The following is a 144,179-nucleotide window of genomic DNA, read 5'->3' as shown; positions in this document are numbered from 1 at the left end:
AACTTCCATAAAATGTATGCACACCAAAGAACAGTGCAAGGACTCACGCGCGCTTACTGTACGACTCCTGTACGTCACTTCAATCTTCTTTTCCTTGATTGTAATCCTCATCCATCAGAACTTTACTAGCAAGACGCTGGTTCGCTTTATCCAGCCGAGAAATGTAGTTTGTGCATCATCTGGCCATACAGCTGTGGGATGCTTTTGCTTTCTTTACATTAGTGCTGTTTTGAACTGACTGTTTGAATGCATTCACTTACTGGATAATTGGACTGAAAACCTTCCCAGAGTTTAGCGACTTAAAATTATCTGATCGCAAACATTGACAGCTCTAATTTAAAGTCAATATGAATTGCTGTTTGCTGAAATGGTGCCTAAATATGATTAGGCTATTTTTAGTTATAAATGGAAAGCCATTTCAGAGGAAGAGCAAGTTATGGCAATATATTAATAGCAAGTCTGTCTATAGGGTGCCGCTCTGTTTGAATGGGTTTTTGGTTGAAAGGTGCAGGGGTGACGTATTTTTGTAGGCCAAAACCTGTAACTGAGTTTGCATTTTAGCACTTCTGGTACCATCGTCCAGAAGTCAATGGGGTTTTGGGTAAATGCTTGAAGGTGAACACGAGCTCAAGATATTTTCATGTTTTATTCTACCATTTAAACACATCAGTAATATTCTCTTGTGATTTTTTTTAAAGCTTTTACTTGTCTTGTAAAAGGTAAACTCATCTACTCACTAGTTTGCTTTCACAGCCTCGTGTTTATGATCACACTCTTGCAAACTATTATAACTCATATTTTCAGGGAAAACGTTTTTAAACATAGACTGAAAGAGTTATTGGAAGCTTGGTGATGATGACGTTGAAGTCATGCGACAGTGGTGTAGTTTGTTAACAGCCTACGTTTAGCTTTTGACTTCCGTTGATTGTATTTACGCTTTTATCCAAAAGTCAAAGGAAAAATCCTATTGGCTTTTCTATCAAGGCAATTAGGGTGATGCAAACTTTCAAGTTGGCCTACAACAATATGTCACTCTATATGCTAGTGTTCTCCAAAGTGTTACGCATACACATTTAAAATGTAGTCTTACTCTTTCTGTAAAACAGTGCAACAAATCTTAATGACTCATCCTGCACTATTTTTGTCCAATCAAATTCTCTCTTGAATTACAATGCCCCGCCCCCTTATACCACCTGAAACCGAGTAGCAAGTAGAAAATCATGATCATGGCTATGTCAACTAACAACCTATTCCCTATTTTAGAAAATATGGGAAGAAATAAGGAAACTCCCGATGAGAAATACGTCAACACAAATAAAACTCAGCTCGTTTATCAATTCCACTGGGTTTTTAAGTGGAACAATAAGAGGTGGTAATAGAGCGGCCACTTCTTTCACTTCTTGTATCATCATTTTGGTCGAATTTGTGCAGATGCACAGTGTGCGAAAGAGGCACAGAAAAGGGAAAGATGAAACAAACACTTTATTCAGCACATGCAGAGGACACAGGAAGCAAAGCTTAGCAGCCAGAGGGTATTCTCATGGGAAACACAAGGGCTTTGCAATCTCCATAGAGTGCCATTTGTTGTCTGTCTCCCTGGAAACCACAATCAAACTGACAATTATGACATGATAAGCCTATACTCAAACAGCTCTAGTAGAAAATCTCAGTCTTATGACATGTGTCTGGCTGAAAATATCATTTCTGAGCATAGCTACTGATGCCTCTAATGAATGCTGCAACAATCTATATCCTCTCTGAAAAACATTAGTGACACAGATCTGTTCTCTGCCTCTGATCATTTATTTCTCAATGGTCCATTAAAGAAAAAGAGAGCATGGACTCTGTTCTTGGACTGGTGCATGGGCACATCCACATGTCTCTTTACACAAAGGCATAAGGATGCTCCATGTGGTTCCAGTCAGGATCACCTAAATACCAGCCTTTTCGTGGAATAGATCCCTATTTGTTATTTAAATCAATGCATATCTCAGTATGTACATGCTGCTGCCGTCTATGTGATGTGTTAGACAGATGTTGAAGCTGTGCTGCGGTTATTGCCTTGAAGGCACGAGACGTAATGCTTGTCTGGCACGTGTTTCAATAATAATTACAGACGCCGTTTACACACAAAAAAACGACTATAAGCAATACCTGGCAGCTCATATGCATATACGAGGTCAGATAATAAACTAGGACTGTTTTACACACTAGTGAGCTGGCTGCCATGCACGCGCCTGTGATGTCCAAAACGCCGCCTACATAGGTAGCTCACTACGTGTTGAGACACAGCCCACAGTAAGAGAGTAGTCTCTTGAGTTACTAACCACAGCAATGGACGTCCTCACCGCCTCCGACACACTTTGTCTGAGCTCCGCAGCCGTCCCAGGCTTGCTCAACCTTTTTGTGAATTTTCGTACTTCGGACATTTTCTCCTTCTTTAGTTAGAATGTATTTCCATCAGCGTATTGATTGCGGAAAGCGACATCGCGGCAAGTCAATCTGCGCGTCTGACAGAGATGCGGATGCGGGAGGGGCGGGGCCTCGTGGACCAGCGTTAGCTCCGCCCACCGCGAGGGTTGCCTGATATTCAGCAATCCCTGGTTCAGAAATATTTAAAGTTTTATATTTTTATATTTTATACTTTGAAATAATATCTTTGATATTTTTAGATATTATAATCATAAGATAAATTAGGTGGTAAATAAATGTCACCTCCAAAGTAATAATGAAATTAAAGGGATATAATTTTCATTTAGTGATAAACTGTCATTTACTCACTCTCAAGTTGTTTTAAACCTGTATAAATATATCTTTTTTTCTATTGAACTCAAAATAAGCTATTTTGATGAATAAGTTTAACCATGACAGTTGACAGTAGCCATTGACTTCCATAGTAGGAAAAAAAAATATTACGAAAGTCGATAGCTACCATTAACTGGTTACCAACATTCTTCAAAATATCTTCTTTTGTGTTCAACAGAGGAAAGAAACTCATACAGAGGGTTAGTAAATGATGAGAACATTTTTATTTTTGGGTGAACTATCCCTTTAAGTGTGAGCTTTAGCCATTTCACTTTTGTAATAAGATTTTTAAAGGAGAACATTTTTTTGTAAATTTGGAGTGCTGTCAATACAGAGAACAACGACAAAAATCGGTGTTGCCTACACCGTGTTATCCTCTTTTTAAAATTTGCACCCTGTTGACTTCAATGGGGCAGGTTTTAAACCTGCGTTTAGCCTGCTTTAACATCCTTGATTTGTCATTACAAGTGCACAGCCATATGAGTGAGTTTATTTAGAGTGAACACAGTGAATCTGACTGCAGTAGATGTGAAAGAAATGAATAAAAATGATGTTATTTCAGCCAGCGCACATACCTGTATTTACATCCTGTTTTCGGTCGAAGCTAACAGTAATCGAGTGTCGAGTTCACGCGCATAGGTTTAGTATCTATGATCACGCGCGTGAACTCGACAATCGATTACTGTGGGCTTCGACCGAAAACAGGATGTAAATACAGGTATGTGCGCTGGCTGAAATAACATCATTTTTATTCATTTCTTTCACATCTACTGCAGTCAGATTCACTGTGTTCACTCTAAATAAACTCACTCATATGGCTGTGCACTTGTAATGACAAATCAAGGATTACACACCGATTTTTGTCGTTGTTCTCTGTACTGACAGCACTCCAAATTTACAAAAAAATGAGCTCAATGTTAAAATTGACCGGAGTTCTCCTTTAAGACTGCCTTGGCCTACCTTTTCTATCAGCAGTAAATCATGTTGCATTGCATACATGAATTTGTGTTCTTGTGAATATGATTCAACATACTCATTAATATGATTATAGGCTGACACCTTGTGGTCGTGGTCGGTACTAAAATGTATTAATGCATGCCAATAAATGTAAGAAAACTCATAACATAAAGTATTTTTTTCAATTGTGATAAAGGTAACCATAAGACAATAATATTGCATATATGCGTTGTATTTTTATGTGTACAAAATGCATGCTATATACAGGGTTAGTTATAGAAATAAAAAACTACATATATTATCTTGTATATACACATACGTACATATTTTTTATACATTTTGTACAGTGCTAGTATTCACCTGAAAGCTAGCGAATACATCCATACAGCTCGGTTTAAAGCAGTGGTTCTCAACTAGGGGTCTCAGCAAGCCTCCCAATAGGTCTTAAAATGGTATAAATGTAATTATATTCACATAAAAACTTGACATTTACAACATTAAACTGTCATTTATTTTTTATTTTATTACAACAAAAGTACCAGAGGTACATATCAGCTTAGACAGGAGGGTCTCCAAAATTTTGTCTTGGACAAAAGTCGCAACTGTTGAGAACCACTGTTTTAAAGAATTGATTCAGAGGGTGAAAATGGTCGTAATAAAATAAAGGCTAAGTTGACAGGTAGCATGGAAGACTCTAGGTCTTTGAACTACATTTCGTTTTCAGAAGCTGATGGACTTTTTGGCTCAAGCTGGGTCTCCATGGCTTCACTATACTCTTCATGTTCACCATGGGACGCCCTTTTTTCACATCCTCGTGTCCGACTACAAGATATTCCATCCCTAAAGCAAGAGGAAAAACAGTTTGATCAGTTTACAAAAGTATCACATTAGGCCAATATCACCAAACATGTATAAAAAAAAATAGGCAGTGTTAAAAATGAACTAATTTAGTATTATTTATAAACTCTTAAAGTATGTATTAATATTTTAACTCTTTTATTCTTATATTTTCAGTTTTCATTTTAATTTGAATAATTTTGTTATGTGCTTTTATTAGTTTTTTATGTTTTACATTTTTATCCATCCCATCCCACAGCCTTTTAACCCCATTCACTGATCATTAATGTTTGTATATTATTATTGTTTATATTTTGTCATTGTTATGTATTTGCTTTATTTCCCCCCTCATTTCATGTATCTCTTTAACATAATATACAGAACGTTAATTAGGTAAAGTACTATACTTAAAGCATATATTTTGTAAATACTGTAAATACTCGACAATCATACCCGAAAATCAAGTTTTGATTTTATGACTGCATTTCTGTAGGCTTAGGCTATTCCAGTATGTGACAATAAATGAGCCTTGGCCCAATTCCAATTTTATTTTTATACCCCTACGCCTCCCCCCTCCCCCTTGAAACAGAGTGGTAAGGGTAAAAAATATTTCCTTAAGAAATGGGACACCACCACTACACCATTACATGTCATTATATGTCATCGCTAGCTGGAAATGCCCTGATGTTTATCATAAAAACATGACCGTAAATATGAACACAAGATTCTGGTAATCAAATGTTAGCATAAAACATTAATTTAATTGATCTTTTAATCATCTGAAATTAATTTCATATGAAATTAACTTTTTTCTCAAACAATATTATTATTATTAGTTTTAGTATTATTATTACATTGAGACATAGCTTCTACTGTACAACTGTAATATATTTGTCACAATTTCCGAACTTTTATTTTGACAGGTTGCCGCGAAGACCTTTGAGTTTGTGTGTTTATGATATATGACCTTAGTTTTTTATCAAATGAAATGGTTCAACCTGCTAGGGCGTTCAGTATTATGGGCCCTAAGCTCTGGAATAAGCTTCTCCAGAAACTCTGAGCGGTCTCTTCACGGCAGAACTGAAAACTCATTTATTCACGTTGTTTTGAAACTAATGGGTTCCCCTTTCTGCTATATCAACATTTCTTCACTTCTTCATCTGCCATGCTGTGGCTGCTTGTTGTTCTTTGCTTGTTCTTCTGTATTATCTGTATTATTTGTCTATTTTGTAAAGTGTCCTTGGGTCCTTGAAAGGCACTATATTAATAAAACATTGTTATTAATAATAATAATATAAAAATATGAAATAAAGAAGACATGATCAGTGAATGGCTTTAAAAGGCTGTGAGATGGGATGGATAATGTTTTCTTGTAGGCCTATATTAGTTTAAGTATTAGTTCTTACATATTCTTTTAACATTTTTTGATAAATTCAATTCAATTCACATTTATTTGTATAACGTTTTTCGCAATACACATCGTTTCAAAGCAGCTTTACAGAAAATGCATGTGTCTACATTACAATTTAGAGTAAACTGTTATCAGCGGTGACATTGTTCAAGTTATGCATTTCAGAAATGTACATATATATATATACATTTCTGAAATGAAATTAAGTGTATTAATTAAGGGCAAAAACAATGAGCTCATTAAGGTAAAGAATACATGTTAACAAATGTTTAAGATATATATAACTTTTTTTTAAACAAACTTAATAAAATAATACAAAAATATGAAATAAAAAAAGACATGATTGGTGAATGGATTTAAAAGGCCTAATATAATAGTATAATTGGCTATAGGTTAATATAATCAATTTTAAATTTGTCATGCTTAATTCAAAATAAAAAAATAATTTATTAATAATATCCATTTGTGATAATCACAGGTTGCTATGGTCATGTCAGTTAGTTTACACATTAAACTCATGGCCACAAGAAAAATGTCGTTCCCTAAACATAGGATCTCGAGGCCACGACATATCATCACGTTCCCGTGAGTTAATATGTCATGGCCACAACAAAACTAAGTGAACCGAATATGTTCCCTTTCCCAGATTGTGTGTGATATGGCATTATATTAAATAACTTTGCTTCCACGGAATCTGCGCTCACAGAACTCGGGTGAAAACGCTGTAAATTCACACATAATTTACAATGCATTTGATTTGATAATACCTCCAGTTAAACACGGTTCTCCAACGCATCTGATCAGATTTAAATCCACTCCACGGATTTATCCCCACGATCAACACAGAAAATGTGCGGGGAAATGTGCAGACGGGCTTGCGTATCATGACAAACCATGAATCTGTGTGCATATTTGCTAACCTGGGAAAAGTACAGGGCAGGTGCAGCCTCGTGAGGTCCACGACTCGGGATAAAGAGTTCGATTTCCCCGAGAGAGCCTGAGGCGCGACTTATCCCACAACACCTTGAGAACCTTCACATCCACTTCTGCATGAGAGCCCTTGTCATGAGCACCGAGCACTCTCACCTTCACTGCTACAAACACACAAGCAAACACACATTAACTACGTGAATTGAGTGCACAGCCGGACTGTTTTATACGCTGCTGCTTACCATAAGCATATTTTACATTGCAGAATACTTTGCTGTTTCCAAGGGCTTGCTGTTTGCATACACATTTGTCTGTCAAGAAAAGAAATACCCAGCAATTAAAGTATTGGCTGTCAGTTTCTTTCTGTAGCTATGACAACTTAAAAACAGGCACGACTTTACAACAGCGCATGCCTTTAACCCAGACGAGACAATAAACTTTTCACTGGAACAAGACGGCGCTGTTATCAGCTCCAAGATTTCCATTTAATACCTGGGTGACTAAGGGCGGAGAAAAGCTCTTCTGTTCGAAAAAGATGATTTTCTGCCGTGCCGTTGTGATCTGATTCAGACCTAGACAAGAATCACACACACACACACACAAAGAAAACACATGCATGGTTATATATCAATGTTACTATCTATCAATGTCATTTATATCATAATATATAAATTATATAATACAACTACATGTAAACCACAAAATGTCTTTGACCTTATGGGGACAATTTTTTGGAATATTTATTTTTTTACATTTAAAAAGGTTTAGGGGGATAGAATATACAGTTTGTACAGTATAAATATCATTACGTCTATAGAAAGTCGTAAAAAAAATGAATCTCATTGGAATTGACAACAAAATATCAAACCAACTGGCATTTATTTTAAATAAAGTTAGCACAAGATGCACACTTTCCAAGCAAGAAGCGTCAAAGATGGCATGTGTTGAATGATAAAACAAAATGTATATTACTATTCAAAAGTGAAGAAACATATTTGGACACTTTCTGATTGTCCTCTGCTAGGACAAATTCAGATGCCATCACAAATTCACCTACAATCACCAATTGGTGAAAATATCACTTAGTTTGAAATTGAAATTGAATTGAAATATGAAATTCATACATTTTTAAATGTGACTTACAATAAGTGTCTAAATGTTATTTTAGTATTATTTATATAACATTGTAGTATTTATTATTATTATATTTTTAAGTTCATTTTAGTTTTAAGTTTTAGAAATTGTTACGTCCTTCGGTCATATTTATTATTATTTTAAAATATTTCTATATAGCTTTAATTTATTTTTATTTCAGTTTTAGTTTTAGTCATTTTGGTACCTCGACTTAAATTTCAGCCAGTAAATTTCATTTAAGTTTGTATTTTATTTCAGTAACCAAAATCATTTGTTTAATAGTTATAGATTTAGTTAACAAAAACGACACTGTTATTAGGCCATCCTAACTAAAAATCACGCACTAATATCAGCATTATGTAAATTATAGTGTATTGTTATTGTATTTTTGATCAAATAAATGCATTATCAATGTCTTATATAATCAAAAAGCCAGCAAAAAGGTTCATATTCACCTAATCATACAGTCTCCTGTGTACGGGTCACAATCACCAGCACACTGGCAGGGCTTGCAACCATATTCATCGAAACCCCAGTATCCCAGCATGCACTGGTCACAGTGTGGCCCGGCCACCCCTGGCTTACAGATGCAGTCTCCATTATCAGGGTTACAACTTGTGGAACCAACATGGTTACACATGCAAGCTGCAATTCAGAAAGAAAGAAAGTTACACAAAATGCACACATCAGACTGCAAATTACATGCATGTTATTAGTGGCGTTTCCTGAGGCTCAGCACAAATATAATTGTGCTTTTCTCTAAGCAATGCATTTTTCAATGACTCACATCATAAGAACGAATATATAGAGCAATCCCGACGCTTTGCATGCGCAGTCAATTATTATGAGCCTGATGTCATCTGATGATTAATCTGTCTGCCTCCACATTCACAATATGTGCGTTTACACTCCTGCACACACACATGGCCGAGATCCCATCAATGTTCTTGTTATTCTACATGTCCCGACTCGCCGTAAGAGCCATTAGCATTCCGAGCAGGAACAACATTCAATACCAAACATCCCCTCAATGTGTGCATGCGTGTGTGTGCTACAATATTGGACATGTTCGCTGATCTCTTGAATTCTGACATCTAGGCCAAGCTGCACACGTATACTCAAACACTCACTCGCATTTTCATGCACACGTTGAAGAAAGACGGAGATCAGGAACGGAACTGAACAGTGGGGAAATCACAGATACTCCACATGCCATTTTAAGCAGCTTTTCAAAATCTCAGATTAATGCCTTTCATCTTTGTTTAAGACACAAACACACACATTCACATTCACTCACACACACACAAAAAAAATACTAATTATAAGGAACATTGGATCCAATTTTATAGAAGTATTCCACACTTGGATAGCCGTTTTGCTAAAGTTGAAATATTGTGTATAAGTATATAATATAATCCACGGATAGCTGAGCATTAAATGATTTTAATGCATGACGTGGAGACAAAGAACCACCTGACGCGAAATGGAGTCTATTCAAATAGATTAAAGCACAACTAGCTGTGGATTATCCCTCTTATACCATGGTCATTTTCCAGCACTGACAAGTTAAAGCAGTTATGGATGTTTGCAGTATAATATTTGACTGGAAGGATACAAATGACTGTTATTTTCATCGCTACAACAACCATAATGAAATTCCCCTAGCATACTGCTCTCAATAAGTGACAAAATAACACCAACATTTTCCTATTTACATGTTGTGATTTGTATAGCTACAGCGTGTACAAATAACAAGGTCACATGAGACACAGCCATCTTCTAACCGTATACATACTGGAAACTATAATCTCAGAAGCCGAAGCACTGCTACTTGGGCGGAGTGATTTGCTCGCAGCACCTGAGAAGCCCCGTGGTGAGGAGCAGAGAGTTCGCTCAGAGTTGGAGTAAATCACTCCGCAGAAGTAGCAGTGCTTTGCCTTCTGAGAATATAGTTCACAGTATATATACGGTTAGAAGATGGCTGTGTCTCATGTGACCTTGTTATTTGTACACGCTGTGACTATACAAATCACAACATGTAAATAGGAAAATGTTGGTGTTATTTTGTCACTTATTGGGAGAAGTATGCTAGCTAGAACCATTTACCTCTAGTCTTTGTGCTAAGCTAGGCTAGCGGTGGGTGCGTCAGACAGAGTTACGGCACGCACGGAGTTGAAAAGGGTATGTATGGACTTATCTAACTCTGGGGGATACGGTGATTAAGCTAAAGTCCCAAAAAGTCGGCGTGTTCCTTTAATACAGAACAGTGATTAAACTGACTGGAACTACCTGTGCAATAAATGGTTTTAGTACACGCCTTCCAGCCAGTCATAATCAAGAATTCAGACTGACCATAGTATAAAAATCTATAAATGTGCCGATGTTGAGCACTTAATGCATGAACATGGATTTGAATGTGCGTTTACACAATGATGCATGATTGTGTCTTACATCTGCAGGAACCCGGGGCAGTGAAGGTTCTCTCGGGGTCTCTGTAGAAGCCGCTCAGACAGTGCTGGCAGTGGCGGCCACTGGTGTTGTGAAGGCAGTCACACACACCGCCACTCCGCTGACCCGAGCGTAGCCATGCACTTTCGTCAAAGTGACAACTCTCAGCGTGGCCGTTACATTTACACTCTACACAATGACACAGGAATACACACATATTAGGTTATTACAGATATGAATCAACTCACAGACAAATAGACCAGGGTTGCCAGATATGGATTTTTGAGTCCAGTAGATATGCTAAGCATTCAGAATTTTCCAATGGCTGTTGGTTGGTCAAAAACATTCTGATAAACATCTAACTAGTCCAATATTTCTACCACAAAATAAAAAGTCAACCACTGCAGTTCAAAAGTAGCCCAATTCCTCACTGTATATAATATATAATGTTACTGAATATAATACTTTTATTCAGCAAGGATGCATGTAATCGATCAAATGTGACAGTAAATATATTTATAATGTTACAAAAGATTTATATTTTAAATAAATTGTCTTTTGAATTTTCTAATCATCACAGTCTCCTGAAGAAAATGTTTCATGGTTTCCACAAGTAGAAAAAAAACTGTTTTCAACATTGATAATAATAATAAATGTTTCTTGAGCAGTAAATCAGCATATTAGAATGATTTCTGAAGGATCATGTGACACTGAAGACTGGAGTAATGATGCTGAAAATTACAGATCACAGAAATAAATTACATTTAAAATATATTAAAATGGAAAACAGTTATTTTAAATGGTAATAATAGTTCACAATATTACTGTTTTTATGATTTTTTTTTTTTATCAAATAAATGCAGATTTGGTAAGCATAGACTTCTTTCAAAAACAAAAGAAAAATCTTACTGACCCCAAACATAACAATAGTGTAAAGAACAAATTATATATTGAGATTGAGAGTAACCAAATCACAGCAACATCCTGACAACCAGTAACAACACTCTAGCACAGATGTTGTGAGACGTCACACATTTCTTCAGTGCTGCTCTTTCCAAGTTACCGCTTAGTTTTACATATGAACTGAACTTACTAGCACACTGATGAGCTTCTCCGGTTAAACCGTTAGCTGGCTGCCATGGTCGGTCGTTGTAAAGACGATCACAGCGTTCACAGTGATCGCCAGCCGTGTGATGCCGGCACACACATTTACCGTGAACCTGTGGCAGAGGCCAGAAAAACACAAATCACAATACAATGACATATTGTTACACATTCACCTTAGAGGACCTCAGGCCAAAGACTTGTTAAAAATCTTACAAGCACAGATCTACTAAGCCGATCGCCAACATGCTCCAGCGTCAACTGTGTTCATTCAGGTGCCAAATATTTAATCATACCGCATACTTTGCCAAACTATAAACCAAATGGGATAGGCCAACACCTAACGCTTTGTGTTCTTACCTGAACCTACACTTAACTTGTTTGCTACACTAAATTCACTGGAGTTTTTCCAATTGACTTACATAGCCAAAACTAATTATTAGATTCACTAGGTAGGTACACTACCCAAACGTTTATTTTTACTTAAAGTAATACATGTAAGGTATTACAATTAATGCAGCAAGGATGCATTAAATGTATCATTAAATTGATCAAACACGAAATTAAAGACTTTTACAATGTCACAAAAAGTTTACATTGTTACAAAGGTTTTCGATTACAAATAAATGTTTAACGTTCCAGTCATCAAAGACTCCTAAAAAATGTATCATGGTTTCCACAAAAAATTAAGCAGCACAACTGTTTTCAAAGTTGATAATAATACTAATAATAATAATAAATGTTTCTTGGGCATCAAATCATCATATTAGAATGATTTCTGAAGGATCATGTGACACTGAAGACTGGAGTAATGATGCTGAAAATTCAGCTTTGCTCACAGGAATAAATTACATTTTAAAATATATTCATATAGAAAACAGTTATTTTAAATTGTAATAATATTTCACAATATGTAAACAGTAATATTGTGAAATATTATTACAATTTAATAGTATTTTGATCAAATAAATGCAGCCTTGATGAGCATAAGAGATTTATTGACCCCAAACTTTTGAACAGTAGTATAACTGATAACATTTTGACACGACTGCCATTACTCTTACTATTGCTCACACTTTTAGGTTTAGGGATTTGGAATATGTAAATAATAAGTCTAAATATTTTTACTTTTTAAAGAATTTGTGCAAAAGACATGAATGTTACATCAAACCGTGTGTCTTGTTGTGGGGAGTTGTGCTTTTACTTTTCTAAGCCTGCAGAATTTTGCCTGGGAGATGATTAAATAAAAATAAAAAATGCCCATAATCCATTTTCACGTGCTGCAGCCCCTCATTCTCTCCTACATCCCTTTTAAATTAATTATGTGCTCAACGTTTAATAGTCCTGTATAAAAACATCCTCCTCGCCCTGTTTACCTAATGCTTCTCAATATCCCAGACTCAGCCATCCATCCAGATGTCCTCTCCTCCGCGAGTTCCCAATGAAAGCACAGATAAATATTATCCATCACTCTCATGTGGAATGAAAATAAAATGAGAAAAGAATTTTGAAAATACTTCAGGATAAAAAAGAAGGACAAGTTAGTGCTTCAGAGGGAAAGAGGAGGGGGGGGGGGGGGGGGCTGGCAGCGCTCCATCCAGTTGGCATCTGAAACACTTTCACATGTTTATCATCATAATATGGGAGGAAACGCACTCAGACGCACACACTCTCCCTGCTAACCAAAACATTCCTGCAGGGGCACACAAGGGTTGCGTGTGAGCACGTGTTCCTATTATGAGTGTGGATGGACGAAGCATGTCAATGTGACCGTGTTTGTCTGCAAGTCTGGATGGGGGGTGTGTATGTCTGTGTGTGCATGCTTGTCGATTGGCACGGGGTGTGTGTTTTGTCTGGGATGCTAGATCAAACGGTCTGACCTTTGATAAGAGAGCAATGAGTTGATGTGTGTGTGTTTGAGTGAGTGAGACTAATTGCTGTTATTGTCTGATCACAGCATGCAAACAACAACAACTCAATTAGGAAAAAGGGCGAGCAACGCAGCCCCTCGTTTTCGTCTCGGCGCTTATCGGTATTCCTCCGTTTTTATCCTTCAGTTGCTATCAAGAGTTTTATCTCTCCACAGAGATAGAGCCAAATCAATAACAAAAACACGGCTTATATAATCTGAAACAAAGACAGTGAGAGTGAGAGGGGGAAAGGGAATGAATCAGTGACAGACGGGGAACTATTTATGTAACCATACGGGAAACATGTTCTTGGGAATGTGGATAACCATTGTTATGCCCACAAAATGAAAGCCAATTTGGTCCAAAACTGTGTTGTTATTAACTTAAACTCATCAAATCATTTTCGTTAATTAAAATAAAGCTGAAATAATACTAGTTGAAAAACTTACCTTTTTCAATTACAAATTACAAATATTTCCTTAGCAACTATAATCTTAAGTACTAGTTGAAGTTGAAGTACTAAAATACAGAGCCCCGCACATGACATGCAGAAAAATATATGTACCGTATATTGTGGCCACGAATTATCAATTCGTTCCCACGACTTATTTATATGTCAGCACGTTTTACTCATTCGTTCTCTTGTTTTAAGTTGTCATTGGTAATGACATGACATTGGTAATGCTCATCTCTGCTGGCTCCTTTGAAGGTATCTTTGAGAAAAACAGCTCTATATTTAATGAAGCACATACAAATGCGACCTGTTTTACAGATTAATAAAGTTTGTGGAGCATAACCCATCATTAGTTTGTAAGGCCACAACCGGATACTCTTTCATCCAGCCACCACAGGGAGCTGTCTTCCAAATATTGACATCACTCCATTCCCTCTTAAGGGACTTCCTGTTTGTAGGTTTATAAGCCATTGGCAAAATTGCATACTTCCCTCCTATATAGTAGGCGAAAAACTGTATGTGACAAAATATAAATGTCCGAATTCATATACTCATAAAACAGTAGGCAAAAAGTACCCTGATGACCTACTACCGCGAGATTCTGAAGTGTGCATATTACTATCCCATGAGGACACAGGAGAGGATTTATGAATGGCAGTGAAGAAGCATAACTGATCACTTGATAATGACATCATGGCGAATGTAGTATGTATAGATTACATTCATACTATCTAGAACGTAATTTTTTAGTGGTCGTGAAGTAATTACTACTCAAGAGAGTATGTAATTTCCAACGCAGCCCTTGTGCTCCACTAAGCCAAACAATATAGATATACAAAGATGTTGCACTCCTATTACTTATGAATGGGAGAAACTGCAAAGCGCAATATGGTGGAATAGGTCCCGCCTTCTAAATAAAAGAGCCAATCACTGGTTGGTAGATTCATTGTGTAACTTCATTGCATCTAGTGTTTGATTTCTCTAATACTTGCAGACAGTGAGTCAGGCAGAGATGAAATATCAGAGGAGGTGGTAAGATGGATTTGGACGTCATCAGCATAACAGTGAAAGTCCATACTTGTGTATGATATCAAGTGGTTGCATGTAGATGATAAAAAGTAACGGACCAAGGACTGAGCCCTGTGGAACACCCTGTATCAGTGGAGTTGTGGTGGACTTATACCCTTGACAATACTTTCAATCAGTGAGATAAGAAATGAACTAGGAAAAAGCAGAACCACCGATTCCAATAGCAGAAAGACAGGAAATGGGAATATCATGAAAGATAGTATCAAACGTTGAACTTAGATCAGGGAAAATTAGGATGTTTGTAAACCCAGAATCCATAGAAAGAAGGATATCACTAACCACACGCATGAATAAGAGCCGTTTCAGTACTGTGAGATGGGCGATATCCAGATGGAAATGGTTCAAAAAGACCAATTACAGTCAAGTATAATCATATTTGAGATTAGAGATTGGCTTGTAATTGTTCATATTTAAATTATAAAGGCCAGATATCTTAAGGATGGGTGTGACCGCAACAATTTTTAATTCCGCAGGGACAATAGCAGATACTAAACTACAATTTAACAAACTGGAAATGATGGATGAAATATCAGAAACACATTTTAAGTAAAGCAGTCGGTGCAGGGTCAAGCTGACAGTGTGCAGCGTTAGACTTCATAATTAGATCATGTATGGCAGATGGAATAAAAGTGGTGAAAGCTGCAAAATGGGTTCTAACCTGACTTCGAGTCTGGGTTTATTACATAGTTCAAAGTGGCCATGATTTATTAAAATGAGGGAACAAATTAATAAGTCGTCTTAATTCTAGGCCATGATTTAACTAAAATGAGAGAACAAATTCTGGTGTGAGATGCCAGTACTAAAATGAGAGAAAACTGTGTAAGCTAGTATGTACAGACCTAAAAAAAACAACTGTGCACTTACCATGTGTTTGCTAGGAGGGTGTGAGATCTGTTGGTCACCAGCAGGCACACACTGGTCTGCATGCCCGTGACACAAACAGCCTCCCTTTAAGATAAGGTCATAGATGGCATAGTGGGCAGGAGGCATGTTGGCATCAGGAAGTTTACGCTGGCAGGGGCAGGACTGCGGTTGAAGTAGACGTATCCGTATGTTAGTGATGCCGAGGTGGGATCGGGCATCAATGTTGTATGGATCCAGTTTGTCCCAGGCCGACAGAGCACGGTAAATTACCTGCTCACACACACACACAACATTTGGGAACCCCTGACATAACCTAATGCAGTCAGGTTGATTAAATCACATTAAATAATAATAATAGTAAACCAGTGTACACATGAATTATTACAATGAAGGTGAGCTACAGAAGCTAATACCATGATACTTTGATAACCATATGTATGTAACATGGTATTTATACACTGCCCGGACAAAAAAAGCAGCAGTAGTCGCTGTTTGGATATAAACAGGCAAATGCTTAAGAGTCTATGATTGGATCATTATATTGCAGTGATTATTATGTTTCTAGCATGTTATATGTTTGGCAACAGTTCTTCTAACTCTAACTGATGGAGTGTGTAGCTTTTCATTTCTTAAACAACCATGTAGGAAGACTCATCATGGCCGTATTCCTGGATGACAATGTCAAGATTCATCAGGCTCAAATTGTGAAAGAATGGTTGGGAAGGAACATGAACATGAAGAGTAATTTTCACACATGAATCGGCACCTCTGAGTCCAGACCTTAAACTCATTGAAAGTCTTTGGGATGTGCTGGAGGAGACTTTACAGAGTGCTGGACTCTTGCATTGTCAATACAAGATCTTGACCAAAAATTGATGCACCTCTTAATGGAAACAACATCACAACATTTATATCCATCAAAAGGTGCATCAATTGATGAGTCTTCCTAAATGGTTGTTTAAGAAATGAAAAGCTACACACTCCATCAATTAGAGTTAGAAGAACTGTTGCCAAACATACAACATGCTAGAAACATAACAATCACTGTAATAACGATCAATCATAGACTCTTAAGCATTTGTCTATTTAAATCCAAACAGTGACTTCTTTTTTTGACCGGACAGACAATGAATGATGCCTACTGATCATCACCACCATTATTCTCTCGAAAATGCATCACGCAAACGCATCTGCTTTGAAATGTGAGATTCTGTGTGCACTCTCTCACCTCTCCATTGTTGCAAGGCGATGCTGTGGAGTATTTCTGAGTGCAGCGGTGTCCATCCTCCAGGTTGAACACTTCACTGCAGTTGTGTGCATACAGCATAAGAGCGCTCCACGTGCGCCCGAAGTCCTGCGAGCGCTCGATTGCCATGGCAGCAGGGCGTGGCGACCGGAATATGATAATGAGATGGGTGAAGTAAAATTCCACCTCCAAATCCAGCTGAAGAGTTTCAACGGCAGTCTCCTGAGAGGACTGCCACCAGGTCGCCGGGTGTTTGAAGGGCGAGTCTGTCATGGAGGCGGGTGGGTGCGCACGATGCGTTACTGAAGCATCACACACCTCGCAATGCAACACACAACTACCCATTTTGTAGTTACAGTAGCGTTCTGGAGAGGTTGAGCCACACTGAGAAATTGTCTGTACAGGACGCCCGACTGCCAGGTTCCCCATGCGAGGATTACACACCCGATTCTCACATCCTGGTACATTTAAACAAGCAAAAATATAAAATACAGAACAACATTACGCAAACAAATTGCCAGAATGTAACAAAATGTTATGACTAGAATGCCCCCAAAAAAGCAAGTGGTGGGGTGGGGGGTGGGGTACAAACAAAGTAACTGCAAAAAATGTCCAAGGTGTTTAGTTTTTAGAAAAGTTATATAGCATAATAAGCATAATATATAAGCATACAGTATATATATATAGCAGATCACTTTGATAGATGTCAAATAATGCAATGACATTCATTAAAGGGAAAGTTCAACCAAAAAAAATGAAAATATTTGTCATTTACTCACGCTCAAGTTGTTCCAAACCTCTATGAGTTTCTTTCTTCTGTTGAACACAAAAGAAGATATTTTAAGAATGTTGGTAACCAGACAGCTGATGGACCCCATTGACTTCCATAGTAGGAAAAAAATATGGAAATGGGTGCCGTCAACTGTCTGGTTACCAACATTCTTAAAATATCTTTTTGAATTTTTGGGTGAACTATCCCTTTAAGTCACGTGTCGACATAATCGATTACGTCGATTACTGTTTAAGTTCATCTCTAATCAGAGTCAATGTCAATGTCTAGTAGTTTTTTTTTTTCATACTAGCATATATGGGTTTCAACAAGGTTTCAGGACTGATAAAGCCAGATTACAAGTCAGATTTGTATCGGTATTGAACAGAAAGTCACGTTTGCGTACTTGTGGAAATAACCATAACAAAAACACACTACTCACTCAGTCTGAGGCGGAATGTCGACAAGACTTTATTATAGATTTACCTATCACAATCAATGTTTGTGTTGTTTTTAGATATACGGTGTTTAGATCACTGTTTTAATGGAACAAAATTACAATTTCCGCGGCACGAGCTCGACATGGACAGACTTATAGTTTTTTTTATTATTATTTTTATTGAACAGGGTTACAAGTACATTATATAAATGAAAAAAAAGGGTAAAGGGGGACAAAAAAAAGATGCTCCCTTAAAATGAAGTAGAATCAACTTGGATGTTTAAGTCATTTAAACTTAAATTACATAATGAGTTTAAAAATTAGTTGAATCATGTATAATTTATTTTCAAAAGTTGCTTAACTTATTTTGGTGAGTTAAAGCAATGTAAAAACATGTTGTCATAACTTAATCATATAATCTTTTACAGTGTATGTATACACATATAGATACACACATAGAAAGGACATAGGCTATGCTACATTGTTATAACCTTTATAGGTTATATTGGCTATTTAATAATTATATGCAGACGTTTAATAGTCATTGTATAATTTCCAAACTGAATAATTCCTAAACATATACACAATGCTTTAAAATAAAATGTATCACACTGACAAATTAAACGCACTTTTAGCGTGCATCAATCTGAATGCAAATTGGCTGGATTCAGCGAGATCTTGTTGGGTGTGTATGCGCATGCAAAGTTTGGTTTGTTTTGCATATTCAAATCATCCCCATCTCTCCATATCAATCAGTTCGTCACTCAGACACCACGCATGTTTAGCAAGCCAACTTGTTTTGATCGCACGTGCGGGTGAATAGTTTACATGCATAAAACACTGACCTGAACACGCAGGGTGAGGAACGCTCATCACGAGCGCTGCGAATAGCATACATCTCCCAGGCAGCTCCATATTAATCATTAATCCACAAATTATCAAACCCCGCGAGGGTTTTAATCCACAATACCCACGGGAACCTGATTCCGCTCCAGAGCCTTTCAGATTGCATGTAGGAGCACGACTTCACTGGCGTGGGTTGGCCAGGTGCGCAAACGTTGAGCCGAGGTGAGCTGCCCCCATGACAAACAGAAACTATTCACCTGAAGAAGGACAGAAGTCTCGCGCGACAGCGCCATTGGAGTGTAACCTCAAATAAGCGTCTATCTGAGTCACATCTGTCGCCGGTGACAGCTGTCCGCTCGCGCTGCTCGTGGCGCGTGTTTTGCTCTGAAACACCTGAGCTGGAATCTGGAGCCCCTGCTGTGAGTGACAGGACCTTTGAAGAACAGAGGCCACGCCCCTTCTCCCAGCATTTTTCTCGATATAATGGAGCATTCCTGGCATGAGTCATTCAACGTCAGCTCTTGCGGGATGTGCTCTCGCTTACTCAAAGACACTTTCCATTGCCTTATTAAATAAGGCTAATTCTGTCTATAACACATTTATTACATTTAGTCTCTCCTTAACCATAACACATATGTGCCTTTTTTTCCACACACAAAAGGTTTTTTTTTGTCATTTTTTTAAATAATTATTTTCACATTTACACAATTATTTTCTCTTGCACACACACACACACACACACACACACACACACACACACACTAGAGAAACTACATTTATTCTCTTCTTAATCTAGTTGTGTAATAAACTTGGCATTGTGTACTACAACAATTGTTGGCTCTTTGATGAATGCTTGGTTCTTCTTCTGTAAGTCACTGTTATCAATGTAATAAAATATAGTTGATGTTAAATATAATGTTCAGATTTACTTTTGAAATAAGAAAGTAGCCTGTAGCAAGCTGTGCACTGTAGAAAAATATATGTAGAGGTTATACACATTTAAATGACCATTCAAATTTTGTCATCATTTCAAATATTTTTATAGCAAAAGTAAATTAACAAAGATTATACATGTAATTCAGCATTTTATATAAAAAAACACTTTCATTCAGCATTCTATGATGACAAACAACAGTTTCATTCAACATTCTCACATAAACAACACTGTTTCACGTAAACAACACTGTTTCACATAAACGACACTGTTTCACATAAACAACACTGTTTCATTCAACATTCTCACATAAACAACACTGTTTCACATAAACAACACTGTTTCACATAAACGACACTGTTTCACATAAACGACACTGTTTCATTCAACATTCTCACATAAACAACACTGTTTCACATAAACAACACTGTTTCACATAAACAACACTGTTTCACATAAACAACACTGTTTCATTCAACAATCTCACATAAACACTGTTTCACATAAACAACACTGTTTCACATAAACGACACTGTTTCACATAAACGACACTGTTTCATTCAACATTCTCACATAAACAACACTGTTTCACATAAACGACACTGTTTCACATAAACAACACTGTTTCATTCAACATTCTCACATAAACAACACTGTTTCACATAAACAACACTGTTTCACGTAAACAACACTGTTTCAAATAAACAACACTGTTTCACATAAACGACACTGTTTCATTCAACATTCTCACATAAACAACACTGTTTCACATAAACAACACTGTTTCACATAAACAACACTGTTTCACATAAACAACACTGTTTCATTCAACAATCTCACATAAACACTGTTTCACATAAACAACACTGTTTCACATAAACGACACTGTTTCACATAAACGACACTGTTTCATTCAACATTCTCACATAAACAACACTGTTTCACATAAACGACACTGTTTCACATAAACAACACTGTTTCATTCAACATTCTCACATAAACAACACTGTTTCACATAAACAACACTGTTTCACGTAAACAACACTGTTTCAAATAAACAACACTGTTTCACGTAAACAACACTGTTTCATTCAACATTCTCACATAAACAACACTGTTTCACATAAACAACACTGTTTCACATAAACGACACGGTTTCATTCAACATTCTCACATAAACAACACTGTTTCACATAAACAACACTGTTTCACGTAAACAACACTGTTTCATTCAACATTCTCACATAAACAACACTGTTTCACATAAACGACACTGTTTCATTCAACATTCTCACATAAACAACACTGTTTCACATAAACAACACTTTCACATAAACAACACTGTTTCATTCAACATTCTCACATAAACAACACTGTTTCACATAAACAACACTGTTTCATTCAACATTCTCACATAAACAACACTGTTTCACATAAACAACACTGTTTCACGTAAACAACACTGTTTCATTCAACATTCTCACATAAACAACACTGTTTCACATAAACAACACTTTCACATAAACAACACTGTTTCATTCAACATTCTCACATAAACAACACTGTTTCACATAAACAACACTGTTTCATTCAACATTCTCACATAAACAACACTGTTTCACATAAACAACACTGTTTCACATAAACAACACTGTTTCACATAAACAACACTGTTTCATTCAACATTCTCACATAAACAACACTGTTTCAGATAAACGACACTGTTTCATTCAACATTCTCACATAAACAACACTGTTTCACATAAACAACACTGTTTCATTCAACATTCTCACATAAACAACACTGTTTCACATAAACAACACTGTTTCATTCAACATTCTCACATAAACAACACTGTTTCACATAAACAACACTGTTTCATTCAACATTCTCACATAAACAACACTGTTTCACATAAACAACACTGTTTCACGTAAACAACACTGTTTCACATAAACAACACTGTTTCACGTAAACAACACTGTTTCATTCAACATTCTCACATAAACAACACTGTTTCACGTAAACAACACTGTTTCATTCAACATTCTCACATAAACAACACTGTTTCACATAAACAACACTGTTTCATTCAACATTCTCACATAAACAACACTGTTTCACAAACAACACTGTTTCACATAAACAACACTGTTTCATTCAACATTCTCACATAAACAACACTGTTTCACATAAACAACACTGTTTCACGTAAACAACACTGTTTCACGTAAACAACACTGTTTCATTCAACATTCTCACATAAACAACACTGTTTCACATAAACAACACTGTTTCATTCAACATTCTCACATAAACAACACTGTTTCACATAAACAACACTGTTTCACATAAACAACACTGTTTCATTCAACATTCTCACATAAACAACACTGTTTCACATAAACGACACTGTTTCATTCAACATTCTCACATAAACAACACTGTTTCACATAAACGACACTGTTTCATTCAACATTCTCACATAAACAACACTGTTTCACATAAACAACACTGTTTCATTCAACATTCTCACATAAACAACAGTTTCACATAAAAAAACACTGTTTCATTCAACATTCTCACATAAACAACACTGTTTCACATAAACAACACTGTTTCATTCAACATTCTCACATAAACAACACTGTTTCACATAAACAACACTGTTTCACATAAACGACACTGTTTCATTCAACATTCTCACATAAACAACACTGTTTCACATAAACAACACTGTTTCATTCAACATTCTCACATAAACAACACTGTTTCACATAAACAACACTGTTTCACATAAACAACACTGTTTCATTCAACATTCTCACATAAACAACAGTTTCACATAAAAAAACACTGTTTCATTCAACATTCTCACATAAACAACACTGTTTCACATAAACAACACTGTTTCATTCAACATTCTCACATAAACAACACTGTTTCACATAAACAACACTGTTTCACATAAACGACACTGTTTCATTCAACATTCTCACATAAACAACACTGTTTCACATAAACAACACTGTTTCACATAAACAACACTGTTTCATTCAACATTCTCACATAAACAACACTGTTTCACATAAACAACACTGTTTCACATAAACGACACTGTTTCATTCAACATTCTCACATAAACAACACTGTTTCACATAAACAACACTGTTTCATTCAACATTCTCACATAAACAACACTGTTTCACATAAACAACACTGTTTCACATAAACGACACTGTTTCACATAAACGACACTGTTTCATTCAACATTCTCACATAAACAACACTGTTTCACATAAACAACACTGTTTCACATAAACGACACTGTTTCATTCAACATTCTCACATAAACAACACTGTTTCACATAAACAACACTGTTTCATTCAACATTCTCACATAAACAACACTGTTTCACATAAACAACACTGTTTCATTCAGCTTTCTATGATGAGACCGTTTCATACTGTTCTATTTTTCAGTTGATCAAAAGATTCTTTTTTGATTCTCTGAAAATTCCTGGATGACTTCTTTGATCTCATTCGGATTGGTTCCGAATTGTGTTAGAAATTCCATGAAATCAAAGCCTTAGGGATATTTTGAGATCTAAATCATGTGAAATCAGCTGACAGGAAAAGAAAAGATTGCATATTTATTTGATCAAGGCGGAAAAGCCTTAAGATTGGTCAACAGGAAGGTATAATACAGGATGAAAGACAGGTCACTTTTTGAAATATTGAAAAAAAATTATTGTCTGGAATGCGGATCTGCAAAAGATTTCCGCTCTAATCCGCTAGGCTACTGTTGGCTTTCAGGCAGCTTTTAAGCTTTGATTCATTCACAAAGTACACAACACACACACATATATATATACATAGATAGATAGATAGATAGATAGATAGATAGATAGATAGATAGATAGATAGATAGATAGATAGATAGATAGATAGATAGATAGATAGATAGATAGATAGATAGATAAATCATATCTGGTGTTGCAACTGAAGAATCTCTTGGCATGTCATGTCTGCCAAGTTTACATGACATTTCAATAAATGGTAATGAAATGCAACAAAACAAAAAGAAAGAAAAAAAAGAAGCTGGACAAGTCTTTAGAAGATAAATCAACTTTTATTTATTTATTTGTGATGCAGAATTGCTGTACAAATAAAGGACACTGCTGAGTGATTTAAATTTACTGTTGTTTTTTTTAAAACAAATCTAACAGTTATATAGAGTTCTGCTTGAAAACTTAATGAATGCATTGTAAATCAAATAAAATGGTAAAATGATTCACAGTCTTCTAAAAGAGCTTTAAAAACGTGTTCTGAGTACTGAGAAATTAACGTATCCAATTAGCTTACACAAAATTGTAATGCATTTTATATCATTTCAGACGTGATTCCATGGCGTTGTTGCACGCCAGTCCTGCGAGTGGCGCTGTGGGCGAACGCGCTCTTCTCTCGCGCCGCGCGGTCAAAGTTCGCTCGCAGTCCTTCCCTCTCTCGGCGGCAAGGCGTGCGAGTGTGCTTCACTAGCTTATGCTATTTGAATAAACAATTTTTTCTTCTGCAAAACTACTTTAGCAGTACAGTCATGGTAAGTACACCCGAATCTCTTTCTTTTGGCTCAATATGTGAAGTTTTGTTTCGAGAAGCGAGGTGGTTTTCATTCAGGAATGAGCGGACAATGCGGTTGCGTGTTACGTTAGCATCTGGAACGTAGATTGGACGTTGTTTTCAGTCATTATCAATGTTGGAACATTTATCTCTTATTATCAATATTTTCCACTTGCCTTGTCACAACCTAGTCGTTTGCTCTCCATAGATAGCCTATGATAATTCAAGAATACTGCAAGACTTTAAAGCATATTAGTTAAACTGGAGTTCTTATTGTGCCTTCTTATCCTCTTGAGAATACATTTCTAATATTAACTTTAATCTTCACCAGAACCCAACTTGCATTTTTGCTATATAATAATTTTCTATTGGATAGTTATAGGAATGTACATAGTAAAAATCATAATTGTTCTTGTGATATCCTTGTAAGCATTCTACCCTAGTCTTATATGATGCTCTGTTCGTCCTGGCTTAGGTTGGAATTTTAAGAAATATTTCCCATTGAAATTTGAAGGTTCAAAATGACATGATTTTTATATCTGACACTGAACTTTGGCCTTTTCTGCAGAGTTTGCCGTTGAACCCCAAGCCCTTTCTGAACGGTCTCACAGGAAAGCCTGTGATGGTGAAGCTGAAGTGGGGGATGGAGTACAAGGGCTACCTGGTGTCGGTGGACGGCTACATGAACATGCAGGTAAGTCTCAATATAACAGACCGTTAATAAATGCATTGGTCATTGATGCTTTTGATCATACAATATCTTTACCTGTCACTACTTCTCACCGTGGCCCCACATGCATAATACCCAGTGTAACTGAAATCCCCACTCACATCTGATTTTATTATATTGACAGAGAGGTTCAGCAGTTAGTAGGGATGCACCGATAGTTTTTTGGGGGGGCTGATACCAATTTTAACAAACAACTATTGGCCGATACCGGTATTTGTCACTTGCTCTCTTATTAGAACTTTTGTCATTAAAATAGATTAGTGTTTGGATCATGATTTAGCAAAAGTCAAAAATTCATGCATTAAGATATAGTTTATTGCTGCATCATCCAATAATTTCTATTGAACATAGGGCTGCTCGATTATGGAAAAAAATCATAATCTGGATTTATTTTGGTCAGTATTGAAATCACGATTATGTAACACGATTATTTCACATGACTTTGGGAACGTGTTGCATTTATTAAAAATACACCTTTCAACAATTTTTAAATTGAAATTTTAACATTTATTGTACTTTTTGAACTGTTAAAATAAACAGATAATACTTCAAGTATTTTAATTTCCCCGCAGGTCTACCACTTATAATGCGGGAAATTCCCCCACAAACATTGATTCACTTTAGCAAGTAGATTGTATGAGTAGCCTAAATTAATCCACACAGATTATAAAATCAAATCTATCATTTTAAAACTTTCGCAAAGACGCAATTTCACAAACCGCGTGAGTGTTCAGCGGTGCTGCGTCTTCTCTCTCTGTCTCTCAAAATGGGTTGGACAAAGCAAGCGTCGAAACTGCACTCTCGCGTTTAGGAGTCGGGACATGACGGACTTGTCGCTTGCTCAATCAGGCCAGTATTGCATCGTAACTAAAATTGATAATTTTCACTTCTTTAAGTCTTATCAGTTTAAACATTCAAGCTGAGAGAATTTACGGCTTCGGGAGGGGCGGAAGTGCGTGTTCGCGTGTCATTCAGAACACAAGACAAAATAAGAGTGTTCTTGCAAAACAGAACATGGCAAAATAATCGCTTTTACTCGATTGTACTATTTTGGTGATCGCTGTGAGCCAAAATCGAAATCGAAATTAAATTAATTGCACAGCCCTAATTGAACATGGATCGGATCCATTTCAACGTTCAACAGGCCTACATAAATGCATAAACAGAACAAAGATGCATATGAAATAAACATTGCTTTTAGGTCTAACAGTAGTTTTCAAGTACAGAAATAAAGTAATAAAATGTAAAATACTCTTCATTGTATAAATTAAATATACATTAATTCTTAAAGTTACAAAAGTTATTTAGTCAAGAGTAGTGAGCATTTTCTTTTCATTTTTTTTTTTTGTCTTTTGTTTGATTAACATTAAAACAAAACATTAGGCTGCTGTCACTTTAAGAGCTGCATGGATCCAATATACTGATACACACACGTGTTATTTCTCAACTGTTTACATTCACTTAAGCCATAATCAACTGTGTTTACAAGGATACAAGACAGGCATTTTGATATGAATTAGAAGTGAAAGGGAACTCAAGCCAGTATTTGCACGCTGTCTAAAACACTGCTTTCTGGGCGCACGTGAATGTTCACGCACAACTTCTCACACATTTCTTTCCTGTCTCCTTGCGCTTGAATATATAAATTGGCAAGACTTAAATGTGTGCGACGGATAAACTTCCGCGAAGATGCAGCGCTGGCCTAATCGAGACACTGACATTTGTCCTGAGCATAGTTTACGCTGGCACCGGATAGTCCATATTGTTGAGCCAAGCATTTAATTATTTTACCCAGAGAAAAATGTTGGATTATACAACTCAGTGCCTTAACGTTAATTAATCAGCCATCTATATATCTCCCTTTTTCATAGCCGATGGTTTTAAATCAGCCGATACATCGGTGCATCTCTAATTGTTAGAAGTCTTTCTCTTTATGGGTTAATTAAGCTCTGTCTCTCTGATGCATCTAGCTGGCCAACACAGAAGAGTATGTGGATGGAGCATTAGCGGGTCATCTTGGCGAGGTGCTCATCAGGTAAGATTTTGGATTGAAAATCAACTTTGCGTTGTCACACAGAAGCTGTGTAAGTGCATTTATTCAGCAACCTGGATTTTTTAGTTTATCACGGAGAAGGATGAGAAGAAAGATTGCAGATTTAGTCGCAGGAACACAGACTGGCTGAATAACCGTTTCATTTATACAGAATATTTCAATTTCAGATCATCCGCACTTCTTCCGCAGTGTAGAGAGCTTGCACGCATGGTTGCCAGATTGCAAAAATTAGGTAAAACACAGAGCAGAGAATGTTTACTTTTAAGGGAAAAGCTCTAATTGGGGGATTTAAACTCTTGACATCTGGCAACCACAAGCATGAAAGCTTGTAGAGGCTTGTTAAAAACGGCATGTAATATTATGTCTCCTTTTTTATTTCTATGACAAAAACAAAGATTTTGGCATAGTTTTTATTTAACCACATCTTAGTTTCGTCTTTTATGGTCAATGATATTGCACGTTGATCTAGTCAGTTATGATCGTTTAATTACATTGGTGTCGTGGGAAAAAAGGAAATTAAAATTTTTAATGAAATTAACACTAGTGGTAAATAGTATTTGACGATACTTGGACGTTTTGTTCTTCAACATGAATTACACACATCCATATCGAAAATGGAAATTAAGCTGTTATGTTTATTTAAAAAATGAAACGTATTTGAGTGTTAAATGAGTGTGTGCAGTTTACGTTGTCGTCAAAGCATCGTCAAGTTGTTTACCAGACTTTTTTTACTCAATTGAAAAACCCCATAGCCAGTGGTGAATTATTCTTCCGGGTTCTGATGTAATACCGGCACCACCGTTTACGACTCTGCAATAAAAGGACGTGCATATTTTGTATGATACTACTAATGTTTTTTTGTTTTTTTCCTTCAGGTGTAATAATGTTTTGTACATAAGAGGTGTAGAAGAAGAGGAAGAAGATGGCGAGATGAGAGAATGAAGAGTGAATCGATTTCTTTTTCTAATGGGATTGGAAGATTTATTGGTTAATTTGCCATTTGTGTTAGTTTTATGTAAAGCTGTTTCTTTTTTCTTTGTAAAATTGTTAGTTTGACATTTTTCACTGTAAGAATTATTGGTGGCACGAAAAATAAATTGTGCACTTTTGTATGTTTTTGTCACTTTTGTCTGATTTTGAAGTCAACATGAAACAAAATTGACCCTACGTACTTAATGCAACAATTCATAAGTGCATGTAATTCTGAAGAAAAACTTTTGAGTCTGACTCTTCTCTGATATTATGTAATGCCACATATGGTCTGGTAAACCCCACTATCCAGTTGATTGCAGATGTACAGAATCTCTTCCCACCTTAATTGCTTCTTTTTCAATATCATTGAATATGTTTCACTGGGTAATAGGTATTAGTCAAGTGGTTCATGAATGCTAAAGTTCACTGTAAGAGCCTAATCAAAAAATCTTTTCATTTAATTTCTCTATTTTTAAATGATCAGTTTTAATTAGGAAGGTTATTTTAGAGTTTAAATTATGGATTATGTTTGTAATAGTCCATTTCAATATTTATGTGGCCACTTTCTGAGTAAAATCATTATCTGTTCCCACTAGTTTCTAGTAGGCTATATTCAAGTTAAGACAGGTTTGTTCTGGGAAATTACGCAGGAAAGAGTTGAACAACATTATTGATAGGTGTATTGTGAAGGTTTTAGAACCTAACCAAGGGAAAGAGCGCCATGTTTTATCGTTATTTGTAAATATAGGTTCCAATTTCAGCAGATTTGTGAGTGGCGAATCGATTAAAGACCGTGTGACGGACGAGTTTAATGACAAAGTTTGCTGAACAAGGTAAGCTTGAAACTTGTCAATATAGTTCACATTCAACCGAACTGCGTATGCTGAAAATGTCCATTCGCAAAATGTTTTACAGTATTGCTTATTTATTATTTTGAAGTGCAGGTAGTAAGAAGCACAACGAAAATAACGTGTTTTCCTTGTACAGAATCGGCGGAACCGAAGCTTAAGCTCACTGACCATTGAAAATTTAGCGACCTTCGGCCAGGTTACCCAATTTTGGCTTTGCTAAATATTTACCCACTCTTTCATCACTGAGCTCTGCTCTGAAACACTTGCACCAAAGTTAAACTACAATGTCTTCCAGCAGTTTCAGTCTTTTAGTCAAGAATGCAACCCAAGTGGTCTTGGTTTGTAGAAATGGTGAAAAGTATCTCACTGGGAATGGGATGCAGACTCTGGCTGTCGTTGAGAATGGCAGTGTGGTGATTGGACAGTAAGTCAGATGAATTCTTTATATTCCAGATGGGTCTGTCTCTTATTTATTGCACGTGGTAAACTCAGCATGTAAATAAGCGCTTGCAAAACTGTCTCCGTACAACATAAACAATAAGCCATTTCGTATGGTCAATATATGTTTAGGATAAAACACTAAAAAAATTAAAAGCATTGAGAATTGAATTGAAAATATAGGATTCATGCATGGCTCCCTCAAAGAGAGATTAATTATTTCAAAATACTTTAAGCAGTCAAAAATTGTCCACAAATAAGAAAATGTCCACAAAGGTCAAATGGATCCATAGTAAAGCTAAAGTAAATGTTTTAGTGTTTTCATTTGTTACCATTATTTAAGTACATGTAACTTTTGGACCTCTAGTGGTTAAAAAGCAAAGCTTCATGCATTTCGCGGGAAAAAACATTGTTATGGTTGTGTCGGCTCTGCGTGACTGTGAGGATGAATATTATTAATAGATAATGTTTTACAGTGAACTCTGTTGGAGAGCTTCATGTGGGAATTTATCTGTTCAACAAAATGCCTTACCTGTTGTCGAGTAATAACGCCATCTCCGCCTCACTTTTACAATAGGCCTAGATCAAATCCTTCAGTTCTCGCCATCTCTGAAAAGCCCATTTTGATTCTCGTTTTATTAGGACCTGTGTTGGCATGTCAACCTTTCTCTCTAGTTGTGACAACTGCCACCCATACACTCATTTGCCTACACCAGAGCCTACACCATATATGCGGCAAAGTAGCCGGAAACACGTTTCTGTTTAGGATGACGAGACACGTACGGGCGTTTGACTTATGTACGCAATTTCCCGCGAAAACCACCCCGCCAGGTCTAAAATATAATCACTTATAAAAGTCTTACCATAGTAAATCAGGGGGAAAAATAACAGAAGAATTGATTGTGTGTTGACTTACATTTTTGTTAATTTTGAACAAAAAAGCCTATATAGTGTAGGCTACCTTTAACTATATTAGTTAACACGAACTAACAAAACACTTCTACAATATTTATTAATCTTAGTCAATGGTAGCTTTAACATTTACTAATACACTTTTTAAAACCCAAAGTTATTTTTGTTAACATTTGTGAATGCACTGAACTAACATGAACAAACAATGAACAAGATCTATAGGACTACTAACTAATGTTAGCAAAGACATAATTATATATATTGTTTAAAATTAAGTCAATGGTATGTCCTCATTGAGCTATATGTGTGTGTGTAGTGATGGACTAATTAAAGCTGTTGGATCAGTAGACATCATTGAGTCTCAGTTCAAAGGAGCAAAGTTTGACAATGTTCTGGATGCTTCTGGAATGTGTGTTCTCCCAGGTAAGTGTTACATCTTCCACCCAAAATAAACAGTTGGACCCCTACTGTTGGCAAATCCTTTAAAATCCTAAATATAAAGATTAATGAATCTTAACATAATTTTACAGGTCTGGTTGATGCACACACACATCCAGTGTGGGCTGGAGACAGAGTGCATGAGTTTGCCATGAAGGTTTGCTTTCATTTAGTTCAATCTATCTCTCCCTTTGCATTTTGTGTGGATATGTCTTTAAGTCTTGGTGTCAGAGAAGATATCTATGTTCTGTGTACAGCTGGCTGGTGCCACATACATGGAAGTGCATGAAGCAGGAGGTGGGATTCATTTTACAGTGGCACACACTCGCTCAGCAACCCAGCAACATCTATTAGCTGGGTTACAGAGCCGTCTGGAGCGCATGATGAGAGCTGGGACCACGCTGGTGGAGTGTAAGAGTGGATATGGACTTGAGATGGACACCGAACTCAAGATGCTGAGGGTGATCAATTCAGCAAGAAAGTCACTGCCAATCGGGATATCGGCAACATACTGTGGAGCCCACGCAGTACCCAAGTACACACTCTTACAAAAAGATTTTATCATAGACTAAATTGTTCTAAGCAGTTTTTTTGTGATAAATGTTTTACATGTAGGTTATTGTAGTCATCAAATTGATTCTTGCCAATCCTAAAGTTTCTGAATAAACTAATATAAGACACACACTTTTTCAGATATAAACACACAATAATATTAACTAAAAAAGGAAAATTCATCCAATTTTGAAGGTTAGATAGACAGACAGACAGATAGATGATAGACACAGACAGACAGATAGATGATAGACAGACAGACAGATAGATAGACAGACAGACAGATAGATAGACAGACAGACAGACAGACAGATATATAGATGATAGACAGACAGAGATATATTGACAATTCTCAAAAGTGACAGTAAAGACATTTGTTAGAAATTATTTCAATTTTAAATAACTGCTATTCTTTAAAACTTTCTATTCATCAAAAAATATAAAGCAGCATAACTGTTTTCAACATTGACAATAATAATATATATTTCTTAAGCAGCAAATCAGCATATTAGAATGATTTCTGAAGGATCATGTGACACTGAAGACTGGAGTAATGGTGCTGGAAATTCAGCTTTGCATCACAGGAGTACATTTTATATATATAAAAAAAAAGTATATTAGAATTTAAAACAGTTTTAATTGTAATGATATTTCATAAATTTTATCATTTTTATTGATCAAATAAATTCAGCCTTGGTAATCAAGATTTTCAAAAACACTGAAAAATCTTAACGACCCCAAACTTTTGAACAGCAGTGTAAACACCTCTTAATTTGCATATCTTATATTTTCTTTGTGTATCCAGAGGTAAAACTATGGAAGAAGCCACTCAGGACATTGTGGCCGTGCAGTTGCCCAAGATAAAAAAGCTAATGGCTTCAGGTGATCTGCAGGTGGACAACATTGATGTGTTTTGTGAGAAAGGTGTGTTCGATCTGAACTCTACGCGTTGCATTCTCCAGGCTGGCAAAGACATGGGCCTCAACATCAACTTTCATGGCGATGAACTCCATCCCATGAACTCGGCACATGTATGTTATGTTTGCACACTCACACAATTCTAGTTTCTTGCATACATGCATACACCGTTCAAATGGTGTTGTTCTTACATAATCTTTGTCTCCTCTTTGTCTTCCAATCGAACAGCTTGGGGCAGAACTTGGCGCTTTAGCCATCAGCCATTTAGAAGAAGTGACAGATGATGGAATCGCTGCCATGGCAAAAGCTAAAACATCCGCCGTCCTCCTACCCACCACTGCCTATATATTAAGGTAGATATCCACGACGTTGATGTTCTCACCTTCCCTTTCCTTTTCTCTCCAATCAATTATCAATGCAATTAAATAATTTGCAACGCTACAATGCAATAAAAAATAAGAGATGATGGATTTGATTCTCCTTGTGTTTGTCTAAGGCTTTCTCCACCACGCGCGAGAGATATGCTTGATGCTGGAGTCATAGTGGCCCTGGGCAGTGACTTCAACCCCAATGCCTACTGTTGCTCAATGGTGACCATAATACACTAATAACATCATATTAATGAACATATGTTGGCAGTAGAAATTTGACCTGGCCACTCCATATAATTCCATTTTGTCTGTTTGTTCATTAGCCTATGGTGATGCACTTGGCCTGTGTGATGATGAAGATGTCTATGCCAGAAGCGTTGGCCGCAAGCACTATAAACGCAGCCTACGCTCTCAACCGTTCGCAGACGCACGGGTCGCTCGAAATCGGGAAACAGGGAGACCTCGTGATCATCAATGCGCCACGGTTAGCTCACACACATACAGTAGCTAGAGATCTACAGGGGCAACTGCTGAATTCTTATGTTCACAAGTTGGGGGTAACTAACTACAAGTAATGCAAATTATGTAATTAGATTACTTTTGTTCAAGTAACACATTACTTTCAAATTTACATTAAAATATCAGAGTTACTTGTTTGCCATTTATTAACTGACAGCTCTCCTGTCCAGATGTTAAGAGAAATCGTAAGTGCGGTGGCGTTGTGTGCGCTGTGTAAACATGAATATTCCTCCTCAAAATTAAAAAAAAAAAACTGAAAAGTAAACTTAGAATGCTTCACAAACCTGCAGTAATTAAATGATAAATAACACAAATATACTTTACTTTATTAACCAATGTCTTTGCTGCGGATGATCCAATTCAACCAAACTAATAAGCGAAAATGAAGTTAGCCATCTGGTGCTCTTCGAGTGTCGGTCAAAAATTACAGATTCGTTTTCCCAATAATATGAATATATAATATTGTGTATTTTTAGGGGATTTTATGATACTAAATTATATTTACACTGTATTTATAATCCATTCATTCACATTTTGAGACCTGAAAAATAAATTTCCAACTTAAACTGTCATAAATCTTGAATGCGTTAGAGCACAGACTTAAGTTTGGTCTCTTTTCAAAGACGAGCTTTCAGTAAGATTTTGTTTGGCCGCAGTACCAAAAGTTTTCATTAGATGAAATTTGTCTGTGTTAGATAAACTTTTGTTTAATTTTTTGGTTTTTATTGCTGAAGTGTTGAATTTTCTTCTCTTGCCTCATTTCACTTTTGGTGTGAAAGGGCCTTTACATTTACTGAACTTTTTTGTTATTTTATTGAACTCAGAAAAAGTAACGCAACACATTACTTTCCCATAAAAACTAACTAAGCATCACAATTAGTTACTTTTTCAGTGAGAAACGCAATATTGTAATGCATTACTTTTAAAGGTAACTTTCCCCAACACTGTTTACAAGTTGTTTGAATAAGGCATAAAAATGGTTCAATATATGAAATCAGTTATTGAGATTCAGATTATGACTGGTGTTTGATGGGAGTTGTTAAGGGGGTTGTTATAATTTGAGTTCTCTTTCCCTCTGTTGCAGGTGGGAACATCTGGTTTACCAGTTTGGGGGCCATCAGGAGCTCATCAAATATGTCATAATCAAAGGCGAGATTGTTTATGAAAATGAAAAAGTCTTGACCCTTTGAGCATCATGCACCACAGTCAATCCCTCAATGAAGCCAGCGCAACACAAGATTGTGTGGTAAAATTTTATTACCATGGATAGTAAACCTCATGGAACCATACTCGAATACTCAATAATAAAATTAAAAAACATGTTTTGTTGATAAAATAAATAAATAAATAATATATACATATATAGGGTGATTTTGTTTACAGCAGCTGTATAAAATCATATATATACAGTCCTTCCATCTCCAGAACGCTTCTATCATCGTAAAGGAAATGCTCGGTTTAATACCAGTTCCATCTTCTCTGCTCCTAATGCACACGCGTCTAACACACACACTAGTCTTTGATTGGTCAACTGATTTGCAGTGGCAATCATGTCAGCTGTTGGAGAAGAAAGAGAAACCAGATTTAAATGTTTAGCTGTTTTATACCCACAGGAAATGAAAGAGATCAAATAAAGGATTAAAACAAGAATTGTTTCCTTTTGAATCATTATGGTTTTATTTAGGGGGTTTTTTTCCTCCAAATTTTAATTGTTGGGATCCATTTTATGATCTATATTACATCAGAGTACATATACTGTAAGAAGCTTCACCAGACACTAGGGAAAAAAAAGGGATATTAGGGGATATTGTTCATGGCAATATGATTAGAAAAAATATGATGTCCTGCCCATTACTCTTAGAAAAAAGGTTCTATATAGATCCTTAAAGGGTTCTTTATGGATTTAGTTTTAATTAATTAATTTTGTTTGTATTAATTTTTCAATTTTAATTAAATATTATGAATCAAATGGCTTACTTTATCACTAGAAAAAACAACAACATGCTAAACATGAAAATATTATGCAGTCATTTAAGACATTTCACCTTATGTAGAATCTTTTGGCATAAAGGGTTCTTTAAAATTGAGGGGGGTTTATATAGAACATGGTGTACTACACTAGTACTACACTAAGTTTAGTAGCTGAAAGCATTGTCAAATTTGCTCAAATATGACCATTTTTGTTTTAATGGATTTATGAAAGATGTGTTTCGACACTGAAATTTGTTCTAAATAAAAAAGGCCTTCATATTTACCGGGGCTTGGGGGCGGGGCATGTGGTGAAAACCCTCCATGTGATAGGATAGACTCCCAAGAGTTATCATGTGACAGGGGGAGGGGCATCCAGTGCAAGTTTCCCGGGGAAGCAGGCAGAAAAAGAGCGTCAAGCATCACTCCATCTGATAAAGCTGTGCACACAAGGGAAATAAAAACATTTGATCACAATACTACAAACACACTGTGACTGACACTTTGACTTAACAGTGTTCAATGCAAAAAACAAATTGCAATGTGCACCTCTCATTGTCAGAGTGAAGTAGCCAGTGTAGCAGGAGGCGGGGCTAAATGACTCCAGCTCTCTCTGTGGGAGGAGCTTGTGAAAGTTGTTGACCTGCATCCCCACGGCAACAGCCTGAACATGTCGTCGCTCGTAACAAAAAACCCGTGGCAGAGTTTCAATGGCGACCCGTGTCAGTCCCAGACGTGAGGTCATGGGACTAGTGGGCGGCGTCGAGAACTCTTCCTCGTCATCTTCATCATTACTATCATCATCCTGTTCTCCGACTAGAAACTCCATGGCGCCATCAAACAGAGAAAAATCTGCAGGGCACAGGGACACACCGATCTTTCAATAGAAATTCAATGCAAATCTGAACAAATTCACCAATAACTGTTCTGTTAAAGGATTAGTTCACTTCAGAATTCAAATTTCCTGATAATTTACTCAACCCCACGTCATCCAAGATGTCCATGTCTTTCTTTCTTCAGTCGAAAAGAAATGAAGGTTTTTGAGGAAAACATTCCAGGATTTTTCTCCATATAGTGGACTTCAATGGGGTCCAACGGGTTGAAGGTCCAAAGTGCAGTTTCAATGCAGTTCAAAGGGCTCTACACAATTCCAGACGAGGAATAAGGGTCTTATCTAGCCAAACCATGTCATTTTCTAAAAACAAACAAACATTTATTTACTTTTTAACCACAAATGCTCATCTTGCACGTCCACGACTTCACACTTTACGTAATAACGTTGGAATGGTCAGGCGGTAACCTGACGTAGGCGGAAAATGTAGGGTAGGGCGAAAAACTCCCATCTCATTTTCTACTCCAACTTTAAAATCGTCCGACATCGTTGTTTTGCTTTTAACTAGTTTTTTTTTTTTTTGTAAAGGGCGTTTGACTTAGTCTTTGCATGTTCGCTTTGTAAACACTAGGTCGGTACTTCCGCCTATATTACGTAATGAGTGGCGCATTACAGCTAGTGCAAGACGAGCATTTGTGGTTAAAAAGTATATAAATGTTGATTTATTTATTTTATATATATAAAATGACATGGTTTGGCTAGATAAGACCCTTATTCCTCGTCTGGGATTGTGTAGAGCCCTTTGAACTGCACTGAAACTGCAATTTGGACCTTCAACCTGTTGGACACCATTGAAGTCCACTATATGGAGAAAAATCCTGGAATGTTTTCCTCAAAAACCTTCATTTCTTTTCGACTGAAGAAAGAAAGACATGAATATCTTGGATGACGTGGGGGTGAGTAAATTATCAGGAAATTTGAATTCTGAAGTGAACTAATCCTTCAGAAACCCTCTGTTGATCCGACAGTCCGCGGGCGGGGATACAAAAATGCGGAAGTACAATCTGTAGTTTCATGAAAGCCATAGAGCTGTCAAAAGAGTTTTGCTGATAAATAAAAGGGACTTTCTTGGTCCAGTTAACACAGAGAATGAGTAAACACTGTTCATTTACTACCGACACTATAACAATACAAAGCAGAATGAAAATCGGCAAACTTGCACCCAAGAACACCCGAGAATTTGTATGGTTTGTGTGATTGTTAACAACGCCACTGCATTCTCTTACCCGTCTCTGCGTCATCCTCTGTTGCAAATGGTTGCAGAGGTGGTGCCAACCTGAGAGAGAATGAATTATTATTATAATTATTCTTCTAACAGCAGTTCTTCTGTATCAGACAGAAACACACTCTTTACCTCTTTCTCGGGCTAGTACTGCTGAAAAGTTTGCGCTTCACGGGTGTCCTGTGAGGTTCAGACCTGCGGTAAAAACAATTGTAAGGGACAGTTCACCTAATAAAGATCCAATCTCATATGCTTATGTTTCTTAGAAAATCAAAAGGAGGGCTTTAGCTGCTCTTTTCCACGCAATGACAGTGAAGGAGAACGGTCACTGTGATTTTGCCAAGTAAGACATGTTCCTGGATCAACATTTCTGTCTGAAAATTTATTCCTAACCCTGACCCAACCCCTAAACCTAACCCTACCCATAAGTTATCCCTAAAATCAGAGGGAACTGATGGTGAATAACACTGATGTAGAAGCACCTAACCCTTGTTTTAAGCCTAAACTTCACATAAACTCTAAACTTGTCCCTCAAATCTGATTGGTTGATTTGAATGTTGTTTCAGGATCAGCAAAGATGTCGATCCAGGATCATGTTGTATTTACCGAAGGGGAAGAGATGCTGTCAAGCTGCTAGCTATCGAATCTCATTCACACTTCTGCTTCTGTGTTGTGTTAAGTTACAAGACATACAAGAACATTTTTGATCATTCCTGGATGAACTATTCAATACACATCATATCAGAAACCCAAAACAACACACATACCCCTCTCTCTGCCGTGGCACTCTAGGGCTGAGCGGAGCCGATGGGAGATCTGAATACTGTGTTCGCCCATTGTTCTAGAAAAGAAAAGAAAATAGAGATATAAGAGAGGTGCATTATCACTCAAGTTTGGAGTCCGTAAGATTTATTTATTTAAAGAAAGAAATACTCTTATTCAGCAAGAATACATCAAATTGATCAAAAGTGACAGAAAAGACAATGCGGTTTTTTTAAACTTTCTATTTATCAAAGAATCCTGAATAAATGTTTCACAATATTTGATGATATTGTAATTTTTAATACCATTACTAACTGATAATACTAAGAATTGTTTCTTAAGCAGCAAATCAGCATACCAGAATGATTTCTGAAGGATCATGTGACCCTGAAGACTGGAGTAATGATGCTGAAATGCATCACATGAATTACATTAATATATTTAAATAGAAAACCTGTAATAATATTTCACAATATTACTGTTTTTTTTTTTTAAATCAAATAAATGCAGCCTTGAGGCTTCTTAGAAAACATACAACCCCAAACTTTTGAACAGAGTATGTTGTTGGCTGTATAATAGTGTGGGTTATTCGTTGCTGATGTATGTACCTCTCTATGGTGGTAGCAGGCTGCAGTGACCACACACTGAAGAGCAAACTGTCGTTTCTCTCTATAATTTAACTTCTCACACTCTAATTTCATCTCTCCTCCACTGATGAGACCAGCCTCCCCTGCAAACACACACACACTAAAATTAGCCACAGGAAGAGCTCCAAGTGAAGGTATCAAAGAGGTACAGCAACACATTTGAGTATCAAATACATTTTTTCCACACTAAACTCGACAGGTTGCCATCAGAGAGCGTTTTCTGTGCTCGGTCCAATCATCTTTTCATAAACACTGGCAAACTCTACAAACATTCACAAGTTGTATTCTGCTTCTCACCTTGTCTGTTTTCCATGAAGCTATTCAGTGAAACAGGAAGTGGTGGGTAGCTGAAATATCCTCCAATCACAGCTCTTTCCAGCAGGCCGCTCTCGTCGACCTGCTTCAGCCAGTGAAGAAACTGGCGGATGGGCCGGACACCTCTGTATGGCATCACGGGGTGAGACCCTGTGCCTGTTTTCATGTTTGCAAATGATAGCAGAGGATTCTACCAATTCTGCAAATAAGTTTACATTCACTACCATTCAAATGTTTGGCGTCTGTAAGACTTTTTTAAAGGGGTCATGAATTGAGAAATCAAATTTTCCTAGATCTTTTGACATATAAGAGCTGGAGGTCATTGTTCTGAGAGACATTTTGTCTTTATTTTAAACTTTGTCATGTAAGTGTGTGTCCAGTAGGGGTCCCTCTTCAGTAATTGGTTACAGAATATAGCTGGGAACCTTTCTTCAGGTAACAGGTGTTGGTGGAGGGAAGGTGCACACAAATTTTTGACCACTACGCTAACTTATGCTATGCAAGTAGGAAATCTGTACTGGTGAAGGACTGGAACTGTGGATTTATTGACTGTTTGTTTGGATTCTAGCTTGAAATGAGGACCAGTCACGGTAAAATAAATCTACGACTGTGAGCATATTAACTTGTGTGTGGACATTGCAGTGAATAATAATGAGGGCATGCGCATCCATTAACAAGCACCGTCCAGCATCCCTCATCTGCTTTAAGTAATAGTGTTGTACTATAAAATATTTAGTAAGTTTCAGAACTTTCAGTGCAACGAAAGACCGTCTCTGCAGAAGATCAACGTACTTTATTAACTTTATTTGCTACAACCAAGACTCATAAAGCATATGTAATGCGCATAAATGTTTCACAGTTGGCAAATGTCTCAACTATCTAACGAGATAAACAACCTTATGTAGCGTCTTCGTTTTAACACTAATATAATGTAGTAAAATACAATACTACTTAACAAATACGCAAGGATTTATGTATTTGTCGCAGACTGGAGTATTCTAAATATTTGAGATGTATGTTAGCTGTCTTCTGATTCAGGATCAGACTCTGGCACAAACATGTATAGATGAATTTCAGCGGTTGCCATTTTTCTAAATCAGAAGTAGTTCAATATTATTACAATTTAGAATAACCAGTTTCTATGTTAATATATTTTAAAATGTAATTTATTCCTGTGAGCAAAGCTGAATTTTCAGCTTCATTAATCTTCAGTGTCACATGATCCTTCAGAAATCGTTTTAATATGCTGATTTGATGCTCAAGAAACATTTCTTATTATTATCAATGTTTTTGTGGGAATTGTAATACATTTGTTTTCATGATTAATTGACTAATATAAAGTTCAAAAGAACGGCAGTTATTTGAAATTCAAATATTTTGCAACATTAAGTGTCTTACTGATCCCAAACTTTTGAACGGTAGGGTATATTATAAGTCTGATCTATGAAGGTGTTTAACTGTGGTATTTACCTGTGCAGTAAATCTGGGTTAGTGACGTGTTGGTGAGATATTCAAAAGTTGTAGCTCTGTCAACTGCACTTCTGATAAGCTTTAGTCTGGTGCAGACAACCAGTGCCACTGAATAATCATAAAAAAAGAAACAATACAGTTTGTCTGTAATAACTGGACAGAGATGGAGAATAAAAAAAGACAATAAAGTGACCGTACTTGGATAGACGCGGCTGTGAATGTCAGGCTGTGATGTGGAGAAGAGCTTGATCATGATGGGCTTGTCTGATGTTCTATCCACAAGTTGGAGCCACCGATACTCCTCGATCTCTGACCTTTGCCCATCTGCAAGGAAAAAATATTTTATTATTTAATATATAAAAAGCATATTTAAGTGTGTACCAAACATCTCACCTTTCTTCCTGACACGTTCTGGGCGACCAACAAAGATCACCACACCGATGACATCGCAGATGTGGCCTTGAGGACAACTAGGAAGCTCCTGCCTATAAAACATGATCACATATTACATTTATCTGTGCTGTTACATTGTCGATCTCAATGTAAGACTCCAGAGGATATTGAGATTGTGATTTTGTGTGCATACCTGCAGATGAATGAATGAGGCAGGTTTGGCAAAACCCAATCTGGAGAAATCTGGTTCTTGGGGATGATGGTAATTTGAGCAGTGGGGTTCCTGGAATTAAGACTGATCTCTAAAGGAGGAACAGATGATGGTAGAATACAAGATGTTATAAATGAGAACAAATATCTACATCTAATTCATATACTGCAACATAGGCCCTGTTATTACAAAGCGTTTTGGTATGACTCGTCTCAAAATGATTACTTCAACTTGTTGATGCTAAAAGTGGCTCTAAAAGCAGCTGAATCATAGGGTGTACTTAGTTTTTCACACATAGATTCTCCATTTTGGCTTTATTTTTGTTGAATAAATAATGAAACGGCGTAATGCTGTATGTCAAGTGTTGTTATTCATCTGAGGTTGTAATTTTAAGACCTGCTAAAGACCAGACGATTTTTTATTATGTCCTAATACAAAACCATAGATTTCAAAGTGTTCATAGAATACTTTCTTCTTCACATGACTGTATATGTTATAACTTCAAATGTGAGATGGCTATAATTCTTCCTACCAATGTGTGGCTCTGATTCCTGCCCCGTGCGGCTGCCGTAACTCTCCTTGACTCTGTAGTGACGCAATCGTACAACTTGACCCGGATGTAGGATTCGGTACCATTCCAGACAGACTGTGTTCCACAGCACAACACAAGCAGTGGACGAGCCATCACCGACCTGCAACTCTGCCTGAGAAAAACAGATTGATGGAAGGAGTTACTTTCAATGTCAAACCAATGTTGTGATACTTAAAGGTGCAGTGTGTAGTTTTTAGCGGCACCTAGTGGTGAGGTTGCGAATTGCAAACAACAGAAGTTACGGTGGCCGACAGGAAAAGATGTCGTCGTCTGAGACAGCAGAGATGATTCAGTAAAACTAAATGTTATTGTGAATATTATTGTTACTTGTTCATCATTGTGTCAGTGTTTTATTCGCTGACTTTAGCTAGCTTCTTTGCATGAGGAACAACATAGTGACGAAACGCGTTTGTCCGTTTAGGGCTACTGTATAAAAATGGTGGCGCAAAATGGCGACTTAACATGTAAGGGGACCCGCAGTCTATGTAGATAGAAACTGCTCGTTCTAAGGTAATAAAACCATAACGGTTCATTATGTAATGTCTTTATACACCACTGAAAACATAGTTATTATATGATATTGCATTTCTGTCAACAGATCCTCCTAAATATTATACAGCGCACCTTTAAGTGATGTCAGACATTGCTTACTATGACAAACAGATAACTATTCGTTTTGAGAAAAACAGTTGATGGGAAAGTTGAATGAGCGGATGAGAAAGTCCTGAGAAGAATTTTAAAGAAATATAGTTAAAGCCCCCCTGTAGTCAATAATTGTATCCCTTAAAATTCATCTTTGATCACTAAAATTACATATTTAAACATTTTTCCTTAATAAAAAATGGCTTGAATATAACTCTAGACCTTTGCCTCATTTAATATGCAGTTCTATGAATATGCAAATTAGCCCCGCCTCTTTGGTTCACTGCAGTTTTACTTATGAATTTGCACATGATTTGTCTTAAAGCATATTGAAAACACCACATAGATAATCAACATTAAAGGCTTGATTTTCACCACAGGAGGACTTTAAATCTTTGCCGGTAAACATAATAAAAAAAATTAAAATCAGGTGCCAAAATATAAATCGACGACGACCAATACAATAAAATCACTAATATGAGCCGATATGATCCAGAATCCCATCTCTACTTCTTAGTAGATTCTTTCTTACCAAAGCAACTTGAATTCTTTCAGAAACTAATAAAAAAACAATATTTATCATATTACATATTTTAATATGACCAAGTTCCTATAGGTACCAGAAATTTGCATGGAAAAGGAAGTCTTGTATTTGACCTCTGACCTTATAGGGACATTCACACTTCTGATCTGCTTTCCCATAATATATCAGTCTGGATTTGTGAAGGATCCGCACACACAGGGCGCCCCGGTACCGGCGAGATCCACTCAAGAAACGCCGACGTAATTCTGCGAGTGAAACTGTGGACCCGATATCTGCCACCAGACACAAAAGCATACGCATGAACACCAATAACTCATCATATTAATATGTGGCACTCATCTTACTGTTTTTTAGAAACACTTACTCCTATTTAGTCATACAGGTAGAGATGCCTATCTGGACGGCATTTTTGAGCCGGATATGTGGTGTTAAAAGAATTGTTTTCCCAAAAATTCAGTCATCATTTACTCACCCTCACGCTGTTTCAAACCTTTCTGCATTTCTTTCTTTCTTCTGTGGAACAGAATATATTTTGAGAAATGGCTCAGTGACTTTTTTGTTCATACAATGGAAGTCAATGGTCATCAAAATTGTTTGTCTTCTTATATTGAACACAAAAGATAATTTGAAGAATAAGGGGACACAAACATTTGATGGGCCCCATTGACTTCCATAGTGGTTTTTTCCATACTATGGAAGTCAATTTGGTTATTCTCATATTCTTCAAAATATCTTCTTTTGTATCCAACCGAAGAAAGAAATTCGTACAGGTCTGGAACAACTTGAGTGTGAGTAAATGATGACAGAATTTTCATTTTTTTTTTTTACTTACCGTTTAATGTTAAAGATTTACTCTTTTTACCTTATTTCATTTGTTTTGTTTTACTAAGTGTGATTTTCAGTGAATGTTATTGAATCCAATTTGGATGAACCTAATACAAGTATTTTAGAAGGTATGCACTATGGTGCCCAAGTTAAATGTTTATAAGAGAGTGATTCCCTCAAATGCAGCCTAGGTAGACACAGCTTACAGCCTTTATGAACACACACCATCTATGTCATCTCCAGAGTCCTCAGCGTCGGGCTCAGAGGGGATCGTGTCCCGCCACATCTCTCCATAGAAGTCGCGGTTATTCCACAGCGGCAGGTATGAGCTTCTGCGGGCTCTGAGCGGGTGCGTGCTCGGTTCGGTTCCCATCCACGGAAGGGACCTCACGTTGACGGAGGAGAGCGCCCGAAGAGCCGCGTCCCCCCCGGAGAGTCGGTCCACCTCCAGGCTGCACACATGGAAAGAGTCACCGTCTTCCCCGCGGCTGAGCTCCACACTCCGTACGACGGAGCCGCAGTGAAGTTTATTCACGCTGATGAGTCTGTTTATCGCGGGATCCAGAGACACGCGGATCTTACAGTCTCCATCCGTGATAGTGGCGTCAAACAGACTCTCTGACATCGAAATACTGTCCGGGAAACGGACGCCGAAGTCTGCGTCTCTGCCGTAGCGCTCCAGAGAGATCACGTAAAGCGGTTCCGAGCGGGTTCGTGCTCGCGGGGAGGCAGACGTGCTGGATATTAATCTTTTTAGGGTTTTTTTGAGTGTGCAGCAGCACTCGGAGGAACTGCCTGACAGCGCCGCCATGTCTGCGCGACACAATAACAACACCGCCGCAAAGCATTGTGGGAGATTGAGTTCAGCACCGAACGATAGAAAGAAAACGAAAATAATGAATAATGCATTGCAAGAAAACGAAAAAAAAAAAAAAAAAAAAAGAAATAATAAATAGACAAAGAAAGAAAGAAACAAAGTAAAATATTAAAAAATAGAAATATATAATAGAAAAAGTATATTCAATTCATATCCTATGATTTATATCTGAAGAAAAAATATATGAAGAGCTACATATATTTTTATATCTGCAGAATATTATACTAATATATATATATATATATATATATATATAGAGAGAGAGAGAGAGAGAGAGAGAGAGAGAGAGAGAGAGAGAGAGAGAGAGAGAGAGAGAATTAAATTACTGAAAAACAGAAATCCAATAGAAATAAAAATGTATGATAGAAATATAACATTTAGTTCATAGGCATATGAATGATATATATATATATATATGTATATATTATAAAGAAGGATTAAATAAAAAACAGATACTGAAATAAATATAATAAATAAATAATGAAATATACCTACACGTATAAAGATAAAGCAGAAAACTATAAAAATATTTAGAACTACGAATTATAGCCTATAGAATAGAAAATGAAATGCACGTATGAAGATAAAAAAAAATCAATATATAAATACAAAGGCCTTTCCAAATTTATAAAGTTTGACAGCAGTTTGAAATTCACCGTCTTCTGTCAACGTTCCCATGACAGTGTGTTATAATAACACACGCAGAGCGCCAACTAGCGGTGATTGTGCGTCGTTGAATGACGCTCCCTTGTCTTTCGCTGAGTGAATGAACGGGCAGCTCCTCAGAGTTGGTCCGGGTTAGGTGACATGTAAGCGGAATTTAAAGAAGACACATTAGTGACCGCAGTGAATGGATGCAACTTAGGCCGATTCGCTGTTCTTTTTACATGAAGTTCAGAACAGACGTCCAGTGTTTGAAGCCTGCTGTCCGGTGCCATGTGGACATATTACAGAAATGGAGTTGTCCCGAAAAGAAATAAGCAGAAATTGGTAAGACTGTAATGTATTTTCAATTCAATATATTTTATAGTGTTTAGTGTTTAAATGTGTTGTAAATGAGTAGTGCAATATTGTAAAACGGATAATTTATTTGTTTGATAGCTAAACTTTTGAATTAAAAGCATTAAAAGTGCATGATATAGGCCTACATATTAAAATAAATAGACACAGTCAACTCTCATAATCATATAACAAGTATACTCTCATATAATAAGCTTGTGTTACAACTGAACAGGAAAATGAAGTTGTCAACCTTCCTCCCATTTCCAACGGGAAGTCATCAATACTGGTAAGCTTTTTTACTGGTTAATGTTTGTCCTTTTTTAATTAATTAATTAACAAATCCCCTGCAGTCGTGACAGTTTTCTTCTTCCGCAGTGGAAGGCTTTGCATCAGCTGTAACACAATCTGTTAATTTAGGGTTGCTAATTCGGCTTCTTGTGTTACTTTGGGAAGCCAAACATGAGCTGTTTGTGTAGCACACTTTGTTGCTCCCTCATTTAAGATGCATGACATGTTCAGGATCCCCACACCAAAGGCCAAACCACAGCCCGGAGACTACAGGAGCTGTTCTTCTCCCAGGATCTGAGGGATCACGGGTCCCGACACAGAACCGTCAGGAAGAAGGTACATGTGGAACTCCAGAGAGATTATAGAATTTATTCTACTTGAAATGCATCCTATATTTGTATCTTGTACGATTTACAGTATGTGCTAATGATTCTCTTTAATATGTAATAGAAAAACAGTTTAGGCCATCAGGTTTTTCCATTATCCAGAGTGAGTGTGGAAACAGAGCTGGAAATCACAGCACACCTTAAAGTAAGTTTGAAAAATGAATGAAGGTTTCAGAAACTACTTACCAGTTTACAAAAGTATGTTTTAAGAACATTCTGCTAACATTCCCATTAATTTCTGAAAAGTATTATTTCTGAATGTTCTCTTAACCTTCAAAACATCCAGTTTTTTAAAAGTTTTTTTTATATGTATATGAATGAACAGTCCATTTTATAATTCTTCAGACATTATGGGAATGTTTAGCCTGGGAAAACCCAGACAAACTTCCGGGCAAATTTAGATTTGCTCTGCAAATAGTCTGGCAAAGAGCCTATTCAAGCCGATTTCTAATCCGCCGAAATCGAGGCACCAATCAGAAACTTTGAGGCGGCCTTTACAAGATGACGATCGCTCTGATTGGTTTTAGGTCTATCCAATTGCGCCCAGAGGCATTTGAGCGACGTCCGTTGATGAAGCCACCAACTTTTAAATGCATTATTATATTCAAATTGCAAACACATGAGGACAGTCTCCATGAAAGACCCACTGGCATTACAGACAAACTTAAACTGCAAACAATTATTATAAGAATAAAATAAAATAAAAAAATTGACATGACAATTGAGCTGACAGAGACACTCTCATTCACCTTTTAATTTACAGTATAAAAAATTAACTGACATGATATTCTTCATAACATCTCTTTTTGTAAGTCTTCATGAATATGGAACAAAATACAGGCAAGTGATAAGACTGTAAGTTAATACCTAATAATAAAAACAGCCCTGACTACTAAGCTCGATCAAGCTTTATTCCATGCAAAAATAAATCATCACATTACTGTAATTATATTATTATTGTTAATATTATTGCTATTATTAGTAGTATTGCATTGTCTAATAAAGAGATTTACTGCTAGTTATTTAGCTCCAGCTGGAGAACATTCACCTCTCACTGGCTCGTCTTGTGCCGGGGTGTTTCCTCTTTAAGTGCTTTAACATGCACGTTGTGCTCCCGTGAAAAGCAAGTTCCGCCTTGCAATTATTGCACATGACAGCATTCTTGGTTTGAAGTTTTGTGAAACTTTCACACACCTTGCTAGTTCGGATTCGTTTGCACTCCGTCATAATTCGCGCTGTGTTTTCTTCTACCGCAATAGCATTTGTAACGGCTGCATTACACTCTAGCGCTACAGTGTCGTAGCGGTCAAATCGCGATATTGCAGGCCCTTACATTAGGTCACGTGAGATCAAACGACTACTCGACAACAAAGATATTTGTCGACAATTTTTTATTGTCGACATTGTCGACAATGTCGACTAATCGTTTCAGCCCTATCCGATGGTGACGCCCCTTTGGAAATGAGTTATTAATGAAGCTTTGCCAGACCATAACTCAGTTACTACCGAGAATGGTCTGGTTTTAACCAGGCTAGGGAACGTTATTAGTAACATAAAACATTAGACAAACTAAAACATTTCAGAAAAAAGTTCCATGAACAATATATAAATAACAATTTTATGCTAACATTTTGTGAGCATAATTAAAGACTAGATCACTTTTAACGAACATTCTTGTTAATGTTACTGGAAGAACGTTTATTCACAACTTTGAAAAAACCTTGCCAGCAGTGTTGGGGGTTTCAGATTACTTTTTTCAAGTAACTAAAGTAACCCATTACTTTTAAATTTACAACAAAATATCTAAGTTACTTTTTCAAATAAGTAATGCAAGTTACTTTTTCACATGTATTGACTGACAGCTCTTCTGTCCACATGTTGGGAGAAATCGTGAGTAAGTGCAGAGACGTTGTGTGTGAACAGTCCAGACTAAATGTGAACAATTTACTCATCTTACTTGCACAAAAACAGATTCAGTATTCCAAAAAAATAATAACAACATGCAAACTTAGAATATTACACAAACCTGAAAAAATATAAATTTAAATAATATAAATCTCATTAATCTAATCAGTATCTTGACCAATGACGCTGATCCAATTCAAACATACTAATAAGGAAAAATGATTTTAGATAAACATCACATTTGTGGTTCCTTTTTTTTTTTCCTTTTTTTTTTTTCCTGAAGACACTGTTCGAAATCGCGTACTGAGTAGGCACTACATTTTAATTTGAACTTACTTTACGACTGTTGAAAAAGTACATTCTGTATAGTATGAATATGAATATGGGTAGCAAGTATGAAATCCAGATGTACTACATCCGCCATGTTGTTACTGTCACATGACCTACCAGCGTCAGTTCACTGCCATGCATAAATCCTCTCCTGTGGCATCATGGGATAGTTAAGTGCCCATCGAATGCACACTTTAGAATCTCACCGGAAGTAATAGGTCATCCAGGTACTTTTCACTACTTTTTTTTCAAATACAATAATTTTGGATATTTCGCATACTGTAGCAAAGTATTTGATTTCGGATTCTTCTGCAGTCCAGAACGGCAGCACAGCTGAAAGCTTTGTTTGACCTCGACTGTACAGGCGTGAATTTGCATTTCTGTTTGCATTTGCACTTTTGGGTGGTAAAGGGCCTTTACATTTGCATTTGTTACAAATTGCAACGCATTACTGCCAGAATGTTAGCCAAAGTTCAGAGAACGTTCCCTGTTAGCTGGGTAAAGCCTAATCTGGTTTCGGATAGATAATTAATAATGACTATTAAAATGCTTAGGATTTTCTTAGGACTAATACTGTGTGTTTATTGCTATTTAATTTTTTGAATAACCCAAAGGCCAAAAAGCTTATCAAGATTTTTTTCTTTTTCAAAGGATCATCTGAGTTTGAAAAATTCTAAAAAAAGAAAACCTAAACAAAGAAAACAATTAGTTAAATAATGATTACGTTTTGGGTCATTTCTTTGTCCAGTACCATTTGCACCAGCGCCACTCAAAGGGAATCACTCAGGATTCATTTCTTGAGGAGAAAGGAGCAGTAGCGTTTCAGAAAACAAAAACAGTTTTGTTCAAGGTTAGTATGATGTGTTACTGTTTTTAGCATTTATTATAAGCATTATAAGCACAGAGTTTTATGTAGGCATGATGTGGATGTGATATTATATAGACATTGATTCATTACAGAACCAGGTTTCATCAAACAGTCCTCCTCATGTCCTCCTGCAGAGTCTTGTGCCTCTAAAGGAGAAAGAGAAGGAAGAAAAAGAGGATGAGGAGGAAGAAGAAAAGAAAGCGGGAGCAGTAATCGTTCAAAACGCATCTTCATGTACGGACGAGGCCCCGGATGGCCAGGGGTCGCTGTCTGAGGGACCGTTTAGAGCTGCCGATGTTCACGACAAACAAAGACTTGATGAAAGAGATCCAAAACTGCAACACCACTCTTCTCCAAACACTTTAAACGATGACAGTATTTTATCTTTGCAAATTAAACAGAGGAGATTCATGATCTATCTGTGTGGTGGATATAAAGGTATAAAATTAATGGTCACCAAGGCTTTCAAAAATACAGTAAAAACAGTAATATTGTGATTGTGAAATATTATTACAACTTTTTATTTTAATACATTTTCTAATGTAATTTATTCCTGTGATCAAAGCTGAATTTTCAGCATCATTACTCCAGTCTTCAGTGTCACATGATCCTTCAGAAATCATTCTGATATGCTGATTTGGTGCTTAAAAAACATTCTTATTATTATCAATGTTGAAAATTTGATGAATAGAAAGTTCAAAGGAACAGCATTTATTTTTTAAATAAAAATCTATATGAATTACATTATAAATGTCTTTACTGTAACTTTTGACCAATTTGATGCATTCTAGTTGAATAAATTGAATTATAATTTAAATTATACTGCACATAAACTATGTTGTGTGTGCAGATACCGTCCCAGAGCGCAGTGCACTGATGGAGAGTGTGTATCCTTGGCTGTATCTACACTGTAAGCAGAGAGGATATGATTTCAGGATGATAGACCTGCGTGCAGGACTCGGAGATCATGTTTCGGACCGTCATGATTTGGCAGAGATGCACATGGAGACACTTAGGCGTTGTCAGGAGACTGAGGGGCCAAACTTTTTTGTAAGATTAATTGTTTTTTTACATTCCAAGAGAGTATTTGTTATCAGTATTTATTAAAATCTCTTAAAACTCATCTTTGATCACCAAAATGGCATATTTAAAAGTTTTTTCCTTGAAAAAAAAATTCTTCATGCCTTAAAATACCTTGAATATAACTCTACAGCCTTGCCTCATTTAGTATACGCGGTTCTATGAATATGCAAATTAGCCCCACCTCCACTTACTCACACCAGCTCAGAGATCCACTCGTTGACGATCACACGTTGACATGATTGGTTACAAGGTAGTTTGTGACGTCAGAAACACCAGCGATTTCTAGATTGTCTTTGGTTCACTGCAGTTTTAAAGAGAAAATACTCAGCAATGGTGTTGACTTATGAATTTGCACATGATTTGTCTTAAAGCATATTAAAAACACCACATAGGCATATAAACAACATTAAAAGCTTGATTTTCACCACAGGGGGACTTTTAAGTCTTTCCCTTGTTTTGTAGGTGTTCACTGGACAGAAGCACGAGATACGGTCACTGCCGAATACCATTCCCCAAGCAGATTTTGAAGCGATTTTAAAACTGGTAGAGAGAAGCAAGAAGAAGTTGTCCAGGAGACAGTCAGACGTGGTTGTTGACTCACAATCCAGCATTGGCACTGGTGACAGTAGGAGTTTTGTTCTTGATAAGGAACCCATTTTGTCGGAGGAAAAGGACTCTTCCCAAAGTTCTGCCGTCATGAGTGAGAACTCCATCTCCAGCTGTTCCATGTCGGATGGAGACGAGACGCAGCTGGCCAGGAGCTGGATGGACTACGACCAGGATTCGACTCTCTTGCAGACATGGTATAAGCTGGATAAAAACACAATTCCTGCTGTGTACCGCTTGCTCCCTGTCAGGTTAGTGTGTTTTTCAGTGACGTGATCCTGCATATCACATAAGAAGTACCTTTTTTTACTCTAACTATTGTATATTAGCCTACTTGTAAAAGTGAAAACATATCTTTTCATAATTTTCAGTTTCATTTATTGAACCTAAACAGCTGAAGTCACTGAGGATTATTACTAATATCTATGAATCAGGAATTACTTGCTGAACAAGCTGAAAACAATGGAGTAATTGCTATTATCGTTACTGAGCTGTTATGAGATATATACAACTCTCTTTGTTTGGTTCCCATGGCAGAGAATAGTGATGATAATAGACACAATACAACTTGTATTGATGCAGTTGTCATGTTTAAAGAGGACATATTATGCCCTTTTACAAAGACTTGATTTTGTTTTTGGGGTCTACTTGAATAGGTCTTCATATTTATATCTTCAAAAAGCACATTATTTTTCACACGTTCCTGGAAGAAAAATCAAGACTACAATGGAGGCATTTCAGGGAGTTCAGAAACAGTGACACTGATATAGAGGAGAACTCCCTTTGGAGTGCTTTGTAACTTTGCAGACCTTTTTCATGCTCAAACAGCAACCTTACACACTAAAGAAAGTTGAAAATGAAAAACAGCACAATAGGTCCTCTTTAACTTCCACTCCCTCTTGCAGCAGCATCTCTTCACTGATGATGTGCTTACTGGCGTGAGGGCCGGACAACCTGTCACTCACATGAGATCGACCAATAGCAAACCACAACCATACAATCAATTCCCAATGGTCAAAATCAAGTCCCGCCCTGTATTTTTCCTTGTTCGAGAAGCCATTTACTCGAATATACGCCACAATAGGGAAGAAAAGACTAACTTCCGTTTAATGCCGACTGTAACTGTGCCCATTTGGCCTGTGTTCCTCTCTGATTTCTGCATAGAGCTAACTTTTTTCAGATGCCTTTGTTTTTCATCAAGCTTTTTCCCTTTTTTTGTAATAGCACACATCACCCTGACTTCCTCAGCCGGGATGGGCATCGCAGGAAGCTGGGAAGGAAGGCATGGCGCTCTTCCTGCGTGAAACTGTGGATCGTGCTGTGGCGGTCTGGACCCGAGGCCATTGGAGAAGAAGCCGTCTGCCGTCTGCTTAGAACAGGTGTTTTACACACATAATGAAGTTGCATAGAAGTTTAGTTGTCAATCACAGATGCAAATGAAGCCTGCACTCGTCTTACTTGAATCAGTCTTGAGAATTGATGTAAAGAAGTCTTATTGAAATCAAATGTTGCGTATGTTTCAGCGTTGGACTGGGAAGTGGAACAGGGTCTTGGAGGGAAACAGCCACCAGAGGAGTACAGTCACTGTTATAAGAGGATCATCACTGACCTTCTGTACAATCTGAAAAATGAATACGCAACACAGTTTATAGACCTACACAAAGGAAGACCTGAAATCAACCAAACCTTACATCAAGCTCAGCAGCGCTTTATACGCAACATCCACCTCAAGGTCTGTCTCTAATCTATCTATCACACTCAAATTTTCAAATATTGTTCAAGTGTTTGTTTTTTAAAAATGAATACTTTTACTCAACTAGTATGCAGTAAATTGATCAAAAGTGACAGTAAATACTACAAAAGACTAAGCAGCACAACTGTTTTCAACACTGAAAATAATAGTAAATGTTTCTTGAGCATCAAATCAGCATATTAGAAGGATTTCTGAAGGATCATGTGACTGCAATTTATAATTATAAGTTTTAACTGTATTTTTGATCAAATAAATGCAGCTTTGATGAGTATCAGAGACTTATTTTAAAAACATCTACATCTATCTATCTATCTATCTATCTATCTATCTATCTATCTATCTATCTATCTATCTGTCTGTCTGTCTGTCTGTCTGTCTGTCTGTCTGTCTGTAAATCTTAATGTATAAAACATTGTTGTACAAATGTAAGCATCTTGCATTTGCATTATTTTCAAGCTGCGACACACTAATATCCATGAGACAAACGTCAGCTGGGGAAGGAAAGGTCTGAGTGCCAAACACAACAGATCTCATCAGTTCTATGTGGAACGGCTCTGCTCACACTTCCAGCGCACGGTCACTGCATCCCTCAACAGGTAAGACGTCCCTCTGTTCCTGTCGTCTCACTTTACTTTATCACTGTCTGTCAAGTTGTTCTCAAAGTGTTGCTTCAGACTTATGCAGGTCCGTCAGGTCAAAGGCTCCTTCGACATGCAGAGGAAAGATGTTTCCAGACTCAGAGTTGAAGAAGAGATTCGGCGCCATGTCAGATTTGGGAAAACACTGTAAGTCACAGATTTTAACATGATTCAATTTAGTTTGAATTCCAACATGAATATTCTTTCTTTCTCCTTGTTAGAGCACAGGGCTATGTGTTCAGGCAGGACTTTCTGATGGAAGTGAAGCATGTGCTTCAAGCATCATCGTCCTCCCAGAATGCTGTGCTGTTACTGGGGGAACTGGGGTCTGGAAAGAGCACGACACTCGCCAGACTGGCACAGCTCATACCCACTTGGATACCGGGGTAGGCAAACAAAGGGACTCTGATTTTAAACATTTTAAAATAGTTTTAAAAAATACACTACCGCTCAAAAGTTTAAAGTGTTTGAAAAAAGTATCTTATGATCACCATGGCTGCATTTATTTAATCAAAAATACAGTAAAGAGTAATATTTTGAAATATTATTACAATTCAAAATAACTGTTTTCTATTTCAGTATATTTAAAAATGTAATAAATTTTTTTGATGGCAAATCTGAATTTTCAGCATCATTACTCCAGTCTTCAGTCACATGATCCTTCCGAAATCATTTTGATATGCTGATTTGATGCTCAGTAAACCATTTCTTATTATGATGATATAGTTCACCCAAAAAGGTAAATTCTGTCATTATTTACTCTCACTCATATCATATCAAACCCGTAAGACTTTCGTTCATGTGAATAAAAACCTAAATTCAATCTGTTCATCATATAAAGCAATCAAGTCTCTTCATAAAATTTGGACTAAACCGCTCAATTCATATGGATTAGTTTTACGATCTCTTTATGAACTTTTTGAAGTGTCAAAGTGGTAGTTGCGTAGCTGTCAATGGAGGGACAGAAACCTCTCAGATTTCATCAAAAATAGAACGACATGAGGGTGAGTAATTAATGACAGAATTTTAATTCACTTGTGAAAGTGAATCAACCCTTTAAAGGACAAAACTGTTTGATCTGGATTATTGTGTTAACTAGGGATGCCACAGTGCTGATCTGCTTTGTGGATCTGACATCTGAGAGCAGAAACGTGCGTCTGCTCCTCCAGACCCTGTGTCTGCAGTTAGCCAACATCTATAGCCTCAAAACAGAGATATCTGAGGTACAGAAAATCTTCAAAGATAAATCAAATATTCATAAGGTCTTTTACACCGTAATGGATACATGATATTATGAGATTGCTTATCTATCTCACAGATAGTGTTGCACTATGAAATACAGTCTACGTTTTTTCCTGCCAGTCACTGTCAGAACTGTCCAGTCAGCTGCGCTCATTGTTGGGCCTGGTGACAGAAGATCGGCCCTTGACCCTGGTGTTGGATGGTCTGGATAATCTGAGTGAGGAACATGAGACTGACCTTTCATGGCTTAGTAATATTCTTCTGCCACATGTCTTCACTGTCCTGTCTGCCGGCACACAGTCTAAATGTGCTCAGATTCTACAGGTGAGCAGATGGGTCATAGAGGACTTACACTACCATTCAAAAGTTTGGGGTCGGTTTGATGTTTTAATTACACGGCTCTGTGGAATACTTGATTCTGATTGGTCAATCGCGCCATCCAGTGGTTATTCCCAGATAACAACCGCTGAAAACAGATAACATCCGGGTTACTGAAGTCAGCAGCGCTATACGCTTGCTAGGAAAGTTTTTTCTTCGTGGAAGTTTTGCATTTGGTGAGCTAAATAACTGTACACAAAATATTGATTATATATATTATAATCAATATTTTGTGTACAGTTATTTAATTATACCATCCAGTATTGTGGACTAAACACAGCTGCTGCCATTTTGTGACTATTGTTTTGTACACTGTTGGATTATAAGATACAAACAGGTACAATTTTAAAACAGTTTAATCTGAAATCAATATCTCTTATCTCCATAATTATTTATGGGGTGAAATGCTGTGTAAGAAGTGGTATGACTGTACCTTATCCCTTAAATGTCCGTCTAGGTTGAACTTGCCGCTTGCTAGCAACTGCTTTCTCCGCGGAAGCTTTGCATTTAAAGACCTAATAAAATATTTCAACTCAGATCAATATTCTAATTATTTACTTATGTGACAAGTAGCCGTGTAATAAGCGGGATAATGTACACCCAGCAGGTTGTTATATCAGAATAAACCCCTTCAGGCTGATGCAAGACCCCTCCACTTCGCGTCGGGGTCCTCATCACCCTGTCAGGGGTTTATTCTGAGATAACAACCTGCTGGGTGTACATTATCTCTTACTTAAAGACCCCGTGTGGTGAAAATCGAATTTTTTATGTTGTTTAAATGTCTATGATAATATAAAAATAAATATTTTTATTTTATTCAGACAGGTCATTAAAGCAAGGGGAATATCTACTCTAGACATTCACAGATCCTTAGTGAATAGGATAATCAAAGCGATGATTGTTTTTTGAGGGTGTTCAGTTTGAATTTCTTTTCTCTTTGTCTCTTTCAGTCCCAGGTTAAGATCGCTGTCCTGTCCCTTCCTGCTCTTCACCGTGATGAGATCGCATCAGGACTGGCTTCCAGACTAGCTTCAGATTTTCGCCAACTAACTGAAAGCCAGTGGAGCCTTTTATTCCAGTCCTGTCTATCCTGTCCATCCCCTCTCTACCTCAATTTAGCCTATGTTGAGACCAGGCAATGGAATTCATTCACACCAAAAGAGAGTCTCAATATCCCTACGGATCCAAATCAACTTTTCGTCAGCATCCTTGTTAGTTTGGAGCGAGAGCATGGGCCGTGTTTGGTGCGACGTATAGCTTTGCTCGTATCACTGTCCCGTTCTGGCGTGACCGAGGAGGAACTTTTAGTGCTTTTGGGACGCGATGATAATGTCAGACGTGAGATGGCTGTTTTGCATCATCAGACACTTCCCGTTTCCGAATACTCCCCAGTGCCTTATGCGTTTGTGGCACGACTGCTGCACAGTCTGAAGGATTACATCAGCGAAGTGGAAAGTGACGGCACATGGGTGTTGTGCTGGACTCATGCAGAGTTCGGCTACGTCGTCTTGCAGCGATACGCACCAACAGAAGACTCAATCAAAGCTGTCCATGCAGACTTTGCAGATTACTTTAATGGAAACGTCCCAAATAGCCAAGTTTTTCAGCCGCTGGCTTGGATCAGGAAGGAGAAGGGAAGGAGGTGCTATGAATTTAATTTGCGCAAACTCCACTGTTTGCCGTATCATTACATCCACTCGGGGCAAATAATTCCCTTACTCACGCAATGTCTGTTTAACTATGAGTTCCTGATGCATAAACTGTGGGGTCTGTCCGTCTGTCATGTCGAGGAGGACCTTAAAGCTGCCGTCATACCGGATAAGTACGACGATATGATCACCAAACAAGTGTGTTTTGCAGGAATAGCTGTTTGATATTATTGGGATAGAACAGTCATTTGGTGCGTTCAAGTCATGTCGGAAATATCGTGTTTGAACGCACATGAAAGGCACCACAAAGTGGTAAATACCAGTAGGAAGCTGGGGATTTTGAGCCCCAATGTTGATGAGTTGGGGGCGTGTCAGTGAGAAACATGACAGAATAGCACAATACTTAAAGGTATTTAGCAATGAAATGGTCAGGCTTTTTTATTTACAACACAATAAGCTAATGGCATGCACAAAATATGATAGCGTTGTAATATAACAATATAATATGTGATGAAAAAGTTTACAGTGGCTTCGTAAATTAATTAATAACATAAAAAAGCAAAACACGCCTGATGCATATTCTTTGTTCTTCATTTTCTAGAAGAAGAGTTAAAAAACCTGTATTTTTGTGTAGTTAATTAAGGGAAGGTAGGCTACACCCCCATCTTACTCCGACAAAAATGTCTTGAACGCACCTCACGTTGAAAACATTTACTTCCCAACGTAAACTTAAATGCACCATAAAACCTTGACATAAAGTGCAACTCACATATTATATATATATATATATATACATATATTCTGCCCTCTCTATATTGGATATAGAAATCTTTTGCTCAGAAGTTTTAAAAATAAATAAATATTTAAATAATTAAATACATTTTAAAAATAGTTTTTGGATATTATGGGGATATTATTAACAAATGTCTGATTGTATATTTTGAGGTTTAAAAAAAAATGTGTGTGTGTTACAGAGAGCTTCTGGACGTGAAGTTGTTGGAGCAGGTTTTGTGTCTTTCTCGTTCTGTGCTCTTGAATGATCCTTGCCAGCTGGCATCTCAACTCTTGGGACGTTTGGAGCGGATCATTTCCCAAGATAAACCTGTTACTTCAGGTACACACACAAACATACATACATACATATATATATATATATACACAGGGTTCCCACAGGTCCTTGAAATCCTTCGAAAAAATTCAAGGCCGTGGAAAGTTTTAGAAAATAAACATAGATACAGGTCCTTGAAAGTGCTTGAATATATTTTGTGCAAGAAGTTTTCTGGGAAAAATTCCATATTATTTCCTCCGGTCCGCTAATGTGTTATTTCACCAACACTTTGTAGTCTACTATGGATACTAGCTTGCTTGATTTAAGTATGTTACGTGCATTTACACGTTACGTTAAGTGTTTCCCGTGTGAGGTACTTTGTGTTGTACGTTGCCATGACGTTCAAATGTGCACGAAACTACTACGATGATAGCCCACCTCAACGTTTCACAGACACACCGCTGAAACTATGTAACCTTACTCTCTCTTGAAATGTGTCCCCACATTAAGTCCTTGAATTTGAGGGTATTGGACCTGGAAAGTCCTTGAAAAGTCCTTGAATTTGAAGTTTACCAAGGTGTGGGAACCCTGTATACTTTATATACAAGAAAACCTAAAACACCTGCATGTTTTAATGTCAAGGCAAAACTCATATCTCAATGTATGTTGTTCCAGGTGACCCAAGACGATACTCTTTTCTGCATGATCTGTTAGCACAATGCAAGAGCTCTTCTCTGCCTGTTCTTGTGCCCTCGTACACCTGCCTGCTTCCTCCAGGGGGACTCGTACACACACTCCTTTCAGGTACCCATATTCAATTTCTTCACAACTTCTGAAGGGCTCAGTTTCCCAACATCAACATTCAGGCAGTGATTTTGGTTTACTCTATGTCCTGGCGTGGGTTTCCTTGGGTATTTCCTAGGGGCTTTCGGAACGGTGTTTTTTTGTTGTTGTTGTTGTTGTTGAGTAAATTTAGGTCTGTGGTTAACATTACTTGTAGAGACCTAAATTACACAGTTATTCCAACTCTGTGAATTTTTAGTTCACCGTATGCTTTTAAAATGCAAGTTCATAAGTTACCAAATACAGACTAGTTGTCCAGTGAATTACAGGTCAGTTGACAAGCACACAAACATTCTGGTACTGTACACAAAAATTAGCATAGAATAAACTAGCATAGACTAAAACTAATAAAAATCATTTTGAGTTACTGAAATAAAGTAACATAAATATTAGATAAAAAAATAGGTATCCTTGCCAACTTACTGACACAAGTTGAAGTACTAAAATTACTGATACTAAAACTGAAATAAAAAGAAATTAAAGCTAAATAGAAATATAAAAATAACAAAATTATTAAAACAATTTAGATGAAAAGTAAAAAATGTCAAATAAAAGCCAATTCAGCATATTAATAAATACTATAATAGTATACACATAATAAACACTGCTCTACACATGGCATCATCTTTTAATAACAACAAAAAGAGTGTTATGAGGGGTGAAACCCTCTACAAATCTCATCTCAGATAACTCTAGAGATTTACTTTTGTATTATGAGCTAGAATATTTTTTATTTTCCTTAATTTACTTCTTGCAATTCTTAAATACATTGATTGCCAATATGGATTTTATTCACTACTGCATGTACTACTCACTTTCTGCATGCAGAAGAAGGAAGTGAGTTTATGCGGTTTGACGAATGATGTGTCACGTGGAATTAAGCACACAGCTGTTGTAGTTCTTGTGTAGCAAGTTCAATCAAGTTTGAGGTTTGACTGTGTGGAAAATAACTGTTGCAGAATGTGTTAGCCACACCTTGGTAGATCATGTTTATAAGCGAGTACAAACCCAGAAGCTGCAGTTGCTTTGCAAGCCAACTAGGCTTTATATCTCTAATAATAAAGTCTATCTTCTGGCATCAAAACCCTTAGGACTTTGAGAGTGATTTTTCACAGAGGCGACAAGAAGCCACGATGTTACGACCACAGATGTCATTTTTAATTCAAAAATCTACAGCTGTCACTCTGAAAACCCATTGGAAACTCCAGAGGGGAACCAAACCCAAGGCGAATTAGTCTGCCTACTGGTTTGGCCTACAAATGAAGTGAACAGCTGTATAACCTGCACTGGTTTATGACTAAAACATAAAATCTAAAATAAGATTTTTTATCACATAATGACTGAATGAACTTTTACTTACACCCTGACCCATATTGAACTAGGTCACATGAGTGTTGTGACAGCCCTGGCTCATGGTCGGCATCACATGGTTTCCTGCTCCTCTGATGGACTGCTGAATCTGTGGCGTCTAGATGAGCAAACGAGGCCCGTTCGGTCCCTACCGAGGGCTCATGGACCTGCAGTCGACTGGGCTGCCGACTCGCTCACCCTCTGTCTAGACGACAGTGTGCTTGTGCTACAGATGGGCCACTGCCTGCAGGTGAGAGAGGTGGATTCTGGGAAGGTGCTGTACATGGAGAAGGAGTCTTTGGATGTTCCTGTGGTCACATCTGCCTGTGATGGGCGGTTGCTGGTGGTTTTTTATGATGGAAGTCACATGGTTAAGGTGAGACTTTGGACAGGCCGTTCTTTCTACATGTTGTGGAAAAATAACCTGTTAAATTTACGGTAAAAAAAACAGGTATGGTTGCTAGAAATTCATCCACTAATTTGTTACATTTATATAGCTTTTCTAGGTAGCGATTTACATATGAAAGGGGGAATCTCCTCAAACACCACAATGTTTCATATATAACAGAATGGCATATTTGTATCTGTATATTTATTTAATCTACCAATATCAGCTTTTAAGGCAAAAACTAGACTTTCTTTAAATCTCCCTCTTGCTCTCTCTCTCTCTCCTCCCTCATCATGAGTGGACACGCCCCCTACTGCTGATTGGTCCGATCCACGTTCAACAGCGTTTCTCTGAAATAGCTTACTGCACCTTTAAAATGTACTGATAACAACATGATGAATAACATAATGGGCCCTATTTTAACGATCTGAAATGCAAGTATCAAGTGCGAAACGCAAGTAACTTTGTGGGCGGGTCTTGGGCGCTGTTGCTATTATACCGGCGGGATAAATGACTGCTGCTTCTGTGTAGATGAGAGAATCAAAGTGTATGCGCCACTGACTTTAAACTAGTTTTTTTCGGTCAGTGGCGGAATAGTTTTCTAAACCTGCAAAATAGCATGAGGGAACGTTTGCACCGGAACACGCCTCCTCTTTGCGCTGAACCGCCCCGGGGAGCGCAAGTGTATTTCCTAGTTTACCGACGTGCTTCTGTGGAGGGAAAAGTCCGCCTTGCGCGGGTCCAAAATAGGAATGGTACATGCGTCGCTGTACAAAGTCAATTGCGTTGGGTGCAAAATAGAGCCCAATGAATCAAATTTCTTTGTAAAGTGATCAGTACATAAAACATAGCCAATACTCTCATATATATATTACTCATATCAACACTATAGACGGTGCACAGGGTCATACACACAAAGACAAAACACCTTCAGTGTAACACACGACACTAACATGATGCAATAAACATTCATTAAAAAGCTAGCCTGGCTAACATCAGACCTCGTCTCATTGAGACGTGGTCTGGGAACCACATGTTCATTTTCTAGTATTTGAGGTGTGGTTTACGAATGCCCAGAGACGTTTATTTGGCGCTACAAATGTCTATCAAATGCGCCTGTACGTAGCTCATAGCCAATCATTTCAATTATACCAGATGACGTATGTAGAGCATAGACAGTAGATGTAGAGCGACAGAAATTCGACGAGGAAGAAGACGATGGTTGAAGAAGACTAAACTACTTAGGCTGCATCGAAAGGTAACTTCGCGCCTGCCATGTTGGATCCATAGATATAAACAAACTGCTTCGGTGTGTCGCATAGACGTCGTCATCGTCTTGCTGCTCCCTCCCCGTTCTGTGATTGGTTCCCTTTTTGAGGGGAAAATCTGGTCCATGGTGTCCAGGCTGCCTAGCAGCGTGAATAAAATCACGCTGCGCTCAAGGCAGCATGGGGAAACCCAGGCTAGTTTTCAGCTTTCTCTTTCTGCAAATTGTATTGGGGAAACCCAGGCTATTAAAAAGCAGAAATTGTAACAAATTATGTGAAGAAGCAAAATGATTTATATAAAATATAAACGTGATGTCACGCAGGGAAGTCTGGTAATGTCCTACTGTTTTTCACTGTAAATCACACAGTTATTCATAGATAAAAACAAAACAAAATATTTTTACCGTATTTTACATATAATGTAATGTTGTTACCGTATATATCAAGTCAGCTTTATAGCGCTTTATACAATACCATGGATTATAGGGATAAAAAGAAAAAATAGTTATCAATCATGCAAACAGATTTCGATTCAGCTGTAAAGCAGCTCTAAAAAGACGATAGTGTCATTTTTCAGCTGAAGTCAGTTCGGTGTTGATTCAGTTCAGATCAATACCTGTGTAAAGTTCATAATGAAATGTGTTCAATTATGATATAAGCAGCTCTACAGAAGACAATAGTGTTGATTCGATTCAGTTCAATAACAGTGTCGATGTTGCAAAAAATGCTGATTGTGTAACAAAGTTGAATCAGCTATAAAGCATTTAGTAAGGTAACATTTAACAATCATTGATATTTAGAAAGCAAATGACCAGTTATTGTTTCGGATCTAACTTCCTCTCATTCTCTCTCTTTTACATAGGTGTTTGATCTTGTGGCATCCTGTTCGCTGCTGTGTTGTGTGAACCTCGACCTTGAGTTTGAGCCAATCCACAAAGACCAGTCCATCTTAGTCTCTCGTCACTCTGTTAAAGACTTTGTTCTCTTCGCCTACAGGTTATTAGTATATTACTGCACATATAAATGCATGTTCTTAAATAACAAAATGCACTCTTACATAATAATACACTACATATCCAATTTCCAGCCATGTGTGAAAACAATGCGGCTGTTCCAGGACTGATTTATATTGTCTGATCACACAATGTATTATTTAAGAGTCTGCTCGAGTGTATGTGTGGTTGCGTTACTGGTCAATGGTTTCATGTAACTAGCTATAAAAAAAAAATGTGTTAAGGCTTTCCCAGAAGCTGTTTATCTTTCTTGTATTTCATTACACAATTAAGAAGCATGGATTATCAAGGAGAGATGATTGAAATGAGTAATGAACCTTTGCTTTTAATGTTATTAAGCTGGGAGCAACGCTGTTGTACACGCACGCAACTGCATTGACTAGTAATATGAATGACGGTATGATTCTGTATACTGTTTGATATTATTGGGATAGAACAGTCAAATGGTGCATTCAAGTCATGTCGGAAAGATCGTATTTACGTGTTAAACGCACATGAACGGCACCGGGAAGCTAGGGATATGAACAGACTGAGTTTGTTATTAAAATAACAGTAGTTGTCAGAGCTATGGACACATGCGACATTCATACGAGGAACAAAAGGTCAGAATATGGCCCTTGTTGTGTCCCAATCTCTTATCTCTCCCTAATGATTCCATTTTTCCTCTCTACTGTCTCTGACAAAGTGTCTAAAAAGCTCCCAATATAGCAGTAGCTACTGTATAAATGGGTCATGTCATGAAGAATCAAATACTTTGTGATAAAAGAGTTCATTGTACTGTGAAAAAATTCCATTAAAACCCAAAACTTCCTCCCCAGTTCAAAACTGCCTTTTATTGAAACTAAGCTGCAAAATGGCTTTTTCATACTTCAGCAGCTTTCCGACCACAGATTGATGAGTTCATTTAAACACACTGCCCACATTTACACGTCAATGACTACTGTTGTGTATTCAGAATTTGACCCACAGGAAAAATGCTAATATTACTAAACACCAGAAGAAGACATGGTGAGATAAAGATGTGGGAAAGCGTGCCAAACTTTGTGCTGGTTTCAACTGTATGTGCCTGTCCTCCTAAGGATCTCAACGTTAAGCTGTGGTCACACTAGACTTTCTAGACACAAAATTTCTATGGACACTTCATCTATCTTAATATGACGTCACACTCTGTGGCGTCTTTTTTTAAAGGTGCAGTATGTAAGATTGACAGCTAGTGGTTGAAATGGGTACTGCAGTCCAAATTTTAAATATTGGAGAGAGTTGTTTCGAGCGCAATTGACAATGGAAGGCGACGAGTCTTACTGCTCTAATATGCCTCTGGACATAGAGATTTTTAGATGGATGCTGAGGCTTTTTAGGTCGGGTAGAATGCGAACTCTGACCCAGTTTGTTTGCTGACTTCCTTGGCTGCAATAGGCTGCGTTTTCTGCCAACTGGCAACCCGGGCTGTGGAAATACTATTAGACAAACTGGCAGTGATCACACAGACCAAAACAAAAACAGACATTGCGACACAGAGTGCATATTTCAAAGTAGAATAACTGGCTGGAGAAGTGTTTTTCAGAGAAACAAGGATGTGAACTAAATATCTGCAAACATATTATGGTATTTTTATGCTTTAGTACAATAAAAAATGTACATACAGCACCTTTAAAAACACAAATTTAGCATAGATAATAATAAATCCAAAGTGTACTCCTCTGTAATGCAAAAAGTTTGCATTCTTTTAATTCAGCTTAGAGGTCATGCCTTGACTTGTCGATCTTTTATTGGTCACGTCTTCACGTGATATGAATTCGCAGGCCAGTTAAATATATAGACCAAAGCACTAAACTTGGTTAAGGTATGTATCTGACAAAATTATTTGGCTTAAACTACAGCTACAGGTTTTATTTTACTATGCAAAAAAAGAGTATAGAAAAACAAAATAAAAAGCATACTTTGAATACAAAATAATCAGTTATTGCATGAGCTTGCGTTTCCGGTCTCCTGCTTTCGCATGCGTTTATATGCAAGTCACTGGATAGAAACATGTAGTTACTTTAAGAAGGAGTGGCTGAAGTTTATTTTTAACCGTCCCTTATCATTTCAATTTGATCTTAACAGTTTCTGTGGAACATTTCAGTGCAGATTATTTTGTGAATGTGCTGTAATGTAATGCAGGTTTTGATTAAGAAGCTGTTATTAAAAGATGGGACAGTTTAAATCTTTTTTGGGCTCAACCACAAACATTATAAATGTCTTTACTGTCACTTTTGAACAATTTAATGAATCCTTGCTAAAAAAAATTGCACAAAAAAAATCTAATAAAAAAAAAAAATTCGCTCTGACCCAAAACTTATATATATATATATATATATATATATATATATTAAGGTATTAAGGGTCAGTTGATGGCCATTACAAAAACTAAATTATGACTGGCGCAAAACCTTTTAACACGCACACACACATATGAACATTACAGGAAATAATTGCTTTTCAGAGCTGTTTGATGTGTAAAGAATAAATACACCTACAGGGGGGAAGTGAAAGCAACACCTTGGTTTGTTTCAGTGCTGTGAAATTCTGTGGTAACTCAAGTGTTGCTAGACTGATAAGATCCGCCACACTGAGCCTCACTTTCATGCTATTTATTGTCTCTTTCTTGCTTCAATTCTCTTTTGTAGGGATGGAGGAGAGGCGGCAATATTCAATGCTAAAGGTGGAGTTGTGTCTTCCACATTGAAAGCTCAGCACCCTGCAGCATCTATACAAGCTGTAGAGATCAGCTCTCAGTATTTACTGCTCTTTTGCAGGTAATTTTAAAGGAATAATTCACCCAATTACCATGGTGCATCCATGAATCTTTAATATCCATTATATCTGTCTCTTCGTTTTTTTTACAGATACCCTTATAGAAGACACAGTGAAATCATTCATATTGAACTCTTCAGCACAGCATCCTTCCAGTACCTGCGCTCGATTTTGGGTTGCAGTCAGGACTACATTTCCCAGGTCACCATTGCAGGGGGCGGGTCCCACATTGTGGCCTTTTGTCCCGCCCCTCGCAGCTCCACCACAGAGATTATTATCTGGAACCTTGAGACTGAAGACCATAAACACATTACACGGTTTCCTGGCCTGCTGGCTCATGGTTAGTCAATAAACCTGTTGAGTATCATTGCTAGCATTATGACTTTTTATCAAAACAAACACATGGTTTGATTTCAGTCTCAGTACTTTACTGCTATATATATAATCATAGTATTTTTGGTGATAATTAATACATTAAAATATATATTTAATATATTTAAATAACTGTCTACAGACAATAGCTTTTTATTCATCATTCAGAATGGGACCAAGGAAAATGTTATTCATTGGCATAAAAAAAATCACAATGCAATACATTTAAATTATTCTAATATAGGCTTAATTTTATTTATACAAAATATATTTTCTTGCTTTTTGTCTTTGGTTTTTATGGTGAAATACAGCAGTGGCCAAATGTGATGTCTGGCGTAGGGAAATCTTCATTCTTTATTCAAATATTTTACAAATTTTGTTAAAGATTTTCTAAGCACATTGCATAAATGTGCTTGGAGTCAATTGTTTTATTTGTGATAACGCAATGAAACATGCCAAATTGTGCGGACATAATTTTAGGCCGGGCTGTCATGCAGAGAAATTATGAACACATGCAAAAACAATAAAGAACCAGTATTCAATGTAGGCCTTTTCCTGTGAGCTTTTTGTTTTTCTATGCACTTTTTTTGCATAGTAAAATAAAACCTGTAGCTGTAGTTTAAGCCAAATAATTTAGTCAGGGACATACCTTAACCAAGTTTAGAGTTCTGTTCTATATATTTTAACAAATATTATCATATTTTGATGGTTTAATCGAACATGCAGGGTCATTAAAAACAAATATCCCCTCTGAACATCACTTTAGGCCACTATACTATATGACTCTGGCTTCATAAATATATTTACTTTAATAGCTCACATGCACTTAAGGCAAATCATACCTCTAAAGTAAACAGCATTATGCTTTATCAGCTTCTTTACTGCTTTGAGACACATGGCACAGGAACAGTTTTAGTCATGTCTATTGTTTGTGTTATGTTTTTAGTTTTTATTCAGCTGTAAGCAGTGACATTTATCTGTCTGTATCTGTCACTTTTTCCTCTCCATGTTGTAGGTGTGTGTTCTGACCTGCGGTACTGTGTGGGGTTTTGTGCCGGGGAGCAATTCTTACGCACATGGAACCTGGGATCCAAGATAAATGACCAAACGCTCACATACAACGTGCACAAAGCTCACAGTGACGGCACAGCGGAGATTGTAACCATGCAGAGATATCCTAGGTACAAAGTCCACTGAACAGCTCGCGTGCATATGGCCACAGTTCATAACTGTAAAAAACAATGAGCCGGCAGGAGACATCTTTCAGGATCAGCCATTTTTCTGTGCATCATGTAACTATGATAGCCTCAGTTGTTCTACAATACACAAATCTTAAATTTAGCCCTAAATATATTTGAGTGATACCCAAATGTCATGAATCTAATAAAATAGAGCTGTCCTTATATGTGTACTGTTTTTTGGTGTAAAGTTTTACATGTAAAATTTGGTGTAAAAATGGTAAAAATGTAAAATGGTGTAAAATTTCCCTCTGATTCAGGTATGTGGTTTGTCAAAGCACTCGACCCGGTACTGTGAGATTATGGAACGTGGCGCGGACTCGATTCAAGGGTCGTCCTGTGCAAGTGGAGCACGGTCTGTTCTCAAGTTCAGACATCGCTCTGGTGCGAGACCTGAAACTCTATATACTGTCTGACCGCGGCACCACCAACTTCACAGATGCACCTACATCTGTCTACCAGGTATATCTGTGCACTACACAGGATGAAGATATGAAAGGTCTGAAAATCGAAGCTGATTGTATAGTTGTTTATAGACTGATCATCCGCCATGCTCACATTCAAGTCCATCTTCAGCAATAGCTATGTTTATTTTTATGCGTATTTTAGGATATTGCATAAAAAACGCTGGATGAAACGGCAAAATCTGCATAAATTCTAAAAATGCACATGAAAAACGCATGCGCTCAATTGAGGCGGATAATCTTTTGATCCGATAAGAAAAAACTCACATGCCTCAACAGTGGATGTGACTGGATAACTGGCCTAACCAGTGGATCAGCTTCATTGCACGGCATAGCAAATGTTGGTTTGATCATTCTGAAATCCCTGAGCCAAAGTCTGTCATTAACATGATTTGGTTTAATTCCCTCCCAGAAGCTTCTTACATGACTTCATTCACAAACACTAGCATCCGAACACAAGATGAACATGACAGCGTTTATTGAGTTTCATCCGTGCGCTCTGAGACGTCATTTATGATGCAGCAACTTTCATTTTTATTACAGAAATTTTAGTGGCAATTTCCAAGGAAGTGACGATTTTGTCCTCTTGAACACATGGGATGGAAACGCTGCTTTATTCGCAAATGTTTATTCGATATTTCAATTTTGCGCACAAGTTAAATTCGCAACTTTGGATGGAAACACAGCTAATGTCTCTAATTAAAATATTGTTTAAGTCAAAGACAGTGTTGTGGTGTGTTTTAGTTTTAGTAATTTTAGCATTTCAGCTTAAACAAAAATGAGAAATATTGCCTAACAAACTAACTGAAATAAGTTTTTCATCTAATATTTATGCTTTCATTTATTTTAGCTTTATTTCAATTAACCAAAACAATTTTAGTTAACAAATACTAACACTGGAGGTAGATTTAAGTTATGATAAATCTTACGTTTAAAGTAAAAAGAAGTAATTGAGTTAGTGTAGAAATATTCAAATTTAGTTGTAGGCTACTTGAGTATTCTCCAAAGTAATACTTTACTATTACAATTACTCAACCCTTGCAAACAGTTTCCTATTGCACTTTTTCTGTATATGTTGCAGACATTGCTTGTGTATGACCTTCTCAAAAAGAGCTACATTAAGAAACAGACTGGACTGTTCATCTTTCCCTGTCCTCGGCAAGACTATCGGCTCTTGGAGGGTGAAATTCTGTTGGGCCTTTCAGAAACACGGTAAGAACACCAACTATTTATCACTTCCTCATTCAGCAGAAACAGAAAATTACTGTATTGCTTAGTCTAGCTTGAGCAATAATCACAAGTTGACATGAATATGTTATGTAGGGATCATCTGATATTGTGGGATCTGGACTCTGGCTATATTAAAGGACGTATCAAGACGTCCTACAAAGAAACCCTGCTCTCCAGCATGGACAGGGATTCGCAGATTATGTCCTCAAAAGAGAAGACAGGTATTAAAACAGTACATGAACCTTGTGATGCTTGTTTACCAGTGCATTTATACACATCTCAGTCCCACGTAGATTTTCACAACATATTCAACATATTCAACATAAAAGAAACAATCCTTAAATTTTGACCTTGTTGCACAGGTCTAGTGATGCCATGGGACAGGCGCACTGAAACCCAGACAGCAAAAAGGAGGAGACGGGAGCGTGAGGTGAAAAGAGAAAAAGATGAACAGCAGCGCCTCGAAAGAGAGAAGTTCAACTCTATAGACCAGTATCTTCTCAGTGGAGATGAGCGGGTAGAGAGACAACCAAGCCACCAATACTGTCAATTCACCAATACACTAAACTGATTTATGAAATACATTTACATTTGGTAGACGCTTTTATTCAAAGCAACTCTATCTATCTATCTATCTATCTATATGTCTGTCTGTCTGTCTGTCTGTCTGTCTATCTATCTATCTATATGTCTGTCTGTCTATCTATCTATCTATCTATCTGTCTGTCTGTCTGTCTATCTATCTGTGTGTCTGTCTATCTATCTATCCATCTGTTTATCTATCTTTATATCTGTCTGTCTATCTATCTGTCTGTCTGTCTATCTATATATCTATCTGTGTGTCTGTCTATCTATCTATCCATCTGTTTATCTATCTTTATATCTGTCTGTCTGTCTGTCTGTCTATCTATCTATCTATCTATCTGTCTGTCTGTCTGTCTGTCTGTCTGTCTATCTATCTGTGTGTCTGTCTATCTATCTATCCATCTGTTTATCTATCTTTATATCTGTCTGTCTGTCTGTCTGTCTATATGTCTATCTATCTATCTATCCATCTATCTATCCATCTATGTTTATCTGTCTGTCTGTCTATCTATCTATCTATCCAATAATATTGGATAATGTACATTAATAAACATTCAAATAAATGTGTTTGTACCCAAGTTAGCCAGTCCATTTTTCCTAATGTTATTAGGCAGAAAAGAAACAAAACAGAGAGAAAGAGAGAAAAAAAGTGTACAATACAGAAAAGAGCCTATACAGCTTAAAGGATTAGTTCACTTTTAAAAAAACTTTTGCTGATAATTTACTCACCCCCATGTCATCCAAGATGTCCATGTCTTTCTTTCTTCAGTCGAAAAGAAATGAAGGTTTTTGATGAAAACATTCCAAGATTTTCCCCCATATAATGGACTCCAATGGGACCCAAACGGTTCAAGGTCCAAATGACAGTTTCAGTGCAGCTTCAAAGGGCTTTAAACGATACCAGACGATGAATAAGTGTCTTATCTAGCGAAACGATCGGTCATTTAAAAAATAAATAAAAAAGTTAAAGTTTTATAAGCACAAATGCTCGCCTTGCTCTGTTCTGTGATGCGTGTTCGTGACGTCACGTAATACGCAATTACGTTGAAAAGGTCACGTTTGACGTGTTTACAAATGTGCGGAAGGAGGACCATATACACATATTCAAATGTATTTGTGTCAGTTTATCTTTTAAAATGCCCATTTCGTGTGCGTATCCTGGGTGCTTTAATATTAAAAAGCCTAAAAGAAAATTTTCTTTGGAACAGAAATTTTTCAAGCGTGACCTTTTGAACGTAATTGCGTATTATGTGACGTCACAAACGCGCATTGAAATGACCGATCGTTTCGCTAGATAAGACCCTTATTCATCGTCTGGTATCGTTTAAAGCCATTTGAAGCTGCACTGAAACTGTCATTTGGACCTTGAACCGTTTGGGTCCCATTGAAGTCCATAATATGGGGAAAAATCCTGGAATGTTTTCATCAAAAACCTTAATTTCTTTTCGACTGAAGAAAGAAAGACATGGACATCTTGGATGACATGGGGGTGAGTAAATTATCAGCAAAAGTTTTTTTAAAAGTGAACTAATCCTTTAAGTAAAAACAATAGCACATACTGTACATAAAACACTAAGATAATAAAAAGATATTAATATAGTCGTTATGGATGTACAAAGCAACATCAATATCAACTTTGTTCATTGGTTTTCCATCTCTGAATCTCTCTTCTTCTCTCACTGTTCTCTGTGTATCACTTCAGGTGGTCATATGCTCATATTTTGCCCATCATCTCAACGTCTTCAGTGTGGTTTCTGAGGAGCATTTGCACACCCTTGAGGACAGCTGGTCCCTTTTGAGCCTCCGTACTGCTGCAATCACTCACTCAGGAGGGTACTTGGTGGTCTCCAACTACAGTGAGGCCCAGCATGCTCCATACCTCACCCTGTGGGACACACAACAGGGCAGGGTATGCTAATCATCAGGGCCGCATCTCTTTAATAATATGTCTTACTTTTTTCTTTTCAGTAGTGTTTTCTTTACTCAAAAGAAAGTGGGCACATTGCCAACTTCAGGTCCAACAGTAAAATCTTTTAATTTAAGATGCAATTCATCTTTCTCTTTGCATCCTGTAAGCTGAAAATTCCTTTTATACATAAAGGTGCGGAAGAGGTTGAAAAATGAACCTGGAATCTGTTGCATCGCTATAAGCGACGATGCCTGCAGAGTGGTTTTCGGCATTTCAGGATTCAACAAGTATGTGGCACCCCAGTATCATAGCTTTTTTTACAGTGTTCGTACAAGGTGCTTAAAGAACTTGAATTAGACATTTTTAAATTTAAGTCCTGGAAAACCTTGAAAAACAGCCATATTTATTAAAAGGTAATGAAAAGTGCTTGAATTATTGAAAGAAAATTAGTGTTTAATTTTATTGATAAAACAATATTTTCATGCAAAATTGAAGCACGTCTGATATAGAGCCATTTCGCATGGCTATGAGCATGATATTGCTCATATAAATATCCAAGTATATGATACAGATTTCATTCTTCATGTAAATCCAGTAAATCCAATACAGTATATTCATGAGAATGAATAAGAAAGCGATATCTTTGTCATTGAAAGTATACTTTCAATTGTTAAAGTAACCACAGTCATTGCATGTGCTGCACTTTATTTGTACCATTTTGTTTTATTAGTTTATTTTTATTTGTCCATCCTCCCTTTTTTAGAATTTGAAAGATAATAAAGATATTGTTTAACAAGTGAGATCTCTGATTGTAGTCCTTCAAAACCAAAAAAGTAGTGCTTGAAAAGTCCTTGAAAGTCCTGGAATTTTATTTTACAGTATCTGTACGAACCCTGTTCAGATAATATACACTTACCAGTCAAAAGTTTGGAAATTAAAATATTTTTGAAAGAATTTTCTTGCTCACTTATGTCAGATGTTTAGTGTATGTAGTCTATTTTAGTTTTTATATACATGTATCTCTTTAAAAAAAAAATTATTAAGAACATTGGTTATTGTTGCATTTATCATGGACATTCTTTAGAAAAATACCCTTTTTTTTCTAAAATTCAGGCTGAAAGTATGGGAGCCGTTCCGGAGGAAGCATAAAACCATCTCTGGTTATGGAAGTTTAAATCTTAACTGGTCCAGTTTGCTTTTTATCACTGAAGGACAATCCAAGGCTATTTTATTATCAGGTACCTTTGACCATATTTGTGTTGGCTTGCTCTAGATGCTATCCGTTTAATCTAAGAAATCAAGAAATCATTTAATCGAGAAAAACATTCAAACTTTGGCAGTCTAGTATGGTGGTGAGAGGATTTAATAGGATCTTCACAGTAGGATTTGTTTTGTGTTTAAGTTTGATTGACATACTAGGAAGATATGTTCTTTTTCCACAAGCCTGAAAGAATATGCGAGAATACATATTTCAATACTTTGAATTATTTGTTCAACAGATGAAGTGAGCATGTGGGACCTGGACAATGGGACGTTGTTGTCTTGCTTCACACCTGATTCTAAGGTCCAGACCATCTCTTTACTTGGACCCAACAACGGCACACTGCTTTTGGGCTTTAGTGACATGTCTACTCTAATCACCATGACGGTCAGCCAACAAAATGCACACACAAAATCCAGCACTGCTTGTGGGAAAGACCTGTTTGGGGAATCCAGCAGTAGTGAAGATGATGAAGAAACAAACAAGAACTGATTGGAAGAGCACTGGACCAGTTAAATGTACTGTATAATATAGGTTCTTTGTCAAGAATGAATTCAGTCTGAATGGAAATATGGGGCTTTATGATCTCTGGCATTCACTTTGTATTGATCTTAAGGATTTTTTGGAAATTTTCTTGTACACAGAATTTTCAAAGCACAGTGTGGAAGGTAGACATGTGACTGCTGTCTTCATGAGAAATGCAATGTATTCCGATCAGCATTTCCAGTGCTTGTTTTTCCACATGCTATGAATTTACCAGAACTTCCCCGTCTTGCCCTTAGCAGTCATGAGATCCTGAGGTTACAATAAAACAAATCTCACCCCCCCCCCCCTTTTTCTTTACTTTATATTATTTCAGTGTATTTTCCTAGACTTCAGATGTATGTAGATTAACATAACAAGATGTAATCGCAAGTGTGCATACTTTGACAGTCCATTTTCAAGTGTATAGTAAGACGTGCTTAAAGAGACTCTCCTTCCGTAGCTGTCACCCATGCTGTGCATGAGTCAAAATTTCACTTCCTGCATTTCTGTCACATGAATGATGAGCAAAAACACTTCCTGCTTAACTCAATCTCTAAGGAGTTTTTTTTTTCTTTTTAACAACTATAGCTATTTGCCTTAAGGCAAATAAAATTAACTGATGCCATTTTGTTTCATTTCCTTTGTAATTATCGATTTATTTAAAAGCTTCTGTCTTTATTTATTAGCAAGTAGGAATCAAATGTAAGATCAGGACCTCACCCATTTTGTTTAATTTGCACTTGCTGATATGGCTCTTGTCTTGTCTAAGTTTTCAGTTTACACACTGTAGAAATGCACTATTTGCAGTAAAAACAGGATTTATTGACTCTGCGAAACGAAACTGACCAAATAACAGGGGGGTCACTGAGGTAAAGATGTGATCTTAAAATGGCGGCCCCCTTGAGTCAACCCATGTGTAATAATGCTGCCTTCATGTGCTTCATCACTTCCCACTTCTAAAGTCGTGATTAAGAGCTCATCACATTCAAGTGCTTTGTTGTTGGATAGAACACCAGGTTTATTCCTGCCTATTTTTGGAAAAAATCATATTAAATCCAAAATTATATTTAACGTCCCATTCACCCAGCCAACCTAGGCTGGTTGGTTGGTCTTAGCTGGTTTTAGCTGGTCTTTTAGTTGGTCTCCCGGCTTGACCAGCTAAGACCAGCCTGGCCATCTAAATAAAGTGTCCAAAACCCCTCTAAAACCAGCCAGGGAGACCTACACTGGTTGTCTGGTTTCAGCTGTTTTTCCAGCAGGACTGACAGTGACAACTGACAATATGAACATCCACCATGCTAACTAGATGGTCAGCTTGCTGTCGATTCTGGAATTTCGGTCAAATACGGGCTATTTTCGCTGTACAATATGCTTTAAATGATTATTCGTATTTGTAAATTAATATCTTTAATTACAAGACAGGTGACATAGCTGTTGCAGAAAAATCTAATAAAGAATAGTAGTCACAGCAGCAATCGTTCCCATCTCCGCTCTGCCATGTTTAAAGTTTATGGCCTGAATACCCGGGAGCCCCGAGCTTCCCAGTGGTAAATACGACTTGAGAGGTCGTATAGTGTCCAATTTTTACCTACTGTAGGAAACTAGCATTTACCATTATTCTGATAGCACGTGAAGGCAGCATAAAAACTCTACAGGTCATGGGAATATATGTGGTTTTAATTATAATTTTTACAAGAACATTTTTAAACATTAAACTTCAAAAGAGGGGAAAAACAACTAAGAACTTGGTTGCCACATAATATAAGATTCTCAATGAATATCTGTATTAAAGATGATAGCCACAATATAAATGTATCATAAAAGCAGTTCTTCTAAATGTTCCAACAAGTAAAACCGACAGCGAGACAGTGACAGAATCCCATATCGTCTGTTAATTTTCGTTTTCTCCAAAGCAAGCTAACACAGTCACTGTATTGAATTTCAAGGACGCTTGTCTCACTAGCTGTGATTGGACAAACACTCAAAGCTAGTGTGGTAAAGAACTTCCTTTACCTTATGAGTGGTTTCGTTTCAGAGGAATAAGTGCGCTGTGTTACAGGCTTTCGACACCAGTTTCTTGCGCTGCTTTACTGCTGACGATCCAGACAGTTTTTTGTGTCAGGTACATCGGAATCAAGGCGTAAAAATGAGACACGGATTATTATTGATCGCGCTTTTCATTGCTGCAACAGGTAAAGTGCACTATTTTACATTATTACTCGCTTTGAAAGGAAATGTTAAATGATGCTGTGTGTCCACCATTAATTAAACACTGTATGATTTAGCCTAACACCTACTGACATACTGGATCGCACTGCACTGGAACTTGAAAATAATAATACAAATAATAATATGGTAGGCTACTAGCTACATGTTTTAAAAAGTGCAAGCCATAAAACTGACTGGTTTCATCAATAAGGAAGTGACTGTGCTGTAGGCTAACATACAACTTCTCGCAAATCTGTAACCTATATTTAATTAATATTTAACTTTTGTGATTAGGTTATTTTTATTCATGAGAACGATAACAGCGTTTTTTTAATTTAAAAATAACGATATTTTTTAATAACAGCGAAGAGATTTATTATTTGACATACTTTTCGATTTCCATGCATGATTGAAACAATGCTATAAAGAGAAAGTGAGGGTCAAAATGTTGTAGGATGAGGTCAAATTTTGTAGTTGCGTCAGAACATTATAAAGAGTAAAGAGCAAGAAATAATAATAGTCTGAAATGTTTTTGTCTTTAAGTTGTGATGGTGTAGGCTAGTTTTCTTCCCTTAATATTTAAAATGGACTGACTAGTCCAGTTCAGAAGTGAAAACTCTCAAGTGTACAAAAACTGTAGCTGGGGTGGTACCCTTTCAAAAATACACCTTTGTACTTAAAGAGTGCATATTAGCACTTTAAAGGTAGGCCTACATATTGGTACCAAAACTGTACATATTAGTACATAAACGATATATTACATTTTTTAAAGGGGAAGGGGATTTAAGGTTTATTGGTACACTTTTTCCCAGTCATCTCAATGGCAAAAAGTGACCTAATCAACCTGAACTTCCCCTGAACCCCCTACCGTCCCAGTGACAGCTTTTGGGCCATTTCTTCTGAGAGTGTACCCAAGTGTAATTTTTTTTTTTCTTCTACTGGTAAACGAACTTTACGTAAAGTAAAGAGAGTGTGAGTTATTTTGTCAGCACTTTCTGTTATGCGACTAATCTAAGGATCACACATCACGTGAAATCGGCTGAAGTGAATTATCACATTTCCCTATTGGGAAATTGTGAAGTGTGTACTTGTGACAGCGCGCGCACTTGTTGGGAGGAAGTGAATGTATGTAAACACCATGTGCAAAACAGATGGAGGCCCTCTGTATAGTGTGTACTTTTTTTCTCAAAAACGTTTACCTAGCTAAATATGTTTTATACGGGTAATTATTATTCATTTTAAATTATGAATCTTTTGTTTTGCCACTGAATTCTTTTGCCAGATGTAGCTCACGCTTGGGAACAAATTTTCTCACATTCCTTGTCTGCATCTTTTTCCTCAGCTCTCACCTCAGGTGAATATAGTTCAGCTTTTATGGCCAAAACGAACACAACAACCCCCCACCCGAACACAACAACCCCCCACCCAAACACAACAACCCCCCACCCGAACACAACAACCCCCCACCCAAACACAACAACCCCCCACCCGAACACAACAACCCCCCACCCGAACACAACAACCCCCCACCCGAACACAACAACCCCCCACCCGAACACAACAACCCCCCACCCAAACACAACAACCCCCCACCCAAACACAACAACCCCCCACCCCCACCCGAACACAACAACAGCCCTTCCACCATCACCAACGCCACCCACCAACATGACAAAGGGGAGTTATAATGTTACTGATAAAGATGGCAATATCTGTATTCTGGCTGACTTGGAAATCGGGATCCGTGTGAACACCAAGGAGGTAAGAAGCTTTCTGTTGGAGTGATACATCTACGGTACATCCAAATGCGATTCCTGCTTATTATATCTAAATCACTTGTATCATTCTCACTGTCTACCTTGTCATTTCTCCATATTCCATATAAATATTATCCATCTGAAACATTTCTGTCTTTCTAGGTTAATGGCACGTTCATTGTTCAGCCAAGTAAAACTACTACCGATGGACAATGTGATGGGAAAATGGCTAATATCATTCTCGGTTTTGATGAAGGCGAAATTTCCCTAAAATTTAAAAATGTAAGTTTGTTTATGGATTTTCAAAAATAGCCTATTCAAAACAATGTTGTCATGTATGATGAAATGTAATCAACAAGATCTAGAAGATTTCTTTTACCATTGTACTTAGTTTTTATCAGGCTAGTGGTGTTTTTTGCAAAAAGAATTGATGTATCTTTCTGTACAACCTGAGTTTGTGTGGTCTGAAAACAGAACTTTGAGGCACTTTAGGAGGAAGTATTAAAATACTTTGTTATTTATTATCTCTGCCTAAGCCACCTCCCACAAACAATGTAACCAATAAGCTCACAGGGAGGCACCCGCTGTCTCAGCTGATTGATTATGAGATGGTGACCCACATCATATCAGTATGATGCAGTTATGTAGATAATGTTTGTTACTCAGGTGGTTTATTGCTTGTTACAGGATTGTTGTTGTGATTTGAAAATTGTGTGATGGTTTTATAATACATTATGGTTCTTATTCTATTGTGTTTGTGTATTTTTGGATAATATTCTAATGATCTTTTTTTGGACTTTCCAGGATGAGACAAAAAAAAAGGTCTATGCCGAGTTAGTGGAGTATGATTTGAACTATGCTTTCAAATATGGAGGTAAATTCCCTGCCATATGACTGGTCCAATTTGCCTTATAAAACACCCACAATTACACACACCCTCAATTTTCAGCAATTTATTCCCAGGACTTTCAACTGTTACCTGTGTAGTTACACAGTTTTTGTATTGGGCATCTAAACAAAGAGGTTAAATATTAGTATTGGTCTTTTTTTTTTTTTTTTACTTTAATCAATTATGTATAATTTTTTTTACTCATTGGTTCCTCAAAAATCTACTGAAAACAGAATTCTTGCTTGAAAATTCTTTTAAAGTGATATAAATAACCAAGCCTCAATAAAACAAATAAACACTCGGCCATGCTGGTCAACCAGTTTGGCAACAGTAAATGTCACATGCTGACAAGGAAGTATTACTATCATCTTGGTTACAGTAAATGTGTCCTTTCCCTTCCAGTGAAAAATCCATGTGTGAATGCATTTCATTTTGAATTAAAAAACAATATGAACCTCGCATAAAGACTAGTTTTTATGTCCATGTGAATACATTTTCCCTATTTCAAACGAGTTGTAGTGGAAGTTTTGACTATAATTATGACTATTATTGTTACAATTTCGTTTGTATGTTTGATCAAATTATTTTTATTTTTGTCAACAAAGCAATGGGAAAGTACTCAGGGAAGAACAAGTCTCTTGAGCTGTTTTCCGCGGATCCGGGTCACTCTTACTCCTGCAGTTCTGAGGCCGTGTACATGGGGAACGGTGTGAGTCTAGTTCTGACCAATTACAGACTTCAGGCCTTCAACATCAAAAACAAGGGATTTGGCACAAGTAAGTACAGAGTAATGACACTTCAATATCTTAAAGCACCCCATCCTTGTAGTCCTTAAAGAAACCTCTATGTTACACTCTACATCAAGTTATGTTGCTATTTGGACTATCCTCTTTGCCTTTTTTATGCACTGTATAGCTTATGTCCTGGTCACAGTGATCTTACCAAGTAAGACATGTTCCTGGATCACCATATTTTGTGTCATATCCCTAACTCTACCCATAAATTATCCCTAAAATTAGAGGGAAATGATGGTGAATAACACTGATGTAGAAGCACTGGGTGTAAGCCTTAACGTGACATAAACTGTAAACTCAAATCTGATTGGTTGATTGGAATGTTGTTCCAGGATCAACAAAGATGTTGCACTTAGTGAAATCACATTCACCATTATGTCCTACATACTTCGTACAGCTTGTTTACAAAGATTGTTGCAAATGTGGCAATGCAAATGAGCTAGTTAGACCAGCCAGATGACTCTAAACAACCAGTGCTAAGAAAAAGTAGGCCTGTTATAAAGTCCAAAGGCTACCTAACATATTATTAACTAATGTGGATGCATGTTTTTTTTTAAATCATATGAAAATCTGCTACTTTTTTAAATAGCTTTTTTTATTATTTGACATGACAACTTTAAAAGTCATGAAAATTAAAGGAGAAGTTCACTTTTAAAATGAAAATTCTGTCATCATATACTCACCCTCATGTTGTTTCAAAGCTGTATGAATTTCTTTCTTCTGCTGAACAGAAAGGAAGATATTTAGAAGAATATCAGTAACCAGACAGTTTTTGGGTCCCATTGACTTCCATAGTAGGAAAAAAATATACTATGGAAGTCAATGGGACCCAAAAACTGTCTGGTTACTGATATTCTTCTAAATATCTTCCTTTCTGTTCAGCAGAAGAAAGAAATTCATACAGCTTTGAAACAACATGAGGGTGAGTATATGATGACAGAATTTTCATTTTAAAAGTGAACTTCTCCTTTAAATTATTATCTGTAATACAACTGTAACTGAGCAGTTGTGTCTGCAATTTTGGCCACCCATTTAAGTATTATGTATATCTGTATCTACTAAATTATTGCTATTTTAAGACTGGAAAACACTACACAACTTTTGCCCAGATTCAGTTTGGATGAGTCGACGCTAGTTGCTGAAAGTCAGAGCCAGTCTTCAGATTTGAGTTGACAGAAAATTGCATAGTGTAAAATGATCACAGACTTTTGTTTCTTTTAGTTTCAGACTATAATTCCGTCCAGTCAGAGAATCAAACATGTTTTATATTGTTTGTTGTTTAGTGTTGGATTCCCAGTTTTTCCTGAACCAGGGTTTCTGCACATTTTTTAAAGTCAAATTTAAGACTTTTTAAGACCTTTTTAAGACCCGAAGAAATCAAAATTAATACCATGCATTAGGGGTGTGCAATATTGACAAAATATGTCTCGATCGATATTTTCAAAGTTCTGTTGGTAATAATTAGATAATATTTTACTGGTTGTGTTTCTGTGCTTGGTGCCATGGCTGGTTTAGGCCTGTTGTTGACAGCTTACAGCATATGAAGATATTCATATTTTTCATATTCTATGCAGTGGTCAGTTCACAGCAGTGACAGAAATTAACATTTTTTATTAAGGGGTAATATTTGCCATCTTAAATTGATTTCCAGGGGCATGTTCACCTATATATTGACATTTGTAGATGTATGCATCACCTTTTATGTCAAATTCTAACATTCAAATTAAATTATATTAGAATAATTACACAATACCACTGTTACCAGTCAAATTAAATCATTAAATCAAAATCCATCTTTGCAGTGCAGAGGTGACACAGTGGCGGCATCAGATCTGGCATTAATATATTTACACTGCATTTACAATTGCATAAATAAAGCTATGAGATTGTTAAAATTAGAAATCAGTTCATATTTAACATTCTAATTAAAAAGTACTCTAAATGTGAAACTAAAGCTGCCAGTAGGTGGCGGCAAGTCACCTTTTTAATAAATGAGAGTCATTCATTCAACCGATTCGTTCGGCTGATTCATTCGGGAAAGAAGCAAGTGATTGTTCATTGAATCATTAAATTGATTTGTTTAAAACGCGGATTCCAGTCAAAACCTCATCGCTGTCTGTTGCATTGAGACTCTGCTGTGGCTTCATTTTGAAATTCTCGTCAGCGAAATAAAGTGAAAACAAACAATATTGACAATACTGTTTATAAAATTTTACTCACAATGTTAATTTATTGTTAATTACTGTTATATAAATGAATAATCACATTTGCAATTGTGCACGGGAAAATGGAAGTCTTGCTGATGTGATATTGTAGGTCTATGATAACAACATAATATGATATAAATATGAGACAAAAACTCATGGGAACAGAGCCTACCTAACGTTATAACTGCACACATCACGCAGTGAAAGCACGAGAAACAAAAGCGATGTCAGCTCACAGTGCCTCGTACATCGTTAAAACAATGATTACAATATCATAATAGACAATACACATCGCACACCACTACGCACATAAAGACTGAACTTAGAACTGACATTTACCAACTCACTTCTTCTCTCCTCCTGTTTCGCGTGCAGGAGATGGACGAAATGCTGCCGCGAATGACGCGAAATGTCACGTGAACAAGCAAATCCACAAAGAAAGAATAATAAATAAAAAAAGTACGCTAATTAGATGGTTCTAATTTAGAAAACGTTTAGATATGTTTAAGTCAAATTGCCATCGAAAATTTAAGACCTTTCATAAGTAAAAATAAGACATTTTAAGACTTTTAAAGGCCTTAAATTTTAAAAATCTAATTTAAGACTTTTTAAGACTTTTTAAGGATCCGCGGACACCCTGTGAACCACTCACAAAGTTGGCAAGTTTATGCCTAGTGTTTTAAAAATTAAGTGTTGTGTGTTCCAGCCTTTAATTGTTGCCTTTAAAACTAGAAAATTGACTCTGTTTTTGTTTCTTCCAATGAGATACAAGTTCACTGTGCTCTGTTTGTGTTTGTCCAACAGCTGATCTATGCAAGGCTGATAAACCGGACTACCGCGTTCCCATCGCCGTGGGCATAATCCTCATCATTCTCATCGTCATTGTAGTCATTGCTTATCTCATCAGCAGAAAACGGAGAAGTAATGGGTACCAGTCACTATAGAGGCCTATAAGTCCTGATTTATACCAGCGATTCAGGCTTACAGGAGATTTAATGCTGTTATGTACGTCTTAAGTGAATGTTACTCATATACTGATGATGAACATGGATGGCTTAGGATCTGTCCAAACAATGTTTACTATTCAGAGACCGTATGCCACATCCTAACACAAGCTGCAATCATACAAACAAATGGCTAAGTTAGTGCATGCCTTATTTAGCCTACCTTCATAAACTTTTTTGAAAGAACCTAACCTAATCCTGACATTACAGAAGGATGTGCAAAATCTACTTTTGCTCCATCTTGTGTAAGTGTTCTTTTCTGTAGGTGCTCTTCACTGCTTGTCTCATGCATTGCATTTTCTGTGATTGGCTGATCAGCCAATGTTAATCTGATTAATATGTCCAAATTTGGTTTCAAACCAATAGGCTGCATAAAAGGGAATTCAGTTGCTCATGTTTATGTTGGGATATATATTGGCCTTCACTGTGTTTTGTAATTAATAATAGAAAGGAATTTTCTTTCTGTTGTGCTTGTTTTTTCCCTTTTTTTTTTTGCAAACTGAAACTTTACTATACTCTATTGTGATCTGATTCCACTGAATAATGGGAATAATGTGTAATTTGAATACATATAATAAATAATTTGTCCCTAAAAATGGCTACTATTTTAATATTTAGATTTAAATAAAAAACGTAACACACAATGTCATGGTAATGCATGTATAAAGCTGGTCCTGATTTGTCTTTCTCACTCTGTATTGCGTTACGTGAGTTTTCGTAGTTTACTCGCTTTAATTAATTTCATGTGTATTACCTTTTATATATTAGTGCAAAAAAATGAAGATTTTTGTTCACTTGACTGCTAATTCTGTGGTGTAGAAATGGAAGAGGAAGAGTTCCCCCTCAAGCATTATTTTTGGCAGTGTGTTATGTGGCGGCGCAGATGCAGAATCATGCAAAAGCGTATTCAGAACAGTTTTCTATTCATTTGACCCAAATATGAGTCCACGCTTTGACAAAATAAATAAATAAATAAAGCAACATATCTAAAATCATCCTCTCAATTATTATTATTTTTTTTTTATTTGGTTTTGGTTTTCAAAGCATCGTTTTGCTTACTTGAAGGCAACCTTAGCGTGATATTGGCCTCTATTGGATAGTGGTGGGGTGTGTGAGAGACTAAAAAAAGTGTAGTTAGTAGCTGTCAACCCTCCCGTTTTTTCCGGGTTTCTCACGTATTTAAGCTCTTTTCCCACTGTCTTCCCGTTTTAGTATTTTCCTATAAAATATCCCGAAAAATGAACATTTCAACATTCATCTTTCTGTTGCTATCCCTCTGCAAAACTGCAGCATTAACTAAGCGAGTTGTGAAGCTAGGTCTAACGTGACTTTGCTTACAGATTGGCATGAAATCGTGCTCTCACAACAACCACGCTGTTATCTTAAAAAGGCCAATATCACGCTGAGGTTGCCTTCAAGTAAGCAAAACGATGCTTTGAAAACATCTGTTTTTCTGGAAGGGCAAGAGGCAACAGGACAACAGTACAGAGACTGACAGGTCCGATGGAAGGGCTAACATTAATGTTATGAGAGTAAGTTATTAAAATACGGGATATTTTACAGGAAATTTTGTCCACATACTGGTCCCTGGTTTCCCTATTTAACGTATCCCGGTAAATTCCACATCCTTTTCGGGATTTTAACATCTTTTTTCTTTCTCCCAACTCTGCTTCTCCTCGTTCGACTTGCTGTATGTTTACATTCGCGAGGCCATCAACATGGCCGCCACGCCAAGTATGACGTCACGACGCCCAAGCCCCCCCTCCGCTTCCGGCTCATGGGACCTTATTTCGGAAAAAATATGTATGGAAGTCAATGGCGAGAGATAACTTATCTTTTTATTCCGTCTGAACTGTGCCCTGAACTACACATATGATGTTTGCCAATTTAAAAGGTAATTATGAAAGTAAAGAAAGTCGCAGTTTGTCATAAAACAGAAGAGTAACGTTTAGTTTTATGTGAAAATTGCTCAATGAACTACATCTCTTGTCTCGCACTATGTGCGTCACAAGATCCGTTGCTCGTATGTGTGTATTCTGGCTCAAAACACTCAGGCATGACGGCGTAACGTTACGATTATAATGTAAGACTATAGAAACAATGACTGACGTTAGCTTCAGTAAAGTTAGCTTCATTCATTGAGAGAAAAGGTATGACGTCGCGTGTGCGCCTTCTGGGTTTGTAGTCTTTGTAATTACGTATTTTCACAGTCTTATACCTCAGCAGTTTTATATCAAGCTGCGACTTTCTTGACTTTAAAATGTATCTTTTAAATTGACAAACATCATATGTGTAAATCAGGGCACAATTCAAATGAGATCAAAATATTTGTTGTCTCTCGCCATTGACTACCATACAATGTTTTTCCGAAATAAGGTCCCATCAGAGAATGTCTAATATGGCGAGAAGTTTCACTCTCACTACACTTCCGGCTTCTGAACTGGTTGCAGTTCCACTCTGATTCCATATGAGGGCGCTCACATGACGAGTGCAGAATGAATGGAGGTCTATGGCAGTATACCCCTCAAAATCCACTTTTCTCAGGATATAATTTTTTGTCTACTAATTTGAATGTTGTATTCGAAAGGAGATGCAAAAAAATTACACATTGCTGGGTGTTAGATTTTTTAGAGTCACTTATTTGCTTTAAAAAGTCTTTTAAAGTGTCAATGACGTCATACACATCGTACGACCAGAGATACTGCTTTATGGCAATCCTTCAGTTGCTTTGGTGCTTTCGCGCTCTGCACTTTATTTTCTCTAGAGGCATCGACAACACAGCTGACACAGGTAAATACACGTGCTAGAAGAGTTTTTGTTTTGTTTGTTTCTGGTCCCGCTTCGGATGCCACGATGCCATCAAGCGGTATCTCTGGTCGTAATCAGTCCTTCACTGACCAATCGGCGTTCATTAGCAGAATGCTAGCGTGTTATGGGCAACAACAACTCAACCTGTAAGAAATCAAAACGACATAAGTACTCGTTCATTCAACTTTTGACCTAAAACCCATGTTGAACTTGCAAAACTTACAATCAAATCTGAGATTTCTCAACGGCAATCGGGTGAAAGAGACAAATTTAGCCGTCTAGCCCCATTGACTCCCATTCATTTTGCACTCATGGCGATCGCCCCCAGTGGAGCTCTGGTGGAACTACAACCAAAATTCGGTACAATAGGACTTAATAGGGAGTGGGCAGGCTCTCCGTAGACGGGCTCTGGTCCCATGGTGGTCGACCGGAAGGGGAGGGACTTAGGCTCTCTATTAGCTAAGCCTGACGATTCTATTCGTGAGCTCTCAACCGCTCTCAACCAATGATGCACTGAAGCTACACAAGGACCGCCTTCCTCATTTCCATGTTACACAAAGAAATGTAAAAATAAATGAATCAATAAATAAATAAATGTAAAAATAAATGAATCAATAAATACATAAATCTATAAATAAATGAATGCATGAATAAATAAATTTAAACAATAAATGTAAGAATAAATATAAAAATAAATAAATAAATAATTAACGAATAAATAAAAGTTAAAACGATTTTTAACAAATGTAAAAATGTATAAAAGCAGAAAATAATACATTAAGGGGAAAAAATAATACAAAAATGAATTTGATTAAAAATGATCATATTTATTTTATCAAGTAGTTTATTTCTTTCTTTATTTTCCTATTATCACATTTATCAATCTATCACATTTATTTTCCTATTATCACATTTATTTATCTATTTATCACATTTATTTATCTATTTATCTATTTATTTATTTTTTTAATTTCTGCAGGTTTGGTCCTCCATAAAATGCCTCAGAATCAAGCCTCAGTCAAGTCAAATAAATGTTTATTCATTAGGCTATATTTGCTTTTCACACCATCTAAAACACTCAAAACGTACTCGATTACTAACGTAACCTCGGTTCCCTGAGAGTAGGGAACGAGTATTGCGTAGATAATACCCAGTGGGGAAACTCCTTTCCTCGAGAATATTGAAGCCTATATTTAAAACGCAGTGCAGCTGCACAGCGAGCATCAGCAGAGCGATAAGCTCGCCCATTGGCTGTACTGCGGCAACTGCACAAACCTATGGCGAAGCGGCTCTGACGTACGAACGAATCAGGCAGCTTGGCGTCCAGCACGCCAGAACTGGCCCCCTGGGCGAACAGTCCGAGGTACCCAGAAAGACACAAGCCACAAATCAAAAACTCCCAAAGGGTAATGAATCTCAGCGAGAACCAGACATGAGTCGACATATAAGAGGTCTGGAACCCCTCCAGTGCCAGACAAGCTCTATATTATAAGTTACCCCTTGGGACAGGTGCTTATGGACATTAATAGTGCTTAGACATCGTCCAATCAGACTATTATACTGAGAGAACCCGAGCTTGCAACCAGGGTGCCTCTAGATTATAAAATCTGATAAATGTGGCCAGGACCATGAAGAGGCCATGCCTCTTGTAGAATGGGCTCTAACGCCTATGGGACATTCCTGGAGGGCCACAGAGACTGTGGGCCACTAGACTGTGAGACTGTAAGCCAGGGAGATGGTGTCCACAATCCATCTTGATAACCTCTGCTTCGTGACCGGTAACCCTTTGGTCCGGTCTCTGAAGCACACGAAGAGCTGTTCCGAGTGCCTGTACGGCGCAGAACGCTCCAGATATATTTTTAGGGCTCTGACTGGACAGAGCAGATTAACCTCCCCGTCGTCAACCGAGGGGGGGAGTGCCGACAACGTGATGACCTGTGTTCTAAACGGGGTTGAGAGCACTTTGGGTACGTAACTGTGTCTCGGTTTGAGTCACCCACACCGAATTCTAGGAAGGACGGGCCCATGGAGAGTGCCTGTAAATCGCCTACCCGCTTAACTGACGCCAGAGCCAAGAAGAGAGCAGATTTTAGCAAAAGAGGCTTTAGATCAGCCGACTGAAGCGGCTCAAATGGTGGCCCCTTCAGAGCCCCCAGGACCGTGGAGAGGTCCCATGCTGGTATAGAAGGGGGGGCCGCGGGGTTCATCCTTCTGGCCGCTTTGAGGAAACAAACAACAAGGTAGTTTTTCCCCAGTGATCGGCCCATTACAGGGCCATGGTAGGCTGCTATGGCTGCCACATATACTTTGAGCGTGGAGGGGGAGCGTCCCACATCCAAAAGCTCTTGAAGAAAAGAGAGTATCACTGGTACCACACACGAACGTGGGTCGAGGTCCCTAGCTGCGCACCAGCTGGTGAACACTGACCACTTTAGAGCATAGAGGCGCCGAGTAGAAGGCGCTCTTGCCTCAGTGATGGTATTTAGTACTCCTTCTGGGAGGTCCCAGGATACCCGTTGAGGGGCCACACATGGAGAGTCCACAAGTCGGGACGAGGGTGCCAGATCTCCCTGTTGGCCTGCGTGAGGAGGTCCTTGCTCACAGGTATCAGCCAGGGGGATGTGTTCGACATCTGCACCAGCGCTGGGAACCAAACTTAGGTTCTCTAGAGGGGGGCTACTAGAAGGATCGCGCATCTGCTCTCCCTGATCCGCTTGGTGACCTGTGGTATCATCGAGACAGGGGGGGAACGCGTAGAGAGGGATCAAAGATCAAAGATCCCTGTTCTTTGAAAAGAACGTTGCGCAGTGAGTGTTGCTTTCTGAGGCGAAAAGGTCGACCTCCGCCCTTCCGAACACACTCCAGATCAGATGGACTGTCTGAGGGTTGAGAGACCACTCTCCCAGGGGGGTGTTGTCTCGGGACAGCATGTCGCACCCCGATTTTGAATGCCCGGGACGTGAGCAGCTCTCGGGGAGAGCAGCTTGGTTTGTGCCCAGAGGAGGAGGTTCCTGGCCATGACATACAGGTTGCCTGATCTGAGACGGCCCTGGCGATTTATGTAGGACACTACCGACATGTTGTCCGTTCGGACTAAGACATGGTGTCCCGCCAGGTCTGGCAGAAACGCCTCGAGGGCTAGACAAACCGCTCTCATTTCGAGGCAGTTGATATGCAAACTCTTTTCTGGGCTCGACCAGAGGCCGGAGACAGGCTTGTTCTCGTGCAGCACTCCCCAACCTAGGTTGGAGGCATCTGTGGAGATCACTTTCCTCCTGGAGGCCACACCCATGGTCACACCAGACTGGTGTGACACCATGGAGCCAGGGCTATGAATTCTTAATTGAAGAGACTCTCAGCAGGATGTAGATTACTAATTTACTGAAGAACTTGGGCATACATTTGTGGTTCTGTAACAAATTATACAACAGAAATAAAAAATATTAATATACATACATATATTCCACAAATATAAACATCCATTTAAATAATTAAAGAGTAATCAGTCTAAATATTTCTAACAATTTCATTAATAAAGCATTGAACCATGTTAAGTGATTATTCTGTACATCTCCACAAGAGGGCGCTACTACCACGTGAATGCTGTTTAACAGGGCATGCAATATGCATGAGCAGCTGATCATTTCACGTTAATAATCATCTCTAAATCACACTAATATCCAACAATAACGTGTTGTATAAGATATACACAAGCATCTCACATCAACATAATGTAGAAACACTATAGACTACATGGTATTACACAGGTAATCAAGCTATGCTAATTGGCTACTTTTCATAACATAAGAATAAACGGACGATCTCTAAACAATAAACACGAAATACAGACAATAATCACTTACTGTACATGCACGCAAACAGTAACCCAATATTAACTCTGGCGATCAAGCACCGATGGTGGAATTGCAATACAATAATAATAATAATAATAGCTTGTTAAAAAAACATCCAATTTCGCGCATGCGCGTCAAACAAACGTCATCGCACTACAGGCTGCAGAGCGTCGTATTTTCAAAAATAATAATACAGTCTCGTATTTTTTTTCTTAGGCAGAGAAAACGTAAATAGTAAGTGTGAATTCATAAAACTGTTTTATATAACATGTTTACCAGAACATAACATCCAAATGTGTTTAATGTTGTAACAGTTTTTTTTAACTGTTTTTTCTAGGCCGACGTTGTTTTCCAGCCGTTTATCCCGCTCCTCTATTCAAATCTTGCGCGCTGACAGCGTCCGGCATTTTCTGTGAGATTTACATCAGACGAAGGTAAGTGCGAATTCATAAAATCATTGTAAATAACAAGTTTACCATAACACAACCGCAAAGTTTTTCAATGTCATAATTTTTCTGAACCGTTTTTTCTAGGCCACTGCCTGTCTGCGCTGACAGCGTCCTGTGTTTTCAGAGAGATTACCAAAAAGTAAGATTAGCCTAAACGTTGTTGATTTAAACTGAGTGTGTTTATGTTGTAAAATTAGTCTAGCTATCTTAGCTAGATTGAGAACTGTTAACTGGTACTTAGCAACTACTACATACATTTCTAAGAAGTTATAGCTATTTGTTAAATATTCACTATGTGCTAGGCTAGCACCAAGCATGCATTTAAAAAAATCACTGCACGCAATTGGATAACCCCAGGCTTGGGAGGATTACTTTAAAAATGTATTCCGTTACAGTTACAAATTACTTAATAAAAAATGTATTCAGTAACATAATCCAAGTACTATAATATGAAAGTAATGTAACTGATTACTTTTGGATTACTTCAAGGCCACATATATAAATAAAGTCAAGCAAGAAGAAATATTATACAAAATTTTTTTTTTAAAATTATTATTAGATTTATTATGGTCCAGTGTACAATATTTGCAAAATGTACACACAGGCCTGAATATATATTTATGTAAAGGGATATACAGACATCTAGTGGCTAATGTATGGTATTACAGATTATTTTGTTTTATTTTTAACTAATTTTTAACTGAAAAATAAAAACACAACATTTAAAATTTTTACACAATCTACATATTAGTTTATTTTAAAATAGGCCTACATGTTGACTAAAGCCGTGATCTTTCTTAATTTGCCTGACTGAACTTGGGGCGTTGGCAGTGGGAGTTCCCCTACGTTACCTAGTGACAGTGAACATCCCGTTACGTGAGAAAAGATTAAGAAAGGACATTTTGGGTACTAAAAAAGCTACTCTCCTAATTTCTACAAAAATTGCAGCGGAATTTCCATGAATTAAAAGCGATTTAACTGCAGGCAGCATCATTTCTACTAGCAGCAGTGATTCAATCTGCGTCTGAGGAGCGCGTGGCACACGTGAGTCATTACTGGCAACAGAACCAGGAACTACTGTATAATCAAGCAGCGCTTAATATAGTGTTATTATGCCAAAATACATATTTATTTAGTTTTAAATGAAACCATTGTAATCCTGAAAGTATTCCCCCTTTTTTCAAAATGTAACTATAATCTGATTACAACGTTTTTTGACGTAACTGTAACGGATTACAGTTACTGGATTTTTGTATCCTGATTACATAACGCCGTTACATGTATTCCGTTACTCCCCAACCCTGGATAACACTATGACCAATCACAACAAGCCCCATATGCTTAGCTACCAGCTGAGCTAACTGGTAGATTAGACTCTTGCCGTATCCAGTCGGCAAAACAGACAAAAAGCCAAGTCTAAGTCGTTCATTGTAGCGGCCAAAGCCGTTTCAAACAACTGGAGCCCGTTGTTCGTACGTCGCTAACTCAGTTAGCTGGATTTGATTGTTGCCGATTTGGCATGATCTTGAATTGTTTGGTTCTTCGACGCTCATCCTGGACTTGTTGTCATAGCAACAGGTGCGCAAGCTTAAACCTGCTCGGGAGCAGGCTTATTTCATGTTAACAGGATTAGACTGCGGCTTCTTAAGCGGAGCTGATACGGGAAGTCCAGCGCAGCACGATTTTTTCTCGTGACTCGTGAGATTGTCGTTTACATTATTAATTTGTTGGAAACGCACATTTTCGAGTTGTCGGAGTCGGGCTTTAAAGCAGCACCAGGTAACTTTTCAACCTTCATAATATATTTCCAAGACTCTTGTGATGGTACATCGACTTACAATAGGTTGAATGACACGTCTGCCATAGCCTGACGGGGTCTGTATCGTTTTTAATCATACTTTTAAACTTCGGGGTTCGGGTAGTAACCCGAGCACAAAAAGAACTACAAAATTCGACTGCTTTACGGCATAGGCTACCTCACTTTCCCCAACACGTCCTCACATGCTGTTGGACTTGTAAGTATATTGCTTATATTGTATATCATTCGGACAAGCTTTCACTCGTTGGTGTAAGCTAAAAAGCACCTGGCGTTCTTGTTGATGGATTAGTAGACATCTTCGGAGGCTAGCTGTGCTTGTTCGATGTCCAACGATTGTAACGCGTTGTGTTTATTCCCCAATCGAACTCGTGTAACTGTCTGTAACACGTTCTACCGTCCACAGCATTACTTGATAGACAAAAATAGGACAAGAATGAGCATCAAACAGAAACAACCCGCTTACGGGGTGTTCGAGGCGCACATACAATACAGACTGCCGACAGTTAAACAGGGCGCGCGCAGCTCTTAAAGGGGACACACCTTATTCCACTCGTTACAGCTTCCATCCGACTGAACAGGGACCTGTATACAGGGGGGAGGGGATCAGGCCGTGAGTGAAGAGACTGCTCTGCGCGAGTGGTATTTACGACAGTAACGTTAAAGGGATACTCCACTTTTTTCGGAAATATGCTCATTTTACAACTCCCCCAGAGTTAAACAGTTGAGTTTTACCGTTTTAGAATCCATTCAGCCGAACTCCGGTTCTGACGGTACCACTTTTAGCATAGCTTAGCATAGATCATTGATTCTGACGAGTCCAATAGCATTTCTTTCAAAATGACCAAAGAGTTTCAATATTTTTCCTGTTTAAAACTTGACTCTTCTGTAGTTAAACCGTGTACTAAGATCGACGGAAAATGAAAAGTTGCGATTTTCTAAGCCTATATGGCTAGGAACTACTCTCATTCCGGCGTAATAATCAAGGAACTGTGCGGCCGTACCATGGGTGCAGCAGGCGTAATGATATGACGCAGCGCCTGAAAATAGTCCCCAGCTCGGTAACTTCTTCCAACGTGACCGGGACTAAGTTTGTCTAACCTATTAGAACTATTTTCAGGCGCTGCGTAATATCATTACGCCTGCTGCACCCATGGTACGGCCGCACAGTTCCTTGATTATTACGCCGGAATGAGAGTAGTTCCTAGCCATATAGGCTTAGAAAATCGCAACTTTTCATTTTCCGCGATCTTAGTACACGGTTTAACTACAGAGGAGTCAAGTTTTAAATAGGAAAAATATTGAAACTCTTTGGTCATTTTGAAAGAAATGCTACTGGACTCGTCAGAATCAATGATCTATGCTAAGCTATGCTAAAAGTGGTACCGTCAGAACCGGAGTTCGGCTGAATGGATTCTAAAACGGTAAAACTCAACTGTTTAACTCTGGGGGAGTTGTAAAATGAGCATATTTCCGAAAAAAGTGGAGTATCCCTTTAAATACAAGTAGTCCACAGCGACTCTAGGGGTCGTTGTTTGACCAAAACGGAATTCCTACCTAGTGGGGCTTTAACTACAGCACAAACTGTTGGCATTGCCCTAAATAAGATTATTTGCGAGTGGCTCTTTCCTTTACACTATTGGAGATGCGGAGAACTTGATGGAAAGTGCTGTCTGTCGTGTCATTCGGAGTTTACCTGGTGCTTTTAGGTTTAAAAAACAGTTTTAGGTTTTTTTGTGGCATTTCCAAGCCACTTAAGACCCAATGTTGTAAAGCAGTTTTTTTTTTTTAAGCTATCATAATTTTTTATGAAGATCATGCAATCATGACCATGCCGATTACAGCTTGTGTCACTCAGGCTTCAGTAACGTTATTGGTACCATAGACCAGGGGTTCCCAAACTTTTCCATTCCAGGACCCACCTAGACAAGAATAATCTATCTCAAGACCCACCAAAATATAATAATATAGACTAATAATTTTATTTGACAGTAGGCCCAGGACCTAGAATTTCAATACTAATATTTATGCTGCGAGTGTTGTTAAACTCATTGCGTTGTTCAGCGCAGAAAACGCTTTCGTGCTCGTGTGTGTACATGTGAAATACTTTTTATATATAGGCTATATTTTTTGCATTGTAGCAAAATGCATGCAAGGGAACGCAAACAACGCACTCTTACGACGACCATATCTCTGAAAGACAACAGTGCTGTGTTGAACAGACGACAGAGAAATCAGTGCGATTTGTTTCATGAAGCGCGCGCTTGCGACATGTTGTGTTAACAATTTCAGCGGTTCATTAAGCGGTTCTGTGCCCATTATTAACAAGAAGAAACTCGTTTACTCCAATCACTGCTCTGCATTCTGCATGAGATCGCATTACACCGGATAATTCAAATGTCACGAAAGGCTGATTCAGGTCTCCGCTGCGTTTCCCAAAAGCATAGGGAGCTAAGCTGATCGTAGAGACCATAAGTGGCAACGGTTTTACGATCTACTTAGGCATACGATGCTTTTGGGAAACGCAGCGCCTTTCGTGACATTTGAATTCTCCTGTGTAATGCGATCTCATAGCGATTTCTATTTAACGTTGGTACATCGTGCAAAATGTCTGTGTGTGTGTCATTCATGAAACGTAAATTTAGCTGCAGCCAATAGTGACTGCGCGACCCACCTCTTCCCAATCTGACCCACAGTTTGAAAACCCCTGCCATAGACTATAGGCTAGACCATAGACTGCCATCAAGGCCTCAATGAAGGGGATTATGTGAACAGAAAGGGGGTTCACAATGTAAATGTGCAGCCCAGTTACTATTGTGATTCTTAATATTCCAGATTAGTAATATTATATCAAATAAAAAAAGGCAGTTGACTAAAATCTTCCATATCACAAATGTGAAAGCAAAATGGCCAGGATCATTCTGTATATGACTTAGCCTAAGAATTTTCAGAGATTCACATTTATTCACATTATTTGAAAGTGGTAAGGAAAGTTCCACAATTAAATATCAAGCTCACTGTATTACATACACTTATGCTGATCCTAACAGAACTGCATTTTTTCATAGGTGATTATGACATGTTCCTGCAGACAGGTGTTTTATGACCCCATTCCCTGACCCAAACCGGTTACAATGCAGCTCTAGCCAGGACAAGGGCACACAATGAAATGAACTTTGGCTAACTAAAGGGAAGATTACACAACATTGCCAAAAAAAAAACACTTTTCATTAAATGTTTAATAAAAGACAAATATGCTTAGTTCCTTGAGTTTTATTTCAATTGTTCTTTGTAAAGAAAAGCCAGTGGTCAAGTGCCTGCAACAAGAGATATTAGACACATGCCTCATGCAACAAATAAAAAGGAAAAGTTGGCTATACACTGCCCACCTGTAGGCCTATGTCTCCTCTGTCTGTGCAGACTCTTCTGTAGGCCTTTCTGTAGATGTAGAATCCTGCAACTTATATTGCAGCCATAAAGCATACAAGTATAAATTAAGTAAAGTTATTTATGCACTTGCAGGTAGGCTAGTTCCTCCATATGACAGTTATCTGAGAGGGTTTATTCACTGTCCAGTGCAATGGAAACCAATGGACATTACAAAGTCTTATACTTTCTTTACTTTGGAAAGTTAGAAAATGTCCACTTACTGCACATATTTCAGCCACCACTTTCTTGGGAACAGATACAAGTGTTGGTGTATTATGTAAAAGTGCACAAAAGAGGAAAACACAATGTCATTACAATGAACTACACTCTGGAAAAATGTGATCAATAACTCATGGCAAAATATTTTTACATTAACATAAGTTTATCAGTTTTCACTTTCACAAGTCAAAGCAATTCATCATTACTCAAGATTTAACAGTTGAAATGACTATACGGCCTTAATTTAATGCAGCAAAAATTATTTTACAGTGTAGGCTACTAAGATCTTTTCTTTCTTTTTTTTCTCAGCCTTTTTCTTGGTTGCTTTTATAAACAGACAACCATTTATTTAACAGTGCCTTTTATAAAAGAGACTATAATATAACTAAAAATTACCATTATGTCGAATAATTTTGTACTTCACTTTTATTTGTTCCCATGTTCTAGTGTGGTGACTCTGACATTACAATGAACAAAGTAATTATGCAATTATTAAAATACAAATATATAGGCTAATAAGTGATAAAAACATCTAACATGGCCACAATTTAACGGATTTAAATTGTCGGCTACTTTTTGCCAGCCCTCTCTCCTGGCTTTTGCAGACTTTGAGGTGTTCCCTGGCGTTTTGATTAAACATTAAAATTCCAAATAAACTTAGACTATTAGATCTTGCTCTGCTGAGGAGAAAAACTGTGTGCGCTCTTTGGCCACACTGAACAGCCAATAGCAGTGTTGCTGATCAGTGTTTCTATTATCGATACATATCCCCTTTTAAACCAGCGCATGAACGCGCAATTATCTTAGATAACTCATTCCAGCTATACTAATCATATCCGGCAGGTGTGTTCGAAGAACCTAATTAGCCAGATCATGATTAGCACGATGATATCATCTTGGATGTGTAATTTGATCTCGGATGTTTTAAGCAACGTACGAAGAACGGGCCCCTGGTGTTCATTCATAGCCATCTTGCAATGTTTACTAATGACTTCGACATCACAGCGCTGTCGTCATCTGTTTAGCCTCTGGCCTGCCTATATCTGATAACCCGATGTGATTGGTGCAGCTCGGATACAAGGGCATATAATGAGCATCATTACTAGACGCCAGAGTAAACTCGCTGAGCAAATTCAACTTGTGCTCTTTCGAGAACTCCAGGATATGATATTATGGTCGTAGAAAGTAGTATTCTCATAATATGAAGCTGTATTTGTAATCTGAAGATACATTTCTATAACTCTGATTGATTTTAAAATGTAATTTTGGCTGCATTCCCCCTGAAATGGGTCACAGTCCAGCAGTATTGTTTTTTTAAAAAATGAACATGCTTTTTCATGAACATGCATTTACTGCATGGATGGAACTAGACATGAAGTATCTAAAATACATGTGCACAATTCAGTTGAATGATGAAGTTTCCTTTAACTGTTTGCTTAGCACAGGATTAATTTATAAAGCAAACTGTACACTGAAATATCCAGAACATTAACATCAACACTAGGCGTGTTGCCATTACAGATTTGCACAAAACTTTTGCGATTTTTTTCTAAATGTCGACAAAAAACAATTGCGAAATGACAACTAGACATGAAGTATCTAAAATACATGTGCACAATTCAGTTGAATGATGAAGTTTCCTTTAACTGTTTGCTTAGCACAGGATTAATTTATAAAGCAAACTGTACACTGAAATATCCAGAACATTAACATCAACACTAGGCGTGTTGCCATTACAGATTTGCACAAAACTTTTGCGATTTTTTTCTAAATGTCGACAAAAAACAATTGCGAAATGACGGCGTTTCCATTAACCGATGTTATTCAACTAAAACGGAATTTTCTCCTCTCGCGATAAGTCACTCCAAAAATCATGGCGACAGATGTTGATAGGTTTATGTATATCTCAGCCACTGCACTGGCCATTATTATTAATCGAAGGAGACGTATGTGTGTCATCCAATCATTAATGTTAAGGAAAGACCCTTATACTTGGAGCGGCTGGTGTTTCTGTTTTTTTTTTACCTCATATCTGCTTCGAGGTCTTGATTGTGGCATTACTTTGAGGTTTAGAATTCAGTATTCCTGTAATTCTTTTGTCTTTTATGAATTTAATAAATAACTCTGTCTCGTATTCTGTCCAAACATACCGCGTCATCTATGTCAGGTGACCTGTAAATGCGCAAAAACTGTTTCCATTGCAGTTTTGCGAAAAATTTCTTTTTCGAATTGCCTGAAAAACCACCTCATGCGAGCGTAAAAACTTTTTTTGCGATAAATGGTAGTTTTTGCAAAATTGACGTGTTTCCATTGGGCGTATTTTCAATTCACAATTTCAGTTTGCACAATTTGAAGGGTATGGAAACGCGGCTACTGATAAGAGTATGATTAATCTGATGCACGTAAAAGGTTTTTTTTTTTTACTATAGGCTCTCAGCCACTGATTCGTGCTCTCAACTCGTTTTCTTTCAGGATTATCATTGGCTAATAGAAAGAAAAGTTTTTTTTTTTTTTTTTTTTTTTTAATAGCATTTTATTTAAAATGAAAATCAGATCAAGACCGATCACGTCATGATCTATTATCTCGTACAAGTCTGTGCAGTGGTCAAAATTGTGAACAGCATAAGCCTACGTAAAATAACCTCCGAATCAACAAACAAACAAACTATCCGAATACATAATCGATTCTCGATTCTCAACGCCTCAGAATCGAGTCCCAGCCCTATCAAATACAGTACTTAAGGAAGAACTGCAGCTGACTTTTGATTCATGTGAGGCAGAAAAGGTGTGTTTTAGCAACGTAGGCTACTTATAAATATATCATATTTGTTAAAGTGCAGTGTAAATTTCTCTCCTTTTGTTTGTTTCAATGTTCTAGTAAGTGTAGAAATCTACAATGTACTTAGTTTTATTATGATGTAATTTACTGTGTATTTATATTTTTTAGGCCAGGTGGTAAATGCTGCCATTCTTCTTGAAAACTGTTGCTCCTCAAAGAACAGAGTCATCAATCAGGTAATGCACAGAGAAAGACATTTCTATTATCATATGTCATGTTGCATCACTCTAACCTGTGCTTAAACTATGAGAACTTTTAGATTTCATCAAAAATATCTTCATTTGCGTTACGAAGATGAAGAAAAGGCTTATGGGTTTGGAACAACATAACCTGGATTATTGTGTTAACTAGGGATGCCACAGTGCTGATCTGCTTTGTGGGTCTGACATCTGAGAGCAGAAACGTACGTCTGCTCCTCCAGACAGTGTCTGCAGTTAGCCAACATCTATAGCCTCAAAAGACGTTAGATGTTTTTAAAGTGGTGAAAATCAAGTTTCAATTTAAAAAAAAAAAATGTCTATGATAATACAAACATAAATATTATTTTATTTTATTCATACAGCTCATCAAAGCAAGGGGAAAATCTACTCTAGATATTCACTGATCATTAGTGAATAGTAGGGATGCATACCGATACCGAGCTCATGTACTTGTACTCGTAAAAATATCCCGTTACCAAAGACCGATAATGCATAGAGACACCGGCCGCAGCAGACACAATATCAGCCTCAGCAGTGTGGAAATATTTCAAAATTAATGATGATGACCCACACATGGCAAGCTGCACGCTTTGTTCTGCATTAATATCAAGACGAGATACAAAAGCCAGTACGTATAATACTGATAATACTAACCTGATAAAACATCTGAAATTGAAACACAAATGTGAACACAGAGAATTTGCCGCTAGCAGTAGCACTCGGCAACAAATGATGTTTTATTAACAAGGTTCGGGAGGAGCACGTTCAGATAATTAACACAAGTGGAAAGCACTCAGCAATCAATGGTGAGAGGTATAAATACTCAGCAGTCTCACCTCATTCCATTGACAGTTTTTGCAGCATCCCTCCACCACCCCTTCTCCACACTTCTAGTACTAAGCACTTACATACGGGGGGAGTACTCTGGGTTCGGGCTGAACTCCGAGCTCGGAGCCCTCCCTCCGGACAGCACGCCATATACGCATTAAACTTACCCATTCAAATTATATGTAAGTGTGAACTCGTGAAACGCTATAGCAAACATTTACAAGACATGAGAAAATGTCAAGAGATACCCCAAGAACTATAAAAATAACAGAGGTGCTTAAGTTACCCAATTCATTATTCTTGACGATCAACTACTGTCAGTTGTTGATAATGTGGGTTCCCCAGAGATGATCTGACAGAATGGGGATCTTGCTTGAGAGACCAATCCACTTAAAGTGTAAACTAAACGAGCCAGTGCACATTGGCATAACATAAAAAAGCAAAACACGCCTGATACACATTCTTTGTTCTTCATTTTTTAGAAGAAGAGTTAAAAGCATTTTTAACTCTTCCTTTTTGTGTAGTTAATTAAGGGAAGGTACACCGCCATCTTACTCCGAAGAAAGTGACTTGAACGCACCTGACGTGACTTCAACGTACCATAAAACCTTGACATAAAAGTTCAAATCACATATATATTTTTTTCTGCCCTCTCTATATTGGATATAGAAGTCTTTTGCTCAGAAGTCTTAAAAATAAATAAATGTTTATAAATAATTAAATAAATACATTTTAAATAGTTTTTGGATATTATGGGGATTAACAAATGTCTTATTGTATATTTTGAAGTTTCAAAAAAAGATAAGACAATGTTTATTTGTATTTGTGTGTGTGTGTGTGTGTGTGTGTGTAACAGAGAACTTCTGGACGTGAAGTTGTTGGAGCAGGTTTTGTGTCTTTCTCATTCTGTGCTCTTGAATGATCCTTGCCAGCTGGCATCTCATCTCTTGGCTGTTTGGAGCGGATCATTTCCCAAGATAAACCTGTTACTTTAGGTACACACACAAACATGCATGTTATATTTATATACTACACTATGCACAAGAAAACCTAAAATACCTGTATGTTTTAATGTCAAGGCAAAACTCATATCTCAGTGTATGTTGTTCCAGGTGACCCAAGACGATACTCTTTTCTGCATGATCTGTTAGCACAACGCAAGAGCTCTTCTCTGCCTGTTCTTGTGCCCTCGTACACCTGCCTGCTTCCTCCAGGGGGACTTACTCTATGTCCTGGCAAAATCTTGGAGTCGTGGGTTTCCTTGGGAATTTCCTAGGGGGTTTCGGAACGGTGTTTCTTTTTTTGGAAATTAAGGTCTGTTTTTAACATTACTTGAAGAGACATAAATTACACAGTTATTCCTACTGAATTTTGAGTTTACCGTATGCTTTTAAAATGCAAGTTGATAAGTTACCAAATACAGACTAGTTGTCCAATGAATTACAGACCAGTTGACAAGCACATAAACATTCTGGTACTTTATACAAAAAGTGGGCAATAGTTTTGGCATAGGATAAACTAGCATAGACTAAAACTAATAAAAATTGTTTTCACTGACTGTTTATTGGTTTTCCTTCTTTGAATCTCTCTTCTTTTCTCACTATTCTCTGTGTATCACTTCAGGTGGTCATATGCTCATATTTTGCCCATCATCTCAACGTCTTCAGTGTGGTTTCTGAGGAGCATTTGCACACCCTTGAGGACAGCTGGTCCCTTTTGAGCCTCCGTACTGCTGCAATCACTCACTCAGAAGGGTACTTGGTGGTCTCCAACTACAGTGAGGCCCAGCATGCTCCATACCTCACCCTGTGGGACACACAACAGGGCAGGGTATGCTAATCATCAGGGACAAAACTATAAAGCATAAAACCATCTCTGGTTACGGAAGTTTAAATCTTAACTGGTCCAGCTTGCTTTTAATCACTGAAGGACAACCCAAGGCTATTTTATTATCAGGTACAGTAGACCTTTGACCATATTTGTGTTGGCTTGCTCTAGATCAGGGATGGGCAACTTCGGTCCTGGAGGGCCACTGTCCTACAGAGTTTAGCTTCAACCCTACTCAAACACACCTGAACAAGCTAATCAAGGTCCTCAGGATTACTAGAAAATTACAGGCAGGTGTTTTTTTCAGGGATGGAGCTAAACTCTGTAGGACAGTGGCCCTCCAGGACCGAAGTTGCCCATCCCTGATCTAGATGCTATCCGTTTAATCGAGAAAAAAATATTCAAACTTTGGCAGTCTAGTATGGTGGTGAGAGGATTTAATAGGATCTTCACAGTAGGATTTCTTTTGTGTTTAAATTTGATTGAGATACTAGAAAGATATGTTCTTTTTCCACAAGCCTGAAAAAAATAGCCAACATTTGCATATTTCAATACTTTGAATTATTTGTTCAACAGATGAAGTGAGCATGTGGGACCTAGACAATGGGACGTTGCTGTCTTGCTTCACACCTGACTCTAAGATCCAGACCATCTCTTTACTTGGACCCAACAACGACACACTGCTTTTGGGCTTTAGTGACATGTCTACTCTAATCACCATGACGGTCAGCCAACAAAATGCACACACAAAATCCAGCATTGCTTGTGGGAAAGACCTGTTTGGGGAATCCAGCAGTAGTGAAGATGATGAAGAAACAAACAAGAACTGATTGGAGGAGCATTGGACCAGTTATATGTACTGTATTATTAGGGTTGGGAATCGGAAATCGATTCCAATTCTGGAATCGAATACTTGAGGTCAGGAATCGGATACTTGTTATAAAATTTAAATTTCGATTCCTCTTATCGATTCCTTTGTGTGCATTTCAATCATAGACTGTAAAAAAATATGGACGTAGTCTTTCTGAAGCATTTTGGAAGCCCAAAGTAGGCGGAGCCGGCCATCTAGGCAGCGTGTCACTCCTGGATAAACAAAAATGGGCAAGAAAGGCGGGATTAGCTGAGGTGACGTGACTGCTAAAAGACGGCAGACAAATGGCTAGTCGTGACATCAGCGGCAATCCAACTGTCACTCAAGTGGCCACGCCCTTAATGGGTTCGTACGGGTGCTTGAAGTCCTTGAAAATGCTTGAAATTTCAAGGTTTGAAAAGTGCTTAAATTCAGGATAAAATGCTTGAAAATGCTTGAAATTGTAACTGTATTTCTTTCACAACAAATACCTATTTGACTGAATAGTTTGTTTATTAAATGAAGAAATAAAATGTAGCCCTTCATATACAGAGCCATTTGCGCTACGCTGGCCAGAGCAAAAGTAGGCAGAGTTTTCATTTTGATTTCTGCGCTTGTTTGGATACCCCGTTTTTAAAGGCCGCGCGTGTAATCGTCCCAGAGCGCAGCAGCAAAAGTTGAACAATTTTAACTTTGACCGTGGCGTCCACTTTGGTCGACGCAACAACAAAACGTCCTGAAATGCAGTGAACATAGCCAAAGTTACTGCACAGTAACTGTAACGTTAACTACCTGCAACTTAAAACCTGCAAACGTTAGCCCAGTGCATAACAGCAATCGTTGATTGCTGAACAGAAATCGTGTCATACAAGTAGCCTACTGTAAGGTTGAGGATGGCCTTATGCAGTATTTACACTGCTTTATTCCAGTAGATAAATGTATATGTCTTGGCAATGAAAATTCATATTTTTTCTTTCAATTAATATAGGCTATTTATCAGGCAGATGCCTGTGCACTGTGAGAGTCTTCTGGGTTAAAATGGAATTACAGGTTGTTGTTCAAAACTTGACTATATCAATAATGTGTCCCAAAACCAAGGCCTGTAAAATATTTCTGTTCAAATCCTATGTCTTCATATTGTCAGCCCTTGAAATTACTTCAGTTTTAGAGCCTGAAAAAATCACATTATCTGGGAAGCAATATTTGGACATTAATATAATGAAAAGTATTATTCATAGGCATTATCTACTTAGACAGTGATACATTTTGAAAAATAAAACTTGTGATTTGCTTAAATATCTGATCCTTCTGCTATTACGTTTATAGAATTATCTCTTTTAATGTGATAACACTAACTAATAATTTTGACTATGTATTGCTATGTAATTTACAGTGGTGTAAGGTGCTGGAAAAAGCTTTAAAATGGACCTTGAAAGTGCTTGAATTTGGCCTTGGAAAAGGTGTACGAACCCTAAATTTTTTTTTTTTTTTAAGAAAAAAAAGTAATATTTTGGGTGAACTATCCATGATACATATAGTTGCATTTTTGTATTTTGCATTTTTCGATTTATTGTGACACGATATATTGTTACACCCCTAGTGTTTAATAAATAAGTGAAATAAGACAGTCACAGTATTGCTTTTCATGTGGAATGATTTCAGCAAAAATGTATTTTTTATTAATGCAGTGACAGTCTTCAATGCAGTGACAGTGACAGGCTCTAATGCAGTCAGAGTCAGTCGGAGAGGCACTGTCAGTCTTAAAGGGACAGTCAGTCTCAGAGGCAGTGCCAGTCTGAAAGGCAGTTTTAGTTTGAGAGGCAGTGTCGTTCACAGAGACGGTGTCGTTCTCAGAGGCAGTGTCTTTGTTCACAGAGGCAGTGTCGTTCTCAGAGGCAGTGTCTTTGTTCACAGAGGCAGTGTCTTTGTTCACAGAGGCAGTGCCGTTCTCAGAGGCAGTGTTGTTCACAGTGTCGTTCACAGAGGCAGTGCCGTTCTCAGAGGCAGTGTTGTTCACAGTGTCGTTAACAGAGGCAGTGCCGTTCTCAGAGGCGGTGTCGTTCACAGAGGCAGTGTCGTTCTCAGTGTCGTTCTCAGAGGTGGTGTCGTTCACAGAGGCAGTGTCTTTCACAGAGGCAGTGTTGTTCTCAGAGGCAGTGTCAATCTGAGAGGTAGTGTCGTTCTCAGTAGTCTCAGACACTGTGGCAAAAGAAGAAAGCAGAAACTATTATATTTTTAAATTTACTTAATTTTTATCAGTATAATAAAAAACAGAGTCAGCGCAGATCCAGTTTTCTAAAGCTACTCTAAAGTCTAAAGTCACTCTGACTCGAAATAAACAATATCCCAGAGTATATGTTACTCCAGTAACTACGACAGTTAACTGATGGAACTGATGAGCACGAGCAGCTGACACTGAGCATGCGTTTACTGCCGAACGTAGTCAGGTACAGCCACGGCCTTGAGAGTGAGAGGCAACTTCGCCTCTTATTTCAGCGAAGAGGGCGCTGTTCCTTGGCAGGTCCAGCCATAAAACGACCCAGCAGCTGCATAACACAACGGCTCTTTTAAAGGGTTTCCACGGGGTCTTAAAAAGTCTAAAATTCTGAACTTTAAATTTAAGGCCTTAAAAAGTCTTAAAAACGGCCAGATTTTCATCCTAGGTCTTAAATTTCATTTAGTCAGGTCTAAAAAAGTGTTTACCCTCGTTCATTTCCAGAAACGCTGGCCGCAGAAAGTTATTACAAAGTAGCAAAAAAGTATCGAGTTGTAGCCTACAAAGAACGGAGCCCTAGAGCAGGGGTCTCCAACACATCGCTCGCGTGCTACCAATAGCTCGTGGCTTGATATGAGCTAGCTCGCCAGAGGCCGTTCACATATCGCGTCTTTTGCGCGCTCAAGTTTGTTCAAATGTAGGCGCGCGGCAAGCGTGCTCATAATTGAAGCGACGCGCTAATTTTTTTACCAGGCGCAACGAGATGAAAAAAATCTAAACTTTTCAGAATGCCGCAAACGCACCGCAGGTCATGTGACAGGAACCAACCAATCACCCCTTTCCATAACAACATTGAAAGCTCAGTCAACATGAAGGATGGGGGTGCACCCAAACACTACTAATAAATATAAGCTAATGTGTAAATGTCAGTAATTTATCTTTTTTGACTCATTCTTTTTATAAAATATATTTTATAAAATTATTTAAAGGCTAAAATATGAGGTTTATCTTTGTATAAAACCTTTTTTGTCAAAACTTTATTTGAAATTGTACATGTTGGTAGATAACATGTTGCAAGACACTCTTTTAAAATCTGGCCATCATTTTTAATGGTATTTTAATTTTTACGTAAACAAAAAGTGCATATTGATGATGTTGTTATTTGCTGTTTTTCGACATAAAACTTGTTGAATTGACTTCATTCTGTAGTATTAGTACTTTTTCAACAGGATTCTGTGAAAACCGTGATAATTTTGGTCACTTTAATCATCTCATCATTTCCTCTCTAGTTATGATCAACTATGATCAACTAAAATCAACAATAATTGTGTTTTTACAGTATAATATGCAAAAGTACAATTTTCTATTAAAAAAAGATCTACCTCTCCCTCTCTCTCTCACACACACATCAGATAATCCTAGATAGATAGATAGATAGATACTCTAATGATCCCGAGGTAACTATCTATCTAACTTGGATAATGCTTCGTGTAGGTCTTAAATTTCAATCTTCATGGTCTTAAAATGTCTTAAAAAGGTCTTAAATTTGACTTATTGAAACCTGCAGAAACCCTGTTTTAAGAGCCACCCACATTGTCCTTTAAAGGCATATTTCCAAAGTAGCACAAGCATTATACATACATTGCTCTTTAAAAGCAAAGGTCCATGTTCCATAAGTATAACACATGGAAATGTAAAGTATAGATATATGTGATACACCTGACTTCCTCCTTCACACAGCATTTTCACCCCACTGTTATGAAAAACATAGAGCCCTTTTAGCCTGAACAACCACAGTAAATAAACTTCACAGGGATGTTACACTACTAGACCCTTTATGACAACTCACCTGTTCTAACTCAACCTTGTCATTAAACTCTTCATTCTGTGTATATATAATACATATATTGTCAGTTATCTTTTTTCATGAAAAAAAACAAAACGATTATTATTATTATTTTAGTTAATAACCATTAGTTATTAATGGTTATTTATTAGTAGATAAATAACCATTTATCTACTAATAAATGGTAGATTTAGTTACTAAATCTAGGTAACTAAAGATTTAGTTTAGTTATTAACTAAACATCAGAATCAGATTTTAGTTTAGTTATTTATTAACTAAATAAAATAAAGTTAATTTTTTAGTTATTAGTTGTACCTCTGAAGTTTATCTTTTTTTTTATGTGGGTATCAACAGGATTCATCCAAACAACATTCTATTTTACTTGAACAGTTGCAATAAATCTATCTACAGTAACTATCTATATTGGCTTAGCAAATGTGTACACCAAGTATAAACGCTACAGAATAATGAACACTGATGAGAGCGATAGTCATGAACACCATTTAAAAAACTGAATTATTTATTGAACAAAATTTTACTAAATTGAACAAAATATAAACTTATTGAACAACATGTGAACTTATTGAACAAAATAAACTTAAAACAATAAATATAAACTCATTGAACAAAATATTAACTTGAATATAAATATAAACATTTTGAACAAAATAAACTTAAAATAATAAATATAAATATGAACACTTTGAACAAAATATTACCTTAATAAATATAAATATTAACTTTTTGAACAAAATAAACTACAAATATGAAATATAAAAAATGTATAAACACAAACATGAACATAAGAACATTTTAAATAAAATTACTCCCTTCCGTCCATATTCGCCTCATACACCAATGAATATATTTTAAATTTAACCACGGCCCTCTTGCAGCCGAAGAGGTAGGTGCTGGGGGGGGGGGGGGCTGGGTGCAGCTGGGGGTAGCAGGGTGGGTGAAGCATGAAACACATTTGTTCATGACTCAAAATATAATATGCATTATATCAGTTTTGAAAAGATTTTTTAAAAACACCTTTTTAAGCTTAATTTGTCAATGACCCTCATATTTGTTTGATTGCACTGTTAATTCAAAAATAATTAAGCTATTTTTAAATGTCAAGATCACCCTTTTATAATTATACAACATAAACCAGAAGTTAAAGGATTTTGATGGTGTATCACCTTTTAAAGCTGGGCTCGCCCTGAACAAATCAACTTCCCCTTCATCGGCTGTAAGTCCTGGCCCTATAGCAGCAAATAACACAAAACAAAACATTTCAATTGTGCACTCATCAAAACACAGTTGATGGAGATCATTTAATGCATAAATGATAATTTACTTGAATATATGCTCAGATGGAGATGGTGCAATGACAATGCGCTTACCTTGATATTTTTTTAAATGCCATTCTAGTTGTCTTTGCCATCAGTTTTTTCTTCTTGTTGTAGAAATACACAAACAGCAGACTCACTGTGATCAGCATGGCTAGGTGTTTTTTGAGAGCAGAATATATATATTTTTTCAAGCTGAACAAATTTTGCAATAAAGCAAACAAACTTTGCAGAGTAATGCAGATAGTCAAACAGACTGAGTGTTCGCTATAGCGACTGTCAACATTCTAACATTCTTCTTCAAATTGACATTAAGACCTCTGTTTAAACTAGGCGTAGGCTATATTAGCATAATGCATAGCATTTTTGGATGTTTCTGCTGGACTGCTGTACATCTTACAAACTGAGCAGCTCCTTATCCCATCGTTTATTTCTAGCCAAGGGTAAATTTTTAGCCAGTTCGTTTGAAATTTATCCTTTGACTGCTTCACCTCTGTGAGATTGTTTTGTGGATCTTCGGTTTGGCTGCTTAGTTGTCGGCCTTTCGTTGTCGGACACTTTTTTCTTTGGATCGTGATCTGCATCATCCGAACTTGTCTTTCGCTTCAGCCAGGGGTCCATATTTAAACTACGCTAACCTAACAATTAATTGTCTGTGGCCGTGTTTGTGCGCGCGGGAAATATGCTGCGCATAACAATAGAAAACAAGGAGAAACGCGCAGTCACATGCTAAAACAATCAACAACGTCACTAAAACAAGTGGAAAGCGCGGGCGCGCCGCTGTCTCCATGATGACAAAGTACTGTATCGGCAAAAGATGAATTGATTTCTAGCCCTTGCATTAGCTTTACTACTAGATATTTATGGAGATGAAAAATAATAAGGCGCCCTATACAGCTATGATCAGCTGTTCGGCCGAGCATTCAATGTTGTTACGCTTAGTGTAAACTGTAAACTGATCAGTTGGTTTGTTGCTGCCGCGCTCTATCACTCGCACACCATAAAGAGCAAAATGGTTTTTAATGTTTCAATTTCGTGATTAAAATGACATAATTTGGAAGCGGATAATTTCTTCACAAACAGCTCATTATAACTCAAAATGTTAGAATGCTGCACCTACACTCGATACATAGTGTGAATAAGATCAACGCAACGCATTGACAGCGTGAAAGATATGATCTGTCTACAGCCAGGGCTGAGGGCTCAGCGGAAGACACAACACCTCCACCGAAATTCAAGCCCTGATATATAAATTAAAGGATCGTAAAACACTAAATCAGACATTTTAAGAGACTGCTGATGTATGTTTGCACACGATGGGACCCTGGTTAAAAATAAATATACTAAAATGTATTTGAAATACATTACAGTATACTACAAACACATTTACATATTTATGTACTAGTAATTGCAATTTAGTATACTAATTTGGTATACTAAAAGTCTGCTAAATTGGAACAACTAATTTTGTACTTAATGCAATTTAGTTATCCAGAAATAGTGCTTAAGTTCAACTAAATGTATACTTAAGTTACGTATATTTGATTGTGCTGAAGTGGAAATATTGCAAGTATACTTTAGGTTTAAATATCTTGCTTTTAAAGACTGATATTATACAGAGATCATATACTAATAGTGATATTAAAACACATTTTAGGGCTTAATATTAAGAAATGTGCATTGTGTAATAAAGAATTACTCCAAATAAAGTTTAATATTTATATCAGTAAGTCTTAAATGCATTACTATTTTAAATACATTTTGATATAGCTTTAGTTTTAAGTGACTAAAAATGACTGAGATTTTTTTTTGTTGTTGAAAACAAACACTTTTCCCTGAAAATGTCTTCTTTACTTTTGTAAATTTGTTTGCATTTTGCACCTGTCATTAGATGCATTTTTGTGTTCTTTTTGGTGAACAGTGTTAGATGACTAACATCATCAGAGATGCAAACATTTCAAATGTGCAAGAACGCATTGTCACAGGTTTTGTTTGCACAAAATGTCTCATCACAAATGCTCTGTATTTGCAGTAAATAGACGTTTATTTTCTGGGAAGATGACAAAACCTATTTGCAGTCTAATGATGGTGTCTATTATTGCTGCAAAATTAATCAAAATCGTGATACGATTCAGTGAGATTATCAAATCGTAGAAAGGTGATTTAATTAAATGTGTTTTGAAGTGAAGCACTGCATTGTTCTTTTACGCTCATGGAGCTCATGATACTGTGTTTTCAGCTGCTCATTTACAGTAAATGCTGCTACACACCAGAAATCTCCAAGTGGGTAGATATCTAGTTTTTGTTTCCTATGTATATACAGCATATATGTGTATATCTTACATGTATATATCTTTTTCAGATATTTCGATCTAATGGACGAAATAAGCTCGTCTTACTTTTGTGTCTATATTTCTAATGTAGGCTATATTTTATTAATAAAGTGCAGTGTTATTTTACATTTGAATACAGTTTCTGTACCTGAATACCTGAAAATCTTAACACTGTTTATTTCAATCATATCTTTGATCATTTGTACTGTATCTATTTGTTGTGATTGCTAATTATTATTATTATTATTTTTATTAAGTGTTTACTTGTCTTTAATAATGCTTAAAATGTTTGCTTAATTAGTTTGGGTAGTTGTTTTTCTATGGTGTTTTTACAGGCAAATATTCCTTGCATAAGTGTTTTTTAGCCTGCTGATTTTTGTTCATGATATTTAGCTGCAATTAAATATTTTCCAATAAGTAAATGTGAATGATATCTAAGGTTTTTTTTTTTTTTTACCTTATTGGAATCGAAATTAGGAATCAATAAGTGGAATCAGAATCGTTAAAATTCAAACGATACCCAACCCTATGTATAATATAGGTTCTTTATCAAGAATGAATTCAGGCTGAATAAAAATATGTAGCTTTATGATCTCTGGCATTCACTTAGTATTGATCTTAAGGATTTTAGAGGAAATTTTCTTGTACATTGGGAAAAAAGCTGAGATCCTGAGGTTACAATAAAACAAATCTCAACAAGCTTGTGTTTTCACTTCACATTTTTTCAGTGTATTTTCCTAGACTTCAGATGTATGTAGATTAATAGAATAAGATGTAATCGTATGTGTGCATACTTTGACAGTCCATTTTCAAGCGTATAGTAAGACATGCTTAAACAGACTGTCCTTCTGTAGCGGTCACCCATGCCGTGCATGAGTCAAAATTTCACTTCCTTCATTTCTGTCACATGAATGATGAGCAAAAACACTTCCTTATGAAGGCAAATAGAATTAACTGATGCCATTTTTTGGTTTCCTTTGTAATTATTGATTTATTTTAAAGCTGTCTTTATTTATTGGCAAGTAGTAAGTTATTTTATTTTATTTGAGTAAGATAGGATCATAAGCGCAATATATTGGGAGACATATGGAGTGGGTCAGACATGATTTGATGACCACTTCATCAAGTTTTGTTTTGTAGAAAGACTTCCTTTAAAGTGAAAGTGAAACTTCTAAAGTTGTGATTACGAGCTCATCACATTCAAGTGCTTTGTTGTTGGAAAGAACAAGAATCATGGAGGACACCAGGTTTATTCTTGCTATTTTTGGAAAAATCCGAAATTATATTAATGTTCCCTTCACTCCCTGCTGAAAAAACCCTCCCGCTAAATCCAGCCTAGGCTGGTTGGTTGGTCTTAGCTGGTTTAAGTTGGATGTAGCTGGTTTAGGCTTGTCTTCCAGCCCAGCCAAACAGGTGTTCAGCTGGTATTAGCTGGTTTCAGCTGGTCTCCCGGCTTGACCAGCTAAGACCAGCCTGGTCAGCTAAAAAAAAAGTGTCCAAAACCCCTCTAAAACCAGCCAGGGAGACCTACACTGGTTGTCTGGTTTCAGCTGTTTTTCCAGCAGGGCTGACAGTAGCCACGTTTCCATTACCCTTCAAATTGCGCAAATTGAAATTGCGAATTGAAAATACGCCCAATGTAAACATGTCAATTTCGCAAAAACTCCCATTTATCGCAAAAAAGTTTTTACGCTCGCATGAGGAGGTTTTTCAGGCAATTCAAAAAAGGAATATTTCGCAAAACTGCAATGGAAACAGTTTTTGCGCATTCACAGGTCACCTGACTTAGAGGGCACTGTGTGTTTGGACAGAATACGATACAGAGTTCTTTATTAAATTCATAAAAGACAAAAGAATGACAGAAATATTGGATTCTAAACCTCAAAGAAATGTCACAATCAAGACCTCGGAGCAGAAATGAGTGAGAAAAACCCAGAAACACCTCATATGTGCCCCTCATAAGGGTCTTTCCTTGCCATTAATGCTTGGATAACACGCCTACGTTTCCTTCCATTAATAATAATAATGTCTAGTGCGGTACGTGGCTGTGATATATATAAACCTAGTCGCATAACATCGGTTAATGGAAATGCCGTCATTTCGCAATAGTTTTTATCGATATTTAGAAAAAATCGCAAAAGTTTTGCGCAAATCTGTAATGGAAACACGCCTAGTGACAACTGACAATAGGAACATCCACCATGCTATCTAGATGGTCAGCTTGCTGACGATTCTGGAATTTCGGTCAAATATGGGCTATTTTCCCTGTACAATATGCTTTAAATGATTATTCATATATGTTAATATGCATTACTTTAATTACAAGACAAAGCGATATAGCTGTTGCAGAAAAAACTAGTAAAGAATAGCAGTCACAGCAGCAATCGTTCTACTCCCCCACCATGTTTAAAGTTTATGGCCAGCCCAATTCGGGAGCCCCGAGCTTCCCAATAGTAAATACGACTTGAGAGGTTGTTCGTGTCCAATTTTTACCAAGGAAACTAGCATTTACGATAGCACGTGAAGGCAGCATAAAAACGCTATACATAGCCTATTTATATGTCATGGGTGTAACGCTGAAATTCACAGAAGATGAAGATAATTCCAAGGTTTATTAAACAAGTACTAACAAAAAGAGCCAACAACACGAAACAGTGTGCTATGCACAAACAATACCGGACACTGAACTGATGACAAGCAGGAACTAAATACACGGATGATAACGAGACAATGACAGACAGCTGTGATGACAGTTAGTGTCCATGGTGATTGATGACGTGCAGGTGATGGCTGATAGTGTGCAGGTGGGAAACATGAGGGATGCTGGGAAGTGTAGTGCCGTTGAGGTGTGTGACAGTACCTGTGAGCAGGCGGCCATGGCGGAGATGACCCTTCAGGCGGTGGCGGAGACGGAGGGAGGAGCCATGGTGGAGGAAGGGCTGACGACTCCAGGGGGCCGACTGACGGAGGTGGAGCAGGTGGAAGAGGATACTCGGATGAAGGGCAGAGAGGTGGAGACCGGGGATCCACCGACCCTGATGGAGTTGGCGACTGGCAGACCTGCGGCGAACCCAGATCACTGAAGATGGACTGAGGGTGAGCTGAGGGGCTGACAGGAAGCAGAGGCAGGGATGAGAGATGGATGATGGGAGGAGGCGGGAGAGGAAGGCTGGGTGGGAGTTCAGGGGACAGACACAGGCTCTGACGTGGTGGCGGCCATCCTGGCTGAAGGCTCAGGCGGTGTGGCGTCGGCGGCCATCGTGGCTGAGGACTCAGGCGGCGGCCATCTTAGCCGAGGGTTCAGGCGGTGAGGTGGCGGCCATCTTTGCTGAGAGCTCAGGCGGTGAGCCGGCGGCCATCTTTGCTGAGGGCTCAGTCGGTGACCATTTTTGCCGAGGACACAGGCACGGCAGGTATGACGTGAACAGTCTCTGGCTGGGCAGGCATGGCGTGAAGAGGCTCAGGCTCGGCAGGCCTGGGGGTGTGGCGAGGAAGATGGCTGGTGATGGTGGTTGAGTGGTTGTGTAATTATCATCAGCCTCACCCACGGTGAAGGCTGAACCGTTCAACGACAGCACATGATCCAGGTATTGTGCGAATGAACATGGTTTAGCGGCTGAAGCTGGCTGGTACAGAGGATCATCCAGTCCAAGCACGTTCTTTAGGACGTCATCTGTCCAGGTGAGCTGGTGTGAAATATCTAGAAACTCACAAGGACATTTCTTTATATGTAAACAACTAAGAAAAAATAACTAAGATCTGCTTGGTTGCCACATAATACAAGATTCTCAATGAATATCTGTATTAAAGATGATTGCCACAATATAAATGTATCATAAAAGCAGTTCTTCTAAATGTTCCAAGAAGTAAAACTGACAGCGAGACAGAGTCCCATATCGTCTGTTAATTTTCGTTTTCTCCAAAGCAAGCTAACACAGTCACTGTACTAAATTTCTAGGACTCTTGTCTCTGTAACTATTTGGACAAACACTCAAAACTAGTGTGGTAAAGAACTTCCTTTACCGTCCTTATCAGTGGTTTCGTTTCAGAGGAATAAGTGCGCTGTGTTACAGGCTTTCGACACCAGTTTCTTGCGCTGCTTTACTGCTGACGATCCAGACAGTTTTTTGTGTCAGGTACATCGGAATCAAGGCGTAAAAATGAGACACGGATTATTATTGATCGCTCTTTTCATTGCTGCAACAGGTAAAGTGCACTATTTTACATTATTACTCGTTTTGAAAGGAAATGTTAAATTACACTGTGTGTCCACCATTAATTAAACACTGTTATTTAGCCTAATTAGTACTTACTGACATAACATACAGTAGTGAGTCACACTGCACTGGAACTTGAAAAAATACTAACATATGGTACTATATGCCAAAAAAGTGCAAGCCATAAAACTGACTGATTTCTTCAAAAAAGAAATGACTGTGCTGCAACATACAACTTCTGTATCCTACAGCCTAATTTAATTAATATTTAACTTTTGTGATTAGGTTATTTTTATTCATGAGAAAGATTTTTTAAACAAAAATGACAGGGAAGAGATTTATTATTTGACATACTTTTCGGGAACTAGTTTCGATTTCCATGCATGACTTGAATCAATGCTATGAAGAGAAAATACTGAGGTCAAATTTTGTATAACACGTCAGAACATTATAAAGAGTAAAGAGCAAGAAATATTAATAGCCTAAAATGTTTTTTTCTTTAAGTTGGTATGATGTACTTTTCTTCCCTTAATATTTAAAATGGACTGACTAGTCCAGTTCAGAAGTGTAAACTCTCAAGTGTACAAAAACTGTAGCTGGGGTGGTACCCTTTCAAAAATACACCTTTGTACTTAAAGAGTGCATATTAGTACTGTAAAGGTAAATATTCATACTAAAAGTATACATATTAAATTGTAAATTAGAACCTTTTTAAAGGGGAAGGGGATTTAAGGTTTATTGGGACACTTTTTCCCAGTCATCTCAATGGCAAAAAGTGACCCAATCAACCTGCACTTCCCCCTACCATCCCAGTGACAGCTTTTGAACCATTTCTTCTGAGAGTGTACCCAAGTGCACATTTTTGTCTACTGGTAAACGAACTTTCCCTAAAGCAAAGAGAGTGTGATTTATTTTGTCAGCACTTTCTGTTATGCGACTAATCTAAGGATCACACATCACGTGAAATCGGCTGAAGTGAATTATCACATTTCCCTATTGGTAAATTGTGAAGTGTGTACTTGTGACAGCGCGCGCACTTGTTGGGAGGAAGTGAATGTATGTAAACACCATGTGTAAAACAGATGGAGGCTCTCTGTATAGTGTGTACTTTCTTCTCAAAAACGTTTACCTAGCTAAATGTTTTATACGGGTAATTATTAGGGTAATTATTATTAATTTTAAATTATGAATCTTTTGTTTTGCCACTGAATTTTTTTGGCAGATGTAGCTCACGCTTGGGAACAAATTTTCTCACAATCCTACATCACAAGTCTGCATCTTTTTCCTCAGCTCTCACCTCAGGTGAATATAGTTCAGCTGTTATTGTCAAACCGACCACAGCAACCCACCAGCCGAAGACAACAACCCACCACCCGATCACAGCAACCTACCACCACCCTAAGATAACAACCCACCACCCGAAGAAAACAACCCACCACCCGAAGACAACAACCCACCAGCCGAAGACAACAACCCACCACCTGAAGAAAACAACCCACCACCCGAAGACAACAACCCACCAGCCGAAGAAAACAACCCACCACCCGACCACAACAACCCACCACCCGAAGAAAACAACCCACCACCCTAAGACAACAACCCACCACCCGAAGAAAACAACCCACCACCCGAAGAAAACAACCCACCACCCGAAGAAAACAACCCACCACCCGAAGACAACAACCCACCACCCGAAGACAACAACCCACCACCCGAAGACAACAACCCACCACCCGAAGACAACAACCCACCACCCGAAGACAACAACTCACAACCCGAAGAAAACAACCCACCACCCGAAGACAACAACCCACCACCCGAAGACAACAACCCACCACCCGAAGACAACAACCCACCACCCGAAGACAACAACCCACCACCCGAAGACAACAACCCACCACCCGAAGACAACAACCCACCACCCGAAGACAACAACCCACCAGCCGAAGACAACAACTCACCACCCGAAGACAACAACTCACCACCCGAAGACAACAACTCACAACCCGAAGACAACAACCCACCAGCCGAAGACAACAACTCACAACCCGAAGACAACAACTCACAACCCGAAGACGACAACTCACAACCCGAAGACGACAACTCACAACCCGAAGACAACAACCCACCAGCCGAAGACAACAACCCACAACCCGAAGACAACAACTCACAACCCAAAGACAACAACTCACAACCCGAAGACGACAACTCACAACCCGAAGACAACAACCCACAACCTGAAGACAACAACTCACAACCCGAAGACAACAACAGCCCTTCCACCAGCACCAACGCCACCCACCACAAAGGGGAGTTATAATGTTACTGATGCAAAAGGCAATATCTGTATTCTGGCTGACTTGGAAATCGGGATCCGTGTAAACACCAGTGAGGTAAGAAGCTTTCTGTTGGAGTGATCTATGTTACATCCAAATGCGATTCCTGCTTATTGTATCTAAACCGCTTGTATCCTTCACACTGTCTACCTTGTCATTTTTCCATTTTCCATATAAATATTATCCATTGTTCTGCAACATTTGTCTTTCTAGGTTAATGGGACGTTCATTGTTCAGCCAAGCAAAACTACTTCCAGTGGAGATTGTGCGGATAAAAAAGCTAAAATCATTCTCAGTTTTAATGAAGGCCATTTTATCCTAAAATTTAAAAATGTAAGTCTGTTTAAGGATTTTCAAAAATAGCCTATTCTGAACAATGTTGTAATGTATGATGAAATTTACTCAACAAAAGATAACAAAAGATATACATTTAGAAGATCTAGTAGATTCTTTTACCTTTGTAGTTAGTCTATTTCAGACTAGACTTTTTTTGCAAAAAGAATTGATGTATCTTTCAGTACAACCTGGGTTTGTGTGGTCTGAAAACAGAACTTTGAGGCACTTTAGGAGTCAGTATAAAAGACTGGGTTATATATTCTCCCTGCCTGAGCTGCCTCTCAGCAACAATTTAACCAGTAAGCTCACAGGGAGGCACCCGCTGTCTCAGCTGATTGATTACGATATGGTGACCCACATCATATATATCTGGCAACAGATGGCAATGGAAACTGTGGTTGCCATAGTAACTACATCTCATACAATAAACAGAATATAAACGGATCTCAAACCAAACATTTGCTACAACCACAGCTATACCAAAATATTTGAGTTATCGTGAATAATAACATTACAGAAAAGAAAAAAAACGTATGCCAAACTGGGCCGAGGACAAGGCCATTCTTTTAGAAGAATACGGTAAAAGAAAAAACACCATCAAAAGTCGACATAATCCATCAGTCACTCATGTGCACAAGACCAAAGCCTGGCAGGAGATAACGGAAAATATTTACTCAAGAAATCTAACTGTCAAGCGCACAGTAGAAGAAGTCATGAAAAAGTATGAAAAAGTAGTTGTGAGCTCAAGAAAAGAAATAAACAACTACAAAAAGAATCTGGAAAAACCGGTGAGTTATATATGCTAGCTAAATTGTATTATGTGACTGGATATATTGTATCAAAAAGTAGCGCTTGGTTTAATACAGTTAAACAAATGTTTTATTGTGTAAAGGAGGAGGGCCACCGCCACAAGACCTGTCCGAGACATCAAAACTGCTACAAGAAATATTAGGGAAGGATTCTCTGACTCTAGTCGCTATTGCTGGCGTGCCTCAAAGCAGCTCGGGAAGCAGGTAAAATAATGCAGATTAGCGCTAATGCATTTCGTAAAATGTCTTTTGCTTTCAAAGATGGTCATGATGTAAAGATACAGAGTCTGGGCAAGGTGCAATAATAATAATTTTTTTTTTCAGCCTATCCACCCCAAACTGGGAAAATGTTCCTGGAGCGACAAGCCTCACTACCAGTCATCCAGCCGTGAGGTTACATTAGGTTATTAGTGACAGCTGTGTCACATTCGGTAACGTGTAAAAAGCAAAAACGTTTCACAATTGTGACCCTGGACCACAAAACCAACAATACATTGTATGGGTCGAAATTATCGATTTTCTTTTATGCCAAAAATCATTAGGATATTAAGTAAAGATCATGTTCCATGAAGATATATTTTGTAAATTTCCTACCGTAAATATATAAAACAATTATTTTTGTGAGTGGATGCAGCAAAATACGAACATAAATGGACAACTTTAAAGGCGATTGTTAAGATTTTTTTGCACCCTCAGATTCCAGATTTTCAAATACTTGTATCTCGGCCAAATATTGTCTTATCCTAACAAACCGTACATCAGTGGAACACTTTTTTATGGTGTATAAATCTCAATTTTAAAAAAGAAAATTGACCCTTGTGACTGGTTTTGTGGTCCAAGGTCACAATTTAATTGTTAATATAAATAAAAAGTTGTTTTATCCGTTTTGTTTTCAGACAGTCATCTGAGGAGAGAGGATCGGCCAGAGTAACATCTGGTCTCGCTGAACTTCAATGAGAAGTTCTTTTGCTGCAGAAGAGGAAAGCAGAGTTGGAGATTTCAAAATTAGAAATGGAAAAAGAAAACTTAAATATGCAGAACATAATACTTCAATACAAAATTAACAAACTTGCATGAGGGATTAATACATTTACAGCCAATAAGAGAAGAAGAATAACACAAACATTAATTTGTTGATATAGAGTATTTATTATTCAAATGATTTTTAATAGACCTACATAAATATTCATTTTATATAATAACCCAGTGTAATTTTCTCATTGTAAATGTTTCGATGTCTGTTTTTTCTCTTCTTCTTCAATTTATAGCCTAAATAAAAATGTAGTTTCATATATTGAAGTCTGTTTTCATTTTATTTATTTTTTATTTTTAACTTATTAATTTATACAGCATCTAATCTGGAAATTAATATACAGTTTATTGTATATTATATCACCCTCCACGTCTTAATTTGGGTGCACTGCTTTATCAGGGTCAGCATGAGGGTCATCCTTCTTGTGTTATTCTTGTGCACTCCAAAAAAAAAGTTTTTTGATATGTTAAACAGAATGACACATGCAATGATGACTCTCCCTGCTCTTGTTGGTTCCAGACGTGGTGAAGACAGTGAAATCTCCTTTTAAGCTGGCCAATCGTCCTTTCTATAAATACTCTGGTTTTTGTTAGAGCAGTGTTGTATCGTTCCTGCAATATGAAAAACGAAAAAAGACAGCTATCTCTATCCGCACATTTAACTAATTTTATTGATCTATTCATCTTAGCTATACTGGTGTTATTTAAATGAATTTTACCTGTGCAGCTCCTATTGGATTTCTAAAAGGTGTCTTAAGCCATGAACGACAGGGTTAGCTGATTGATTATGAGATGTTGATCCACATCATATCAGTATGATGCAGTTATGTAGATAATGTTTGTTACTCAGGTGGTTTATTGCTTGTTACAGGATTGTTGTTGTGATTTGAAAATTGTGTGATGGTTTTATAATACATTATGGTTCTTATTCTATTGTGTTTGTGTATTTTTGGATAATATTCTAATGATCTTTTTTTGGACTTTCCAGGATGAGACCAAAAAAAAGGTTTATGCCGAGTTAGTGGAGTATGATTTGAACTATGCTTTCAAACATGGAGGTAAATTCCCTGCCATATGACTGGTCCAATTTGCCTTATAAAACACCCACAATTACACACATCCTCAATTTTCAGCAATTTATTCCCAGGACTTTCAACTGTTACCTGTATAGTTACACAGTTTTTGTATTGGGCATCTAAACAAAGAGGTTAAATAAGTATCTGGATTTTTTAACTTTAATAAGTTATATATATTTTAACTTATTGGTTCCTCAAAAATCTACTGAAAACAGAATTCTTCAAAATCTTTAAAAAAAGATATAAATAGCCAAGCCTCAATAAAACAAATAAACACTAGTGAGGAATACTTTCCCTCACTGTGAAAAATTCATATGCATGAATGCATTTCATTTTGAATTCAAAATCAATATGACTTTGCATAAAAACTCAAAGATATTTAGTTTTTATGTCCATGTGAATACATTTTCCCAATTTGGTTGTGGAAGAGTTTTGACCTATAATTATGACTTTTCGTTACAATTTCGTTTGTATGTTTGATCAAATTATTTTTTATTTTTGTCAACAAAGCAATGAGAAATTACACAGGGAAGAACGAGTCTCTTGAGCTGTTTTCCGCGGATCCGGGTCACTCTTACTCCTGCAGTTCTGAGACCGTGTACATGGGGAACGGTGTGAGTCTAGTTCTGACCAATTACAGACTTCAGGCCTTCAACATCAAAAACAAGGGATTTGGCACAAGTAAGTATAGAGTAATGACTCTTCAATATCTTAAAGCACCCCATCCTTGTAGTCCTTAAAGAAACTTCTATGTTTCACTCTACATCAAGTTATGTTGCTATTTGGACTATCCTCTTTGCCTTTTTTATGCACTGTATAGCTTATGTCCTGGTCACAGTGATCTTACCAAGTAAGACATGTTCCTGGATCAACATATTTTGTGTCATATTCCTAACTCTACCCATAAATTATCCCTAAAATCAGAGGGAAATGATGGTGAATAACACTGATGTAGAAGCACAGGTTGTAAGCCTTGAACTGTAAACTCAAATCTGATTGGTTGATTGGAAATCCTGTTCCAGGATCAACAAAGATGCTGTTATAAAGTCCAAATGCTAACATATTATTAACTAATGTGGATGCATGTTTTTTTTTTTTTAAAGGGGTGGTTGATTATGATTTCACGTTTCTAGCTTTAGTTAGTGTGTAATGTTGCTGTTTGAGCATAAACAACATCTGCAAAGTTACAACGCTCAAAGTTCAAAGCAAAGGAAGATATTTGCTTTTAAAGAAATCATTTTTTAAGGACTACAACAAACGGCTGGTAGGGACTACACTACAATCCTCCCGGGTTAGTGACATCACCAACCCTAAAATTTACATGAACCCTGCCCACAGAACACGCAGTCCATGTTGAGAAGAGGAAGAGTTATTGTAGTAAAGCACATTTGTGAGTCTACTCAAGCTGTCGCATCCGTCTTTTCACATGCAGTACAGTACGTAACACAAATGCAATAGCATGTCACTCTGTAGGCATCTTACAACAGTTCCCACACGAGCGATTTATAGATTATCATGACAAAATATGCTAATCAATGACTTGAAGATAGTTAACTCCACATCAGCTACATAAATTCGTCAACTACCCATTCAGAAATGTCCTGTTGCATTCTATGTGTTGTCACTTCTTGAGTCTCTTCATCATCACTCCGCCCTCTGCGCCTGGAGCAGCAGCTCATTTACATTTAAAGGGACACACACAAAACGAAGTGTTTTTACTGACCCTCAAAAGGGGACAACTTTAATATGCTGTAAAAAATTATCTGTAGGGTATTTTGAGCTAAAACTTCACATACACACTCTGGGGACAACATAGACTTATTTTACATATTGTAAAAAGGGGTATTATACCCTTTAAATCATGAAAATCTGCTACTTTTTTAAATAGCTTTTTTATTATTTGACATGACAACTTTAAATGTCATGCACATTCAATTATTATCTGTAATACAACTGTAAATGAGCAGTTGTGTCTGCAATTTTGGCCACCCATTTAAGTATTATGTATATCTGTATCTACTGAATTATTGCTATTTTAAGACTGGAAAAATCTACACAACTTTTGTCGAGATTTACAGTTCGGATGAGTCGACACTAGATGCTGAAAGTCAGAGCCAGTCTTCAGATTTGAGTTGACAGATTTTACAGAAAATTGCATAGTGTAAAATGATCACCGACTTTTGTTTCTTTTAGTTTCAGACTATAATTCTGTCCAGTCAGAGAATCAAACATTTGTTGTTTAGTGTTGGATTCCCAGTTTTTCTTGAACTACTCACAACGTTGGCAAGTTTATGCCTAGTGTTTTAAAAATGAAGTCGTGTAGTGTGTTCCACCCTTTAATTTTTGCCTAATTTAATAAAATTAAATTTTAATTTTAATTGTGCTCTGTTTGTGTTTGTCCAACAGCTGATCTATGCAAGGCTGATAAACCGGACTACCGCATTCCCATCGCCGTGGGCATAATCCTCATCATTCTCATCATCATTGTAGTCATTGCTTATCTTATCAGCAGAAAACTGAGAAGTAATGGGTACCAGTCACTATAGAGGCCTATAAGTCCTGATTTATACCAGCGATTCAGGCTTACAGGAGATTTAATGCTGTTATGTATGTCTTAAGTGAATGTTACTCATATACTGATGATGAACATGGATGGCTTAGGATCTGTCCAAACAATGTTTACTATTCAGAGACCGAATGCCACATCCTAACACAAGCTGCAATCATACAAACAAATGACAAAGTTTGTAAAAAAATCAACTTTTTTTGAAAGAACCTAACCTAATCCTGACATTACAGAAGGATGTGCAAAATCTACATTTGCTCCATCTTGTGTAAGTGTTCTTTTCTGTAGGTGCTCTTCACTGCTTGTCTCATGCATTGCTTTTTCTGCGATTGGCTGATCAGCCAATGTTAATCTGATTAATATATCCAAATTTGGTTTTAAACCAATAGGCTGCATAAAAGGGAATTCAGTTGCTCATGTTTATGATGGGATATAAGCCTTCACTGTGTTTTGTAATTAATAATAGAATAGCTTTTTTTTTTTTTTTTTTTTGCAAACTGAAGGGTTTTACTATTCTGTATTGTAGTCTGATCCTTTAACTCAAGCTGAATGCACTTAATAATGGGAATAATGTGTAATTTTGGATACAAATAATAAAAATGAATTCCCCAAAAAAGGTTACTTTTTTAATATGTAGCATTACATAGAAAACTATTCTCTAGTTTTCATGGTATGTCATGGTAATGCATCTATAAAGCTGGTCCTGATTTGTCTTTCTCAGTTTTTGTAGTTTGCCCACTTTAATGAATTTCATGTGGATTATCTTTTGTATATTAGTGAAAAAAGAAAAGTTCTGTGGTGTAGAAATGGAAGAGGAAGAGGGGAAAACACAAGCATTATTTTTGGCAGTGTGTTATGTGGCGGCACAGATGCAGAATCGTGCAAAAGCGTATTTAGAACAGTTTTCTATTCATTTCACCAAAATATGAGTCCATGCTTTCAAAAAAAAAAATGTTTAAAGCAACATATCTAAAATCACCCTCTAAATTCTGTCTTTTTTCTTCTAAATTTGTTTTGGATTTTAGTAAGTCCTGATTGAGAAAATCAACTTTTTAAAACCTTTTATGCCTTTGTTCATGCTATAAGGTTAAACATTGAGAGTATTTTTTTTATTTAAGATTTTTTGTGCCATTTTCAAACTGCGTGCAATCAAGGTGGCGCTCGAGAGCTCGAGCAGCACAGATGCATCTTTAGAAATAGTTGGGAATTGCTAGGAAATTTGAAACCACATACACTAGTCTTTTCTGCCTCATCTTAAAGTTGTCTTTCTCTTTCAATACATTTTACTTTGTATTTTCTGTTTACCTTGCATATTCTTATGTCTGTGCAGCTCAGTAGTGTTTGTTGACATCTCTATTGCAAAACAATTTTCTTAGTTTTCTTACTTCTTTTATAAAGTAGAGTCCCGCACTGTAAAATATGACAGTGGTTTCAAGTTCAGCCTTTCCATCTGTATTGTAGAAAGACCTATGGCAAGCCGTTTTAACATTTAATCCTTAAAATGTACCAGTATGTATTTTCATGCTACTAGTGCTTTTTTTTTTTTTTTTATACTATTTTCTATTCCATTAGGTACTAGTACTTATTCATTTCATTTGCTACTAGTGCTTATTCTTTATTCTTTAGGTACTAGTACCTTCTTAAAGATACTAGTCTTTATTTTTTGGATAAAATTTGGATAAAATAGTGCAAATTTTTGGATGAGTGATAAGGATAAGGTCACCCATGCAATGGATAAATTAACAGCTTAAGGATGTAAAGCCATCTTAACTACTTCAATATTAATGAAAAATAAAAGTGACTTGCATAAATCTCCTTGTTCTCCTTGTGTGTTTCTATGCGTGTTAACAATTTAGCAGCAAGCCAAAATCAACTCAAACAAAGTCCATAATGTGCATTTTCATAATGTTCACGCACCTTTTGCTGAACACCAGCCCGCTCTCCCCTCATCACACTGGCCCCGTCGTATGCTTGCGCGATGGGTTTAGCTTTGTCATCATCAGTGAAAAGACTGTTCAGCCTCTCCAGAATCACACTGGCAATCGACTCGGCTGTTGTATTCAAGATAGGGATGAACGCATAGAAACGTTTTTGCACAGCATGGTCCCTGTCAATGTATCTGAACACAAGCACTAACTGAGTCTGTGTGGAAACATCAGTAGTCTCATCTGCTTGAATTGCTACGAATCTAGCTGACTTCACCTCTTCCATTATATACTCCCTGATGACTGATAGCAAGCAATCCAACAGTTCATTTTGTACAGTCTTTGATATACCTTTGAAGACTGTGGCAGTTTTCAAGTGCTCCTCAAATACCTCGTCTAGCGACGCTACCAAGTAGACAAGTCCATGAAAAATGCCAGTGTGGCTTGAGCCTTCACTCTCATATTTGCCCCTCAATGCTAATTTGAACAGGCCACAAAACTTCACACAGTCGATAAGACGACCTAGAATGTGGCGGTTCTTACTAACCTCGTCATTGTGACGACGTACAGCTATCCGGTAACTGTCGTCCAACTGTGTGGCAATGTTGACCGTCCCGAAAGCCGCCAATTTGAGGCATCTGTCCATATGCATTTTCGCTGTTTCATGCTTTTTCACCTTCTCCGAGAGATGATGCATATCAGTGACACCTGTAGTTGTCCATGCGATGTCCGTCCCGTTCTCGGGATGGAACAGAATGCAGGGGTAGCAAAATAAAGCATTAGCTACTTCACAACCTGCTAGCCATTTTTTCTGCTCGTACCAGTTCCTCGAGAATCCTCTATTATATGATTTCCCGCCCTTTGTAGATACTTCTTTTATTTTTAAATTTGCTTTTGGTTGCTCTCTTATTGAAGTAGTGTTTCATAATTCACAATTCAAAATTATTTTAAAATATTATTGGATGTCACTTAATCTTAAAGATTATTAACAGAGGTATGTTTGGTCCCACCAATCGCTGCACAAGTTAAGGTTACATATGATGACGAAAGCATGTTAGTGCGAGCCCTCCCGGAACCCATAGAGAATGCATTGCAGTGCCTGCAGTTCGGAAAAAAGAAATCTTTGTATGGAAGTCTATGGGAACACTCTGGGCGATTCTCGGCCAGAGTGAAATCGGCCAAAAAGAGGCGGTACTCCACAGAATGTGACTTGATGCTGATTGATATAAAAAAAAGAAATCTTTGTATGGAAGTCTATGGGAACACTCTGGGCGATTCTCGGCCAGAGTGAAATCGCCCAAAAAGAGGCGGTACTCCACAGAATGTGACTTGATGCTGATAGATATAAAAAAATATATATATCTAAATTACGCCATATGCTCTCATTGACAAATGCGGAACAATTAGTCCATGCGTTCATGACCTCAAGGCTAGATTATTGTAATGCTCTACTGGGTGGTTGCCCTGCACGCTTAATAAACAAACTACAGCTGGTTCAAAACGCAGCAGCTCGAGTTCTTACCAGAACCAGGAAGTATGACCATATTAGCCCAGTTCTGTCAACACTGCACTGGCTCCCTATTAAACATCGCATCAATTTTAAAATATTGCTGATCACTTACAAAGCACTAAATGGTTTAGCTCCGCAGTACTTGAGCGAGCTCTTAACGCATTATAGTCCGTCACGTCTATTGCGATCTCAAAATTCCGGCCAGTTGATAATACCTAGAATATCAAAATCGACTGCTGGCGGTAGATCCTTCTCCTATTTAGCACCAAAACTCTGGAACAGTCTTCCTACCATTGTCCGGGAAGCAGACACACTCTGTCAGTTCAAAGCCAGATTAAAGACACATCTCTTTGACCTAGCTTTCACATAATACATTATAGACTTCTATAATTTAATGTTAGGCTGCATATATTAGGTCAGCCGGAACCGGGAACACTTCCCATAAATCCTGATGTACTCGTTACATCATGAGAAGAATGGCATCTACGCTAATTTTAGTGTCTGTGTTTATCCCGAGGTTTTCCTGCAGCCTGCTGGATCCAGGCCGTATCCAGATCTGACGAAGGACCTTCGCCTGGACCGATGACAACGCAGTGCTGAAGTGCCAACTAGTCTCTCCCTATGGAGGATCCCACTACCACTCTACAGATAAGGCGTTGTCGGGAAAATTCGTTTCGCGTTCCTACCCCAAAGCAACAAAATAAAATAAAATTCTTTATCAAAATTTATAAGGAAAGACAAGTACTTTGTTTAGGCTTGGCTTGTAGGGAATTCCAAACCTGCGTATATTCAAACGCACATAACTATAGAACCCATTCTAAATGCGCATGTGAACGCCATCAGCGTTTCTCACATCTTCGCGTTTAAAGTCTGTGTAGAGAGAATGGTGTCGTCTTAGCGGCCCCTAATTTAATAACAAACGATCATTGCGACGGAAGCAAATCAATCAAAACTAACTTTAGATGGAAATAACTTAACTCTGCTGTAAAGCCGAAACAATCTCTGTTACCTTAAATTATACGCTTATCTCTGTAAAGCTGCTTTGGAACAATCTACATTGTTAAAAGCGCTATATAAATGAAGATGACTTGACTTGACTTGATTGGACTATATCCAGAGGCAGAACAATCAGTCTCTAGAACAGTTACAGCTAGCGTAAACACTGTTGAATATTGAACACAAAAAAAAATCCCTACCTTTCGCACTTTGGTGATGCGTCGCCCAATCGCCCTAATGAAGAAACCGTGTGCTGAGCTTACAATCATGTTTCGCTGTATATCCTATGTTTTTATTAATAATTTTGGTGTATTTTGTTGTTCATTTTTGTGTTTTTTTTAAATAAATGAAATGAACTGAATTCATTTTGAGTCTGCATTCATCATTAAATTAGTTTGGGCAAATGAGAACATAAATTAGGTTAAACTAGGCTACTGCATGTCCGCCCATAGAAAAATAAATAAATATAAAAATTACCAACTGATTCAAGAAGAATGATCCAGGAATTTCACTTTTCCGTTTACATGACGAAAGTTTGGTCACCATGATTTGTTACGTAACAGTCACTTATTTTTGTTAGCTGGGTAAATTGTAAGGGTTAAATGTTCAAATGGACTGCCATAGAAGTCTGTATGAACTCCTCAAGATCCAGATGGGAGAAGGGCGGAAACATTCCGAAAACCCCATAACGGAGTCTTTTTCAGGGATTTGGCCCGCAATATAATATAGCTATTGTTTTGAACGCATAAAGACCAGCCGAAGAAAATGACGAGTAAGATATCTTATAAATAATGTGTATTTTATCAATTGTTATTTGCAACAACCGAACCTGGACTGATCCGAGACTTCTTCTGACGCTGTTCCTCAGGCGAACCCGAGGCAGATGTGTCGGATTTTGCAGCGCAGAGCGCGAGCGATTCAGGCGAAGCGGGGACGTTATTGGAAGTTACTTTCCAGAGGAACCCACGTCAAAAATACAAATACCTGGAGGCAGAACCCAAGATTTTAGGGGTACACTTAAAGTTCGCGTCAAAGTAGCATAGAGTGTGTTGTGAAACACGTCCACTACTGAAGAGTTGTAGCCTACTTATGATATGTCTCATGATCCACAGGTGACGGAGATCGCGCTGACTGTCTTCTTCATTGGTTGCAGAATTCCGTTTTTTATAGGAATGTCTTTTGACTACAGACATCAGTATGATTTCAGATTGTCTCGTGAATGGATGGCAGACACCATCATGGTAGCGTTTTCCGTCGTTGTAAGTGTTCATCGTTTGTGAATTGCCCTAATGTGGGACATTTTTTGCACTTCAGACTTCTGTGACATATTGCGATATGTAACCAAAACATTAAATCCACACCCAATACCATTTAAAAAAAAACAGGATGTATCCTAATCAAATCAAAAGAGAAAATTCAGATAACCCATTTATAAGAGAAATTATAGACATATTAGTGCTCTTATTGCAAGCTTCCTAATGTGGGACAGTTTGTGTCCCCAATGTGGGACACTGAAAAATCTATGATAAAAGACAAAAAATCACATTGATACATGTAGAATTAATAAAATCTTATTCACTGGAGAGTATATTTAGGGTCATTCCATGCCCTGGCCAACAGTCTCAGCTGAGGGACCCCATCATCCTCAACAATCTGCCTATACTCCTCTATGGCTCTTTTATTCCTGTCCTGCCTCCACTGATTCAGTTTCTTTCTCTTATACTTTCCCTGTTTCTGCCTCTCTTTCTGTGTCTAACAATCTGTCCCTGTCTTTCTTACCTTTGCCATTGTGATCTGAAATACATTTCATTGAATTAATCAGATGCATAAAATAAAGTGGAATTGCTTTATTGGTTTTCTACGCCATTTTTACATTCAGAGCTATTTTTCCTTTTAAGTCAACTACCTACCTTTTACACACACATGACACACACACACACACACACACACAGAGAGAGAGAGAGAGAGAGAGAGAGAGAGAGAGAAAGACACACACACACACACACACACACACATATGTATGCATGTACACGCACACATACACACAAAAAAATAGCCTTCAAACCGCCCTCCAAGAATAAAAAATTCACATGACTGTAAAAATCTGCATTAACAGTATTGTAATATTGCATTACAAGACTAAAACCATGTAAATAATCATGTTTGTCCCACAAACCATGCCCCACCACACATTTTTGACTCATTGAAGTACTGTCCCACATTAGGCTGATCAAGCTGTCCCGCATTTGGAAACCATATTTCCTAATGTGGGACACTAGGAAATTTGATAAAAATATAAAATATATAGTTTATACACACAAAGTTAGACTATTTTTTGATGGACAAACATTTCATAAGCATATTAGGCTAAAAAGTAGCAGGATTGCTTTGTTTAAAATGTATTTAACTCCTTAATATCAAATTTGTTAAAACTCTATGTCACTGGCCTTCAGATGGTCTTCACACAAGGTGCCTCCTGTTTGATGATTGCTCCACCCTCAAATATGATTGGACATTTGATAGGTCATATGATTTTGATCACATGACACCACAGCTTTGTCTAACCCATAGTTTCACTGTCATTCATGTATTTATGGGGGACCTACAAACACTAGACCTTAGGTGTCCCACATTAGGCAGTGTCCCACATTAGGGCAATTCACCCTATATATATATATATATATATATATTTTTTTTTTTTTACATATTTAATAAGCCTGCTTAAAAGCAATTTTAAGTTCATGCCTTGACGGCTAAATCAGAGATTGGAGGGCCACTGTCCTGTTGTGACCCTGATGAAAACTCTCTCTAACCTGCTTTCTAGTGATAAAGACATTGGCTGCGTCTGAAGTCGCTTAGGCTACTGTCTTGTGTAGCTACTTATGTTGAATAGCCTAAGTAATTACTTCACGATTGTTAAAAAAAGTATGTTCTATCTATATTATAAGTGTGTGTGTAGGCTACTCTAGTATGAATGTAATCCGGACAAACTACATTCGTCACAATGTCATTATTTTCATGTGACACCAGGGTCAGTTGCATTGCTCACTGTGTTTCACAAATCCTCTCCTGTGGCCTCATGGGATAAAGTGTCCATAAAGCACACTTCAGAATCTCACTGGATGAAGTAGGTCATCAGGGTACTTTTTCTCTACTCTTTTATGAGTAGCCTACTGTGTATTCGGACATGAGTGTTTTGTCACATACTGTTTTTCGCCTACTATGAATTATGCGATTTCAGATGTAGCCATTGATTAGCTTGTTCAGTGTTTGATTAGGGTTGGAGACGGAGCTAAACTCTGCAGGACAGTGACCCTTCAGGACAGAAGTTGCTCATCCCTGGTGTAACACTATGTTTTCCTTAAACAGGGCATTGTTGCTGGCAGTGTGGCGATAGCAGCGCAGAAACTCCACCTACCGACAGTAAGAGTATCTGGACACATGGCTACAAAAAAAGAGGAAATTTCATATTAAAAAAGTGTCATCATGCTAGTTATGCTCTATACGAATAATGAGCCCACTGAAATTTTGAGTACCCATTCAGAATGAGCATATAAATGAGCATTTCTGAGCTTATGTGTGTCAATTTATTTCTTAACAGCTCAAGGCATGTTTGGGAATGCAGGTGGTCACATGTGTGACATATACTTTCTGTCTCCTCTCCACGACTATTCGACATGAACTCCCTGGTGCCTGCTGGCTTTACTACCATTATAACGAGACAATTCCTGAAAACAGCACATGCACACTTGTAGTGGTAAGCTAAACTGTTTTACAGAGAAAATGTCAATGCTATTATTGTCACTGTATGCTGTTCTCCTTTGAAAATAATGCTATCCATACTGGATGTGGGAAAGCAAAAACTTAACTGAAATGGTTTCTAAATGTAGAAATTAAAGGGAAAGTTCTCCCAAAAATTCTGTCATTAATTACTAACCCTCATGTCGCTCCAAACCCGCAAGACTTTCGTTAATTTTCAAAACACAAATGAAGATCTTTTTGATGAAATCTGAGTTTTCTGTCCCTCCATTGACAGCTACGCAACTACCACTTTGACGCTTCAAAAGGTTCATAAAGAGATTGTAAAACTAATCCATATGAATTTTCTGAAGAGACTCGATCACTTTATATGATGAACAGATTTAATTCACATATAAACATTCATCAACTCTCACATCATCAGGGTTGGTAAACAGAAGCTCTAGGGCTCGGGGGTTGACAAAACAGCTATTACATGTGTTATGAAGGATTAATTAAGGACTGTATTTTACTGGAGTAGGTGGATTTGTATCCGCACTGGTGTGTCGGTAAGAACACATACGACTCAGAGTTTGGAGCAGAGTTTGTAGTTTACTCTTGATTCAGGTTGAATAGTAACAGTGAGTGGTAACAGTAAGTGGTCTGAAAATAATAAAGAATAACAATAATATTAGATATACAGCTAACTCAATAACATTAACCAAGGCAATAGAACTGGTTACATTATTAAAGTTCTCTTTCATCATCTCGTTTCGAGATCCACCTATGGGAAGGGCATCCGTACCTGACCTCTGCAGAAGCATCCAATTGCACCAAGTCTGGCTAGACAGACAGAAGCGCGCAGCCAATGCCAGGTAAGGCCACACCCCTTACCTAGGCATATAACTTCTCCGCGCGCTGCTATTCCTTAGTTGACAATCGCTTCTCGCGATCTCTGCACTGACACAGTTCGGTTGGATTAACGTTACGCTGCTCACTTTTGAGTCTTCAGGAGGACATATCGCCAGATCAGCCTCCGCCAGACGTGAGTGACAGTCGTTTTTTCAACCTATCCGCTGTGTTTTTTGCATCCGGAGCCGCCCGCGCTCTCGCGGTCCTTCACCTGCTCCTCCTTACATGGCTGCCCGCCATGTGGGGCGACGGGGATGACGCGGTCCTTTTAACGTTCCCTAGGCTAGCGCTCACGCGGCTTTGCCTCAGTAACGTTACATCCTCCTGGAAGTTTGTGAGCGAGCGGCCGTTCGTCTCAACATTGTGTGGCCAGCTCCACAGGAGGAAACAACTCTTAAAAATGTTTTTTCCAGCGTTCACGAAGCTCATAAGCACGGCTGGAGCGTCCCGCTAGACTGTTAACACGGTCTCACGGGCCTTGATGTGCTACGATTGCTACGTGTTGAGGCTTTCAATTTATGCCTTCCTAGGAAGGCGGCCCCGAACGCAAGCGGCCTGCCTGTTGTTCGACCGTTGGGAGTATCGAGCCCGCTTTCACGGGCCACGAGCCCTCCGGATTCTCTCCCGGTCCCGGAACCCCTGTCCAAAAGACACAGGGTCTCCCGCGGACGGTCGGTTAATCCCGTCTCGTGGCTGCCCAGCCCGTGTGTTTAGTGGTCGCTGTCGTGAGGAAAAGTACATAAGCAGTGTTACCACACCGCACGCACTTGGTTCCCCTCACCCAGTTATTAAAGGCTTCGGCCCCAGTGTTTTCCCAACACAAAACACACATGACTAAACAACACATTTAACAAACGAATCAGAAGAATTCGTGCAGATGTATATATCTGCCAACATAGAGAGCAAATCTCTCTGATCCCATGCATGTCGCCCTGAGTCTGTCCACAAGATTGGACAGACTCCATTGCCTCACAAATTGCCTCACAAATCAACCAGCTGGGCTCACACAGCTCAGTTGCGGCTGCCCAGCCCGTGTTTTTAGTGGACGTTGTGTGTGGAAGGCTTCGGCCCCTGTGTTCCCCATCTACCCTCCACACAGGAAATATCTTTGTTTCGCCTACCAAGGCATTTGTTACGAATTCACAGTTCTTCCGTTCGGGCGCAATTTGAGTCCCCGAACTTTCTGTCTGTGTGCGGAGGCGCCCCTGAGACTATCAGGGCTGAGAATTCGTACTTACATAGACGATTGGCTCATCATAGCCAAATCGAAGGAGAAGGTGTCGCTGGTCACCGGCCGGGTGCTCGCGCACATCACATCCCTCGGGTTCAAGGTGAATGCGAGCAAAAGCAATCTGACTCCCAGTCAGAATGTCATTTTCCTGGGCTTGGAATTTAACTCAGTCTCCATGCGAGCGCGTCTCTCTCAAGAGCGCGTTCTCTCGCTGATGGACTGTCTGTCTCAGTTCAGAGAAGGGGCAAGAGTACAATATCGCACATGCTTCAGGCTGCAGGGTCTCATGGCTTCATCTATCCTTCATCTAGTTGTGCCAATGGGTCTCCTGAGAATGAGAGCGTTCACGAAATGGGTTTTGTCACTACATTTCAGCCCGATTTGCGATCTCTGCCGCTTGGTAACGGTGACGCGCGCCTGCTCGGCGGCCCTGCGCCATTGGGAGAGCGAGAACTTTTACGCACGGGGAACCCCCCTCGGGACGGTTACGATGCGGAAAGTTGTGACGACAGATGCCTCCTTAACAGGCTGGGGAACCACCCAGGAAGGCAGAATGCTGAACGGTCTGTGGCTGAGCAGACTACGTTCAGCGCACATTAACTATTTAGAGCTTTTACCATTTGGAAAGCTCTGAATCATATTCTGCCTCTCCTGCAGGGACATCCCGTTCTAGTATGGTACGATAATACCACGGCAGTGGCTTATATCAACCGTCAGGCCGGCATGTGCTCGTCGAAACTCCACGCTCTAGCTTACAGGTTTTTGATGTGGAGCAGACGGGTTTTTCTGTCATTACGCGTGACTCATGTTCCGGGCATTCTGAACAGAGGCGCCGGATCTGCTATCGAGAGGAAACCCAATCTATGAGGATTGGCGTCTTCACCCGTAGATAGTGAAGATGTTATGGATGAGATTTGGACAGGCAGCCGTAGATCTTTTCGCCTTGCGCGAAAACCACCATTGTCCTATGTTCTTCTCGCTAAAGGACATGGACGCGCCCCTCGGGGCAGACGCACTGGCCCACCCATGGCCCAAAGTACTGCTGTATGCTTTTCCTCCCCTGTGCCTGATAATTTTCACACTGGCCAGGGTGAGAGAGCACGGCCTGTCTCTCATTCTGATAGCACCCAGGTGGCCCAAAGTTGGCAGAGATAATCCCTCTGTTATACGCCGAGCCATGGCGCCTCCCCCCTCGCACGGACATACTGTCCTAAGCCAAAGGGGAGATTTACCACCCCCACCCGGACAGGGTGGCTCTCTGGGCCTGGCCCGTGAGAGGACGAACCTAAATGCACTGGGGCTCCCGCCGCGTGTAATCGCCACTACTCAGAATGCCAGGGCCATTTCCACGCGATCCCTATATGGCTGTAAGTGGCAAGTGTTCAATGGGTGGTGTGATGGGCGTGATCTCACATCTTATCAGTGCTCGGTGCCTGATATTTTGGGTTTCATGCAAGACCTCATGGAAAGAGGCAGGTTCTTTTCCACCATTAAGGTCTATCTGGCTGCGATTTCAGCCTGTCATGTGGGTTTTGAGGGCTCCACCGTCACACCCTCTAACCCGCAGTTTTATGAAGGGTGCACGCCGCTCTTTGCCGGTCATCAGGAGATCTGTTCCAGAGTGGGACCTCTCCATTGTGCTGGAAGCGCGGACTCTGTATCTTTTGAGCCTCTGGGGAGTATTTCCCTTAAGCTGCTGTCCCTCAAGACAGCTTTGCTCTCGGCCGTGGCATCTGCTAAACGGGTCAGTGAGCTACATGCACTCTCGGTTCACCCCTCGTGCGCCAAATTCTCCCTAAGTGGAGATAGGGTTTCCCTTAAGCCTCATCCGGCCTTCATGCCGAAATGCTTCCCTGCGTTCACTTCGGAGGTTTTGGAGCTATCCGCTTTTCACCCTCCACCTTTTTGCCTCCCCGGAGGATCAGAGGCTGAATGCTCTGTGTCCCGTCCGTGCTCTGCAAGCATATATGACCAGGACCAGTGCTTTCCGCAAGAGCTCTTTGTTTCAAGGGCTCCCCCCACACAAGGGGAGTCCCATTTCAAAGCAATGCCTCTCACATTGGCTTGTGGACGATATACTATGGCTTATGAAGCAAAGGGAGTGCAGCCCCCAGGGGGCATCAGAGCTCATTCCACAAGGGGCTTAGCCGCCTCTTGGGCTTTGTTCAGGGGAGTGCCACTGCAGGACATCTGCTCCACTGCCAGCTGGGCCTCTCCTCATACCTTTGAACGTTACTACCGGTTGGATGTCACCAGAACTTCGGTGGCACACTCGGTCCTAGGGGTAGGGTCCTCTTAGCCCTTTCCCACAGCCCCGTTGGGTTAACCAACGAGGAGTGAATAGGCCGGCTGGCCATGTTCATTCCTGTCACCAAGCATTTGCATTCCTTCTTGGGTTTAGCTATGTGCATTAGTGGTGCGGCGGCCATTATCATGTATGGGTCTCATGCATGTTTCATGCCCTGCTTGTCCACAGCAGTTTAGCGTGCTGTCACCTTTGCAGGGTCATGTTTGTGGGACGTGTCAGGCACCGCCTCTCTGAGGTGACCGTCCCTCTCTGGCCTTCAGAACCTCACTGTGAGTGTATTGGGCAATCGGGAGCTGTCCATGTCTCTCCCATAGGTGGATCTCGAAACGAGATGATGAAAGAGAACAATAGTTTACTGAGGAATAGCAGTGCGCAGAGAAGTTATATGCCTAGGTAAGGGGTGTGGCCTTACCTGGCATTGGCTGCGCGCTTCTGTCTGTCTAGCCAGACTTGGTGCAATTGGATGCTTCTGCAGAGGTCAGGTACGGATGCCCTTCCCATAGGTGGTTCTCTCCACTCGATGTTTCAGAGAACCGGGGTTACGACAGTAACCTGTTGTTATTGCAGTTCCTAGATAATCCACAAGGTGGCGTTCAAGGGACGCACATGGAATTAGTTATGCGAGACGCCATTATAGAGCTGGTAAGTCCCGCCCATCCGTAAAACCCCAAGTGGACCTCTAGGTTGAAAAATCGTCAATGCAAGTGAATGGGAGAAAATAATTATTTTCTGGTCCCGTTTGAATTGTGCCATGAATGTGAACATATGTTGTCTGTGAATTTTTTATATAATTTTTCATGTTACGAGTTTGACAGTATATGGTATGATTCTTCGGCTAGCAGTTGTGGAAAAGACAAAGACGAGAAAGACTACATGTCGCCTATGTGACGTCACCGCATAAAGTTGACTTACCCGTCGTTTTCGCCAACCTCAACGATTTTGTCCTCTGAAAGAAGGCGGTGAAGTGCACCAAAGACACAGCCATGTTTAGCGGGATGCGTGAGCTAGTGTCCGTGTGCGAGTGGTGGTGACGTTTCAAACGCATCGAAAGCAGCGAAGAGTTGTAGTCCACAAAGTGCTCTCACACAAAGTCTAACCGTATCAAACTTCTACCCGCTAAATTGTAGCATTCTTTACACAAAAAATTATATAAAAAATTCACAGACAACATATGTTCACATTCATGGCACAATTCAAACGGGACCAGAAAATAATTATTTTCTCCCATTCACTTGCATTGACGATTTTTCAACCTAGAGGTCCAGTGGGGTTAGCGGAAGGGGCGGGACTTACCAGCTCTATAGTGTCATTACCATAGACTGTAAAAGGTCATTACCTATTTTTTTACAGTCTATGGTCATTACAGGCAGTAACATATACACCCGATATACGAAACGGCACATAACACAATATTTACACAAATATAGGCAAATAACCATATAAATTACCATCCAGAGATATATCTCACACTATGAAAGTACTCATGCATTACTTATATTAAACATAAGGGATGAACTTTGGGCTAAGGCGCTGGCGCGAGCTGCCGCGATGGTGAGCAAAACGAGCTCGTGATAACTCAATAAAGTACACAAATCTGCTTTAAACGCATATATAACATCACAAGATAAAAGGAAATAAACAACTTACATTCTTGTCATTAACTCGCTCACATAAGACCACTACTGAAGGAAAGATGTAAGGAATAATTGACGACAGGCCGTTGAATTATTAGAAAAATAATGCACACCCGAGGTGGTAGCGGTCACGACGCGAAGCGGAGTGGTCGTTACACCTCGGGTGTGCATTATTTTTCTAATAATTCAACGGCCTGAAGTCAATTATTCCGCTTATACTACAGTTACCACACCTCGAAATATTGTTCAGATTATGTAGGCAAGGCAGGCAAGGCAAGTTTATTTATATAGCACATTTCATACACAATGGCAATTCAAAGTGCTTTACATAGAAGAAATTAAAATAATAAAAGAAATAAGAATAAAAAAATAAAAAATAAAATAAATAATAATAAATGAAAAATAAAATAAAATACAGTACAAACAGTCGGACGAACATTGGCACAGTGCTCATTCAGTAAATGCACAGCTAAACAGGAGTGTTTTGAGTCTGGATTTGAATGTGACTACAGTAGGAGCACGTCTGATTTCCTCTGGAAGCTGGTTCCAGCTGCGGCTGGCATAATAGCTAAAAGCAGATTCACCATGCTTAGAGTGAACCCTTGGTATTTCTAGCTGATATGATCCTAGTGATCTGAGTGATCTGTTGGGTTTATATTCAGTGAGCATATCTGCAATGTATTGAGGTCCTAGGCCATTGAATGATTTATATACCAGTAATAATACTTTAAAATCAATCCTAAATTTAACTGGGAGCCAGTGTAAAGACCTGAGGACTGGTGTGATGTGTTCATGTTTTCTGGTTCTGCTCAGAATCCTGGCGGCAGCGTTCTGTATGAGCTGCAACTGTCTTATGGTCTTTTTGGGAAGGCCAGTGAGGAGTCCATTACAATAATCCACCCTGCTGGTGATGAAAGCATGCACAAGTTTCTCTAAGTCTTGTCTGGAAACAAAGCATCTAATTCTTGCAATATTTTTCAGATGATAGTATGCTGATTTAGTTATTGCTTTGACATGACTACTGAAACTAAGGTCTGACTCTAGGGACACACCGAGATTCCTTACTTGATTTTTAGTTGTTTGACCCCTAGAGTGAAGGTATGCGTTCACCCTGAGAACTTCATCTTTGTTTCCAAACGCAATGACTTCAGTTTTGTCTTTGTTTAACTGAAGAAAGTTTTGACACATCCAACTGTTGACTTCGTCAATGCATAGGCACAGGGAGTCAATGGGGCTGTAATCGTTAGGCGATAGGGCTAAGTAGAGCTGTGTGTCGTCTGCATAGCTGTGGTAAGCAATTTGGTTCTTTCTCATTATTTGGCTCATTGGGAGCATATACAGGTTGAACAGGAGTGGTGCAAGAATTGAGCCTTGAGGTACTCCGCATGTCATGGATGTCCACTCAGACTTATGGTCACCTATACTCACATAATAACCTCTCCCATCTAAGTATGACCTGAACCATTTTAGGACTATCCCAGAAAGCCCCACCCAGTTTTCCAGCCTGTCAAGAAGTATGTTATGATCAACAGTGTCAAATGCAGCACTGAGGTCGAGTAGTACCAGCACTGATAATTTGCCTGAATCAGTATTTAAGCGAATATCGTTTATTATCTTTATGAGCGCTGTCTCTGTATTCCAAGACGTTTGTAAAGTTTTTGTCATTAAAACGCTCTTGTATGTAGGACTAATTTCTTACGCATCTAATCCAATAGAGAGCCTAAGTCCCTCCCCTTCCGGTAGACCACCATGGGACCTTACTTCGGAAAAATATTGTATGGTAGTCAATGGCGCGAGACAACAAATATGTTGATCTCGTTTGAATTGTGCCCTGAATTACACATATGATGTTTGTCAATTTAAAAGATACATTTTAAAGTCAAGAAAGTCCCAGTTTGATGTAAAACTGTTGAGGTATAAGACTGTGAAAATACGTAATTACAGAGACTACAAACCCAAAAGGCGCACATGTGACGTCATACCCTTTCTCTCAATGAATGAAGCTAACTTTACTGAAGCTAACGTCTGTCATTTTTTCTATAGTCTTACCTTATAATCGTAACGTTACACCGTCATGCCTGAGTGTTTTGTACCAGACTGCACACATACGAGCAACGGATCTTGTGACGTACATAGTGCGAGACGAGAGATGTAGTTCATTGAGCGATTTTCACATAAAACTAAACGTTACTCTTCTGTTTTATGACAAACTGCGACTTTCTTGACTTTCATAATTATCTTTTAAATTGACAAACATCATATGTGTAATTCAGGGCACAGTTTAGACGGAATAAAAAGATAAGTTGTCTCTCGCCATTGACTACCATACATATTTTTTCCGAAGTAAGGTCCCATGAGCCGGAAGCGGAGGGGCGGGACTTAGGCTCTCTATACATACAACCGGCGTAGCGTCATAGAACGTCTCTGAAAAGGTTCACGCCCACTTTTAGGGGAAAACAATCCGGCGAGCGCCATACACAGTATCGGATTGAGGACGTGTACTAACCCTTACAAATTACATGTAATTTGTATTTAAACATTTTTTTTCACACAGTAGGCTACCCCTATTATGTATTTGCATTTAATTAAATTTTTCCACACAGTATTTTGTATTTTTATTTTAATTTAAATACAATTTCCATGTATTTATGCCCATCTCTGCCTGCCATCATCATCAATATCTTGCTGTTATGGAAATATCATGAATTACGGATGATGCTATCGAAAGCTAAATCAGGCTAGTTGTATGGCTGGACAGAAAAGTGCACTCAGTAGCTACTCTAAATATAAAGACATAATATTATACATTTAAAGATGTTTACTTCTTAAAACCGAAGTAAAATCATTCACTGGCTACCTGGTGACTCGATGAGGTACGAGTAAATGTCCGGGTAATACACTTCTGGCCAATGGGTGGGGTTGTTAGACCAATTTGACGCTGGTAGAACATTAAACACAGTTGTTATTATGATAAAAAAAAATGCATTATATTTAATTAATTTTTTTATTTTTATTACATTTTTACTGTCGACGGTGGGCCTCCTTTCCAAGCAATTTACTAGCGTTGTCATAGGAACGCTTCGGCTTTTGCCACCCGGAAGAACGTCTATTACTGTTGTGACGTCATGGTGAATTGTCGTATTGATTGTGAAGCTAGACATTGAAAATTGCAGATCAAGCGCATGGGGCTAAATGTTTTTTCTTGTAATGAATTGTATCCTATTTTCCGTTATTACAGTTGACTACGCGAAGTGATATGGAACTGTAATGCGGTCAAGACCTGCCTGGAACTACTTAGCTGTGCGTTTCCCTGAAAATAATGCACACCTTAGAACGTTCGTCAACCAATCAGATTCAAGCATTCAACGGCCCTGTAGTATAAGAGATATTAATCTTCTGCATCGGAGCATATTTCGTTCGTCTATACTGACTAGGCACTGACTGACGTCATTCATTAAATGACTCTCTGATTGGATGAAACCTTCTTAACAACATGATTATGAAATATTTGCCATTAAATGATTTATATATCATTTACCCTACCCTCCTTACTCACACAGCAGGGATTCGATCATCTGACTTCAATGGCTCAACTCATGGAGGAGACTCAGATCGCTCTCTCTCTCACTCTCGCCGCGTACTGTTGCAAGGTGATTCCCTGCTGCACTGCCAGATCTCATGTGGTAAGCGATGCTCATTTCCAGTGGTGGAAAGAGTACTAAATAATTGTACTTAAGTAAAAGTATTGCTACTTAAGTAATAATTTACTTGAGTACAAGTAGAAGTACTGAAAAATAATATGACTCAAGTAAGAGTAAATAAGTAGTTTGCTTAAAAACTACTCAAGTAACTACGTTACAAAGTACTTTAGTATTATTTTTCTATTTTTACCCAAAATGGGGAGATGATAGCGATATGGAGCGCTAAACACTCTCATATCAATTCTATTTCATTCATACTGGAAGCCCAGTACACACAAAGTGCTCCACTTTTACTCCAGGGGGTTAATAAAGGCCTTCTGAAGTGAAGCTATGTGTTTGTGTAAGGAAAATACCCATATTTATAACTTTATAATCTAAAATAACTAGCTTCAGCCAGACGACCGACCATACACATCGATTTACGGTGGAAGACTAACCCCTGACTCGACGCACAAAGTATATATATATTATAGAAGAGGAGCTTCAGTTTGTTGCACAGCCCTATTTGTTTAAACCACAAGAGGCGTCTAACCTTACGATACTCCTAAGTCAATTTGCACACTTAAAAATGTGCAAGGACCTTTACACTTTACAACGAACAAATAGCTTTTATAAAAATGTTTCTTGTCAGTTATATCAAAAAAGTGAAACAACTGCATCAGATTGGTTAAGTAACATTACCCACAGTCTGGTACTTTTGTTAATTTTTATACCTGATTATATGGTATCTTTCCTTAATCATCTTAAATGTCTACTAGCAAATGTTACGCTGCTAGCATAGCATAATGGTTTATAATGATGCTGAGCTTACAATCATGTTTCGCTGTATATCCTATGTTTTTATTAATAATTTTGGTGTATTTTATTGTTCCTTTTTGTGTGTTTTTCAAAATGAACTGAATTCATTTTGAGTCTGCATTCATCATTCACAGCTGTTGAAATAATCTTTAAATTAGTTTGGGCAAATGAGGACATAAATTAGGTTAAACTAGGCTACTGCATGTCCGCCCATAGAAAAATAAATAAATATAAAAATTACCAACTGATTCAAGAAGAATGATCCAGGAATTTCACTTTTCCGTTTAGCCTACATGATGAAAGTTTGGTCACCATGATTACGTAACAGTCACTTATTTTTGTTAGCTGGGTAAATTGTAAGGGTTAAATGTTAAAATGGACTGCCATAGAAGTCTGTATGAACTCCGCAAGCTCCAGAGGGGAGAAGGGCGGAAACATAACGGAGTCTTTTTCAGGGATTTGGGCAGCAGCAATTCAATATTGTTTTGAACGCATAAAGAACAGCCGAAGAAAATGACGAGTAAGATATCTTATAAATAATGTGTATTTTATATATTGTTATTTGCAACAACCGAACCTGGACTGATCCGAGACTTCTTCTGACGCTGTTCCTCAGGCGAACCCGAGGCAGATGTGTCGGATGTTGCAGCGCAGAGCGCGAGCGATTCAGGCGAAGCGGGGACGTTAGTGGAAGTTACTTTCCAGAGGAACCCACGTCAAAAATACAAATACCTGGAGGCAGAACCCAAGATTTTAGGGGTACACTTAAAGTTCGCGTCAAAGTAGAATACAATGTGTTGTGAAACACGTCCACTACTGAAGAGTTGTATATGTCTCATGATCCACAGGTGACGGAGATCGCGCTGACTGTCTTCTTCATTGGTTGCAGAATTACATTTTTTATAGGAATGTCTTTTGAATACAGACGTGTGTATGATTTCAAGAAGCCTTTTGAATGGATGGCAGACACCATCATGCTAGCGTTGTCCGTCAGTGTAAGTGTGTTTTAACTGTAGCCATAATTATTATTATTATTATTTTTACATATTTAATAAGCCTGCTTATAAGCCATTTTAAGTTGGTTTGCTGGCCTTAATTTAAGCTGTTCCAGGTTCATGCCTTGACGGCTAAATCAGAGATTGGAGGGCCACTGTCCTGCAGCTGTGACCCTGAAAAACTCTCTCTAACCTGCTTTCTAGTGATCCTGAAGACAGTGGCTGCGTCTGAAATCGCTTACTGTCTTGTGTACTTGTGTACTGTTGAATAGCCTAAGTAATTACTTCACGATATGTTCTATATTATAAGTGTGTGTGTAGGCTACTCTAGTATGAATGTAATCCAGACAAAGTACATTCGCCACAATGTCATTATCATGTGACCCCAGGGTCAGTTGCGTCCTCTCCTGTGGCCTCATGGGATAAAGTGTCCATAATATGCACATTTCAGAATCTCGCCGGATGAAGTAGGTCATCAGGGTACTTTTTCTCTACTCTTTTATGAGTAGCCTACTGTGTATTCGGACATGAGTGTTTTGTCACATACTGTTTTTCGCCTACTATGAATTATGCGATTTCAGATGCAGCCATTGATTAGCTTGTTCAGGTGTTTGATTAGGGTTGGAGGCGGAGCTAAACTCTGCAGGACAGTGACCCTTCAGGACAGAAGTTGCTCATCCCTGGTGTAACAATATGTTTTCCTTAAACAGGGCATTGTTGCTGGCAGTGTGGCGATAGCAGCGCAGAAACTCCACCTACCAACAGTAAGAGTATCTGGACACATAGCAACAAAAAAAAGAAGGAAATTTCATATTAAAAAAGTGTCATCATGCTAGTTATTCTCTATACGTAGAATGAACCCACTGAAATTTTGAGTACCCATTCAGAATGTGTCAGGAAATAAGCATTTCTGAGCTTATGTGTGTCAATTTATTTCTTAACAGCTCAAGGCATGTTTGGGAATGCAGGTGGTCACATGTGTGACATATACTTTCTGTCTCCTCTCCACGGCTAGTCGAAATATATACCCTGGTGTTTGCTGGCTTTACTACCATTATAACGAGACCATTCCTGAAAACAGCACATGCACACTTGTAGGGGTAAGCTAAACTGTTTTACAGAGAAAATGTCAATGCTATTATTGTCACTGTATGCTGTTCTCCTCTGAAAATAATGCTCTCCAACCTGGATGTGGGAAAGCTAAAACTTAACTGAAACGGTTTCTAAATGTAGAAATTAAAGGGAAAGTTCTCCCAAAAATTCTGTTATTAATTTCTAACCCTCATGTTGTTAATTTTCGAAACACAAATGAAGATCTTTTTGATGAAATCTGAGTTTTCTGTCCCTCCATTGACAGCTATGCAACTACCACTTTGATGCTTCAAAAGGTTCATAAAGAGATTGTAAATCTAATCCATATGAATTGAGCGGTTTAGTCCAAATTTTCTGAAGAGGCTCAATCACTTTATATGATGAACAGATTTAATTCACATATAAACATTCATCAACTCACACATCAGGGTTGGTAAACAGAAGCTAGGACTCGGGGATTGACAAAACAGCAATTACATGATTATGAAATATTTGCCATTAAATGATTTATATATCGTTTACCTCCTTACTCACACAGCAGGGATTCGATCATCTGACTTCAATGGATCAACTCACGGAGGCGACTCAGATCGCTCTCTCTCTCACTCTCGCCGGGTACTGTTGCAAGGTGATTCCCTGCTGCACTGCCAGATCTCATGTGGTAAGCGATGCTCATTTCATAAACCTTTCCATGTTGCGACCAGAACGAATGATGTGAAATATGATCCAGAGTTCTCGATTGTAAACCGTTTCTGTCTTTTTCAGCCTGTCATCGCCATGATGCCACCCACAGCTCCACAGTGAAAGTGAGAGTGTGTGCACCTAAAAAGGTGTAATTGTATCTAATAATAAAACTGGCACATTATTAGACACACCAATACATTATACTATATTCAAACATAATATCACTATTTCTATACATTTATTTTAAGAGCATGAAAACATCAACCCAAGTTTGTCTTTTTTTAAATAATGTGCACTATTTCTGAACACATAATTGTATAATAACCAATATGAAGTAATCAATATGAATTAATATCTTTACAATACAAAATGTAAAACGTGTAAGAATGGCCTTTTACAGAACATATAGTGTAAGAATCAGTCGCTATATGGACAGTGTCAATACTCAAATAAGAGGTTATTAAAATGTAACAATTAAAACAATTACAGGTATAATGAATGATTTTCTGTGTAGCAGCATTCTTCTAGCATACATGCATGACAACAATTATATTAATGTATTAATAGCTATGCTTCCATCCACCCATTTTAATGTGAATTTTGGGATATCGCATAAAAAAAAATGCTGGATGGAAACGGCAAGATGCGCATAAAAACTTGAGAGGACAAACAGTTGGCAAAAATCCACTGTGCATGATGCTTAACACTATCTTATCATATTTTTATTCCAAGAAAAAACAAAGAAGCTTTAATTATTCATATTGTGCATATCTTAAAATCATTACTGTAAGACTGGAGAAACTGGAAGAACTGGAAGAGAGGGCTATACTTTCTGAGAAAACAAAGGAAATTAACATTTGAACTCTCTTGCTATATTACCATCCCCATTCGCTACACGATCACACCTGACTTGATCACCTCCCAATTTACACATCATTCCCTTCACCCATCCCTACCTGAATTCAACCCAAAATCTATATGGTTTAATATGAACAATTATCAAGCACTGCACGAAGCACTGCTACTTGGGCGGAGTGATTTGCTCGCAGCACCTGAGAAGCCCCGTGGTGAGGAGCAGAGAGTTCGCTCAGAGTTGGAGTAAATCACTCCGCAGAAGTAGCAGTGCTTTGCCTTCTGAGAATATAGTTCCCAGTATATATACGGTTAGAAGATGGCTGTGTCTCATGTGACCTTGTTATTTGTACACGCTGTGACTATACAAATCACAACATGTAAATAGGAAAATG

The 144,179-nt window shown here is 38.1% G+C and overlaps 9 protein-coding genes across 17 annotated transcripts in view; 6 read left to right on the top strand and 3 right to left on the bottom strand.

Annotated features, from left to right (window-relative positions):
- Window positions 1-2,538, bottom strand: part of dock11 (dedicator of cytokinesis 11) — a 117,981-nt gene extending 115,443 nt beyond the window's left edge. For all 4 annotated transcript variants that reach the window (XM_079867744.1, XM_079867746.1, XM_079867745.1 and 1 more), the window contains exon 1: window positions 2,328-2,538. In XM_079867744.1, coding sequence (XP_079723870.1) covers window positions 2,328-2,429 — 102 coding nt within the window. In that variant the 5' untranslated portion in view covers window positions 2,430-2,538. The remainder of the gene's footprint in view (window positions 1-2,327) is intronic.
- Window positions 2,539-3,792: 1,254 nt separating this feature from the next.
- Window positions 3,793-19,715, bottom strand: ntn4 (netrin 4). Its single transcript, XM_079867765.1, has 10 exons — window positions 19,243-19,715; window positions 17,172-17,647; window positions 15,944-16,213; window positions 11,616-11,742; window positions 10,526-10,711; window positions 8,530-8,719; window positions 7,433-7,512; window positions 7,183-7,251; window positions 6,931-7,104; window positions 3,793-4,602 (listed from the first exon to the last, which is right to left on the bottom strand). The coding sequence occupies exons 1-10, from the start codon at window positions 19,319-19,321 to the stop codon at window positions 4,457-4,459; spliced, it is 1,797 nt and encodes a 598-aa protein (XP_079723891.1). The 5' UTR covers window positions 19,322-19,715; the 3' UTR covers window positions 3,793-4,456.
- A 4,874-nt stretch (window positions 19,716-24,589) lies between these two features.
- snrpf (small nuclear ribonucleoprotein polypeptide F) lies at window positions 24,590-28,693 on the top strand. Its single transcript, XM_079867809.1, has 4 exons — window positions 24,590-24,778; window positions 25,367-25,492; window positions 27,499-27,563; window positions 28,457-28,693. The coding sequence occupies exons 1-4, from the start codon at window positions 24,776-24,778 to the stop codon at window positions 28,521-28,523; spliced, it is 261 nt and encodes an 86-aa protein (XP_079723935.1). The 5' UTR covers window positions 24,590-24,775; the 3' UTR covers window positions 28,524-28,693.
- Window positions 28,694-29,199: 506 nt separating this feature from the next.
- amdhd1 (amidohydrolase domain containing 1) lies at window positions 29,200-34,754 on the top strand. Its single transcript, XM_079867772.1, has 10 exons — window positions 29,200-29,386; window positions 29,541-29,828; window positions 31,071-31,177; window positions 31,285-31,349; window positions 31,450-31,727; window positions 32,550-32,775; window positions 32,891-33,015; window positions 33,159-33,252; window positions 33,357-33,517; window positions 34,637-34,754. The coding sequence occupies exons 2-10, from the start codon at window positions 29,689-29,691 to the stop codon at window positions 34,740-34,742; spliced, it is 1,302 nt and encodes a 433-aa protein (XP_079723898.1). The 5' UTR covers window positions 29,200-29,386; window positions 29,541-29,688; the 3' UTR covers window positions 34,743-34,754.
- Window positions 34,755-34,791: 37 nt separating this feature from the next.
- LOC307156421 (RPA-related protein RADX) lies at window positions 34,792-44,920 on the bottom strand. 2 transcript variants are annotated; one of them, XM_079867758.1, is made up of 15 exons: window positions 44,261-44,920; window positions 43,331-43,482; window positions 41,965-42,136; window positions 41,415-41,523; window positions 41,222-41,313; window positions 41,027-41,152; window positions 40,829-40,936; window positions 39,341-39,514; window positions 39,005-39,126; window positions 38,402-38,475; window positions 37,767-37,829; window positions 37,639-37,688; window positions 36,070-36,372; window positions 35,808-35,960; window positions 34,792-35,109 (listed from the first exon to the last, which is right to left on the bottom strand). In XM_079867758.1, the coding sequence occupies exons 1-15, from the start codon at window positions 44,844-44,846 to the stop codon at window positions 34,988-34,990; spliced, it is 2,406 nt and encodes an 801-aa protein (XP_079723884.1). In that variant the 5' UTR covers window positions 44,847-44,920; the 3' UTR covers window positions 34,792-34,987. The 2 variants fall into 2 exon arrangements, with proteins under 2 accessions (XP_079723884.1, XP_079723885.1); XM_079867759.1 differs by lacking the exon at window positions 34,792-35,109 and adding an exon at window positions 35,212-35,329.
- Window positions 44,921-45,572: 652 nt separating this feature from the next.
- Window positions 45,573-75,480, top strand: LOC307155522 (NACHT domain- and WD repeat-containing protein 1). 3 transcript variants are annotated; one of them, XM_079866218.1, is made up of 31 exons: window positions 45,573-45,902; window positions 46,147-46,200; window positions 46,434-46,538; window positions 46,653-46,733; window positions 49,572-49,673; window positions 49,826-50,129; window positions 50,542-50,741; window positions 51,237-51,631; window positions 52,605-52,759; window positions 52,904-53,112; window positions 53,590-53,729; window positions 53,808-53,918; window positions 53,993-54,157; window positions 54,871-54,994; window positions 55,134-55,337; window positions 56,342-57,033; window positions 58,015-58,154; window positions 58,764-58,892; window positions 60,314-60,657; window positions 62,800-62,933; window positions 65,620-65,748; window positions 65,839-66,086; window positions 67,134-67,299; window positions 67,617-67,818; window positions 68,902-69,032; window positions 69,144-69,271; window positions 69,413-69,567; window positions 71,338-71,544; window positions 71,737-71,831; window positions 72,658-72,782; window positions 73,044-75,480. In XM_079866218.1, the coding sequence occupies exons 1-31, from the start codon at window positions 45,849-45,851 to the stop codon at window positions 73,295-73,297; spliced, it is 5,682 nt and encodes a 1,893-aa protein (XP_079722344.1). In that variant the 5' UTR covers window positions 45,573-45,848; the 3' UTR covers window positions 73,298-75,480. The 3 variants fall into 3 exon arrangements, with proteins under 3 accessions (XP_079722344.1, XP_079722343.1, XP_079722342.1); XM_079866217.1 differs by having other exon boundaries at window positions 56,342-57,213; window positions 60,314-60,531; XM_079866216.1 differs by having other exon boundaries at window positions 56,342-57,213.
- Window positions 73,914-82,171, top strand: LOC307155524 (macrosialin-like). The gene is made up of 6 exons (XM_079866221.1): window positions 73,914-75,522; window positions 76,881-77,299; window positions 77,458-77,577; window positions 78,100-78,169; window positions 78,790-78,960; window positions 81,990-82,171. Exons 1-6 carry the CDS (start codon window positions 75,477-75,479, stop codon window positions 82,127-82,129), a joined length of 966 nt encoding a protein of 321 aa, XP_079722347.1. The 5' UTR covers window positions 73,914-75,476; the 3' UTR covers window positions 82,130-82,171.
- A 30,891-nt stretch (window positions 82,172-113,062) lies between these two features.
- Window positions 113,063-121,430, top strand: cd68 (CD68 molecule). 3 transcript variants are annotated; one of them, XM_079866219.1, is made up of 6 exons: window positions 113,078-113,242; window positions 114,544-115,646; window positions 115,803-115,922; window positions 118,755-118,824; window positions 119,353-119,523; window positions 121,249-121,430. In XM_079866219.1, exons 1-6 carry the CDS (start codon window positions 113,197-113,199, stop codon window positions 121,386-121,388), a joined length of 1,650 nt encoding a protein of 549 aa, XP_079722345.1. In that variant the 5' UTR covers window positions 113,078-113,196; the 3' UTR covers window positions 121,389-121,430. The 3 variants fall into 3 exon arrangements, 2 of the variants coding, with proteins under 2 accessions (XP_079722346.1, XP_079722345.1); XR_013820521.1 differs by lacking the exons at window positions 118,755-118,824; window positions 119,353-119,523; window positions 121,249-121,430 and adding exons at window positions 116,818-116,938; window positions 117,059-117,458 and having other exon boundaries at window positions 113,063-113,242; XM_079866220.1 differs by lacking the exons at window positions 118,755-118,824; window positions 119,353-119,523; window positions 121,249-121,430 and adding an exon at window positions 116,818-117,022 and having other exon boundaries at window positions 113,063-113,242.
- Window positions 121,431-126,483: 5,053 nt separating this feature from the next.
- Window positions 126,484-143,429, top strand: LOC307155521 (uncharacterized protein). Its single transcript, XM_079866215.1, has 10 exons — window positions 126,484-126,611; window positions 126,708-126,850; window positions 126,952-127,098; window positions 129,209-129,262; window positions 129,441-129,596; window positions 139,223-139,345; window positions 141,867-141,920; window positions 142,101-142,256; window positions 142,787-142,909; window positions 143,014-143,429. The coding sequence occupies exons 1-10, from the start codon at window positions 126,605-126,607 to the stop codon at window positions 143,050-143,052; spliced, it is 1,002 nt and encodes a 333-aa protein (XP_079722341.1). The 5' UTR covers window positions 126,484-126,604; the 3' UTR covers window positions 143,053-143,429.
- Window positions 143,430-144,179: the final 750 nt, after the last annotated feature.

Source organism: Squalius cephalus (assembly GCF_949319135.1).
Source record: "Squalius cephalus genome assembly, chromosome: 3".
Taxonomy (NCBI): Eukaryota; Metazoa; Chordata; class Actinopteri; order Cypriniformes; family Leuciscidae; genus Squalius; species Squalius cephalus.
Note: the sequence above shows the minus strand (reverse complement) of the source record. Positions and strands in the feature narration are given on the sequence as shown.

Bases quoted from the DNA above. Each gene is read 5' to 3' on its own strand.
- cd68 (XM_079866219.1), top strand. From the start codon at position 113,197: ATGAGACACGGATTATTATTGATCGCTCTTTTCATTGCTGCAACAG. The intron at 115,647-115,802 runs GTAAGAAGCTTT...TTGTCTTTCTAG, and splicing joins TCCGTGTAAACACCAGTGAG to GTTAATGGGACGTTCATTGT. The intron at 115,923-118,754 runs GTAAGTCTGTTT...TGGACTTTCCAG, and splicing joins TTATCCTAAAATTTAAAAAT to GATGAGACCAAAAAAAAGGT.
- snrpf (XM_079867809.1), top strand. The intron at 25,493-27,498 runs GTAAGTCTCAAT...TGATGCATCTAG, and splicing joins ACGGCTACATGAACATGCAG to CTGGCCAACACAGAAGAGTA. The intron at 27,564-28,456 runs GTAAGATTTTGG...TTTTTCCTTCAG, and splicing joins CTTGGCGAGGTGCTCATCAG to GTGTAATAATGTTTTGTACA.
- LOC307155522 (XM_079866216.1), top strand. From the start codon at position 45,849: ATGTGGACATATTACAGAAATGGAGTTGTCCCGAAAAGAAATAAGCAG. The intron at 49,674-49,825 runs GTTAGTATGATG...GTCCTCCTGCAG, and splicing joins CAAAAACAGTTTTGTTCAAG to AGTCTTGTGCCTCTAAAGGA. The intron at 53,919-53,992 runs GTAAGTCACAGA...TCTCCTTGTTAG, and splicing joins GTCAGATTTGGGAAAACACT to AGCACAGGGCTATGTGTTCA.
- LOC307155521 (XM_079866215.1), top strand. The intron at 129,263-129,440 runs GTAAGAGTATCT...ATTTCTTAACAG, and splicing joins AGAAACTCCACCTACCGACA to CTCAAGGCATGTTTGGGAAT. The intron at 129,597-139,222 runs GTAAGCTAAACT...TTACTCACACAG, and splicing joins GCACATGCACACTTGTAGTG to CAGGGATTCGATCATCTGAC.
- amdhd1 (XM_079867772.1), top strand. From the start codon at position 29,689: ATGTCTTCCAGCAGTTTCAGTCTTTTAGTCAAGAATGCAACCCAAGTG. The intron at 29,829-31,070 runs GTAAGTCAGATG...GTGTGTGTGTAG, and splicing joins GGCAGTGTGGTGATTGGACA to TGATGGACTAATTAAAGCTG. The intron at 31,728-32,549 runs GTACACACTCTT...TTGTGTATCCAG, and splicing joins GGAGCCCACGCAGTACCCAA to AGGTAAAACTATGGAAGAAG.
- LOC307156421 (XM_079867758.1), bottom strand. From the start codon at position 44,846: ATGGCGGCGCTGTCAGGCAGTTCCTCCGAGTGCTGCTGCACACTCAAA. The intron at 42,137-43,330 runs GTCAGAGGTCAA...TGTTTTTCTCAG, and splicing joins AGTGTGAATGTCCCTATAAG to GCAGAGTTGCAGGTCGGTGA. The intron at 41,524-41,964 runs GTAGGAAGAATT...TTCCTCCTTTAG, and splicing joins GGAATCAGAGCCACACATTG to AGATCAGTCTTAATTCCAGG.
- LOC307155524 (XM_079866221.1), top strand. From the start codon at position 75,477: ATGAGACACGGATTATTATTGATCGCGCTTTTCATTGCTGCAACAG. The intron at 75,523-76,880 runs GTAAAGTGCACT...CTTTTTCCTCAG, and splicing joins GCTTTTCATTGCTGCAACAG to CTCTCACCTCAGGTGAATAT. The intron at 78,961-81,989 runs GTAAGTACAGAG...TTTGTCCAACAG, and splicing joins AAACAAGGGATTTGGCACAA to CTGATCTATGCAAGGCTGAT.
- ntn4 (XM_079867765.1), bottom strand. From the start codon at position 19,321: ATGATTAATATGGAGCTGCCTGGGAGATGTATGCTATTCGCAGCGCTC. The intron at 17,648-19,242 runs GTCAGTGTTTTA...TAAATGTACCAG, and splicing joins TCCTCACCCTGCGTGTTCAG to GATGTGAGAATCGGGTGTGT. The intron at 7,513-8,529 runs GTGAATATGAAC...ATTCTTGTCTAG, and splicing joins ACAGGAGACTGTATGATTAG to GTCTGAATCAGATCACAACG.